A 125,828-nucleotide genomic window follows, 5' to 3' on the forward strand; every position below is an offset into this window, starting at 1 on the left:
ACTTTTAGTGTTCATATTAGTTTGGAAATTACTGAATTTTGCATGACGTGATTCTGTTTATTTCCACATGTTGGAACTTTAAAACACATAATTGCTGTTAAACAATAACTATTTACAAGTATCACAATGTAAAAAAGGCATGTTTAGATGGAGAAATTACAAACCCTCAATGAGGGTAAAATGGGAAATTAAATCAGAATATAGCACCATGACCTTGACATTGAAAGCTAAAATCAGTTTCTTCAGTCTGTGTGACTCACAGGAGATATGATCAGTGGGTCTGAGTTCCGGAAGCCTGGCCAGAAGAATGGATAGAGCTTCTCAGTGAATTTATATCCAGTGAAAGTGTAGATGTGAGACTTGTCCTTCACACTGTAAAAGGAGACCTGACCCTCCTCATAGTCCACATACACTCCTACCTTCTGGGGCTTCACACTCAGGTGGAGCAACACGGGGGAGTCAGTGAGAGCCTCGTACTTCCCACTCCCCAGTCTGAGGGCCCAGAGACCATTATTAGGATTGAGTGCAAAATATTCCTTCCTGTTGATGGACTCTCTGGCCACTCCTAAAGTCCAGTCAGTTTTGTCCCCAACCTGCACCTCCCAGTAACGTCTCCCTGAAGAAAACCCTTCTATTCCCAGGACACTTTTCCGGTTTTTAAACCTCTCTGGGTTGTCAGGAAGATCCTGCTTTGCGTCTTCATGTCTCACTTGTTTCCTGTTCTCAGACAGGACGAGTTCAGGATGTGCTGTATCAGGGTCCAGAGTCACATCAACTGTGGAGGACAGAGAGGTGGTTAATTACTATATTTCAAAATGTGATAAAAAATAACACTTTTTAAACATTATATTATATGTAAACGTTTTATTGCTTTCTTTGCTGCCACCACGACCCTGGAAGGACTGAGCAGCCTAGAAAACAGATGAAAACATTATATTATTACAGCAGCATAGCGATGTGTGTGTGTGTGTGTGTGTGTGAGAGAGAGACAGCGATCAGAACAAGCGGTTAGTAAGAATGAGTGAATTTTTAGGTATTAATTTATATTTTAGGTATTTATATAAATAGATTTTTTAGGTATTAATATTAATTCTGGTAACAGGTGTTTTGAATGTTTTGTAAGAAATTGTTGTCACGGTTGGTTCCGGAAAGAAGTGGCAGACCCAAGTGCGGAGTGGAATTCGTGCTTTATTTAGGGAAATCTAAGGGACTTTGTCACAGGACAGGCAAGAGGTCTTTGAGGAGCAAACGTCGTTACAGGGACAATCCAAAAGTCAGGGTCAGTACACAGGCCAGAGGTCGATGATCATAAGGAGGTACGAGGACTAAGGACTAGGATTGCAGGACAGGGAAAGGACTTAGGGATCAGGGAGGAGTGGCGTATCGGTAAGGTGGTCGCAAGCTACAAGGCTGAACAAGGTGAAGGTTCCACGTAAGCTCCTGCTCTGACGCTGCCTTTTATGCATCACTCTGTGCCGCGCCCCAGGTGTTCCGTGTTGGCGTGGCAATTGTAATAATGTGTTACCTTTGAGAAAATAGTATAAGAGGATTTGTTTTAAAAGTTGTTTTGACTTAATATTAATGAACACAATAATATTCATGAAATTCAGTCAAAACTAAGACAAAAATTAAGTAAAAAATGATAGCATTATATAATCTGCTCCAGTCACAACAAACTGCTCTCAACACACCTGTTTCTCCTTCACACACACACACACACACACACATTTTCAGAACCGCTCGTCCCATACGGGGTCGCGGTGAACTGGAGCCTTCCCGGCAACACAGGGCATAAGGCTGGAGGGGGAGGGGACACACCCAGGACGGGACGCCAGTCCATCGCAAGGCACCCCAAGCAGGACTCAAACCCCAGACCTACTGGAGAGCAGGACCTGGTCCAACCCACTGCGCCACTGCACCACCATGCCCCTGTCCTTAAAATATATTTTTTTCTTTTTCTCACAGTAAGAGGGGAAGATCAGTTTGTGGAAAAAACTGAAACTTTTCTGTGGAAAATGTCTTTGGTGAAGTGTGTATTGGCTAAATGAACCTTCTAGAATCCATATTTCTATATTTCAAGGCCTTGGACTCCGGACCCCTTCTCTGTTTGGGCAACAACATTACCTTGTTTATGACTGTACCTGAACACATTTACCTTGTTTTTCTCTTGTTGTTTACACCTTTGTTTCATCACTTGGGTGGTATTTGGGTTCAAACTGTACCTTATTTTACAGTTTCTCTTCATTCTCTAAGGTGTTCATGACTGAACTAAGCAACAAATAAGCCATGTTTTTCTTGCACTTAATTGGATTATTTGTTTCTGTTTTAAGCTTCGTGTGGATTGAACTGAACTCTTGTGAGAAACAGTCACTTGTTCTCATCACTGATGAGATATTTTGTGGAAAGGAAGGTCAATAAATGTGCTCATATCCTGTGTCTGTCAGTCAATCGTGTGACAAATGAGAGTCCAGATTCAATGCAGCCAATCAGTCATTATTGTGTCTCCTACAGAGAAGAGCTGCAATGGGGAGAAGAAGCAGAAGAAACTCACCTGCGTATCTTTGTGCCTTCAGAAGTTCTGTAGAGAGAGAAATAAAAATGAGACACATGGAATTAGTGGCACAGCAGATACTGCAGTCAGTCTGGACTTGTCTCAGTGTCTTTCGTGTCCATTCTTACAGGACAGAGTCTCATACAGTGTAACATACAGTATAAGAAGAACCAAACTCAGTTCTGTGGGATCAATTCAGCTCCACTCTACTTATCAGCTCTCCTGCACATGTTTTCTACAGCTGGACATGGAAAATACAGATAGAAAAACTACAAAATTCCATTGAAATTATTTAATTTAAATGACTTTCTTCATACTGAAATATTTAAACAACACTCTAAGATGAATTATGTTTTGAGAAATACCGGTATTCCCTGGCATACAGACTCCCGGTTGACTGATTTTTGGTATAACGGCCCTAGAAAAATGTTGGTCATGTTCAGTATACAGACCGACTACTTGCGCTGTTAGGTACTTATTTCTGGTGCTGAAAGAATACTTTTCCTCCATGATGCCAATCAGACACAAAGCTTTCATCAGCATATAATAAACTCTTCTTAATTTTTCATTGTTTTTCGAGTTACTTTTTTATAATTTTTGATAAATGTTTTCCTTTTAGGGGGTGCTGTGGCGCAGTGGGTTGGCCCATGATCCTGCTCTCCGGTGGGTCTGGGGTTCGAGTCCCGCTTGGGGTGCCTTGTGATGGACTGGTGCCCTGTCATGGGTGTGTCCCCTCCCCCTCCGGCCTTACGCCCTGTGTTGCCGGGTAGGCTCCGGTTCCCCCGTGACCCTGTATGGGACAAGTGGTTCTGAAAGTGTGTGTGTGTGTGTGTGTGTGTGGATTTTGTTGATTCCACCTGTTATTTACAGAGTTTTTTTTATATTTGTGCACCCTGTTGTTTTTCAGTTATTGTATTCTGAATTTATACTGTTTTTTCAATATGTGTTTGTCCTATATATTCTTTTTACTTTTGTCCTCCAACTGCAAAAATGCAGTTTACAAGGGAAATATTCATTCCTACAAAAACGGGTTAATATCAGTAAAAAAAATGAATATTTTACTAACTCTGAACTAATTTAATTTTGCTGTTTTCCTTTTTCAGTTCCAGTTTTTGTGACATTGTGCCTTTATCCTAGTAATTTCATATGAACTTATTTCAGGCACGGTTCAGTTTTACTGTTTTAATTTTACTCTTGTATAAGCAAAGAGAATCACATTCAAATACAAAATCAAACATAAAGGTAAGTGTTACACAGTTGTTTGGTGAGGAGCCCTATAAATGTAGGAACATCAGTGTTAGTGTGAATGAAATATGGATTAAAAACAGCATCACAGAGTTCTGATATTCCTCTGAATATCACCTCTTTAAAAAGAAATATGTTAAATACCTTTTTCTCTTTGCTGTTTCATATAGTGAGGAATTAAAACAGCCAATATGATGATAGCAGGAACTCCCAGAGAGAAGAACACAGCAAAGGCCACCTTCCAGGGATGAGCACGGTGGAATATCTCACCTGGAACACAAAACATTTGTCATTAATCGTATTTCTGAGGAGATTTCTGGTCCCGCTTGTGGTTGCAAGCTGTGGATCTAGTGCACTGCACTGCGGTACATTGTTACACTGTGAGTCCACCTGGAACTGTCCTTCTCACAATACACATTATTTCATTTGTCAGAGATATTTAATAAATATAGTGTTGGTAGACAAAGTGAATCAGCTGGAAGAACATACTGGAACATTGTGGAATTCAGCAGTTACTCCTGTTGGCATAAAGACACACAGTGTTACTCTGGAGTTATACACTCACACACTGTCCAAAACCACTTGTCCCAAGCAGAGTCGCGGCAAACAGGAGCCCAACCCAGCAACACAGGGCATGAGGCTGGAGGGGGAGAGGACACACCCAGGATGGGTCGCCAGTCCATCACAAGGCACCCCAAGCAGGACTGAAATCTCAGACCCACCAGAGAGCAGGACCCGGCCAAACCCGCTGCGCCACAGCATCCCCCACTGTGAGTTGTTTTAATATTTATTTATTTATTTAACTGATGATTTTCTCCAAAACAATGTACAATTTTAATCCATCTACAGTTTTTTAGCCATTATACAACGAGGTAATGTGACATCATAGCATAAAATATAATGTAGTAGTACAAGATATATTCAGTTACCAGAAAATAGCATTCTGCCTTGGTCAACCATGCATTTCTTTTGTTTCCTACACAGGTACCATGTTTCCACGGCTCAAAAGCAACGGAAGGTTCTACCTTTATCATTCCAACTGTTCAAAAAAATAGAGAGTAATTAAGGGTTTCTACCTTTCTCAGTGATACTGTACCTGTAGCCAAGATCAAAACCTAGATCCTGAGTAATGGAAGACAACGGGTATATCTAGCACAACATTGACTGCTCTTCAAGGGTTTAAGCTCAAAACAGCACCGCAGACTTTGATGTTAGAACACAATTGTAGAACTCATCTGTCATTACACACACACATTTTCTGAACCACTTGTCCCATATTGGGTCACGGTTGACGAGAGCCTAACCCAGCAACACAGGGCATGAGGGGGAGGGTACACACCCAGGACAGGACGCCAGTCCATTGCAAGGCACCCCAAGCAGGACTCGAACCCCAGACCCACTGGAGAGCAGGACCCAGTCCAACCCACTGTGCCACCGCGCCCCCCCACATCTGTCATTACACTTACACACAAACTTTCTGAAAAGCTTGTCCCATATGGGGTTGCGGGGAACCGGAGCCTACTCGGCAACACAGGGCATAAGGCCAGAGGAGGAGGGGACACACCCAAGACGGGACGCCAGTCTGCCGCAAGGCACCCCAAGCGGGACTCGAACCCCAGACCCACCAGAGAGTAGAACGAGGTCCAACCCACTGCACCACCACGCCCCCTCTCTGTCATTACAATTAAATAAAAATATTTTAACTCACCAGGGACGTCTGTGACTGTTTCTCTCACTTCACTGAACCCCTGCTGTAGAACTCGACAGGTGAACCTGTTGGTCTTTGTCTCCTGTACAATAACACGTCGTCTCACAATGAAGAGACCCATACTGTCCGTGTATGTCTCTGTGTGTCCAGCAGGGAGTTTGTGTCCTTCACTGTCCATCCAGACCACTTGAGGCTGAGGGTACCAGCCTTTAGATTCACATACCAGACTGATCCCTCCTTCTTTATATCCCTCGATGGAAATCATTGGTTGGGTTCCAATAGCTAGAAATATAGAAATAGTGTGACTAAAGCAAAAAACTTAATTAAAATGTTCTGAAAATTGACTGAAATAACATGAAATTTTGTCAAACAGCTTTTATCTTTATAAATGCATTAATGGAGAAGTCTTTATGACACCTCTAAAACGAAACAGTTTAATCAATAAATACAAAATACAAAATTCTTACCTTTAATATGAACATTAATGTAGGAATCATCATACCATTCTGCAGACTGGACCAAACATTTATACTGTCCATTGTCAGATCCTCGCACATTTTTCACTTTTAATGAAGTGTTTCCGTTCCTCAGTTCCTCAGGGAACAGTGATGTCCTTTCACTGTAAGATGGGATCTGCTTCTCATTTCTGTCCTCATGATCCCGGTAAAGATGTACAAGTGGGTCTTCGCTATGAACTCTGAACCACTCAATGCTTAGGTCCACAGCACTGATGTTGGGTTTGATGTAACAGGGCAGAACAACATCTTCACCAGCTACAGCAACTACAGGCTGAGCTGGACCAAGAACCTCAAACCTCTCTGGAAAGAACAATGGAGACATATATTTTTCATATATATTTCATTTTACATAGACACAAAGGCTTTTCTGCAGCAGACTCAATACAAAACTCAAATATTTGACTGAAGGAGAGAGAAAATGTACCCAGAGTGGAGACAGTGGTGTGGAGGATAAGCAGGACAACCCAGTACAGACACTCAGACCAATTGGTTTTCATATCTGAAAGAGGGGAAAATACAACAATACACTTATATTGAGAATACAGACCTGTTTATAAAGAAATATTAAAAAATTATTTAACAATCACTCTGGATCAGATGATGGATTAATATATAGATGATTCTGCCTTGACTGCTTGGTTGCCTGAAGGATTGAGATCTCATATCAAGTAATCTGACCTGGTCACTTTACAGCAAATACTCTTTACTGTGGTAAAGATATTTTACTCTGAACTCCACAGTGCTCTACCAGCCTGGTGCTCTGCGGTTCTCACAGGTGTTCTTACCTGATCCTGTCATTCCAGGTCACCTGCATAACTGGATGTGTCTCAGAGTGACAATGAAACACCAGGCAATGATCATTCACTGGAGATCATGAACTCACTATGAAGAGGAGGACAGGAGGACCTGCAATATGAATAAACTCATAACTCATCTTATTTCTGTTAGACAAATAGGTCTTACAGCAATTCTGAACTACATGAATCAGCTCAGGATCACAGTGACAGAAAGTGTACAAGAGTGAAAAAGCAGCAGTGTGTTACTATAAAGCACAGAACTGTATGGTATGTTTTCTTGTGCACTTTCTTATTTATGAGAAGTTTGTGAGAGAAAATAAGAAAATGGAGCAGAAATGATGGTTTGCATTTAATGTACAACTGATGTGTTCTGTAACTGCTGCAGAAATCCCCTTTTGTCAAAAGCTGGATGAACCAACACTGCACCCCCAACTGTAAGGGATAGCTGACACTGGCTGGAAATGGAAAACAAGAAAATAAACAATGTTGGCAGGTTAAGAGACAAGCTGAAGGGCTGTAGGGTGTTTGTTATATGATGTGCATAACTTACTTTAGCCTACAGGAAATGAAATAGGTAAGTTAGTAAATTCGAAGTAAACACAAGCTGAGCACATGTTGATCACACAGAAAGAATGCCAATGAGAAATGTTATGTGTGTAACATGTGCTTTAGGATCTACTGTATATAATATGTGTGTATCTGATGTTTGGAGAGACTCCCTACACTCTGACACAGGGGACAGGGGACTCTCCCTCCAGCTGGGATGAAATAAAGTAAGATATTCTGTCCTCTCTTGTGTCCTTTGTTTGAGTAATGTCCAGTTTTGACCACAAGTTACAATGTGTTCTAATGACCAGAAGGAGTTCACAACCACACACACACATTGACTGACACCGCTTGGCCCATATGGGGGTCACAGCAAGCCAGAGCCTAACCCAGCAGCACAGGGCTGGAAGGGGAAGAGACACACCCAGGACGGAACACCAGTCCACCCCAAGGCACCCCAATTGGGACTTGAACCCCAGACCTGCCAGAGAACAGGATCCAGTCAAACCCACTGCACTACCATGCACTCCAAGTTCAGAACCACACTAGGGGTTCTTCCTGGGTTTATTAAAGTTCTGAACCATAAGCCGGACTGCTGCCTTGTCTGCAACCCACGACAGCAACACTTTGAAGAACTCTCAGAGACTACGCGCTCAACTCACTCACATGCTCTCACACCTCTTATGTCACACACATTCTCTGAACCATGGCCCAGGGTAAAGCACAGAACAAAACACAATGGGAGAACAAACTACACACACTGGCAGAAACCACTTGTCCCAAGAAGGTTCAGGGCAAACCGGAGCCTAACCCAAAAATACAGGACATACGGCAGGAGAGGGAGGGGACACACCCTGGATGGGCTGCCAGTACATTGCAAGGCACTCCAAGCAGGACTTGAACCCAGACCCACTGAAGAGCAGGACCTAGCTAAACCTGCTGTGCCCCTGCACCCCCATAACAGTAAACTCTTCAGAATTAAATAAATAATAGCACAAAGTATTACAGTATTTTCCATTAAATGTTTATTTTTACATGTACTCTTGTGTTTTATGGCAGATTGTTTTCATTGAAAACTGTTCGCAAGTGACTTTTAGATTTCATGCTGTCACCTCAAATTCACACTCACTCAAATAACCATTATCATTAGTAAATAAGCATTATTTTTATATATAACTCGATGAAGTTAAATTTGATTTATACCAGTTTAACGTGGTACATAAACTGTAATTCTTACATAAGTGTTTATGTCCATTAATCACTCACTCTCACACAGACACAGACACACACACACACACACCAACCGCTTGTCCCGAGCAGGAGCGGAACCCGGCAGTGGAGGGTGCAGGAAAGCACATGCCGGACGGAGCGCTACCCTGCTGCGGGGCTCCCCAAGCGGGACTTGAGTCCACACCCACCACAGAGCAGCCCCTGTCCATGCCCACTGCACCACAGGGCCACCGCTCCTCTTGTTGCCTTATGTATTATATTATAATATATACTGTATAAAGTTTTACTAAACACTGTTTTATGGACAGGGGGGTGCGGTGGCGCAGTGGGTTGGACCACGGTCCTGCTGTCTGGTGGGTCTGGGGTTCGAGTCCCGCTTGGGGTGCCTTGCGATGGACTGGCGTCCCGTCCTGGGTGTGTCTCCTCCCCCTCCGGCCTTACGCCCTGTGTTACCGGGTAGGCTCCGGTTCCCCCGTGACCCCGTATGGGACAAGCGGTTCTGAAAATGTGTGTGTGTGTGTGTGTGTGTGTGTGTGTGTGTTTTATGGACACTATAGTTTGTCTTCACGTCCCCGATTTGCACCCACAGCTGCGCTCCTTACCGTGTTTTACTCCACCTCTCTGTGGTACATATTTCAGTTCCCAGATGAAAAAATAAATTCGAAGTATAAAATCGGTTAAGCGGTGTACAGTTATTAATGTCAATATTAAATGAATATAAACTTTATTTATGAGTGTAATTATTGAAATTAAACAGCATTTTATTTACACAGAGAAACAAACCTGTTGCTGTTCGTGTTACTTGGCGGTCCGTTATTTTGACATGTTTTACTTTCGCTTTTAAATTGTTTATGAGCAGAGACCGAGCTGTTAAGTCATATTGAAATATTGCCAAATATAAGTGAAAGTGAATTTTTTTTTACTTTTTTTTTATTAAAGTTATCAATGAAATACACAACCAAAAACAAACATCAAAAAATCCACAAACGAACCCAAAACCATTTCCTACAGTTGGTCAACGAAATTACTAAACAGCCATTACATAAAATACATTGCCAAGACAATGACAGAGCCTTTCCCATAACAATCCCCCTTCCTGGGTTCAAAAAATATAACTGACCCATGTCTTCCCCACACCAACATACCCACAAAAGGACTGTCCTCCAATAGCAGCTCAACCGAAGTCATCATGTCATATATATGTATCCTTCAAAACACATAAAATACTTCTAAATTACAGTGTAAAAGTTGATCATACCCTTAAAAACAGACAAATACAAAACAGACATACACATCATTAGTCATCAATACAAAAGGCTCAAAGTGCACAAAATCACCTGATAAAACAAGGCCATTAAAATCTGTAAATAAAACGCAATACAAATAAAACCCACACAAGTTAAAAGAATAAGTTAGTTAAAAGTGCACAAACCCAACGACACAAAACTACTAAAATCTGTGAATAAAATACTGTACAGATAAAAGGCACACAAACAAATATTAAAAAAATAAATATACAAAGGGGTAAGATACAAGAAAGTACAATATGTTTTAAAAGAATGCAGTTCCATAAAGCAGATGTCCATCCTCAGAGCTTCAGACACATTTATCCACGAGGCCTTTCCATCTCTCCTTTGCCTTGTGGTAGCCCCAGGCAATCAGATCGCGCTTTATTCTGAACTTCAATTCAGCTCGGATTTTCAAAAAGACACCCCTTTCGGACAAGGTTAATGGGTGCATTCCACAATTCTTTCTTTGTCAAACTCACAATCAACCAAATCCTACCGGAGGTTGCTTTGTTTACCCTGCGGGACAGTCCCTTCATGATATTATCAAAAGTCAATGCCATCTCGCCGTCTAACTCTCCGCACAAGGACTCAACCAATGACCAGACTGGCCCGGCATAACCATAATCCCAAAAAACGTGTTTAATCGTTTCCGCACGCAAACACTGGGGTCGCGAGCAGTCGGGACGTCCGGTCAACTCGTACCTGTAAAGTTTCTCCATTACGGGTAATCTTTCATGGAGGCACTGCCAGTTTAAATCCTGCAGCCTATTGTCAAGCCCGTTTGGCTGAATTCGGGCCCAAATGTCTTCCCCAAGGCCTAACATCACTCGCGTTCCCCTCCTCTCCAACAAAGCATTATATGACACTTTGTGCTTCAGGAGGGTATTTGCGTCAGTGTCAGTCGGAACGATCTTACTCCATTTCGCCATCTGTTTATAGTGATCTGGCAGAGACTCTGCCTTTGGTCCAGCATTGGACCACGAATTCACCAAATTTCACAATGGAAAAAACAGCCAGAGGCGAACAAAATGTTGGTGTGGATGTTCCAGGGGAGCTGCCAGACGGAAACAGTGCTGCGCGAAAAAGAGGCAATCAAATTTTTGGGGAAATCAGGGAACCCCCTTCCGCCCCTGTCCTTCCCTAGGTACATCACCTCTCTCCTCACAAACTCATACTTCCCACCCCATACCAAGCCAAACACGTCTTTCACAAACCCTTTCCTTAAATTGCGAGGCATGGGGTAGACATGAGCCAAATAAAGAAAGGTCGGGAGGACGTCAACTTTCAAGATCAGTGCTTTACCCAGGAAGGACAGGGACCTTGCCTTCCACAGCCCCATCTTCCGCCTCGCTATCGCAAGATGCTCCTCCCAGTTGACCCGGGCTGCTCCTTTTGAAAGAAAACTCACACCCAGCACTCTGAGGGGACCGCTACAAAGCGAGAGACCACCAAAGGTGTCTTTTCGCGCTCCCCAGAATTCAAAGTACTTCACCTCTGTCTTCCCGAGGTTGAGCGCCGAACCCGAGGCCCTACCGAACATCTGAGTCAGATGCAGCGCCTGGGCGAGTGAGCGATTGGAACATGCAAACAGGACTGTATCATCTGCATACTGGGCCAACTTAACAGCCCAGGAATCAGCCGGGAGGGTTGCCAGCAAATGCTGTAAAAAGGAATCCCCTGCGACAGGGTCAGTTTCCCTTACCTTAAAAAGACTTTCGTAAAATTCTGTAGCAACCTCAATCACCCGGTCCGTATCCTTAACTAGCTCTCCTTGCCTAGTTCGCAAAGAAGTAAAACCCATATCATGTTGAAAGCCCCTCGTTTTATTAAAGAAAAAGGAGGAACATTTTTCATCTTCCTCCAATTCTCTTATTCGGGCTCTTGCAAGGAGAGCACTAGCTTGTTGGTCGTATAGTCACCTTAATTCCGCCTTTAATTCCTCTTCTCTGTCACTGTTAAAATCTTTTCCATTATTATGGTGGGCATAGATCTTTCCCAACTTTTTCTCCACTTTCCACATAGCTCTGAGAGATCGAGCCCTCCTATGAACATAGTACTGCCTAGTAATGGTTTGCACCTTCGTTTTGGTGGCTTCTCACCAATCCAAGGCAGAGCTACAGAAAAATTTGAGCTCCTGCCATACCTTAAAATGCTCATAAAAAGGTCCCTGTACTCTTTCTCCTTTAAAACATCTACCTCCAGTTTCCAATACCCAGGACCGTGCAACGTGGCCTCTATGGAAACCGTAGCCTCTACCATCAAATGGTCCGTCGGCCAATGAGGAGAGAGATGAACCCGTTTGAAAACAACAGAGTCGGAAGCTAAAATATAATCCAGGCGACTTTGTGCTCCTCTACTATTAGACCAGGTAATGCCCGGATGACTGGGGTTGCATACTTTAAAACCATCAGAAAGACCAAATCTGAGCATAAAATTCTTCAAATGTTTGATGCTAACATCCTATTTACCCTCCAAATATACTGTATATTAGAATCCCCCCCAAATAGTAAGAATCTTCATTCTACACACAAAGACATTGTCCGAAACCGCTTGTCAGCACAGGAACAATGACCAGCGGGGGAGGGGACACGCCCAGGACGGGACAGGACGCCAGTCCGTCGGAGGGCACCCCAAGCAGGGCTCGAACCCCAGACCCACCAGAGAGTAAGCACAAACCAAGCCCGCTGCGCCAGAGAATGGTTATGAGCACAACCCTCTCATGAACATCATTCGTCGGCACAAAAACCGGAAAACTCCACATAACACGAAACGTGCTACAATCGAACCAGCCAGAATTGCCTACCTCCCATACATAACAGGCATGACCGACAAAAGAAGCAAACTGCTCATAAAGCACGGCATCAAAATCACTTTCACTACCAATTCCAGTACAAGAAGACTTCTCGGCACAGTTAAAGATAGCCTGCCATTGAAGACCAGCGGAGTGTACCGAATACCCTGCAGCTGTGGAAAAACATACGGGCAGACAAGTCGACTTATCTCCACACGTCTCCAAGAACACATAAGAGCAACGAAGAACAACAACATCGACTCAGCAGTGGCTGAACACTCACTGCAGACCAGTCACGAGATTCGCTTTGATGAGACCACAGTTCTCACACCTGTCCCCGTACAGGAGCCGCATAGTAAGAGAGGCGATCGACAATTTCAATCAGGAGGAGGGCTTCAATTTATCTATAACCTGGACACCTCTCATCTCGAGTCCCCGCGCCAATTCTGTAACAACCCGACTGCCTCTCATTAAAACTCAGTTCAGCGAGCCGACCTATAATATGAAAGTCACAGCGCAAGTGGAAAACACAGCAGGGGCACCACCTATCAGGACCACTCGCTATGACCTCTGACCCTCGTCAAACACTCCATTCCACATCTAACCTTCACAAGACGTCGTAGCTCCCTGATGATGCTTCCAACAGGAGAAGCGAAACGTTGGAACCAATTTCCCACATGACACGGTTTAATCCAAAAGTACAAAACTCCCAGTCAGTTGACACCAACTGCAGAAGCCTACGGGTTTTAATAAAAATGTTTGTGATGAATCCACCTTTGTGAAACAGAATGAAATTACACTCAAGTCTCTTGCTCTGTGTTAAGTCAGTTGAGAGAGTGCTGTGAAATCACACTGAATGTGACAGGAAGGTTAAAATCCCGTATGACCTTTGGAAATCTTTGTGTGAACAACTGCAGAAGGAAGAGCAGAAATGCAGGAAAGGTGTTTTGAAATGAACTGAAATGGAGAAGAAGGAAATGTCTTTACTGGCTGCTCCCCTACAGGCCCCTTCCTCACACTGCCTTTGTGTCCAGATGTGGATTTGGATGTCAACAAGAGTAGGACGTCTGATGTTTGGTTCATCGTCTGCTCGGGAGGACTGATTTCCAAGCCTGGTGTCCTCAAGACAGTTACTGTCCAAATGTGCCTAATGGTCAGTGTGAACAAGGAAATATTTTGGAACTAGAGGGCGATGGTCCTCTATATAGGGTTAGACTTGGGTGTCCAGGTTGTGTATATCAAAATCTAGTCTTGATTTGGATTTACTTAGAGTCTGAGGAGAGGTTGAAATCCTATTTTAGCTTTTGTGTGTGTGTGTGTGTGTGTGTGTGTGTGTGTGTGTGTGTGTGTGTGTGTGTGTGCCTGTGCGTATTTGTGGCTACCTTGTGCACGTAACAGTAATTTTTTAATCGGTGGTAATTTTCTGTTTCATATTTGCTTTATGTGTTTCAGCTGAAAAAGACTTTATCATGTATTGTCTTCTTAGAGATATTTATGTACAAACTGATGGCTGCAGCCAAGACTGTAACTGGGAGCCCTGTCACACCCCTACACATCCTAAAGTGGAAGATCAATCCCTCACCACCCAGACCAGATTATTCAGGTGTATTGAGCACTGATCTGTTCTGAGTGGGATCTCCTCCCTGGTTCAGTTTATGTGGACCTGTTGAAGAGTCACACCTGGGAGCTGGGAAGGAGGGAGAATTTTGATAAATTAACCAAAGTCTCTTATTAGACCACTTTAGACAAGCTATATGTGTCACTCATATATTTTTATATGTATATTGAAATACAGGTTTTTGACTGGCAGGTTCATGCTACTTCCAGTAAAAGTCTCAAGTCATCTTCTGTTTTGGGTATTTTGGATGAGTGTTTAGCCTGACGTGTTTTAAATGTGGAGAACTGGAGAGACACGTCTCAGGTACTTTAACTTTGTGGGAAACACTGATTTTACTGCCTTTTACAAGTATGTTGGCAGGTAGTTATTATGGGTCAATTTTTTTAGATGATTTATAATAGTGGAATTTTATGTGTAGTACTACTTTATATAACTGCTGGAAAGGAACTTTAGGGTTTGGTGTTTTTTGATTCAGTTACATTGGTTTTTCTTTTTAAATCAGCATAAGTATAAACTACGGAGCCACATTACACTCATACAAATATTTTAAAGATGTAAATTCTGTGCATGTCTTGTGTGGGTTTCCTTCTGGTGCTCTGGTTTCCTCCCACAGTCCAAACACATGTTGTTCAGGTGGATTGGGGACTCTAAGTCACCCATAGTGTGTGAGTGATAGAGAGAATGTGTTTCACTGGTGTATGGAGGAGTAATTCATTGTAAATACATTGTAAATCTAGCATTGTAAGTCACCTTGGTGAATAAGGTGCATGGGCTGATGACACTACAGTGTTCACTGGAAGTCGCTTTGGAGAAAAGTGTCTGATAAATGAATAAATATAAAAATAAACATATTGAAGAGCCTAATTTTCATGCTGAAACCAGTCTGAAAATTATTGAATTTTCCATGACATGATTCTGTTTGCTTCCATATTAAGTAACTTTAAAACACATAATTACTGTTCAACGATATTTATTTAAAAGTATCACAATGTAGAAAATACATGTTTAGATGGAGAAATTGCAAACCCTGAATGAGGGTGAGATGGGAAATCAAATTAGGATATGGCATCATGACCTGAACGTTAAAAGCTAAAATCAGTTTCTTCAGTCTGTGTAAATGACAGGAGATATGATCAGTGGGGCGGAGTTTGTACCGTTATTGTTCAGAAATGGACTGAAGTACGGATAGAGTTTCTCAGTGAATTTATATCCAGTGAAATTGCAGATATTAAATCTGGTCTCCACATTGTAAAAGGAGACCTGACCCTGCTCATAGTCCACATACACCCCCAACTTCTGGGGCTTCACACTCAGGGGAAGGGGCACAGGGGAGTCAGCGGGAGCCGTATACTCATTTCCATTCCTCAGACAGATAGTCCAGTAACCATTATTGGGACTCAGTTTAATATCTCCCTTCCTGTCTATAGACTCTCTGACCACTCCTAAATCCCAGTCAGTTTTGTGCCTAACCTGCACCTCCCAGTAATGTCTCCCTGAAGAAAACCCCTCTTTTCCCAGGACACAAATAGCACAGTTAAACCTCTCTTTCTTGTAAGGGAGATTCTGCCATGTGTCTCCATATCTCACTTGTTTCCTGTCCTCAGACAGGATGAGTTTAGGATGTGCTGTATCAGGGTCCAGAGTCACATCAACTGTGGAGGACAGAGAGGTAGTCAATGATACTTCAAAATATGACAAAAATGAACACCTTGAAAATGTTATATTATGATGGCAGCAGAGAGCGCGGTGTATGTGTGTGTGTGTGTGTGTGTGTGTCTTTGTGAGACAGTGATCAGAACAAGCCATTAGTGAGAATGAGTGAATTTTAGGGTATAAATATTAATTAATATTAATTCTGATAACAGGTGTTTTGGATGCTCTGTAAGAAATTGTAGTAATTAATATGTTTACCTTTGAGAAAATAGTGTGAGAGCATTTGTTTCAAAAGTTCTTTTGACAATATAATTAATATTAATCAACACATTAATTAAATCAGTCAAAAATGAAGTAAAAAATAATATTTATAATAATTATATATATAATCTGCTCTGGTCACACCAACCTGCTCTCAACACACCTGTTTCTCTTTCAAACGCTGTATAAATAAACTGGTCCAAGATGCAAAGGTTGTGGAGTCACATTTGTGTCTCTTACAGAGAACAACTGCAATGGGGAGAAGAAGCAGAAGAAACTCACCTGCGTATCTTTGTGCCTTCAGAAGTTCTGTAGAGAGAGAAATAAAAATGAGACACATGGAATTAGTGGCACAGCAGATACTGCAGTCGCTCTGGAATTGTCTGTTTCTTTCTTCAAAGACAGGAGCTCTTCTGTTATTTTTTTTAATTTAATCATTTATAGATAAATGTATAATGTCCCTGCCCATTATCTGTGGTCCACCTTCATCTAATATTTTCATATTTTAGCTGATGCCATAACTATTTATAATTTAATAAACTTATAAAGAGAGGTATTTTACTGGACTTTGTCCGATGAAACTTGTACTTTTAACCTTATGACCTTACAAGTCTGTGTTGTTGAGCGCTACACCCCCTGCTGTGTACGATTCCATCACATTACAGGTATTTGTTGAGTTACAACATAAGTGACTTATGACAACTCAGACTAAGAACAGCCATCCCTCCTTTTTTGTGTTATTCTCAAATCTCACACGCAAATAGTTATTATGGTTTGGATCTCAGTCAGTGTTCAGGTGTTTAGCTGCAATTATTGTAACATTACTATTTAACATGAAATATGTGTGAAAACATATAACATGTTGTGATTATATTATATAACATATAATATGTTTCACATATTAGTGAAAACAGATAACAAAGCCCTGTTATATAATATGGCATTTATTACAAGTATGTTTATACCTGTATATCCTTATGGTTTATACAATACAGAAGGAGATTTTCAGCTGACAACAGCGTCATCAGAGCGAAACTGTGGCACGCCCAGGATAGGAGTGAGGGTGATGGTGAAGAATGATTTTACCCCACCTGTTGGTAATAATCAGCCCTATTTTACCCCATCTTCCCAAACAGTAGAGAAGACTGACTCGGGAGTTTCAGACAGATGCCGGACCTGAGAACTTGAGGAAACGCAAGCTCAGATCCCGAAGTCTCGACACCCCGCACCAAGAGCACAAGACGGCACAAACACAAGAGAACACTCCTCCCCTGTTCACAGCTCCCTTTCACTGACATGCTGCACATCTAAGTAAAAAGCCAAATCTTCACCGACTGAACGAGTCCTGCGTGTTCCTGCTACAGAAATCTTTTCATAAGTCTAGAACCACCTGTATTTCACTGATCAAGAACTGTGTGATCATCCATCTATCTGTTCACTGACTAACTTTCATTAACTGCCTGTCTTGGTCTGGCTTGTGGCAGTAGAACTGGGTGCAAAGTTGGGGGTACACACAACATAGACCACCAGTCTACTATAGGATAGGTACACACACACACACACACACACACACACACACACACACACAAAGAACTAAGGTCTGTTTATATTGACCAGTTCACCAATTCATGCAAGAAAAAGTCTATGTTAAGATAAGATGTTCTTGAAGATGTTTTTGTCCAGTTTTGTTTTTAGACAATTTAGATAATTTAGTCATTGTTGTTATTGTTGTTCTTTCAGACCAGTAGCAGTAGTTCATGATCTAGCAGTCACAACATTACAGTTACTTGCGCAGTGATTGGACTTACCATGCTGGTCTTTAAGCTGACCTGTAGATATAAAAGTAAATATTATAATTAGCCAGTGTAAACAGAGATTAATGAAATTATATGTTGAGATCAGTCTCAGAAAAAACTACAACACACAGTTTATACAGTATATACAGGATGTGTGTGAGCTTTTACACTGTATCATAAAATCTTATTCTTACACTTTACACCATGTCTGAAATATTGGGAGGAAAAGATTTTATAGGTTTCATTTTTCAAGTGGGTTTTGTTCATGTCAACAATATAATTTCCAGTGGTATTTATGTTTATGAACCCTGCTGATCACTTGTATCATGAATACAAACCGAATGGTTTTTCTTTAATCCCAACATTTTCTGTTACTATTAAGCATATTTATATTTCTGTGTCATTCTGTACAGAGGGTTTATAGTCTGAAACACTACAGTGGTGTAAATTATTTCATATTTAGCTGATTTCTTTGTCCAAGATGAACTAGAATGTTAGACACTACATTAATCACACTTTGAGCTGATCTATAAAGAAGAGTTTGAACAGAAACACATATTGACCATAAAACAAGGTTTTGGACTGACTGTAATGCTGCAACACAGCCTGTCATTGTCAGTGTCAGAAAAAAATTCCCGTAGAAACTGTTTATACAGATTTTCTTACCATACAGATGTTAACAAAATCTTAATAAGTTAATGTCTAATTGTTGTTTTAAGAAAGACCATTTAAAATGCAAAAAAAAGTCTATGATGTTACTATATTCTTGTTCAGTTTATGCTTTTAGATAATTTAGATAATTTAGTTATTGTTATTGTTGTTCTTTCAGATGAGTAGCAATAGTTCATGATCCAGCAGTCACAACACTACAGTTACTTGCTCAGTGATTGGACTTACCATGCTGGTGTCTGAGCTGACCTGTAGATATAAAAGTAAATATTATAATTAGCCAGTGTAAACAGAGATTAATGAAATTATATGTTGAGATCAGAGGGGGCGCAGTGGTGCAGTGGGTTGGACCAGGTCCTGCTCTCCGGTGGGTCTGGGGTTCGAGTCCCGCTTGGGGTGCCTTGCGATGGACTGGCGTCCTGTCCTGGGTGTGTCCCCTCCCCCTCCGGCCTTACGCCCTGTGTTGCCGGGTAGGCTCCGGTTCCCCGCGACCCCATTTGGGACAAGCGGTTCCGAAAATGTATGTATGCTGAGATCAATCTCAGAAAAAACTACAACACACGGTGTACACAGTATATACAGGATGTGTGTGAGCTTTTACATCATATCATAAAATCTTATTCTTACACTTTACACCATGTCTGAAATATTGGGAGGAAAAGATTTTAATAGGCTCCATTTTTCAAGTGGGTTTTGTTCATGTCAACAATATAATTTCCAGTGGTATTTATGTTTATGAACCCTGCTGATCACCTGTTGTACCATGAATACAAACCGAATGGTTTTTCTCTAAGCCCAATACTTTCTATTACTTGCATAGCAAATTTATATTTCTGTGTTTTCCTATACAGTAGGTTCATATTTCGAAACACTAGAAACACTACAGTGGTGTAAATTATTTCATATTTAGCTCGTTTTTGTCCAAGATGAGTTACATTATTGGAGACACTACATTAATCATACTTTGAGCTGATCTATAAAGATGAGTTTGAACAGAAACACATATTGACCATAAAACACTGTTTTGGATTTACTGTAATGCTGTAACACAGTCTGTAATAATTGATGTCAGAAGAAAATTTCTTCTGAAACTTCATACAGATGTTTTCACCATACAGGTGTTGACTTAACAAGCAAAATTTAACTCATTATTGTTTTAAGAATGTTGTAACAAAATTTTAATAAATGAAAAGATCTAATTCAAATTAACATGTTCTTAAAGATGTTTTTGTCCAGTTTTTGTTTTTAGATGTTATTGTTGTTGTTCTTTCAGACCACTAACAACAGTTTATGATCCAGCAGTGAAAACACTAGTTACTTGCTCAGTGACTGGTTTTATCAATTTCACTGTAAAATATTTAGATTATTATGCTAGAAAATAGATTATAAATGACACATAAAATGTCATGAGAGAAAAGATGAAATCAAATGTCTTTTTTTTTTTTTTTTTTTTTTTTAAGTGAAATCCTGACAAAGAAGGAAACAGATGCTGAATTATACTGACTTCGACATGGTCATTAATACAGGTCATCTGACTCTGGTACCACATTATGCACTGCAGTTCTGTCAGTCATTAAAACCCAGACACATTTTTTCATACAAAGTAGTCATTCACACAAATTAAATGTGTTTTATCAGTTAAAAAGAGGCAAGTGAAATTGTTCTTATTTTGATATTTGTCTTAAAGAAAAGATTTTGCAACATTTTCAAACATCACTTTCATACAATTCTATTACTTACCATGCTGGAGGTCAAGAAGAGCTACCTCCCTGTGGTGACCCCCGGGCAACATCCCTGAGGGCTAAGCACTCTTCAAATTGATCAAACTGGCCTCACTACTACCATGCAAGCAACTTCACAAAAAAGAACCTTGTCGAGAAAACCCTTTCAAGACTTGACCGGCTAATGTTGAAGGACTGATACCTGCCAAACATGACATTATTAAGTATCTGTCATTTTCTCAAGCACTGGATCCTCAAATTTAGTCTTAAAAATTCTATTAAAAATAAATCAAATAAAGTCTCTGTCAGTTAAGGAAACGCTACTGCACCAACTTTTGACGTAATAGAGACCATGATTGAGCTCGGCCGTCTCTCTTAATGAAATAATACATAATATAATTATTGATTAATTATTAATGATAACAGGACATGACACGGGAAGCACTAAAATAAAACCTGACCGGACGTGAAATATTAATGGTTTTAATGTTCATTATTGCAATAAGCAGGTGTATTATAACAGCCCAGGGGGGTGTGGTGACACAGGTTGTTTAGCTGAGTCCTGTTCTGTGGTGGGTCTGGGGTTTGAGTCCTGCTTGGGGTGCCTTGCGATCGGCTGGCGTCCCATCCTGGGTGGGTCCCCTCCACCTCCAGCCTTCCGCTCTGTGTTGCTGGGTTAAGTTCTGGTTCCCCATGACCTTGCTCAGAATAAGTGGTTTCAGACTGTGTGTGTGTGTGTGCTACTGAATACAATGCAGTTGCAATCTTTCATCAAGAAAGACACACCAACTCTGATGATCAGGTGAAGATTCCTGGCTTCAACCTAGTTAAAGCTATACATGAAGAACATCATGGTATACTACCACACTAGCAAGGTCAGATGTACAAATTTCCAACATGATGACTTTGCCAAGAAACAACAATATTCAATGGATAGCTGCATATATCACACACACACACACACACACACACACACACACACACACACACACATTTTCAGAACCACTTGTCCCATACAGGGTCACAGGGAACCAGAGCCTACCCGGCAACACAGGGCGTAAGGGGAAGGGGACACACCAAGGACAGGACGCCAGTCCACTGCAAGGCACCCCAAGGGGGACTCGAACCCCAGACCCACCGGAGAGCAGGACTGTGGTCCAACCCACTGCACCATCACACACCCTCCTCTGCATATATCACACACACATTTTCAGAGCCGCTTGTCCCATATGGGGTCACGGGGAACCGGAGCCAACCCGGCAACACAGGGCGTAAGGCCGGAGGGGGAGGGGACACACCCAGGACGGGACGCCAGTCCGTCACAAGGTACCCCAAGCGGGACTCGAACCCCAGACCTACCGGACAGCAGGACTGTGGTCCAACCCACTGCGCCACCGCATCCCCACGTCTGCATATATCACACACACACACACACACATTTTCAGAACCGCTTGTCCCTTACGGGGTCACGGGGAACCGGAGCCTACCCAGCAACACAGGGCGTAAGGCCGGAGGGGGAAGGGGACACACCCAGGACGGGACGCCAGTCCGTCACAAGGCACCCCAAGCGGGACTCGAACCCCAGACCCACCGGAGAGTAGGACTGCGGTCCAACCCACTGCGCCACCGCACCCCCCTCTGCATATATCAGTGGAGTCAAATTTATGAATGTGTACAAGCCACCAAAAGTGGTTTTTACATCTATTTATGCTGGCGACTTTAATTGTCAACACATCAACTGGGGCTACCACAATAACTCAGCCAACAGAGAAGAACTAGTCAACTGGACATCAAATGCCGACCTCAAACTGCTTTATGACATTGAGCAACCAGCGAGTTTTCACCCAGGAAGATGGAACAGTGGCACAAATCCAGAGCTGGCTTTCGTTACAAAATGTGACAACCCACAAGCCACCAGTCCAACAAGAACTGTGTTGAGTATTTTCCAAGATCACAACATAGGCCATCCAAAAAACAACACCCTGCACTGATTACGCCCACACCAAGCTACCAAGTCAAACGTTGGAATCTGCAGAAAGCCGACTAAAACAACTTTGCCAAGGACACTGAAGAAATTATAAGCAGTCTTGAAGAACCAACTAAAGATAATTAAAATTAATTATGGAATAAATTCACCAAAATTATTATGGAAAAAGCCAAAAAGTTTATATTACAAGTTTATAGTAATTCTGGCAACCAACTGAAGCTTCACCATTACCGTAGGAAAGGCCAGCAGCAAGAAAAGATTCCTGAAAAACGGTGTTCCCCAAGGATCAGTTCTTGCTCCCCTCCTGTTCGACGTATGCTGTTCAATGATATACCAACACAGTGTCCAAGAAGTTCATCTACGCAGACGATATTGCTTTATTAATTGCAGCAAAAAACTTCAGAGAAATAGAAATGACATTAAGTTCTGATTTAAACAAACTGACTACTTTCAAAACTGGAGACTTAAGCTCAATGTCAGTAAGACTATAATGTAGCTGATTCCACCTCACTAATGCCTTAGCAGACTACAAGCTGAAGGTTCCATGCAAAGGGAATGCCATTCCTTCAAACAATCTTCCAAAATACCTTGGAGGAACACAAACACCATTTAGACTAAATGTCAATGGAAGTAAATGCAAGGAACAACTTATTGAGAAGACTAGCTGGCCTCTCATGGGGAGCAGACTTCAAAGTGCTACAAATAACCTCAATAGCACTCATATACTCTGCAGCAAAGTACTGTGCACCAGTATGGGCTAAAAGTGCCCACATTAACAAAGTAGACTGCGCTTTTAACACCACAATGAGAAATGTATCTGGCTGCATCCGCGCCACACCAACAAATTACTTAACTATTGTACAACGTAAGCGGTATACCTCCTCTTGACATCAGGAGAAATGCACAATGCACATCACTAGCAAGACACTCCCTAAACGATAAAAGCTCATTGCCTTACAGTCACCTAATTGCTATTATTATTATTATTATTTGTTACGCAGATTTATCCCAGTGCAATTCTCCAACCCGCCTAGAAGCCAGCTACATCGACACTGCTGGGAGCGCTTCAACCGATTACACGCTGGGCACGGCCGATTTGGGGCACACATGTACAGAATGAGACTAGCAGACAGCCCTGGATGCCCATGCGGAGAGCAGCAATAAATTGCAAACCGTTTGCTGGATCACTGCCCCACGTACATGCCCACACCAGTAGATTTGACAAACATCAACAATACAGATATTAAACTTTGTCTACATGAAGCCAGCTTTATAGCTTAGCTTGACCTATGTTGATAAAGATCTGTTTTTGATCATACGATAGATAAAATAAATAAAACTTACCATGCTGTTCTTTGAGCTGACCTGTAGATGTAACAGTAAATGCTGTAATTAGTCAGTGAGATGAGATGAATGAAATTATGTCATGAGGTCAGTGTAATGAAACACTAAGCCACACGCTGCATATAAATATGTGAGTTTTAACATTTTATCATATTATTTCATTCTTCAGTTTTGGTGGCAAGTGATAAATTATTTAAATTATAAGTGAATATTGTAAGTTCCTTAAAAACTGTGATTCAACAATCAGTTATTATGCAACGAAACTGTGAACACTTAGTATTTGTTCAGTTTGAGCTTAGAAGTCATGGGAAGAATAGTGTTTAAATATTCTTTGGATATGATCCTGAATGCCCAAAATTACAAATAATAAATGATCCTAAACAAGTGACTCTTATAAGTGGCAGAGTGAGTAGTGTCCCCCACAGTGAATGATATACATTATAATGATTGCTGTGAGCTATGACTAAAAAATTACTTTCACATACCTGTCATTCTACGGAGTTTTACAAAACAGTAAAGCAAAACTGTGCATCCAATAATACAAACAGCAGACAGACTGAAGACCACAGCTAAGGTCACCTTCCAGGGATGGGCACGATGGAACATCTCACCTGGAATACAACAAATAATTTCACTGAATTATTACGGATTTGCACCTTCTGGTAATTAAAAACTAAAACAGGCAATTTTATCAGTGCAGAACCTGCAGTCCTAATGTTTTATTTAACTTGAAGAAACAAGTAAATAAGTACCTCAGGTCTTGTCTTTAAAAAAACTAGGGGGGGACTTTCATACAAATGGATCAAGACGCAAATCAGGACGATAAAAAAATGTTTTGATACTGGAACCTGTTAATTATTCACAGTGATTTAAACATGTGTTATGATGAGTGTCTCCATTGAGCTGTTTATACTAAATATGTGTAACTCACCAGGGATGTTAGTTATTGTCTCTTTTGTTTCATTTAACTGTTGCTGTCGAACTCGACAGGTGAACCTGTTTGTCTCTGTCTTGTTAACAATAACACGTCGTCTTACAATGAAGAGGTCCATACTGTCTCTGTGTGTCTCTGTGTGTCCAGCAGGGAGACTGTGTCCTTCACTGTCCATCCAGACCACTTGAGGCTGAGGGTACCAGCCTTTAGATTCACACACCAGACTGATCCCTCCTTCTTTATATCCCTCATTGGAGATCATTGGATGGGTTCCTACAGCTACAGATACAGAAACAGTGTGGCTAAAACAAAAAAAGCTATTAAAATGAATCAAAAATTGATTGAAATTGCGTGAAATATTGTGAAACAGTTAAACAAATCAATAAATACAAAATTCTGATCTCTCACCTTTAATTTGAACATTAATGGAAGAATCATCATACAAATCCTCTGACTGGACAAAACATTTATACTCTCCATTGTCAGATCCTCGCACATTTTTCACTTTCAATGAAATGTTTCCGTTCTTCAGTTCTTCAGGGAAAAGTGATGTCCTTCCCTTGTAGGACAGAACTTGATTCTCATTTCTGTCCTCATGATCCCGGTAAAGATGTACAAGTGGGTCTTCGCTATGAACTCTGAGCCACTCGATACGCAGGTCAACAGCACTGATGTTGGGTTTGAGGTAACAGGGCAGAACTACATCTTCACCAGCTACAGCAACTACAGGATCAGCTGGACCAAGAACCTCAAAGCTCTCTGTGAAGAACAACACACACTGAGAATTTATTCAGTATGGAGCACAGTATAATTGAGATTCTTATCCCAGGAAAATATGTACCCAATGTGGAGACAGTGGTTTGCTGGAGAAGCAGGAGGATCGAACAGAGACACTCAGACCAAATGATCTTCAGCACTGGAAGAAACAGCCATATAGAAACCACCACTTATGAGAACATATACATCTCATCAATGTATTGTACATTCACATTGTGTTGGTCAGCTGATGCTTTTCTCCAATGCAACTTATAATATCACTCCACCTGCAATTATTTTGCTATTTGTGCAACTAGATAGTTTTCCTACAGTAATTTAGTCTAAACACCATACTCAAGGATATTACAAGCAGAAGCAGTGTTTGAACCTGTAACTTCACTATCCCAAAGCAACACTTGCATTTACCACTATATTACAAGCTGCCCCCACTTATTGAATGTTATACAGGGTCAAAAAATGGATCAAATGCACTAAAAACATTTATTGCAGGTAGGCGGTTATCTCAAGCACTCAGTGTGGTAATACAAACAATTACTAATATTTATGCACCTACTTGGACAATAAACCTCGGTGCAGCAAGTGGTAGGTAACAAACTAGGTTTGCATGAGTCGCATGTCTGCAGCTATGTCTCTTTCTCTTAATATAATGCATAAATTGTACTTCTGCTGAGATGTGCGTCGCTTTGGACAAAAGCGTCTGCTAAATGAATAAATGTAAATGTAATACTGAGCAGACTGATTTACTACAGTAACTGTTACACTTTGTGAAGATGCTTTACACTGAAGCTCAGTGTTCTATCAGTCTGGCCGCTAGAATGCTGCCAAGTGTTCTTACCTGATTCTTTCATTATCCTTCATATATTGTGTTTTCCAGGCCACACAGAATCTCACATGAATGTCAGAGTGACACTGAAACACAAGATACATCAGTCAGTGACACAAAGACATTTTACTTTCAGGTCTCAAAACAGAATTGGTACCATATTTTGTGTTTGTCTGGAGTTACTCTTGTTAGGGGTATTACCTCCTGACAGAAGAGCAAAACTTTACTTTATTCTCGCTGTTTCCTCCTCTTACCTATTATTATGTAAATTAAGTTCATGTTCAAGCTCAAGTAATTTTTATTGTCATTCCTCTATACAGCTTGTGTACAGTGGAACGAAATGTCATTTCTTCGGAGACCATGGTGCAACACAGAACATAGTACAATAAATAAATAAATAAATAAATACACAGAACAGGATGCGGGTATGGCTACAGGTGCTCCTCTACTTACGATGGTTGGACTTACAACTTTTCAAAGTTACGATGGTATAATAGCAATACGCATTTGGTAGAATCAATACTTCAGATTTTGAATTTCAACCTGTTCCTGCGCTTGCGGTATGTGGTGCGATGCCCTCTCCTGATGGTGGGTGATGGCAGTGAGCCGCAGCATCCACTCAACCACGCTCGCAGTCGCTGTATCGATCATGCGAACGAGCGTAAACAACCAATACTGTATTCAAACCATTTTTTATTTTGTGTTTTCGCATTCCATCACATCTACTAAACGCCCATGTGTGTCTCCTGCTTAAATTTGCCCAGCTCTATGGTAAGTGTTCTGAGCACGTTGAAGGTATGGTAGGCTAGGCTACGTTCGGGACGCCACGTGTGGCACTGTTTCTTTTCGACTTATGATTTTTCCACTTACGATGGGCTTATCAGAATATAACCCCATCGTAAGTCGAGGAGCATTTGTGTATGATATAAAGTATTAATAAACGCTGTTTTATGGAGACTTGTGTTTTCATCATGTCCGCAATCCGCACCCACAGCTGCTCTCCTTACTGTGTTTTTACTCCACCTCTGTGGTACATATTTCAGTTCCCAGAAATACCACTTACGAAGTATAAAATCTGCTAAGCGGTGTGTAGTTATTCATGGAAATATTTTAAGAGAATATAAACTTTATTTCTAAGTGTAATTAATGAAATTAAACAGTGGTTCATTTACACAGACAGAGAGAAACAAACCTGCTCGTGTCACTCGGTGGTCCGTTATTTTGGCAAGTTTTACTTTCACTTTCAAAAATACTGACGAACAGAAGAGCAAGCTTAAGTCAAATATTGAAATATTGCTAAATAGAAGTGAAATTGTGGAATATGACAGAAAACTGAAAAGTAACAAGCTCTAATCAGTGTGACTGCAGTTCCTATAATAAATATATAATGTATCGAAAGATAAAATTGCGGGACTTTGGGGGAAAAATTGTGTTACGATTGTGAGACAACAAAGAGAATTTGATCATTGACTTTATTACCGAATCCGATGAGCAGTTTATTGGAAATATGATTTATTGTAGAAAAGAGCCATTTGTCAATGATGAGGACACGGATTTACAGTGAGGAGCGGCAGCAGAACCCAGAGCTCATGTCTCCTGGAGCTGGAAGAGAAAGAACTTCAGTCTTGACCTCGTCCTGTGTCTCATTCTCTGTGTTTTCTGGCCAAGAAGGTGTCTCCATGGTACACGTCTCACATCTTTGTCTTCAGGTGGACTTACACTCTTCTTATTTGCAGTTGGGAAAGAAAGTTTACTGGTTCAGTGTTTCAAAACTCTTCACAAAGTTTAACACAAACAGCCTCTATGTGGAACAAACTATGAATGTTGTTTTCATTATTATACACAAAATAAATATGTGAAGTTTTCAAAAAATTTAGTTCTTACTGAAGCTCTGCTCCATTTAGTTATTTGGCTGGTAGCAAAGTGATTAGAGCTGTTACCTTTGGACCTGAAAGTTGCAGGTTTGACCGCTGTCTCTGGCCATAATACCTTTTAGTAAGGAACTTACCCTAAAATTGCTCTTGTAAAAATTTCCAGCTGTGTCAATGGGTAAACAACTGTAAGGTTGTACTAACTGTAACCTTAACATTGGAAGTTGCTTTAGAGAAAAGTATCAAATAAATAAAGCTCATGCTTTTTCTCTCTCACCTTTCTAAGTAACTTACAATGTTAGGCTGCTTTCAGTTACGTATTTACCTGGTTATACAGCTGGGGAATTTAAGGCATCTGCATCTGAGACCTACAGACATTACTTAAAAACTTAAAGGAATTGGTGAAGTCCATGTGCATTTAAACAAACACTCGGTTGTACTCCCTTTATATGTGTCAAATGTATTTACCTATCACTTGCTGGTAGAAAACAGTTAAGAAAAAAGTAAACCAGTGAAATTACGACACTCCACTCAGGTAGATTAGATGCTGTGTTACAGAAAGACGCTCCAGTCTTTTTGAAGGAATTAGGGGAAATGAAAAAGATGAAAGCAGTCATGTCCCTCAAGCCTGAACAGAAGCCAAAGTTTTGTACATTGACTGGCACTGCTTTTTTGAGCTCAAGGAGAGGATGGCACCTCTGTCCAGTTCCATTGCCAGTGGATTTGTCTATTATTGGCTTCATGATCATACATGACTTTCCTCCTCTTTCTCAAAGCTGGTGCTGTCTCTGCATCATTATTGAACTTTTCCTGAGTTTTTGATTTTTCTAGAACTTTCACATTCCACCAACTTTTTTTTATATTCCATTTTCTTGACCTTTTCAGTTCCTTTACACACACACATTATATGGCCTGTTTTCCTACAATAATTACAATTATCTTGGTACCAGCACTCACTGTCACTGTAGTTACTTTTACCAGAATGGCATTTCTTTAATGCCTTGTGTTGCCTCAATTCTTTGTGGCATGGATTCCACAAGATGTTGGAAACATTCGTTTGATATTCTGGTCCATGTTGCACCACGCAATTTCTGCTATACCACATCCCAAAGGTGTTCTATTTAATTCAAAGCCGGTGACTGGGAAGGCCACTGAAGAACACTGAACTCATTGTCATGTTCGTGAAACCAGTTTGAGATAATTTACTTGCTGGAAGTAGCTATTAGAAGATGGGTAAATTGTGGCCATAAAGGGATGCACATGGTCAGCAAAAGATTCATTCAGATAAGCTGTGGCATTCAAGCAATAACTTATTGGTATTAACTGGCCCAAAGCGTGCCAAGAAAACATTCCCCACACCATTACACCACCACCACTGGCCTGGATTGTTGACACAAGTGAGGTTGGGTCCATGGATTCATGTTGCTGACGCCGAATTCTGACCCTACCATCTGTGTGCCTCAGCAGAAATCGAGATCCATCAGACCAAGCTACATTTTTCCAGTCTTCAGTTTCAACTTCAGTTTCGGTGAGCCTGTGCCCACTGCAGTTCTTGGCTGACAGGAGTGGAAGCTGGATGTGGTCTTCTGCTGTTGTAGCCCATCCAACTCAAGGTTTGACATTTTGTGGATTCTGAGATGCATTTCTGCTCATCACAGTTCTAAAGAGTGGTTATCTGTGTTACCATAAGCTTTCTGTCAGTTTGAACCAGTCTGGCCATTCTTTCCTGACCTCTCTCATCAACAAGGTGTTTCTATCCATAAAACTGCTGCTTACTGGATGTTTTTTGTTTTTCACACCATTCTAAGTAAACTCTACAGACTGTTGGGCATGAAAATCCCAGGAGATCAACAGTTACAGAAATACTCCAACCAGCCCAGCTGGCATCAGCAATAACGCCATGGTCAAAACCACTGAGATCACAATTTTTCCTCTTTCTGGTGTTGGATATGAACATTAACTGAAGCTCTTGATCTGTATCCACAAGATTTTATGTATTGCGCTGCTGCCACATGACTGGCTGCATAGATAATTGCATGAATAAGCAGGTGTAATAAGGTTCCCACCTTAGTGTTTCAGTAACATTCAATGGATACACCAATAAGCAAAAGCTTGGTGCACTTAGTATCTGTGAATATTATGCTGGACACATAAAGAAGTTCATTGGCTATATCATAAATTACATTACTGTGGACCATAGCAACAAATGTGAGTACTGCACTTCTTAGCCACAGTCTAGTGGTATTGTTGAGTCTTTTACAGTAATCTTACACAGAACAATTGTACCAGTTGACCTCTAAGAGCTGGTTTGTTACTCAAATTCACACAGGAATCATATCATTCATGATTTACAGAATATTTTTGACTATCAATCCAATGAAAAATAAGAGGAAAACCAAATATATAAATAACTGAAAAAGGGAACAGAAAACCAGTGATGATCCCAAAATCCTGAGTATGTAAAACTTCGTAAACCTTCATGTAGTAAAGTACATGAATGTGTATTTTTACAAACACATGTACTATATATGTATGTTCTAAATAATGTACTCATGATCACAATCACGAAAAGTCACATTTTGCAGCACAGCTTGTTTTATTAAAAATGTATTTCTTATGTACAAAAAAAGTCATTGAACGTGACACTTTTGTGTTCCGCTCCATGCCATGAATCAGTGGATCAGTCCAACTGGTCTTTGAGCAGGTCCACACCTGGCTTGAGATAGGTTGTCTACAGATAGAGTCTACATGTTCTTGGGTTTGGAGATGACCCCATCAGGGTAGCGCTTTTTAAAACGCGCAACCACCTCCGGGTCCAATAGATGGATTCCATCAAGTTGATTTCCTAGGGTCACCCTGGGGTAAAGGAACCAAGAGTTCACAGATTAGAATGAGGCACACAGACTTCGATGAGCCAACACATGTACACATGAAAGGAAGCCGGAACACCCTGGAGGAAAACCACACGGACATGGGGAGAATATGCACACTTCACACAGAGTGAGCTGAAGTAAAATCTATAACTGAACAATCCACACACTGTGAGGCAACAGGGCTACCCACTGCACCACCATGCTGTACCACAGTGCAAAAACATGAGCTTCACTTTAGCTGGTGGCTCTAAATTGCCCATAGTGTGTGCATGAGTGGCTACTCAGCAATGGACTGGCATCCCATCCATTTCCTGGCAGCCATGATTCTGGGATAGGCACCAGACCACTGAAACCCTCTCCCTGAAAAGCAAAAGACCACCTGACTGATGTACACTAGTTCCTCACCAGTTGGGCTGCAGGTTGTGAGGGCGGCCAAACAGCTCAATCTTCCTTGTTCCCGGGGAGAGGCGCTCAATCATCCCATAAATCTCATCTGGCTTGTGGCTAGTGGAACGCACCTGGGAGGGATGGTGAGGCAACTGAAGTTATGGCTCTCCTTCTGATTACTGCTTTTTATACATCACTGCTTGCTTCTTTCTTTGTAAAAATTATATGTCAGATTGAAATGAAATCTTGGATTAGAAACTAACTTAGTGATGAAAAGTGAGTTACATATATAATTGACATTATAAATCTTACAAAAGCACAGTGTGCCTGGAACAAATTAACTACAATTCATTAGACTCCTTACAAAAGACTAATTAAATATCAAATATTCCAAGCATAAACATGACCCCTGACCTCTGCCACTATTACATCACAGTCAAGCCCTCTGTTGAAACCTTGAGGGTTCCCCTTGACTCCCACCTGGGAAGGAAAAAATAAAGCTGGTCACAGCACTCAGTGAGATACAGCCTTTATAAACAACACAGGTATGAGTACTTGTTCTATCCTGTCGCCGAACACAAACATGGAACAAAGTGCTCAATCAGAACACAAAAAAGTACAATAAAACCTGAACAACAGGTATTATGAGCAGTGCTAGCCAAGTGAGAGCTGCCCGTTCAATGAAATTCCTGGTATGGGGATGAACTTGTCCTAGTTTCTCTTTCTCTCTCTCTAACACACACAGACACACACGCACGCACCAGGCAGTGCTCCTTGCCGTGATTGAGCCAGTGCCCAGTTCTCCCAGTACGAATTATTCTTTGCAGCTGATTTGTTTTCACCCAGATTATCTCATCAACACGCTCATATCTGAAAACGAGGAGGAGCAGTAGAGACAGTATTTCATTATTTAAAATAAAAAAAAAAAAACACATGTATGCATGTGTAAAGACTACATTCAAAGTGCATATATCCAAAAAATTCTACACATTCAGGAACTCCCTGATGTGAATGTAGAAACTCTTACCCCCACAAGCTGAGGCACTCCCTTCCCAGCTCCATAGCTCTGAGACAGAAAAAATACACAATTTGCAGTCCAGGATTTAGTCACTGTTATGCCTTCAGTTGACCATGGATCTCATGCTGGACACAAATACATGACAACTACCTGAATCTGAAGTTCACAGATATTTTTATTTCATTATTGGACAGCTTTATAATATCAGTGTTACACCATTACACAACTGAATATTTATTCGAATAGCTAAAATTAAGTACATACCTGCCAGTCACCCACAGGAAAAGGAATCCATCATCTTGTAGGATTGGAATGTTGAGCTTCCTCATCTCGTCGTCAGTCAGAGTCCCGTAGGGCAGCTCCATGTGAATGTCCCACGGGGGATCAGCCATCACCACTGCAAACTTCCCTAGGATGGACACGTCCAAGTAGCGGATATCGCAGCAGATCCACTGAAAGACAAAAGTATTACAGGTCATCCATCAGTTTACAGCTGGATGCTTCACAGATCAGAGTTTTTCTGCCGATGTTACGTGGAAGTCTAATTCAGTGGCCCATGCTTTTACCATGGCTCTAAAATTTGAAATTTGCCTTTAACTTAAGAATACATGTATCTAAGAAAAATGTACTTGGGTATACAACCATTTCAATTCCTCCTTTTATTGTACAGATCAAACTTGTCACAGTATACAGGGTGAGATATGAACAGAAAACGCTGATTTTGTGGCTTTGAGATCACGCAGGTATCAGCAATCACCTTATTTATGCTGCATTGTACAGAAACTCACATTTTCGTTAAAACCTTATAAACCACTGGAAAGAATAAATTCCAAAAGAGGTATTACAAATAAATTATCAAAAATGAGAAACACAGTGGGTACACTTGTAAATTTAACTGGGAACAAGAGTTGGTTAATTACTCAAAAAGTTCACAATGCAAATGTGTCATTAAGCTCATAATCAGTTCCAAATGTAGTTACTTATGTAACGTGCACCAGCAAAAACTGTTTTTGACCTAATCGACTGATTTGGTACAGTAGCTCTAGTCACGAAAAATGTGAAAAATTTCTCAAAAAAGTTTGTTACTTCAAAGTTCGTAAGTAGAGGATCCACTATAACATTACATATTAACTATATTTATGACATTTTTAATCAACTCCCTCACCTGTGAAGGAAACAGTTTGCCCACGTTACTGTCTGCATCCCCAGAGTGCAGTCCCAGCTCAGTGGCGCCCGCCTGTGGCCCCAAGGGGCCCGTCTCCACCTCCGGTGGGCAGTCTATTTCATAGTGGACGTACTTGCAGGTATCCATGTGGAAGCAGGTGTTGAGGAAGGAACAATCACCCAGACTCTCATCGGTGTGCTTGTTGATGATGCGCCTGCAGTGAGACCACATAATGAACATCAGCACATACAGAAGTACATTATGAGCACATCAGCAACAGGAAACCCAAATTAACAGACTAATGACAGGTCACAAAGATCCCATGATATACGATTATCTAGAGAAAATGCAATACAGGTATTGCACTGAGTATTAGTTCCCTGTACCTGTTTCATCAGGAGGGACAAACAAACCAACCCAAGAGAGCCACCTATCACACAACTGAGCCATTAATGCAGTTCTAAAAACTGACCGGAAATGCAATTTTGTGCACGGCTGGGGAGTGTCTCCGGAGCGAACGCACTCCTCCTTGGTTCCATGATCACAGAACTCTTGGACCTGGGCTCGCCCACGGGAGCGGAACTTCTCAACTATGGACTGCTCCTTGGCTGAGCTCATGTTCAACAGCTCCAGGATCTCCCTGCTCACCTGTAATGTAGGAGAGAGAACAATTTCACAATCGGCGTTCCTCAATTACAGCAGCAAAACGTGCTCAGAGAGAATAAAGACTCGGGGGGGGGGAGGGGAATCAGGGAGCTTTCTCCACACATATAATGGGGACACAACACAGTGAACTGGAGGTTGTGGACAACATGCATTTTTATTTTCATTCAGTTTAAACATACCAGGGGCATCCTGTCTCATGTCTGCAGTATAAAGGAACACTGAGACAGCGCACTCTATAGGCTATTGATGAAAAGAGAATATGTCACAGAGTAATTTTTCAGTTGATTTTAGCTTTATGGGATGTTAACAGTGAATTTACTGTTAATTAACAGTAAATTGTTTTACATTTAATTTTAATTTACATTATGAGAAAATTGTTTTACATTTATTAATTTAGCTGAGGATTTTCTCCAAAGTGACTAGTTGTACCATCTGCTACTTACTCATTTATACAGCTGGGAATGTTTTACTGAAACAGTTTAGGGTAAGTACCTTACTGAAGGGTAAAACATTCCCAGCTGTAGGTGGGACTCGAACCTGTGACCTTCACCTCCAAAGGCAGCAGCACTAACACTATCAGCTACCGCCCTGTACGTAACCTGTGTGTAAGTTTAATGATTAAGGTTTATTGCCAACCTTTTGCTCACTGTGACGTACTTGGTGAACTTATGAACAATTGCCGGTTACACACAAAGAATTCCTAACTGGAAGAGATATAACTGGACAGGGAAAAGTGGTAGAGAACCTGGTTCAGCCTGCTAACAACTGAAGCTTGGGAGAAAGTTCAACTTTCCAGGCACAAGGTCAAAGCAACGCTGGAATGGCTCAAAGCCCTCATTTCAGTCCTATCAATAATCTGTGACAATATTTGAAAGCTGCCGCCGACAAGCATCATCCAACCAACCACACCTGCCTGGAACAATGGAACCAAATCACTCCAGAAGAGTGTACACAGGTGGTCCATAATTACATCAAAAGACAGAACTGCTATTGCTGGAAAAAATGACAGTGATTGTAAATATTTTTGAGTGTCAGCATTTTGAAATTTTCAGTTCATTGTACAATTTGCAATTGAGTAAAATTAGAGAACTAGTTAAGGGTCTGAATACTTTTGCAAGACACTTGTTCTACCCACTGGAACAAAAAAAAAAAATCTCCCCACTCTCTGTTTGCTTTGCTGTCCTCCTTCCCTTTCAATACCTTCTTACTCTGCTGTTCCTTAGTGGACTGCTGGTTCAGGAGAAACTCAATTTCCATGTCCAGGTGTGATGTCTGTCCTTTACTCATCCTGCCTTTTTTCTCTGTCCCACCTCCTCCACCAGCTTTCCAATCAGAAGGGCCTCCAAGCTGGGATGAGGAGGCGGCAGCCAGTGAAATGGAGGAGGGCGTAGAGGGCGAGGAAGAGGTCTGTATAGATGGGGATGAGCCCGACGCTCGTTTGTGGTGGGCCTGGTCCTCAGCTTTCCTCTTAACTCCAGTCCTCTGAGCTGGAGCTCCGCCTCCAATCATGGCCCAGATTTTGGTGTGGTCCACAGAGGTGACAAGGGTGGAGGAGGGGATGGAAGAAGAAGAGGTAGAGGGAACGAGTGACGGCTGGCGAACTTCGATCAGCTCCTGGGCGGAGAACTTGAGCAGCAGGCTATGAATGCAGCTGTGAGAAACCGGGGCATCAGACTGATGGGGAACAAGAAAGATGGATGGAAATGAAGTGGAAGAGCAACAGGAAGAGAGACAAATGTTGAATGCAAAAAGATACAAAAACTACTCTCTCTAATGTGACTGATCTCATATTGTACATCCAACCACCCCTCAATCTCTCACACACACACTCACAGTGCTGAGCTGGCTTGTGATGGTGATCGAATCAGTAGGCAGTGAAAGGCTCAGCTCAGACAAGTAGCCCAGGAGCCTCCTTTCCAGTTCGGGATCAGGGGGTCGCTCTGCCTGGGCGGGGGTTTGCAGGGCTGGCCCTGGACTGTCGCTGCGTGCCGCACCCCCCTCAGCTACCCCAACCTCTGCAGGTACACGGAAAAAGAATGGTGACTCCAGAGCAGCCCTAATGACATTTAAAGTATATTTACTCCACTGAAAAGGGTTAGTTTCTCCCACCCTACAAACACCACTTTGGTATCGAAGCACAACGGATCCAGCAGGTGGCACAGTGGTTGGATCACAGGTCCTTCGAAATTGGGTTCATGTATCACCTTCAGTTGTAGTACCCTTGATCAAGCCACTTGCAAAAATTATGCAGATGTATATGGGTACAATAATTTATAGTAGTATGCAAAAACTTTGCAGTGCGGGATCTGGTACCTGAGACCAGCTGTGTGGGGTCTTTGCGTCTCCGCTGTAGTCTTTCCCGCAGGGAGTCCAGCTGCTTCTTGTGCGCCTGTATGTTGCTCCATGTGTCCGACATGCCGGCCACACACACACACACACACACACACACACACACACACACACACACACACACACACACACACACACACACACACACAGTCTCTGTGCGACTCCCTGCTGCCTCCGCCGGTTCACTGACTCACACAGGCTGCTGCACGCGCACAGCACAACCCAACCAAGCTTCTCCTCTTGCTCCGTACTGGGAGAACACCTGAATGCATGCAGGTAAAATTTAACCAAGTTCAGTTGTATATTTTATCCTGCTTTGAACTTTGTTCTGGTCTCAACACTACCGAGGGTGCAGAAAAATGATAGAGAAGTCAGAAGTCTAGCGAGGGATGTCTCGAGCCCGGCGTTTTGTCTTGAAAAGTCTCACTTCCGGTTCCGGTTCAGCTCCGAGCAATGGCTTTTTTTTCCTTTTTATTGCTCTAAATGTTATGTGATAATTCTGACAGATTGTATCTTTATCAGAATATGTATATTGAGACTTTGGTATGATAAATACACTCAACGGATTTGTTGACATTTTTGCAATTTCGTTGAAGTTATGTTTTGTTGGCCGCATTAAAAAATCTTGATTGTTTACTTTAGTATATTGGACATATATTGAATATGTATTTCTTTCTTTGTGATTAAGACACAAATATGTGCTTTCTTTCTCTCGGAGTCAAAAGTCGAAAATGCCTTTATTGTTCCTCCACTCCTATAGATGTCTCGCTCAACTTTGGGTTGTGCAAGTTGTTCAACGTCTATGCAGGGCACGTCGAGAGACCGGAACCACAAGTTGATGTCGTGATTTTATTGGCTGAACTTTTCACGCGACGTAGCATTTGATTGGATTACCGTACGGTCGAGCCAATGAGCGGTGAGGAAATGGGAGGTTCCGGTGTACGAGCCCCGACTGGGCTGTATTTGCATTCGCCTTTTAGCTGCGACTGTCAGTGTGTCCTGTAAATATGGCAGATATCGACAGGGAAAGTGAGCCGGCTGATAAAGATGACTTACAAATCTTGAAGGTATTTAGAAATTAGGCCGGTGTAAAATTGAACGCGGGTTGCAGGCTGTGCATTTCCTTCATACAGGTGCCGGTGGCGTGGTCGTCTGCTGTTCGCCGCCTCACACACACACACACACACGTTTAGTTAGTTCTGCCTTTTCATGTTGGCTTCTGTCTGGAAAAGAAAATAAATAAAAATGTCACTCTCCGGCCGAATCCGCAGATGGTCATGTAACATGACTAAATCACATGGGACCTGAACCCATGTTGGACTGTTGAGTCTCACTACTCCAGGGCTCTTTCTTTCTGTCCTGGGTACCTGTGTCCTCCTTGTCCACAGCCCTGTCCCTACTGGGACACTGGACAGGGACACCCAGGTCCTCACGACAGGAAAAAAAAAAAAAAGCTACACTGTGACTAGTGAGACTTAGCTGCACAGCTGATCTGTGTGTTCAGGGTGAATTCTGTCCATCTCTGTACTTATTGTCTTTCTGTGCTCTGTTGCAGGTCTGCTGTGTATAACTCACCCCCCCCGCTTGAATGTATGTGAACCCCTTGTGTCCTTTAGTTTTACCATGAAACAGTTATTTAATGACAATCAGTGTTTCTCATGTGACATAATAGGTGTGTCATGACCAATTCCGTATGTTGCTTTACAGGAAATCGGTATGTAGTAGAATCACACAAGTAGTGCAGGTGTAATAATAAGTGAAGCCCAAGTTGAACTAGTTAAACTAAGTGGGTAAGTAGAGTCAGGGGTGTGAATCATAATCATGTATTCAATCCATGAGTTTATTTCCAAGATGTTATACAATAATGACCATCCATATAGGGTTCACATACTTTCAAGTGGTACTGTGTGTTCTGTTCTAGACCAGCTTTTTCTGTGTATTAATGATCAGTGTTGCATATTATTATTTTCTGTCTACTCAGTGTTGGATTCATGGTCTGTAACATTAAATTATTTTTTGTTTTTAGCTGAAACCTTATCCCAAGGTGACTCGCATTGTTAGATTTGAATACTAAGCTACTTGCAAAATGTGGCCATTTAAACAGCTGGTTGTTCGTGGTGTATCTGCTCACGGTCAGTGCCGTTATCGAGAGTAATGCAGCAGGAGGTAGAATTTGAATTTTAACCCTTTTCTGTTTTCCAGGAGCTCGTAGACAAACTGTACTGGTTCCGGGACCACTATTTCGAAACGCACGGTGTGGAAGAGGCTGGGAAGAAGCACAGTGATGTGACCACTGAAATGGAAAAGACACTAAAACAGCTAGAGGAGAAAGAAGGTGAGACAGCGAGAAGGTTTTATTCTCTAATACTTTTTCTGAAATTCGCTGCTCTTATTATAACGTTCAGTTTGAAGTTTGAGATGGAGTATTACCTGGTCCCTGTCTTTCATCCTGGAGTATTGCACAATGACGTGTTCTTTTTACCCCAGAGCAGTACCGGCACAGTGCCCAGTTCCTGCTCCTGCGAGGCCGCTGCCTAACAGCAGCTTCTGGATTTAGTGCAGCCGCCGAGGAGAGCCTCTCTCGGGCTGTGAAGCTGGAACCAGGTCTGGTGGAAGCCTGGAATTGTCTGGGGGAACAATACTGGAGGAAGGGGGACTTGGCAGCTGCAAAGACCTGCTTCACTGGGGCCTTGCAGCAGGTCAGTGTGGGAAAAGGGGAGGGAGAGAGAGGCAGCAGGAGGAAACAAAACTGAGGCTGATTGAAAGTAAAAAATGAGGTCATAATTCTCAAGTATGGACATTTTGCATCCTTTGTTATATGCGAGAGTGAGACTTGAGTTGTCAAGTGGGATATAAAATTAAATGTGAATGTAAATGAGTTAAATGTACTCTCTACTCCCCTTTTTCTTGTCGCTGCAGTGTAAGAACAAGGTGTCACTCCGCAGCCTGTCCATGGTACTGAGGCAACTGCCAGCAGGGGATGCACAGGAGCAGGTTCAACGGGTGCTGGAGAGTGTGGATATGGCACGGCAGGCAGTGCAGATGGATGTCACTGATGGAACATCTTGGTGTGAGTTGGGCTGCAGTGGGGCTAGTTAGCGGGAGGCTGATTGAACATCTATTTATCAAAAAAGGTTGACTTGGGAGGGAGTGATTCAAGTACTTAATGAATTCTGTTAATAATCCATTTGTGATTTTAAGATCTGGTTTGTTTCCCTGGTTGATTGTGTGACCTGTAATGCAGGCCAGGATTAAAGAGATGCAGGATATATGATGTGAGAGGAAAAATGAGTGTGGAACAGCTATTCTGGTGAGGAATACCTTGTCTCATGCGAGAGTTTTGTGTTTGCAGATATTCTGGGCAACGCCTACATCTCCCTGTTTTTCACCAGTGGCCAGAACCCCCAAATGTCGCAGCAGGCCCTCAGTGCTTATGCACAGGCTGTGAGTTACCGATTACACACGCACACACACTCGGGTTCACTACTAATAATATCAACCCACGTGTATCGGACAAATGTATGAACGCATTCACACTGTTACCCTTGGTTTTTTGGTTTCAGTTCAAGTATTTTCTGACACCGTATATTAAACTCGAGAGTACAACGATAAAGTGAAATGAGTGCAGAGAGTAGAGACTGCTTCTGTCTTGCTGTAGGAGAAGGTGGACAGCACGGCCTCATGTAACCCTGATCTGCACTTCAACAGAGCCACGGTAAAACTTTTGGTTTCTCTCATCAGTTAAGAGTGAGCAGCCCTCATTTTTCCCCACATGTGCTTATGAAGTTATTGCAGTGAACGCAACCAGGTTATGGTTGATATTTGTCTTGACCCTTTTATGTTCATCAGTCATGATGTCTTTATTGCAATGAGCAGTAAATTTACATAGTCCTTCCGTCAGTAATGATCATCTTTCTTTGTTTACCTTTTAGCTCTTCCAGTATGAGGAGATGTTTGGGTCGGCATTAGCTGGTTTCAGTCGAGCGGCAGTTCTGGACCCTGCCTGGGAGGAACCTCCTGAAAGAGAAAGGCAGCTTTTGGACTACTTGGAGCGAGTCACTGCCCTCATTGAGAACAAGGCAAGCTGGGAGAAAGGGGGTATCTCTGACATTAACATACTGTACTGTGATAGGCAAATATTTTGATGTGTTAGAATGACTGTTGTCTGCTGTCATGTCAGTCTCATTACCTCTGGGATTTTCAGTCTTTTTGGACTGTTCAATTAGCGTACAGTAACTGTTCTAGTCTTTGAGGGTGAATTTACATCTGGCTTTCAGAATAAGAATGAGTTTTATTGGCCAAGTGTGCTGACGGACACAAGGAATTTGCTGTGGTTCTAGGTGCCTCCAGTATTTACAGACAAACAGTAGCTGACACAGAATTACAGAATAAGTAAATAACATATTTACAGAGTGTACAAACATGAGAGTATAAAAAGTATAAATACAAAAAGTAAATAAGACTTAAATTACTGTAATAATAAATAAATGTATTACAGTACATTACTATAATAAATTCGCTGTAAAACGTACATTAGAATTCCTTATGTGCAGAAATGTAGAATCATCGGTTGTGTGGTAGTAAAGACATTTAATTTGAGAGTGAGGCAGTGACTTTCTTTAGGTAGACCTTGAACACAGTGTCAAAGGCTTCAGAACTGAATTATATATGAAGAATTCAGTTTGAGTTTTTTTTTGTTTTGTTTTGTTCCTGTCTTCCTTAGGGTAAGGTGAAGGCACGCAGACTGAGGACCATGCTAGCGTCACTCAACATGTCAGCGCTAGGGCCCTGCTCCTCTCCGCAGTACCGCTCCCCAACAGGCCGTATCGGCAGCCTGGAGCCCAGGAGTCTGTCAGCCCTCTCTCATGGCCACAATGCTGGGGTGGCTGCGCTGGGAAAGGTGGTCTTCAGCCTGGCCTCTGAGGGCCGCATGGCCTTGTGAGTCCTTTGTCTATTTTTTTTGACCGAGTGCACAGAAGATTGGAGTCTCTACATTCTGCATACCTTTGATACTTGATATGTAGTTCAGAGCAAAGTAAATTAATCTGTGTGGAAAAATTCCTTACAGTACAGGTGTGAACACAGGTCAGTTTAGGGTGACTAAGGGTGTGGCCCCTCCCTCTCTCCCCCAGTACGTTCGGGATGGTGGACAGCGAAGAGACTTGCTGTGTTGTCATGGTCTACAACACTGCAGACAGCTGGGGGACACTGATTGGTGATTCAGTGGTCGTCCCTGAGCCCCAGGTCAAACGGCACAGTGTCAGCCACAAAGACCAGGTCAGTGGCTGCTGTCTTACTATAAACCAGTGCAGATGGAAAATTGTATATATCTGTGCGTTTGGTTGGACACATCAGTCTTGGATCAGTTCAAATGAAGGTACACTAGGTTACTGGGTGCCTAGTATTTACCGTAAAACATTTATTCTTGGACTTGATTCTATATCCAGCCTGGATGCTTTTGAGAAACTCCGATGTTCTGATGTAACACCTCGCTTTTCCTCTTCAGTCTTTTGATTTTCGCAGTATACGTGTGGATTCACCACTGCTGCTCATCGTCAATGGCAAGGTACAGGCAGCAAAGAGCCAAACGGCTGCCTCTGTCAGCTACCGGCCGCAGAGCGAGTAAGGACTGGGGAGGAGTGAAAGACACACTTCGGCGAGCAGCTGCCTGGTATGAGAGATACAGAGACCACGCTAGACTGGGGCAGAGTGGGGGGAGAATTTGGTGTAAATATTATTATGAGTTACCTCTGTTTCTGTATTCGTTATAAAATGTCATTTTGTAAATACACATTTTTTTTTATTTTGTTGAAATGTGTGTTAAAATGTTGTTTTTGTAAAAATAAATACATAAAAAAATAAATTAGTTTTGAGTTTATACAGAAGAAAATTGTGTTTCCCTTTTTCAGAATTTTAAGTGAGAAATGTGATATTTGGTTAACATCAAAAACAGACCACATACTGGTCAACTGTTTACTCTTGAGGTATGAATTTTGAATTATTGTGCAGAAAAGTGTGCATTTTTTTGTAGTAATTCTACACAAGATAAAACATTTAAGCAGCAAAGTCAAAAGCAACTTTAAACACTATTTCCTCAAAATGTAAAGTCTCCATTACATACAAACCACAAGGTGCACGCATCCCATTTCAGTGGGTTTCATTAACACTACAAGTGCGATGAACCTCAAATTATCGTTCAGCATTTGTAATTACTGCAATCATTTTGACCATATTTTTACACCACATATTTTAACTTTCACTGTTTTCATCTTACTAGTACACTACACCAAATAGAGTAAAGAGAACATGCCACAAAATCAGAAGACTAATGTGAACAGTACAGGTATGTCTTACTCCTAACAGCATTCAACCTCTTAAAACTGGATAGGATGTGGAAACTAAGTAACACTCAGTCACTGACTCAGGAATACATAATGGTTATTCAACAATCCTATGTAAATGTTGATCTTGGCTGTACCATTCATATGTGCGCTCTCCTTGTTAATCTGTCTGTCTGCTGTCTAAAGTGTGTTGTTGTGACCTCACTGTGCTACAAGCAGGCAACTCGTTCAGTGCTTCCTCACAAAAGTACGGCTGCGATCTCTACATGGGGAGCCAAACTGGAAGAAGTTCTTGGATAAGTCGGGGTCCAGCGCAGAGAAAATCCTCTCCCCTTCAGTTCCTACACCCAGGAACTGTGGACTGTTCCAGGGTGAATGCTGTGCCCCCAGACCTGTGGGACAATAAACAGAATTGCGTTATGGATATTGTAATCTAAGTACTATTTTGCAGAGACTCGGTTCTTTCATTCTGAAAATGACATGCTAGGGTTGGGCTCCTTTATACTTTCATGAGGAGCACTGTGTTTAAGGCTCTTAAAGTGGAGATACACAAATTGTGGACAAAAAACTATAATGGTCACCTCATGTAACACAATTTCTTCATTGCCTGTTAGTAAAAGTGAAAATCAACCCTTTAATCCTGTCATTTAATTAGACTGTGCAAGCAATTACTTTTTTAAAGGTTAATCTCCCTTAATTCCTGTAATATCTCTTCTTGCTGACCTGTGCCAAATTCAAGAGGCCCCTGTCTGCTTCCCTCTCTCTCCCCCAGCATATTTCTCAGTCGAAGAGAGTCATAGAGGCCCTGCAGTTTCTGGTACTGTCTGTTCCTCTCCATCAGCCTCTCTGACACCTCACTGTACTTCCTCTTGTATTCTTCCATCACCTGGAAGATGTGATAGCTGAAATGGCCTGATTTATATTGGAAGAGAGCAATAAAAACAGTTCAGGAGATAGCACATTGGTGCAGAGATGCAGAGCACCTTCTTCAGTGAGGAGATCTCTTCCCTCATGGCACTTAGCTCCAGCTCCCTGCTCTGGTTCTGCTGAGTCAGCAACTTCTCAGCCTGCTTCAGCTGACCCTCTGCTCGGGACAAGCTGTACTCCTGGAACAGCCGCTCCTGGTGCACCTGGGAGATAGGGCAGACATGGCCACCATGTTTCTCCAACATACAAAGTCTTTGTCTGACCACATGTATGCACCTTGAGTGTGAAAAAAACAAACAATGAAACACACACAGGCAACTGTTAAATCCAGAATGCCACACCTGGTATGTCCAGAATGCAAGGGCACGAGCACTAATGTCCAGCACGGTCTCGGGCCGCAGGCCAGCCAGGACCATAGCTTTGTACTCCTCAGAGGGCGACAACTCAGTGCGTACAATATCCAGTTTCCCAGAGAGTGCAGACGAACAGGCAGGACAGATGGCGGGTGAGCGACTGAACTCCGCTGATCCATGCTGGTCGCAGAATGCGTGCGAACATGCAGTCACCCATGCGAAGCCACTCAGCTTTGTCCGACATTTCGGAAAGTTGCACAGGAGGAAGTCCTCATAGAGAGACATGGCTGGCAGCAAGAAAATAGTAAACATACAAAAACGTTTGTCTTTTCATATCTAAAAGCGGAAAAGATGCCATTTACAACTTGTTTTTCATTTTCTGAAAAATCTAAATTTTATTATAAAGTTGGTGATTGAGACTTTTGATTATTTGTATTTCAGTTGGAATTCTACTAAACTTGTCTATTTTGCCATATTGCATAACATTTGATTGTGCTGGAAACAATCTACTTAGTTGTAACACTAAAACACGAAAACAGGCATGATGGACTTCCACCTGTAGAGTGTAAATTTTCTTAGTCACTTTCATATCATTATCTAGCAAGAAGTAGTATTTATAAAGCACGGCTTTCTTGATAAGGGTTTTGATAGATAGCCAGGGAGGAAAATATCAACAGTCCTTAATATGTGGTTTAAAGGGATGTTAAATAACTAGTTTTATATTATTCTATGTAGGATATTAGTGGTGATAGTTTGTTTTTTTTTTTTTCTTCTTCTTCTTCACACTCGTCTTATGGTCACCTTTGATCTTTTGTTATCGCAAGTTTCCCAAACTGCAAAGTCCCATGTCTCAAAACGTTTTCTTCCTTTATCATTTTATATTCAATGTAGCAAATTATTACTAAACCCGAACTAATTGTTGAATATTTTACCTGTTTTATATCAAATTAATCTTTGATATTACAAACACTTTCGCTGACGACTTTTAGACTTCCAACGTTTTTCAGACCGGAAGTAGAGGAGGATCTGTAATCTGATTGGTAGGTATGGCTCGTTAACAGGACAAACTTCCGGCATCGATGGTGCGGTGTTCCGCCATAATAGGAGTTCGATTCTCAGTTTAACATCGGCAGTGGTGCGACTGTCTGTCACGCGCATATTCTGATTTTAGTGCAAAAGATTTAAGTTTTGATCACCAAAAACTCCCTTTTACCTGCACCAAATACTTATATCTGCCACTAAAAGTCACGTAACAAGGCATTCATTTCAGCCGTGTTGATGAAGTCGATGTGTACAATCTCAGAATCTGAAGTTTTCAACTCTGTTCTATAAACATCCTTCCTGCTTGAACGATCATTCACCGAATAATTCATTTTTTTCTCGTCAATGATTGGCGCCGTAGTCTAAAATGTTCTCTCCAGAACTGGACAGGAAAATAATGCAATGAATAAATATCCAAATCAGCCATATTTGTGCTTGGCTGAATAGCTACCTTGTTTTGTTTAACTTTGAAATAAGTTTCTGTAGGCAGAGACGACATGTTTTAATAGTCTTTACACTTTTTATGCTTTTATTCCTTTAAACTTAATAATTATGAATATGAAAAGATGCATATTTTATTTAAACTTCCTGGAATGGTTAGTTCTTGGCTATAATAAAGTGTATATATAATAATGTTTAATTATATATATTAATTATATAATAATGTTTAATTATAAGAAACAGACGTTAAAAGGAGATCCAAAAAAGGTCAGGCGATGCAACACAAACGATTTTTGCCAGGTCGTAATTATTTTCACTGTGGATTTAAGAACTCTATGGTTGTGGGATCGAATCCACTCCTTGCTGTTGTTGTTACTCTTTATACAGCTTATCTGCTCAAGGTAACTGACAATGATTAAATAAAACAGTGTACAATAAGACACCCATTTATTCCCACTGTATCAATCATCAACATGTTACATGGTAAGTACTACCTGAGCACGCGCAACACCGCGGTGTGGGACTGGACCCGAAACCGTTCACACTGCAGGGCTGTAGCCCCAGCCAGGACATGATTCACATTGCTGCCCAACACCACTGAACCGGACAATAAGTCCGTTTCTCGCACACTTTTGGGATCAAAATCCCCGATGTTTATACACACAGGCGCCCAGCGCGGGATTGGAACCTGTAACACACACACACACACATTTTCAGAACCGCTTGTCCCATACGGGGTCACGGGGAACCGGAGCCTACCCGGCAACACAGGGCGTAAGGCCAGAGGGGGAAGGGGACACACCCAGGACGGGACGCCAGTCCGCCACAAGGCACCCCAAGCAGGACTCGAACCCCAGACCCACCAGAGAGCAGGACTGCAGCCCAACCCACTGCGCCACCGCGCCCCCGGAACCTGTAACTACAGGAATTATTGTTAAATACACTGTTGCAGCAGGTATTGGAGTCTTTTAATACCATGTCCGAGATGATTTCCGACTGCTCTTTCCGCTCAATAGTTCAAAGAGCTGCGGTTCGGCTGAAACGGTGCTCACAGCTCTCCTTCGTGGCTCTGTGGGGGGTATGGTAGGAGGAGGCACGTGTGGAAATTAGTACTAAATTCATCATGTAAAATTAAAAATTGTGTTAATCGTAGTGATAATAGACCAGCCGAATACCCCTACAGAATCATGTGCTGGGCAGTTATACACACACTGTCTGAAGCTGGCTGTGTGTCCCCCTCCAACCTTGTACCCTGTATTGCCGGGTTGGGCTCGGGAGGGGACACACCCAGGACGGGACGCCAGTCTATCGCAAGGCACCCCAAGCGGGACTCGAACCCCAGACTCAGGAAAGAGCAGGACCCAGTCCAACCCACTACACCACCGCACCCCCCTGGGCTGTTATAATACACCTACTTATTGCAATAATGACAATTGAAACCATTAATATTTCGCGCCTGGTCAGATTTTATTTTATAGCTTCCCATGTTATGTCCTGTTATCATTAATAATTAATCAATAATTATATTATGTATTATTTCATTAAGAAAGATGGCCGAGCTCGATCATGGTCTGTATTATGTCAAAAGTTGGCGCAGTAGCGTTTCCTTAATTGACAGAGACTTTATTTTATTTATTTTTAATAGAATTTTCAAGACTAAATTTGACGATACAGGTTCCAATCCCGCGCTGGGCGCCTGTGTGTATAAACGTCGGGGGATCGTCAAACGACAGATACTTCAGGATAGGCCCCTGGCCACCACAACCCTATAATCACCAACAGTTATTGATAACAGATGGACAATACACTTAAAGTAACATACTGCACAAAACTGTTATTAAGTTTCTTTAGTCTAATTAATGAAATACATTTACTCATTCAGCTCAAGCCTTTGTTCAAGGCAACTTACAAAGCAATACCCGTGTATCTGTACCATACTACTTACACTTAAATATATTTACCTGTTTATAGAACTAGGTGCTTTTTTTCTGCATCAATTTAAGTTATGAAGCCGGGTTGAAAATTTGACTACTACCGCCTGCTGCCCGATGCACACGTTACCTACAGACATCTTTGTTATATTACAGTCATATAGAGACTGAAGAACATAAAAGTTACATTTCTATCGTTGTCAAAAAATATACACACAATTCATGTTAAGTAACATTTATATTTTGTATAAAATTAATCATGTCAGTCTCTTCTGCATGAACAGTTGTTGTGTTAAGTGCCACTGAGTGGAAGTCAACCACATAAAAGTGTCTCCAGAAAGTCTCTCCTCCACTTGTGTCCTTAGTGTTGAAAGGGGTGTGTCCATTGTCTCCATGACTGAGTCCATCCATCTGGTTGCTGATTTTCCTCTTTCTCCTTTCCTTCAACTTTCTCAAGCATTAGTCTTTCCAGAAAGTCTGATCTTCACATGACAAGTACAATACCGCAGTCTTATCGTTTGTACTTGTAGTGAGAGTTCTGAGTTCATTTGATCAAGTTGATGTGCTTATTTTCCAGGGTGTCCACGGTATCCTTAAAAGTCCCCTCCACTCCAGCACCACAGTTTGAAGGAGTCTCTGCTTTGTGAAGTCTAACTTCAAAATTGCACAAGACCACCAGACTTGAATGTTAACATATCATCATGCAGACCCTTGAAAGGCTGTGTACATTCCAGTACGTTCTGGGTCAAGGGATCCTCTCTGTGCAGTGGTACACTTGGCTCACCAGAGACCACCATGCATGGAGTTCTTTGTTTGTCACCATTGTGTCAACCGTTGTTATCGTATCATAATGTAAGGTTAAGGTTTGACATTAACGGTGTAATATAAAAATAAGGATAGAAACTTGCAGCAGAGAGCGGGACAAAGTGAGACACTCGTGGCCGCCGTGAATGTCGAAGTCTGCGCTCCGATGACTCATGGAGACACGAGAGGAGAATGAAAGGATGACCGCAGTGTCTCGTGCGACCTGTTCATCGCACCCTGGAGAAAAACACCAGTTTGATCAGCTGATCCGAGCGCACTTAAGGCAAAGGGAGCGCGAGGGAGGCAGAGGGAAAAAAAAGAGGCAGATGGGCGGAACCGGAGCGCATTGCAGCGCAGCGCAGCGCCTCGAGCGCGGAAACACGAGCCTTGCCCCGAGACACACACTACTTCACGGCACACACACACACACACACAGCGATGAAACGGTGAGGGATCAATAAGAACACCTATAAGAAGTCAGTCCTGTGGAACTTCTCAAAGGTAACTCGTCCTTCCTTTATTTAAGTAAATACTACAGGAGCGGAGTATTAAGCAAAAACCATGATGAGTTTGTGTTATTATTAGTCATTTTGTCGGGTGTTCAGTGAAGGTAACATTTTTGGGAGTGCATGTAAGTTATGTAAATTTAAATACTGTGTGTAAAACTAGGAGCATTTTATATTCAATTGTCACCGTTTATTCGAACGTATTCACAGGCAGGGCTTTACACTGTTTTACCGCGGCGTAATACCGCATTTCGTCAAGTCAAGATCAGCTCAATCACAATGTTTTCTTCCTTATTGTGTGTGTTAGTCACACTTCCTTTCAGCGAAAAGGAAACCCAGTGCCATCTTTTCTTTTTGAAAATTAAATGAAATTGAGGTGGGGGGGTAGCTGGGGGTGTAAACGTGGGTTCGAATCCCACCTGCTGCTGTAGTGCCCTTCATTAAGGTACTAACCCTTAGCTGCTTTTTTAGAAACAGCAAGGAGTTTGGTAAACAAGGCTGAGACTGTAAGTCACTTTGGAGAAGTAGTCAGTGAATACAGTGTCATGAATAACAGCAAGATACATCAATGGCTTTATGCATTTTTTTAATTCAAAATAAAAATAAGAACTTTTTCTGTTATTTGGTCTTTTAGAAAGTAGAACAGGTTCAATGGCTCGAACTGGTCCCATCAGCTTTCCATGGTATCATCTAGAGAACTTATCTTTTTTCTTTGAACCTTGGATCCCAAGAGCCTCCCAAGTGCCCTTTTTCAACCTCATATGGTTTTGTGTGTGTGTGTGTGTGTGTGTGTGTGTGTGTCTGCTGTTTTTTTTCTCATTGTGTGTCTTCACATGTTCAATTGTGTATTCTTCCAGCATTCTCTTGCTTCCTGCATCTTCACACGCCTGTCTGTTTGAGTTCTACTTCTGCTTTTCCCCTCCCTGTCTTCCCTAAATTTGAGGAAAGGCAGCAGAAGGTCTCTCTGTATGTGCTGTTTATTTTCTGGTTTCTGATCAGTCATCTTAGTTGGTGGGGTGTCAGTTTTCACTTGCTGTCAGTCGGCATTGATCATTTCAGCCGCTGTTAAAATAGACCCACACACATCTATAGAGCCACAAGTGTCACTGGATGACAGAGTAGCTCCTTTCAGCACTGGATCCCTTATGAGCATTTTCTGAAAACTCTGCTCTCTGTGATGTTCTCATGGTCATTTGGCAGCACAGCCAGGAGGTACAGTGAGTCCATCTGATGCCTCGCAGTTCTCAGGCCATCAGGTCAAATGTGGGTTGAGGACAAGCTCAGTTCCTGCACAATTTGCATCTTCTCCTTGTAATTGTGCGGTTCCCTCCCACAGTCCAAAGACATGTGCTTCAGGTGAATTGGGCAATTTAAATTGTCTTTAGAGCCTGTGGGTGTTTGTGTGTGTGTGTGTGTGTGTGTGTGTGTGCGCATTACACTGCTCTGCTCTATAAATGGGTGAATGATTATAGGAAGTTTTTATATATGCCTAGTGTAGTATATTGCCTTGGACAAAGGTGACAGCTAAATAGTTATGTTGAATAATAACTACATTGCTTCTTCAGAAAAGTATCTGCTTTTCCCACATCAGAAATTTGATGCCATTCTGTTTCAGTGGCTTTACTGTGTTTTACTCAAGTACTTCTACTCATTCTCACAGTATTCCTGTCTTAGTGCTTTATGCTGCGCTGTGTTAACGGAGACCACCTCCTGTGGAGATAACTTGTTTCTAGAACTATCCCTTTCAGTCAGGCACAGACAGGTGTTTTTCATCGTTCCTGATCCAGAGGAAGGTTATTAAAAATTCAGAATCGCTAAACTCATATGGAAGTGGCATAGAAGGCACAAGCATGTGACCACATTAAGCAATTTTGTGACACGTGGGTCACCCACTCTAGTGTCAGCAGAATAAATGACCACTTCACATGCAACAGTGTAGTGCTAAGCATTCTTACTGTGTGTGTGACAAATAGAGGAAAACGTGTGTCTGCATCATCACACTTAGGCTGAAGAATAAACCGGGAATAGACTAAATGACCAAATTTATGCATCCACTGGCATTGAGCAACCAGGTGAATATGACTTGAGTCATCATCCTCATCAAATCTGAAGCCTTTATTCTAAGCATGTTATGGGATAGTTCTTGTAAAAATTCTTTACTCTGTAGGGCACTAGAGCGGGATGCCCTCAGAACTGGATCACTAACTCTGTGACACTTAGAGTTAGTGTCTATAACCATTTTGTCCCCTATTTGTCTCGTAACAGGTTTTCTGAATGTGCCCCAGCGTTACACACTACAAATCTGAAAAGTGACACTTTAAGAAATTTGCCCCAGTTTGCCTAATTTGCCCCTTCCTCACCTTTCCGTTCTTATTCCATCTCTCTGCATACTGTATGTACACTGTCTGTTTACTCATTTAATGGGCTCTTTGCTAATGGACCTTAAACAGCCATTAATAAAAAGTGAGGACAAATCATTCATTTGTGTGTGCACTATGTGCCAGTGAAAGAGTTTAATTCATAGCTCACCTGTGCCTCACGCAAACCGAGCAGGGCAGATAAAATGTGTTTGTGTGTGAGAGAGCTGTTCTGTGAGCGTTACACGAGCAACATTATACCTCATTGTACATACACGCATAGACTCAAAGCTATTATTGTGCATCTTTTTACTAAATTCAAATTATTTTTTCACATATTGTACTCTTGGAAGGATGGGTGATACATTTGCCCACACAGTGGCACAGAGATAATTTCTTGTTGTAAATTTCTTCATTTATTCACCTTTTTCTTCAAAGTGACTTACAGCATTAAGCTGCTTGTTGTTTTTTTACCCCATTTATACAGCTGGGCAATTTTACTGGAGCTATTTGGGTACTTTGCTCAAGGATGCTACAGCACTAGGTGGGATGTGAAGCTGAAACGTTTGGATTTAAAGGCATTAGCGCTAACAACTATGCTACCTGATATCCCTTTGAAAGGACAAAATGTAAATATGAATATTTGACCAGTGAAATGCAGAATTTCTCATAACCTGTAAAAATGCACTCGGAAATGTTCAGTGAATTCTGTCAATCATCTCACTAATGAGAAGTGTCTTTCTTTCTCACAAGATGTCGCCATGACCCCTGGACTGTAGAACCGTGGAGATTAGTTTGCGTGAAACACATCTTTCTAAACTCACAGACGCATCGTCAGATTACACTGAAACATACACAGAGACACAGAAGCAGGCCCAATGGCATCCTACACCTCCACTCCTAGCCAAGATCCTGCTTCGCAGGGAACTAATGGTGCAGTGGCACTGAAGGCTGGTGGCTCCGAGGAATCCATGAAGCTGAAGAAGGAGATCTCCCTCCTCAATGGAGTGTGCCTAATCGTGGGCAACATGATCGGCTCCGGCATATTTGTGTCCCCGAAGGGTGTCCTCATGTACAGTGCATCCTACGGACTGTCGCTGGTGGTGTGGGCCATTGGGGGCGTGTTCTCCGTGTTCGGGGCTCTCTGCTACGCCGAGCTCGGCACCACAATCACCAAGTCGGGCGCCAGCTACGCCTACATCCTGGAGGCATTCGGCGGCTTCCTGGCCTTCATCCGGCTGTGGACTTCTCTACTGATAATTGAGCCCACCAGTCAGGCCGTCATCGCCATCACCTTCTCCAACTACATGGTGCAGCCCATCTTCCCCACCTGCATTGCACCCTACATTGCCAACCGTCTGCTGGCTGCCGCATGCATCTGTGAGTAAGGGGTGCAGATAAGAGTAACGACGGGACTCTTGCACTTTAAGTAGACTGACTGATACTGTACACTTATTCACCATAATCTGGTCCTAATTTGACCTGAAAACAGAGAAAAAAAGACAATGATATTGAAATAATGAAATTACTTATTGCTTTATTTCTAATGTTTGTTCCAAGTACATCCCAAATTCACCCAAAAATCACTCTAAATGATGTCTAATATTGTAAGCAGTAGAACAAATTAAAATAGATCAAATAACATTTTAAAACAACAGTATATGTAAAATAAATAAATAATAGCATAAATTAATAAGGTAAACTTACCATGATAGTGCGTGTCAACTGGTGTAACGAAGACAAAGGCTCTAAGTCACATTTAAATTGAATAAGCAGAAAATTAAAGCATAATGGTGCAAAACAGAGAATGCAAACATAAACAGGTGAGTTTGCAAGGTAGACTGTAGAGTGCTAGACCTGAACTGAGAGAGTGGGTACACAGTTCCCACAATGCAGTGCGTCTCAGTCTTTCTCACACCGCCACTTGGTGTAGTTTTCAAATGCTGTCTCAGCTGTGCTTTACCATATGCTGTAGGTCTGGACCCGACGTCACAAATACATAAACATCCAGACTGACTGAGTGGTATTAATCACAGACCGGACCAGTAAAATACCACATTTCGGGAAACGAAATAACGACGGATGAGTGCACTGTTATTACTTACTAAATTATATTTTTTCTTTGATGAGTTTCTCACCTGGTTGGGTTTGTTGGTCAAAAAACAAGAAAACTGTCATACTTGATTTTCCCACTGTAGAATAAGCAGTTAACTGAGGTGGAGAACAGTGTGAAAGGGCGAAGGCAAAGAATAAGGAGGGCAGAGATATCGCGTCCAGATTCTAGACCCTGGGGCACGTGCTCGTCCTGTGGCAGAGAGAGAGAGGGAAAAAGAGAACTTGCAGACGTCATCAGAGTGCCGGGGATGCAGAACGAAGAATATGGACTTCTCAGCAAGATTTCTCGCGTGCACTGATTAACTGCGCACTGAGGAACATGGAGTGCTGATAGCAGTGAGATAAAGTCCACTGTGGAATTAAAACTTCGACCTTTGCATTTATCATTAATGAAAGCCCTGAATGGGATTTTTAGCAGGAAACAACACAAACAGTAGGACGAACAGAAAAGGTTCCCAGTACTGTACTTTTAAACCCTCTGTCAGTTTTTATAGTGCCCCCTGTAGGCGAGGTGTGGAACTCGACTCACCGTCCAAACCAGAATTTCACGGTGTTTTATACAGATTTTCGCTTGATTGCTTTCCAGGAGTCACAGTTAATGTACTTCTCTATGTGTGTGAACAAATACTGGTAAAAGCAGCAAGGAGATAAGGTTAGGTGTACGGCTTGTAAATGGGTGTGTGGGCCTTAGTGACGCCAGATGTCTTCAAGGGTAAAGATTGCTTCCTTAGTGTTATTTGGACATCAAATATCCAGCGAATCAATAACACAGAGAATATTGTGTCATTGCAGAATCACTCAGAATGGCATATTGTTCCATACACTTTAATCATAGTACGTACAACGTCACGTTGTATTGCACATCATTTACTAAGCCACATATTTAAGATAGTTTGGGTGGCATGATGGCACAGTGAGCAGTGCTGCTGTTTCACAGTGCCTGGGTGGTGTGAGAGGATGTGGGTTCAATCCCTACTCAGTCTGTCTGGCACTTGTATGTTCTGCTAATGCCTGTGTGGATTTTCTGCAAGTGCTCTGGTTTCCTCCCCCAGACTAAAGACATGCTGTTCAGGTTTCCCTATGGTATATGAGTGACAGAGAGGGTGTGTTCCCCAGTGTAAGTAGTGTATCTAGCTGTGTAAGTGACCTTGGTGAATAAGGTGTGTGGGTGGATAACACCACATAGTATCCATTGGAAGACCCTTTCGAGAAAAGTGTCTGCTAAATAAATAAATTTATTATAGCGTTCTTTCCAGCAGTTTGACTAAGAGAGTGTAACAAAGGCTTAGGGAAAGCCAGAGAGAAACATGGAGCAGGTTGTGGAGGAGGGGTAACTGCTAATCCTGTTGAAAAGGGAAAAAGTGAAGGCAACCCACAGCCCACCCTCCTGCGGACGCGAACACTACGCATTTAGGGAACAATGTCAGTGTTTTGTAAGCACTTTCTGGTGCAGTCAGGTGGTTCTTCATAAACCCACTGTCTGGTCAGCAGTTCAGTGGATCTGGCAGTACGGAAAATGAGGGCAAATGTGTCATCCTGGGGAAGATCAATTTATCCATATACATATAATGTCTATATTACATATCTATTACATACATATATATGTGTACTATTTCACAGATTAACAGATTAATGTACTAATTAATGTACTGTTAATAGGTATAATTTGAATACCCTCAAGGGAATCCCTAATACTGTTTTATGGATTATTCTACAGATTAAGGACATTATTTATACTAAGAATTACAGAAAAGCCTACATTTTATGATCGAAGGCATCATTCTGCGTCTGTAATTATGCCATGAACCCTTTAGATCCCGGAGAGTGAGCAATATCATTTTAATGTCTCTTCCAAATCATACCGGGAGTCATTGCTGGAATTTAACAGCTTGGGAAATATGATTATATTTTATGATTCCTGTAATAACTTGTATTGGAGCGTTCTGAATTTGAAGCGTTGTTTAGATTCCCCGAGCATAAAATGGCGAAACAGTTCTGCGGAAAACGCATTTATGTTAAGGAGATAGAGGATCTCCTTAATTTTACAATATTATTCAGCATATCATAATATACACACATATGTACTGCGTTGTACTGTAACGCTCATAAAGCACAAGTAGATCATACCATACAGCATGGTGTACGGTACATAATACCACACATCACTTGACTGCACATCATCCCATCTTTGTTCCACACGGTTGTCAGGAGAGCAGGTGTGTGTTTTCCTGGTCAAATCGAGGAGTTACACTAAACTCATCTCCTTCATACCTTTTTCCCTCCAGTATTTATTGCCTGTGCTGAACCCCGGCGTCTGTAAAACCTTTTTTGTAATGCATGAAGTTGCCATGTCAATGAGCTTTAGGAAGAGCCTCTGATCACCTTGCGATTACTGCCTGCATGGTTTGAAAGGGCAGCGGTGCAATTACCGCGGTAAGGCTCAGTGGAACAGTGACAGCTGGTATTAATGGCTCCTGACATCAGCGGAAGTGTTCTTGAGGACACGGTCTTTGCAATTGTGCCTTTCCCAGTTAGTGTGCAGTAAATACCGTACCCACTTTGTAGGGTACCGGCCAGAACTGAGTAAACTTTCTCCCTTTACTCCACTCACTCGCTCTGTTTCTGCTCCTCTCGGCTCTGTCCGTCTCACAAAAACAGCAGGCAGAAATGCTGCCGTCAGCAGACCTACTTCCTCAAGATTCCCACAGTCCACTGTACTTTACTCCACACAACACTGTGAACCACATGCAGGATAATAATGTATGTGACACACGGTAACTGCTCTCAGTCGTACAGTGCAGTGCACAGAGTTATACAGTAAGTGCTAGATGACACTTTATAACTTACCGTACGTACTGCTGTATGTGCTGTCTGCGCTCTACACTAACACACTTCAGTGCTCAGACAAACACCCACACACACACACACACACAAACGGCGCCGATCCCCACCATGTGAGTGGGATCCAGGGGTGTCTGGATTATTTACCCTTCCGAGGACTGCAGGGGGGGTTTGACCACAGTGGCCTCTTCACTGAACAGGGGGTCATAATAAGGCAAGGAGGTAGTGCTGTGCTATTTTGTGTAGGAGACCTGATTTAAACTGAGAAACTGTGATGGACGTTGGGTGTGAAACCTAGAAGAAGGAGTAGAAGACATGATAATGTACCTCTGTTTCGCTATAAAACTGGGAAAAGGTGCAGAAAGGAAAACAACTGGATAATATTCAGTGGTACGATTACTTGTTTAGTAAAACTGTTGGAAAATTATCCACCTATAAAAAGGGTCTGCAACTTTAATAAACAGCGGTGCGCCTTTTAACTTTTTAGGGTTTTTTTACTCATAAAATATCTAGCTATACAACTCAGAAAATGTGTAAAGCTAAAAAAACCTGAACAATAAACAGCAGTAGTACTAATTTAGTTTTTTTAGTAAATTATCTAGTTATAAAACTGAGAAAAAGTGCACAGCTAAAAAACTGAGTGATATGTATTTTACTAAAAATACGGGTTAAATACCCACCCAAAGGTATAATACCAGGAGCTGTGTTCTATGTACCTGAAACTTTTTTGTCTGAAGTCTAACTCTTTAACTGCAAGGTCTTACTGTTTGAGAAAATTGAGTGAGTGAGTGAGTGAGTGTGTGTGTGTGTGTGTGTGTGGTAGGGAAAGTCACTGGAATGTGCTGCCAGGAGAAGGCAGTCCCACACGTGTCAGTGCCATGCATGACACAGTTTGTACACATGTACACCTCCCTGTACACTGACGCGGCACCATGTCCACTGCAGGCCTGCTGACCTTTGTGAACTGCGCCTATGTGAAGTGGGGGACACGCGTCCAGGACTTCTTCACCTACGCGAAGGTCATTGCCCTCATTGCAGTCATCATTGCTGGGCTCGTCAGGATCTTCCAAGGTACGGTCCGGTCGCCACGGTCAGACGGTCACGGTCAGATCCACGGAGCTGCTTACTGCCACACACACACACACCCTAAGTGGCAGAGACACTGTGGAAATAAGTCTTACAGGTCTTCTTATGACAATCACCCACCCACCTGGGACAAAACAGAAAATGATAAAAGGAAAAACTAATTGTGCTTTATGATAGGTAATAAATATATTTTTCTTTTTTATTATTGGAATGAAAACAGTTCATGTGAATAATACAGTGCTTCTTGAAAGTATGTGAAGCCCATAGGAATGGTCATTATTCTTGAATAAAATATTAAACTTATAAAATCTAAATCTTAAAGGTATAAAATGAATAAATGACTATTATTCACACCCCTGATTCTTGGTTTAACCTGTTCAACTTGGGCTTCACTTATTTTTACACCTGCACTGCTTTTGTGTTACTACTACACACTCGATTTCCTCTAAAGAAACACATAGAATTGATCATTGCACAACTATTACGTCACACATGAGAAAGACTGTATCCCATTAAATACTCATTTCGTGGTAAAACTAAGGTACACAAAGGGTTCACATACTCTCGGTCAACACTGTGTCTTAATGTTTCTAAAAGTCACTTATTTTCTCGGCGTCTCCCCTGTGCCTCATGTTTCAGGTCAGACGCAGAATTTCGAGGGCATGTTTGAGGGCTCGTCGCGGGACCCCGGCGATGTGGCTCTGGCCCTCTACTCTGCTCTCTTCTCCTACTCAGGCTGGGACACCTTGAATTTTGTCACAGAAGAGATCAAGAACCCCGAGAGGTGTGTGATGACACTGTGCTCTGAGCATTGGGGGAACTGGGGATCAATGGAAGGAGGTCAAGGGTTCGAGGAGGAGCCAAGGGGACTGTGTCCCTGTGTCCAAGTGGAATTAAATGAACAGATCCAAGTAGAGGGTGTGACAGCGGGTGGAGCAAAAAGAGCTGAGAGCTTTGGCAGTTTACATTCAGACGCAAGTGACGTGCGCATCTCTTTTCTTGGGAAATCTTCTATTGTTTGCAAGCATCATATTATGCTCACACTCAGATATTTTTTATATCTCATTTTATACATATTATAAATAACGTTATATACTATAACATTATTACTCACAGCGCCAGGGTGTTGTAAGAGAGCGGGGTTCGATCCCCTCTCAGTTCGTGGGGTGTTTGCGGATTTGCCCCTTGTCCATGTTGGTTTCCTCCAGGTGCTCTGGTTTCCTCCCACAGTCCAAAGACATGCAGTTCAGGTTGATTGGTGAATCTAAACTGCCCTTAATGAGTGACTGTGCAATGGACTGGTGTCCAATCCAAGGTGCTCCCACACTCAGCCTTACACCCAATGCTTCCAAGATAGGCTCCGGTTCGCTGTGACCCCAATCAGGTCAAAGTAGTTATTGAAACTGGATGGAGAAATATTAGATATTATTTTATAAAATTTATGTAAGGGGTATTTGGGGTGCGGTGGCGCAGTGGGTTGGACCACAGTCCTGCTCTCCAGTGGGTCTGGGGTTCGAGTCCTGCTTGGGGTGCCTTGCGATGGACTGGCGTCCTGTCCTGGGTGTGTCCCCTCCCCCTCCGGCCTTACACCCTGTGTTACCAGGTAGGCTCCGGTTCCCTGCAACCCCGTATGGGACAAGCGGTTCTGAAAATGTGTATGTGTGTGTGTGTGTAAGGGGTACCCTGTAATATGCCGCCAAGTCATGCCCAATGATTCTGGGATAGGTGCTGCAACCCTGATGGATAAGTGGTTAACAAAAGTTTATTTTACAACGGAGAAATGTGCAACTATAAATGAGTGATTAAACACTCATTCCTCAACTTAGGAGCACAGCTGGACATTAATTTTGTTCATAGCTCATTTTGTTTGTAACACTGGTGTCAGTTTTACATGTCACAATCTGCAAAATTTTAATAATCCAGATGTACCTTGATTTATTTACAGATCATGTTCTGTAAAAATCTTGGAAACAGCTGAAATAAGTAAAAAACTAAAATAAGTATTCATTGTCAGCAACATTAACATTAAAACTAATTCGGAAGGACTGAAAATAAAAAAAAATGTAATTTAGGTTATAAATCAATTTGGAAATCAAAACTGAAAATACAGAAACTGGTTACATTTGTGTATCTCAAAAAATTGAAACACCGCTGACTTTGGCTGTGGGTCATGTGATCAAAAGCATTTTGGGTTCCGGCATGTTCCACATGAACTTCTTTTTCAAGATGAACTCGACCCTCTAGCAGCTTCTGGGTCAGGACTCACAGCAGGTCCTCATGGCTGCTGGAGCTCTGTATGGTTCACAGAATAACTTCCATTAATTGGAGGCCTCCTTGCCCTTCAAGTTCTGGGTGTTGTTACTGTAAAATTAATTAAATAAAGCCGTGAAGCACGGATGTTGAACATGAGCCAACACACCCCGTGGCTCTCAAGGACTGGTACTGCTCAACCCTGCTCTAAGTGCTGACATACGGTGTATCCATTACCCTCTGGTGTGTGTGCTGTGTGCTGTGTGTTGTGTGTGTGATCTGCAGGAACCTGCCCCTGGCCATTGCCATTTCCATGCCAATAGTGACCGTGATCTACATCCTGACCAACGTGGCTTATTACACAGTTCTCGACATCCCTGCCATTCTGGACAGCGACGCTGTGGCCGTGGTAAGATGAATATCCTCATTACTCTCCATTCTTACAGATACATGTTTTAGGTACTTGTCTTTTGTGGAATGCGCTTTTGATCTCAGCGCTTGAATGCTCACATGGTGTCCGTGCCGTGTGTGGCAGACTTTTGCAGATCAGGTGTTTGGGGTATTGAACTGGACCATCCCGCTCGCTGTCGCCCTCTCCTGCTTTGGAGGACTCAATGCGTCCATCCTGGCTGCCTCACGGTGGGAATCTAGATACACCCAAATTTTCTTTGCTCTTCCTCTTCATCATCATCTTCATAATAATGTCATCAAGAGCATGGTGGACAGTCGGAGGGTCACTGAAATCATGAGCTTAGGAAGAAGGGATTGGTTGCCCCCAGTATTGAAGCAAGCCTCTGTAGATCTCCATTATAGACCCTCTGTTCCCTTAATTCGTATCAAACAGTTGCACCATTGACTGGACTGGTCCACAGACTGCACCTCCACTAATTGCATGTCTGGTGGTCACGATGTTGTTGCTCCAACCCCAACAGGTTGTTCTTCGTGGGCTCCAGGGAGGGCCATCTCCCCGACTCTCTGTGCATGATCCACGTCCACCGCTTCACCCCCATTCCCGCCTTGCTCTTCAACGTTAGTCCTCACCTCAGTCTACCTCATGCATTGCCATTATGTGTGTGCGTGTTTGTGTGCGTGCCTGGGAAAGTGAACCTGTATACTGACAGAACCGCTCTACTGTAAAGGCGGTGGTATAACCATGTTTTTGGTGAAGGCTCTGCTAGCCAGATGTGTGTCATTGTTCATGCATGTAGTGTGTTCCTGAGTGAACGAATCACGTAATGTGGTGTTATTAAGCCATATGGCTCTAATGTGGACATTATTAATATTAATAAATAATATTATTAATCCTACATTGTTTTTGGCTAGGGGGCCATGGCTTTGATTTACCTGTGTGTGGAGGACATCTTCAAACTCATTAATTACTACAGCTTCAGCTACTGGTTCTTCGTGGGGTTGTCCATCCTGGGTCAACTTTACTTGCGCTGGAAAGAGCCTGATCGAACCCGCCCGCTGAAGGTAGAACACTGTGGATTTAAATTTACTCTTTGCAAGCATTTCAGCTTCAGTAGCAGGCAACTGAATGATCTCCAACAGCACTGTGGAATTTCAGCCAAGGTTTCTCTCTCGGAACACTAACGCGTCTCAATCTTTTCCAGCTTAGCATCTTCTTCCCAGTGGTCTTCTGTCTCTTAACCGTGTTCCTGGTGGTGGTGCCACTCTACAGTGACACCATTAACTCCCTGATTGGCATCGCCATTGCCCTTTCGGGAGTGCCCGTTTACTTTTTGTGCTGCAATACACCTGCCCAGCGGAGGCCCCTGTGGCTTCGCAAAGCCATCGGTGAGATTTTTACCGCACCCAAACAATAATGTTACCAATATTGAACACAGCAACCTGCTTTACAACGTAACTGCATCATGCTGTTCAACTTATATAATTTTTTTTTTTTTTTTTTTTATAAATGATTAACATAATTTATCCTTTTTTCCCCTCCCACATTTCACATTGGCATGTTCAGCCTCTTCAGCTCTGCTTGTTCAGAAGGTCTGCTATTCCGTATTGACGGAGATGGACGTTGACGACAAACACCAATAACGCTGTGAAACAGAGACCTTTGATCGACATTAACCAGATGCTGACAGGAGGAACAATCCCACTCATCTGCAGAAAGACAGACTTAAGCGTAATGCAGCATCAAGACTGACACTGGAGCCAATCTGATCATCACATGACCATAAAGACAGGATGACTCCTGAGCGCAGCAATGGGGGATGTCCTTTCAGAGAAGCATCGCCACATTGACAATCCGCTAGTGATGAAAATAAGTTGGTTATTTATATATAAAGTCAAAAACATACATCTAGGTCTAATCTGTCAAGTAGCAGTGGAGAGAATGTTAATTCCGTATGGGTAAAAATATGTCTTCTTTGTATACATAGTTATTAAAACACACTGCTCTCGCACAACTCAACCCCGGCTAAGCCGTGATTGGCTGAAGAGTTCCGGATCTGAGGAGTATAACAGTTCGAATGGCACAGAAGGATGTTGTCAAAGGAAATTAAAGGTTTGGGGATGTGGGGAATAAAATTCAAACACGGAAAGGGAGACAAAAATTCCAAACAGGATGTTGTTTAATAGAGATTACATTAATCATACATCTGCACCCCAACCCAAACAGGAGGTCACACATAAACTCCCTCCATCGGGAGTGAAACATCCAGAGAAGCAGCACAGATCAGGTTACTCCTGATCCCTTCATCTAAAACTATATATACAGCTTGATCACCCAGATTCTCACTCCTTTCCGTTTATCCAATCGTTTCCTCCCATGGCTTCTTCTTGCTGCCTGTGGTCTCTAACCGTGACTTGGGACTGGCTGCTTTTACTGTTGTGCTGGATGCTGCCATCTGCTGCAAGGGATTGTGGGTGAAGGTCTGTCTCAAGGGACCTAGGAAAGAGCAGTGAAATCAAATGGAATTAAAGTACTTAGACATACAACCACCTAAACATACACCATGACAACAGGAAGACAGGTATGGAATAGAAAGAGTCACATGTGCACCAACGCAACCAAATGGAGTTTTTAAAAAAAAAAAAAAAAAAAAACCTCAAGTGGCTCTCTCGTACCTTTGGCTGCAAGGTCCAGATGGTTCTTTATTCGATTTTCTCTCTCCTCGAGCTGCTGGGCCAGCTGAGCATTTTTCCAGCCTAATATTAACATGGAGGGGCACAGAGAGGAAGGACAGAGACCATTAGCATGTGAAGGAAGTGATGACCAGTGTGACAGTGTGAGGTCACCTCATGCTTACTTTATCTATCGGACTCTTTTCTCCAAAACGACTAAAAATATTAAGCTACTTACAGCTACTGACCCATTCATATAGCTAGAGCTTTAGGGTAAGTACCTTGATCTAGGGTACTACAGTTGAAGGTGGGATTCGAACTTGCAACCTTTGGGTCCACATGCAGTAGCACTACTACACTACCAACTGTTTCTGCACTGAAGAGTTAACAGCTACACAGAAACAACAGTTCCTTCAATTCTGCCCACCCCACTTTGAAACCTGCTCCCCCCCCCCCCCCCCCCCCCATTTCCTTCATCGGCCCCTGTGAACCCATCTTCAGATCTCCACTGGTCACCAAGGGGAACGTACCAGTCTTAATGCTCTTGATGAAGCCTTCGTTCTTTGGCAGGGCAGAAGAGGGGTGCTTAATGCGCTCAGGGATATTCAGCTTCCTACGGACTGCAGGGTGCCTTAGCAAGGCCACCTGGCCCAGCGAGAAGAGGTTAGAGGTCAACCAATAGGTAAACACTGCCTGCAGGGAGAGAGACAGGACTTGAGGTCAGCAATGAATCGTACACAACCAACAAAGAACCAACGTTCAAAACAGACCAGGAACTCCAAATCGCTTTCTGACCGTAGGGAAGTTAATGGTGAGGGGCAGGATGATGAAGGGCATGATCCTGAACACTGTCTTCATTGCCCGCAGGTTGGGGTTGTCCACTCCTGACTCGGCCCCAAGCTAAAAGACAGGAAGAGAGGATATGTTAATACCTCGAAACACGGGTAGCCTCTACTATATGTAATTATACTTATTGTCCTTTATTTGCTCAGCAAAATATGAGGGGTAAAATAATCCTAGTTTCTGCTGTGATTAATTATCATTCACAAGGAACTTTGTTATTTTCACTGTGTTCTCTTTGCATTAAAACTGATCAAATTTACAGCCACAAACCAATAGAGATATGTTCACGCGTTAAAGAGCTAGTGGAAAACAACGCCAACTCAGACAAGCACCAAGAAGTGGAGCAGAAAGAAGGGAATGAAACGGGACAGTTCTGAGAGGATAGAGGAAAACACTGCAGTGGTGTGTAGGGGAGGCTGCACCTCGAGAATGGCGAACATGGTCCCTGTCACAGCCAGCGGCAGGATATAAAAAGGATCAGCTGCAGTGAGGTCCGGAAACCACCATATCCCGCCGCTTTGCATGCTGGGAACTGGGAGGTAAGCCATCTTCCTGAGGGCGATGAAGAAGGAGATGAAGACAGGGGCCTGGAAGACAGAAGCAGTGAAAGTTACAGCTGTGCATTCCATACAGAAACAGCAAGAGTGCTAATATTTCATAATATTTCTGTTTTATATTACATTTGCACATGTTTATCAATCATATAGCAGTACATGGTAAGTGATGGGCACAGAAACAGGAGGAGCAGATGTGACTCTGGGTAAAGAAAAATTTAATGGAGAAGAAGCAGACCTGCACCAAGGGGACGAGAAACCCGCGGAGAGGATTCACATCGTGCTTCTTCTGGAAGAGCATCATTTCTGAGTAGGACTTGGAGACTGAGGGGGACAGCAATAAAACCACCACATGACAAAAGGTTCACGAGAGGGAATACAGGTGAGAAGTTTAAACAAGCAAAGGATTTAAGATTCTTTTAAAATCAAACTATGAGTAATAAATATACTAATATATAGGCCAGATCAAAACACTGGTATGATCATAGCGATCAGTGCTATTCAATTTCAAAGAGAGCGAGTCAAATATTGCTCAGAGGAAAAACTGACAGAAAGTGTGGTTATTTTTACATTTTCTAAAAAATAAAAAAAATTCCAGCAGTAAATAGGCCGGAGGTTGCACTTGGAGGCCCCAAAAAATATGAAGGCAGGGGACTAACACTCAAATTTGTTCCCGCTCATCTTGGCCTCGTTCATGCGGTTGCTCAGCTTGGTCATCTCAGGAAGGACATTGTTGAGCTTCGCCGCCTCTCTCTGGCCCTTCACGATCACCGGGAACACGGCACACCTGGCCAGAATCGTACCTGTGGACGGGAGCAGGGAGACCACGAGGGTGTAAAGTGGGTTTTCTGCTGCTATTACATACACTGCGATAAGTAGCACAGCATTTCCTGTATGAACTCTGGGGCCAGTAAAGCAGCAGAACCCATTTTATCCACATTCCAATGAGCCCTAACAGCGGATCTACAACAGGTGTCCTGAGAGCAGCTGTGGAACTGAAATCGCCAAAGCATTAAAGATGGAAAAATCCATAATGTATTTTATGCTAATATTGTGCGCTCTTCTCCACACACACACACACACACACACACACACACACACACAGAATGCCTGAACTGCTTGTCCCACACAGGGTCGCGGGGAGGCGTAAGGCTGGAGGGGGAGGGGACACACCCAGGACGGGATGCCAGTCCGTCGCAAGGCACCCCAAGCGGGACTCAAACCCCAGACCCACCAGAGAGCAGGACCTGGTCCAACCCACTGCACCACCACGCCCCCCATTGCTCTTCTCCACCATTATACAAACACTAAGGACTAACATACTGTAAAAGAAGAATAAATTTAATCCCACTGTGATATGTAGCTTCATTCTACACAACTCTTAAATGGCTACTGGTTTCAATGCACTTTACCTCACTTTTTACTGGGCCATGGAGAAATGCAATTTCTTTTTTTTTGCAGGCCAGAAATGCAGAGAATTCAATATTTCACCACCAGTGACCCCTTAGGATACCCACAGGGGTCTTTTTTGACCGTTAATGGTCATTTCTCTCTGCAAGACCTTGGGTCATCCTGAACTGAGTCACTTTGGAGAAGACACACACTGTCTGAACCGCTTGTCCCATACGGGGTCGCGGGGAGCTGGAGCCTACCCGGCAACACAGGGCATAAGGCTGGAGGGGGAGGGGACACACCCAGGACGAGATGCCAGTCCATCGCAAGGCACCCCAAGCGGGACTTGAACCCCAGACCCCCCAGAGAGCAGGACCCAGTCCAACCCACTGCGCCACCGCACCCCCCTCATTGGAGAAGAGCGTTTGCTAAATGATGGTACATGTATTTAGGTCTTCGATCACAAACACGTTTGGGTACCTTCTCCAGTGAGACACACATAATACAACGCTGTCAAAACTGTGAGCTGTGTGTGCATTCCCCCAAGAGCTCAACCCCAACATGACTCCACCAAGAATAAAGAACCTTGAAGACTCTCTCGATGCTGCTATCTTTACTCAACTTCAGACCTTCTTCCAGGACTCAGCTAAGACTCAGGCATCTCCAGCACTGCAAGGGCCCAGTTTACACTGTTGGTAACCATGATTTAAAATGTTAGTGAGACAAAGTGCTCCTTTTGCAATTCCTGCTCTCAGCCTTGTTGACATCTCTTCTAGAACTGTTCATTAACATAGACAGCCTAGAAGGACCCGTGCAGATTTTTCAACGAGCACCTGTGTAATCAGTTTTCGTATTATTATTTACAGATGTGTCACTTTGTTGCCATGACAACGACAGGATGAGAGATGAAGAATACTGATTGACTGATTTTTTTTTTTTTTTTACTTGGAGAATTTCACTTTCAGAAAGGTAAATTAAGTAAATTCCAGTCCAGTATGTACCCAAACTGGCCTTGCGCCCTGTGCCTCCAGAATGGGCTCCACACCACCACGAACCCAGACCTGGACAAGCACTTACTGAAGTATCAGAAAGGACAAGTAAAATCAGTGTGATCGCAGTGATGTCAAATGTTATATCGATATTATGTTGACCTCCAGTAACTCAGCTGGGTTCTTCTTTCCAAGTTTTAGTGTAATCTCTGTTTCTTTTCCCTTGTAAGAAATTTGTTCCAGTTTTATCTGTCTCTTCTGTTTCTCTGGCATTTCCTTCTTTCTTACAGTTTATGTGGGAAACTGATAACAGTTAGAGCTGCTACCATCTGATGTGAAGGTCACTGGTTCAAATCTCACCAACTGCTGTTGTACCCTAGATCAAGGTGCACACACACTGACTGAAACTGCTTTCCCCAAGCGGGGTCACAGCAAGCTGGAGCCTAACCCGGCAGCAGAGGGCGTAAGGCTGGAGGGAGAGGGGACGGCAATCTGTCGCAAGGCACCCCAAGCGGGACTTGAATCCCAGACCCACCAGAGAACAGGGACAGGCCAAACCCGCTGCACCACCATACCCCCCCCAGATCAAGGTACCCTAAATTGGTACAGTAAAATTACCCCGCTGTATAAATGGGGAAGTAAACTGCAGGTTACTCAATACTTTCACTGCTTTAAGTAAGTGTGGGCAAAATGAATAAATGTACATGTTTGTATTGCTGGGAATTAATGGAAAAGTAAACAATGCCAGTCAGAGCTAAGAGTTCATATAGTACTTCTCTGAGGGCGAGAGGCACTCAGTGTCAGTGTGCATTACCTGACACACACACACACGCACGCACGCATGCACTTCTGCCATGGCCCTCCTCCACCACATCTCACCAGCCACGATAGCCCCCCACCAGGGCAAACCGATGTCCACGTGCAGGAACTCGAGGATGTTCTGAATTAGCCCCACGGGAGTGTAGCTCCCCAAGCCCAGCTCTGCGAGGCTCAGCTCCGGACCCCCTCCCTGCAGCACGTCCAGGGCCGTGGGCGCTGTGTCCGCCGCCTGCTCTAGAACCGGCTGCGTGATGATGGGGGCTGTGTCAGGCAGCAGGTTCGGAGAGGCGCTGGAGTCAGCTATGGGGGAGGGTGTGTCCAGCGTTGTGGCTGCTGTGGGTACAGGTTCAACTGTGACCTGAAGTACAAAAAAAAAAAAAAAAAAAACTATTGTGCAGTTTTACAGTTATTAAATCTCCGCTGTGCTACAGGTACAATTAGAAACAATCCCTAAACAAATTAACGATCCAGTCACACTTTTCCCAGGATGTCTACAGGGTGGCGCAGCAGTGAGAGACACAACCCTGCAAAGTCCCCAGTCCTGCTGCGGTACCCATAATTTGTTCACTTACCCAGAACTGATGCAGTAAAAATTACCCAGTTGTATAAACAGGTAAATAACTAACTACTTAGTGTACAAATCGAAAGTTGAAACTCATTCTGGAGGGGAAGTATCAGTTAAACACTTGAATAAAAATAATAATACATGAATAGGACACATGACACTCAGGCAATAGTCACTGTGGACAATGGTGTCAAATAAAAATACTAATTTAAATAATAATTTAACTTCCAAAATTAACCAAAAATTACTTGGGAGAACTTTTGTTTTGGCTGAATATTTATTATAGCTGGATATTAACTCTGAAGCACGGTTTACAATTCACAGCTGTTATGAGGGAAGTTTCAGTGAGCAGATTTGAACCTATGACTTTTTCTGGTCCATAGCAGACTGATGATAATAATAATAATAATAATAATAATAATCAATAGTTAGTTAATACTAAGAATCTGCTGATGTATTGGACTATGATGACAACAATTATTTCCCTCCTTCCCCAACACACCTGCGAGCTGCTGTGTCTCACTGACACGACACTGACCACCCACAGCTGCCCGTGGGGGTGTCGTCCAGGCGACGGACATGTGACGAAACCCCGATTTACTCCGGCAGGACACAGCAGCCACCTCTGAAACAAAAGCACATGACTCAAGGTAACAAAGAGAGATCATTTTAAACAAGATTATATGTTAGAATACAACCATACTGTTCCACTGAAACTAGGGTGCAAAATAAACATGAATCCTGCCGTGCGCACAATGGCCAGTAGATGGCGCAGTAGTTAGAGCTGTTGTTGTCCGGTACCGTAATCTGACTGTTTCTTACTACTCTGTGGTCGTACAACTGACCAGGGCACTAAGCCTCGACTACTGCGGTAAAGCAGACCGTACCGTACAACGGTAAATGACGTGTGAAAAGGAGCAACTGACGCGAACACAACCACCGGCGGACAAACCAGCCAATCAATGTTGAATGTCACGACACACAAGACTCACGCGGAAAGTTGCCTGTGGAAAGGAGAACAAAGAACTATCCTCGTTCCCGAAATCGAGACACAGCAAGTAACACGCACCAGTCTGCGGGTGTCCGAAAGTCGCTGCGCACTAGAGACGCTTCTCTCCGCCTTTCTCAGCAGACATTTGGCCAGCGAGCCCGCAGAGCACCAGCCTCTCAGCGCCGCCATCTTGGGTCGAAGGAGGGCGGAGCTGTGAAAGACCGTAGGGTACGGATCGGGTGGAGAGTCAAACTTCGCCGCGCTCTCGTTTCGTAATTCATTTAATTTTGTGTCATTTGTACTACAGTTCGTCTGTGTTTATCTCACGCCTTCGTCCAAGGCGATTTACAGCAGTGGGACTTTTAAAGTCACTTTTTACGTACAAACTTAGGATAATTTACCCGTTTATTCAGGACGGTATTCTTACTATATCAATTTAGGGTCAGTGAATGTGTTCATTACATTATCAGGAAGAAACACTTAGTTCCAGACGCATAATTCTAAGTACAGTTAGTTATTTTCCACCACGAAAAAAATGTTTATCACACAAGTAAAGTTGCGTTTGGTCTTTTGCACCAAGAGCAAATCATTGAGGGCTTTGTAAAAGAAAGGTTCCTGCCAGCCTATAGGGTGTAAGTTGACAAAGGTTGCTTAATTGTCATTGGTTAATTCTTAATTGAAGCTGGAATTGTTATAAGCTGCAGTTAGTGTAAGTGTAGGTTTTTGCGCGCGGGAGCAGAAAAGGTTTTGCAGCAAGAAGTGAGATTGTGACATAAGCTGTTGCTCTTAAACTTTTTTTGTGTGCTCAAAGTGTTCTAGTGCTGTGTTTCCGTAAAACCTCCAAAGAACAGTCTACCTTTCTTTTGAACACCACTGTATAAAACTTTCTCCAAATGTTGACAATTCCTAATCACCTTCCTAGTAATACTATATATATATTTAAATATACTGTATAGACATTTGCGTTACATAGTAGCTGTGTGAAGATGTATCTGTTGTGTAATAGATGTGATCTCAATGCTATAGAGCATAGACATTTCCACATTACGTGAACTTAAAAGATCATGGGTGAAGTGAGTCCAGAAGGAGTGAGTTTTAAGATGCTTTTTAACTGTGGACAGCGATTCAACAGTTTTTAATGAGGGGGGTCATTCCATCACATCGGAGCCAGAACCGAGAACCTTTGTGTGTTTGTTTTTGGACCTTTTGTACTTGGCACCACCAAGTGAACATATGCGGAAGAGAGCGTAGCAGTCTGGTTGGGGTGTAGCAATTGATCAAGTCTTGTAGATATCTGGGAGCAGTTCTATTGATGCATTTGTTAACAATAACCAGGGTCTTAAATTTGATCCGGACAGCTGTAGGAAACCAGTGCAGAGATCAGAGATACAAGTAGAGGAGATACATGGGAACGCTTCGGCAAGTCAAACTCATCTCGTGCAGCAGCAGCAGCAGCAGCAGCAGCAGCGTTCTATATCGGCTGTAGAGGTTTGATGGCAGTAGCTGGGAGGCCAACCAGGAGAGAGTTGCAGTATCCAGATGGGATGTCACCATGGCTTGGTCAAGTACTTGGGCAGACTCTGCTGTGAGAAAAGGGCAGATCCTGTGGATGTTATGCTCAGGGAGCATGTCTCCTGTCCATAAGGTCTGTGGTTCAATCCTGGGAAAGTTAAATATAGAGCACATGCTTCCCTCACTGCCCGTGGCTCCAGCACTGAGGTGTGTGTGTGTGTGTGTGTGTGTGTGTGTGTGTAAAAACAAGTGTTTTGCTGGACTTCTGTTATTTATTTATTTTATCACATTTAGTGTAGATTAGTTTGTTGTGTGGGTGCATGTTGTTTTTTAATTCTGCATATGTACTTTATCATTCACCTACTCCACTAAAACAACAATAGGGGAGACGTATTGCGAAAAGGGAATCACCCAAGAACAGTAGGTAAGGTGTATGGTAACACCCTTGGAACAGGCTAGGGGCCACCTCTCTTAAGCAGTGAATGTTACCAGGTAAGTTCCTTTTAATTATTTCTTATGTATGGTTTTAAGCCTTGGGGTATGTTTTTAGTGTTTTAAAGTTCTGTCATGTGGTTTTTATGTTAGCTGGTCTTATTGATTTTTGTTTTATTATTGGCATGGCAGTTTTCAGGATTAATTTATTTATTGAATAAAGATCGGAAATGATGAATGGAGAAATGTATTCCTGTTGAGTTGGACAGTGTGTGGAGCCAGACACCTTTGATGGGCTGGTGATCCATTGTGCTCTGAAAAAAAAAAAAAAAAAAATTTTGCTGGACTTCTGAATTACCAGGAGTCCAGCAAAACGCTTTACTCAGTCAACACACTCACACATCCCAGAGTGACATAAACACAGTTTATTAACACAATAAGACATTAAAGAAAAGTCCTCATTCTGGCAAAAGTACAAACAGTGACAATGACTGCTGGAAAATGGAACTCAATAAACTTTCTTTCCCAGTTGTAAATAAAAAGAGTGCAAGTCCATGTGAAGACAAAGAGGTGAGATGTGGACCCCCTGGAGACACCTTCTTGGACAGGAAACACAGGAGGAGGTCAAGACTTAAGTTCTTTCTCTTCCAGCTCCAGGAGGAGACATGAGCTCTGGGTTCTGCTGCCGCTCCTCACTGTAGATCCGTGTCCTCATCATTGACAAATGGTCTTTTCTACAATGAATAAATCATAATCCCAACTAACTGCTCATCGGATTCAGCAATAAAGTCAATGATCAACTTTCCTTTGTTGTCTCTTTGTCTCACAGTCGTAACTGTCCCGTCCACGCCCACAACTCAACCGACAGCACCTGACTCCGGTCCAGCACCTGACTAACTCCCTACTCCTACCCTTTAAAAGACGCTCCGCAGCTCCCAGACCCTTGCGGAATCTCGTCAGGGAGGGACAACTGTCCTTCCTCGTGACTCTTCATTCACAAGCGCTCAGTTCACGTCCTCCGGTTTTTGACTCTTCGCTTCGTTTCCCGACCACGTCCACGGATCCCCGTTCCTGTCCTGTTCGCCGCTCGACCGACCCTTCGTCTGTCCCCGACACCGAGAACTTGGCCCTCGTCTCCGGACGAACGACGCTGCACTTGAGTCCAGCCGTCCCGGCTCCCCATGTTTCGCGTAACACAGTTTTTCCCCCAAAGTCCCGCAGAATTATCTTTCAATACATCAATATTTATTATAGGAATTGCAGAGTCACACTCAAAGTCAAAGCTCGTTACTTTTCAGCCTTCTGTCATATTTCACTTATATTTGGCAATATTTCAAGTTATGATTTCACAGCTGCTCGCTTTTCTGCTTATCAGTATTTTAAACTGGTTTGCTCATGAACAATTTAAAAGAGAAAGTAAAACTTATGGAAACGCGGAACACCGAGTGACATGAAGAGGTATGTTTCTCTGTGTAAATAATGCACACCTGTGTAGGCTGTATAACTTCAATAATTACACTCATATATATTGATATTCGCTTAATATTGTCATCAATAACTGTATACCGCTTAACAGATTTTTTACTTCGAAACACACACACACACAGTTCTGAACCGCTTGTCCCATACGGGGTCGCGGGGAACCGGAGCCTACCCGGCCACCCAGGGCGTGAGGGGGAAGGGGACACAACCAGGACGGGACGCCAGTCCGTTTCAAGGCACCCCAAGCGGGACTCGAACCCCAGACCCACCGGAGAGCAGGACTGCGGTCCAACCCACCGCGCCCCCTTACTTTGAAACAGTTTGTGTTTTTTTTTTTTTTTTCTTTCTGAGAACTGAAACATGTATGACAGCCTGTTGGAGTAATACACGGTAAGGAGCGCAGCTGTGGATGCGGATCGCGGACATGAAGACGGAACTGTGGTGTCCAGTGTTTATTAACACTTCATATAATATATTATCATACATAAGGCGACGAGAGGAAACACACACACATTTCCAGAACCGCTTGTCCCATACGGGGTCGCGGGGAACCGGAGCCTAACCCGGCAGCTCAGGGCGTAGGGCCAGAGGGGGAGGGGACACACCCAGGAGAGGACGCCAGTCTGTCGCAAGGCACCCCAAGCGGGACCCGAACCCCAGACCCACCGGAGAGCAGGACTGCGGCCCAACCCACTGCACCACCGCGCCCCCCCCCTGAGAGGAAACAACAATGAGACTAAATTTAAGTTTTGCTCTTCTGTCAGGAGATAATACCCCTAATAAGAGTAACTCAAGACAGACACGAACCATGGTACCAAACACACATGTTGTGTCCACAACCTGCTAAATGGAAATTAACAACTATTTACAGTGTAGTTCAGCTCTCACTGGGGGCGCCACTGAGTAACGTCAGTTTCTTCAGTACAGGCACTTAAAATCTTGTTCAGTTTTCAGCCCCACTGTCATTTATATAATTATATGTATGTTGTTCCTGAACTCTGCTAACTAGTACTATACTGTATGTGTCAACATTATCATTATTATCCCAATAAATGACAAGACATTTAACACGTAACAGTTTTATGCAAGGGGGCATGGTGGTGCAGCAGGTTGGCCTGAGTCCTGCTCTCCAGTGGGTCTGGGGTTTGAGTCCTGCGTGGGGTGCCTTGCGACGGGCTGGTGTCCCGTCTTGGGTGTGTCCCCTCCCCCTCCAGCCCTATTCCCTGTGTTGCTGGGTTAGGCTCTGGCTCCCCATGACTCTGTAGGGCACAAACAGTTCAGATGGTGTGTGTGTGTGTGTGTGTGTGTGTGTGTGTGTGTGTGTGTTTTACACAATACTGATGACATCCACTGCTTTTTTTTGTAAAACACATATACACTATGAGAGGGGGTGTGGCGGTGCAGTGGGTTGGGCCCGGTCCTGCTCCCCAGTGGGTCTGGGGTTTGAGTCCCGCTTGGGGTGCCGTGCAACAGACTGGCATCCTGTCCTGGCTGTGTCCCGTCCCCCTCCAGCCTTGTACCTTGTGTTGCCGGGTCAGGTTCCGGCTCCCCACGACCCCATATGGGACAAGTGGTTTCAGACTCTGTGTGTATGTGTGATATACACTAAGGGGTCTCTTGAGTCTTTTTCGTCTTTTCTGATCTCCAGCTTCATGTAGATTTAATTCAAATGTTTACCTTGATAGACTTGAATTCTGCTTTGACACCTAAAAATAAAATCTCTTTGTGTCACTGACTTGTATCTGGTGTTTCAGTGTCACTCTGATATATATGTGAGATACTGTGTGGCCTGGAAAACACAATATATAAAGGATAATGAATGAATCGGGTAAGAACATCTGGCGACATTCTAGAAACTAGACTGGTATAACACTGAGCTTCAGTATAAAGCACCTTCACAAAGTACAATAGTTACTACAGTAAATCAGTCATGTTAATATTAGTTATTATTTTTGTTCTCACACTGATGTCTTCAGACACCCAACCAGCTATGACAAATATTTCTTTATTAATGCACTTGTTCCATATTTCAAATCTGTATGACAATTAATTTTACATTGATGACCTGTGAAAATTCTCATAACTGGTGGTTTCTATATACCTGTTTCTTCCAGTGATGAACATGAGTTGGTCTGAGTGTCTCTGTTTGATCCTCCTGCTTCTCCAACAGACCACTGTCTCCACGTTGGGTACATATTTCCCTGAGATAAGAATTTCAATCATACTGTGTGTCAACTGAATCAATTCTCAGTATGTGCTGTTCTTTACAGAGAGCTTTGAGGTTCTTGGTCCAGCTGATCCTGTAGTTGCTGTAGCTGGTGAAGATGTTGTTCTGCCCTGTTACCTCAAACCCAACATCAGTGCTGTGGACCTGAGTATCGAATGGCTCAGAGTTTATACCGAAGACCCACTTGTACATCTTTACCGGGATCATGAGGACAGAAATGAGAAGCAGATCCCATCTTACAGGGGAAGGACATCACTGTTCCCTGAGGAACTGAGGAAAGGAAATACTTCACTGAAAGTGAAAAATGTGCAAGGATCTGACAATGGAGAGTATAAATGTTTTATTCAGGCTGGGGACTGGTATGATGATTCTTCCATTAATGTTCATATTAAAGGTGAGAAATTAAAGTTTTGTATTTATTGATTTATTTAACTCTTTTACAGTATTTCAAGCAATTTCAATCAATTTTTTCTTCATTTTAATTGAATTTTTGTTTTTGCCACACTGTATCTGTAGCTGTAGGAACCCATCCAGTGATCTCAATTGAGGGATATGAAGAAGGAGGGATCAGTCTGGTGTGTGAATCTAAAGGCTGGTTCCCTCAGCCTGAAGTGCTCTGGATGGACAGTGAAGGACACAGTCTCCCTGCTGGACACACAGAGACACACACAGACAGTATGGGTCTCTTCACCGTGAGACAACGTGTTATTGTGCAGGAGAGAGAGACCAACAGGTTCACCTGTCGAATTCTACAGCAGCAGATAAATGAAATGAAAGAGACAATAACTAACATCCCTGGTGAGTTACAATATTTTTATTTACTTGTAATGACAGATGAATTCTACTTTCAAGATATAACAACATCAAAGTCTGTTACAATTAATGACAAATGTTTTGTGTTCCAGGTGAGATGTTCCACCGTGCTCATCCCTGGAAGGTGGCCTTTGCTGTGTTCTTCTCCCTGGGAGTTCCTGCTATCATCATATTGGCTGTTTTAATTCCTCGCTATATGAAACAGCAAAGAGAAAAAGGTATTTAACATATTTCTTTTGAAAGAGGTGATATTTAGAGAAATAACAGAACTCTCTGATGGTGTTTTTTAATCCATCTTTCATTCACACTAACACTGATGTTCCTACATTTATAGGGCTCCTCACCAAACGACTGTGTAAGTAACACTTACCTGTATGTTTGTGTTTGTATTTGAATGTGTTTCTTTTTGTTATACAAGTGTAAAACCAAAATCATAAGACAGAACTGCACCTGAAATAAGTTAATATGAAATTATTAGGATAAAGGCCCAATGTCACAAAAAGTGGATTTGAAAAAGTAAAATAGCAAAATTAAAACAGTTCAGAGTTGGTAAAATATTAATTTTTTTTTTGACTGATATTAACCCTGTTTTTTGTAGGAATGAAATATTTCCCTTTGAACTGAATTTTTTGCAGTTGGAGGACAAAAGTAAAAAGAAACTATAGGACAAACACATACAGCGAGAAAACTGTGAATTCAGAATACAACAACTGAAAAACAACAGGGTGCACAAATATAAACAACTCTGTAAATAACAGGTGGAATCAACAGAATCCAGTTAGAAACAATTTTTATACAATGAAAAGCCGCTTACCTTCAGTGAGCCCCTCTCCTGGGCAGGGTCATGGTGGTCCAGAGCTTATCCTTTGGACAGAAGTACACCCTTGACAGGGCACTACTCCACTGCAGGGTAGCCACACACACTCACAGGAAGGATAATTCAGTGTCACCAGTTCACCTGAGCTGCATGTGTTTGGACTGTGTGAGGAAACCAGAGCACCTGGAGGAAACCCACAGAAACATAGAGAGAACATAAATGGGGGAAAAATTATGTGTTCCTGGAATTTCTGGAAATGCACAAATATTTTTACAACTCCCCTCCAAGCACTTAGAGACTGTCTCAAGAAAGATTAATCAAAACATTAGGCTGGTCAGATATTAAACATGGTCAAGAAGGAAATTAAGAAAGACTAAAATAGGGCAGGAATTCTTTCCTACTAAACTACTTTACAGTAAGTAAATTGTTATTCAGAACAATAAAACAAACAAATACATGTTTATAGAGCCCTTAAGAGATCAGGGGAGAAATGAGTCCAAAAGAGAGTCCAAAAGTGGTCCATGTTGAGAGCACTCTTAAATGTGGAGAAACGTGAACAAGCAAACATTAAAAAAGGAAAACATTTATCAAATTTGTAATAAAATGATTTGAAAAACAATAAAAAATTAAGAAGAGTTTATCATACTGTATGTTGTTAAAAAGTCTATTTTATTGGCTCATGTCTTCTACATCATGGGGGAAAAAGTTTTCTTCCAGCACCAGAAAAAAGTACAGCACAAGTAGTCAGTCTGTACAGTAAACATGTGCAACACTTTTCTAAATCCGCCATATCAAAAATCTATGAACCGGGAGTCTGTATATCTGTATTTCTCATAACATAATTTATCTTACAGTGTTGTTTAAATATTTCAATATGAAGAAAGTCATATAAACTTAATAATTTCAATGGATTTCTTTGGTTTTTTTTTTTTTTAATCTGTTTTTTTTCCCCCATGTCCAGCTGTAGAAAACATGTTCGTGAGAGCTGGTAAGTAGAGTGGAGCTGAATTCATCCCACAGAAGTGAGTTTGGTTCTTCTTGTATGAGACTCTGTCCTGTAAGAATGGACACGAAAGACACTGAGACAAGTCCAGACTGACTGCAGTATCTGCTGTGCCACTAATTCCATGTGTCTCATTTTTATTTCTCTCTCTACAGAACTTCTGAAGGCACAAAGATACGCAGGTGAGTTTCTTCTGCTTCTTCTCCCCATTGCAGCTCTTCTCTTATTTTAAGGACACAAAGCCATAAATGTGACTCCACAACCTTTGCGTCTTGGACCAATTTATTTATACAGCATTTGAAGGAGAAACAGGTGTGTTGAGAGCAGTTCGGTGTGACCAGAGCAGATTATATAATTATCATAATAATCATTTTTTACTTCATTTTTGACATAATTTAACTCATTTTATTGTGTTCAGTAATATTAATTCAAAACAACTTTTGAAACATAAATGCTCTAACACTTTTCTCAAAGGTATACATATTAATTGTTACAATTTCTTACAAAACATCTGTTATCAAAAATAATATTAATTAATTCACTCATTCTTGCTAATGGCTTGTTCCGATCGCCGACACACACACACACACAGCGCCCTCTGTTGCCCTTGTTTTGTAATATATAATAACGTTTAAAAAGTGTTATTTTTTAATCACATTGTTAAATGTAATAATGGTCCACCTCTCTGTCCCCCACAGTTGATGTGACTCTGGACCCTGATACAGCAAACCCCTGGCTCATCTTGTCTGAGGACAGGAAACAAGTGAGATGTGGAGTCATACAGCAGCGTCTCCCTGACAAACCAGAGAGGTTTACATACCGGAAAAGTGTCCTGGGAAAAGAGGGGTTTTCTTCAGAGAGACATTACTGGGAGGTGCAGGTTGGGGACAAGACTGAGTGGGATTTAGGAGTGGTCAGAGAGTCCATCAACAGGAAGGGGTATTTTGCACTGAATCCTAGTGGTGGTCTCTGGGCTATCAGTCTGTCCAGTGGGAATGAATACGAGGCTCTCACTGACCCCCCTATGTCCCTCCCACTGAGTGTGAAGCCCCAGAAGGTGGGGGTGTTTGTGGACTATGAAGAGGGTCAGGTGTCCTTTTACAGAATGGAGGACAAGTCTCTTATCTACACTTTTACTGGATATAAATTCACTGAGAAACTCTATCCGTACTTCTGGCTAGGCTTCCAGAACTCAGCCCCACTGATCATATCTCCTGTCAGTGACACAGACTGAAGAAACAGATTTTAGCTGTTAATGTTCAGGTCATTGTGCTATATTCTGATTTAATTTCCCATCTCACCCTCATTCAGGGTTTGTAATTAATCCATCTAAACACATCTGTTGTACATTGTGATGCTTTTAAATAAATATTGTTTAACAGCAATTCTGCGTTTTAAAATTCCAACATTCTATATATGCTGAGTAAAACTAATGGAAATTACCATAATTCAAAGAAAAATGTTCCATTTACTTTTATTATGTTTGCTGTGGGAGACAGTAAAAAGGGCAACAAAATGCAGTCGCTTGCCGGGAGACAGTTCCACTCCAGGCCACATGGTGGCGCCAAACAGCACAGACTGTTAGTGGAACTGAGGTCTTGTGGTTTCCTGTAAAATCCGCCGAGGAAGAAACAGGAAGCTGAGACCGCGCTCGCGCAGAGAAAGTGTGTTTCATAATATTATAAAACCCTTTTTGCACCATTTCCCACTTCGTGTGTAGCCTTCTGGTAACATTTAGTTAGTTGGAGACCCGAAGAGCATCATTTCTGTGTCCTGTAACAGGAGTGGGCGTGACTCCGTTTAGTCGCGTCTGGTTGGTTGTTTGTTTTGGTCGCCATTGGTGTAGTTTCGATTAGGAATCTCCGCCCCGATTTCTTAAATTGTGTTGAAGCCGGCGACCCTGGTCATTCATTGTGCATTATTTTGTGTTAGAGGCGCGTCGTTGCTGTTCGTGGTGTTTCTGGTAATTGTAGTTTGCTACCGCTTTTCCCGTCGCGCATTCGTGTCGTGTAGCTGTGCAAGTTGATAGGTATCATAATCGGTTGTGTGTTTGTGTAGCGTTGCGTGGCATTGTAATTTTGTTTAAGTAGTATTTAGTGGTTTGTTAAGACGACTATTGTCCGGATCATTTCTGTGTCCCGTAGCGGGACTGGGCGTGACTCCGTGAGTTCGATTAATCGTGTCTGGTTGGTTGTTCGTTTTGGTCGCCATTGTTGGTGTAGTTTCGGTTTTGATTAGGAACTTAGCTGATAGGCAGTCTTGACTGTCTTGACCGACCAGACTATCGGGCGTTGAATCGACTCCGCTGGTCACAGCACGCTTCCCATTCCTCTCTGGATCGCGCCTTCCTCATCCACGTAGCTCCAAACGTTTTTCTTATGTCGTCAATCCACCGTTTTGGAGGCCTTCCGAGTGGCCTTTTCCGCTCACGCGGATACCACTCGACAATTGCGCGAGTCCACCGATTGTCGGTGAACCGAGCAACGTGTCCGGCCCATCTCAACTTTTGCTTCTCGTACTCGTTGATGACGTCCCTCACGCCGGATTTCTCTCTGATCGTCTCACTCCGGATATGTTCTCTTAGTGATATTCCCAGCATATATCTCTCCATCGCCCTTTGAGCAGTTACCAACCTTTGCTCTTCTCTCTTCGTGGTGGCCCAAGTTTCACTGCCGTATAACATTGCAGGTAAAACTGTGCCATTGAAGAGGTTCGCGCGGGTGGTCTTATCCAACTTTCCTTTGAGCACATCCTTGATGGAGTTAAACGCTTTCCATCCGGCCCTTATTCTCCGCGAGATTTCCTTCTCCATGTCTCGACGCATATTTACTTCTTGTCCAAGGTAGACGTATTCCTCCACCTCCTCTATTTCATCGCCTTGAACCACTATTCGGCCCCTTGTTGCGTAATCTGACCGCATGAACTTGGTCTTCATGCGGTTCATTTTGAGGCCTACTCTCGAGCTTCTGATGTCTAGCTCGGTTAGCATGGTCTGAAGTAGATCTGTGGTTTCGGCGACGAGGACGATATCGTCAGCGAAACGGAGGTGGGTCAGTAGCTCGCCGTTGATGTTTACGCCGCCCTTCCAGTCGATGTCTCTGAAGATCTGCTTGAGACATGTGGTGAAGAGCTTCGGAGAGATGGTGTCTCCTTGTTTGACACCCTTCTCGACTGGTATTCTAATCGGCGACGACAGCAGAGCGATGTCGGTGGTACATCCGGAATTCGCCTCCCGTAGGAGTTCGATGTATTGCGCCTCGACTCCTTGCATCTCCAACGACTTTAGCACTGCGTTGATCTCGACGCTGTCGAAGGCCTTCTCGTAGTCCACGAACGCGGCGCATAGTGGCAGCCTGTACTCTTTCGCTCGCTCCAGCAATTGGGTCAGAGTGAAGATGTGATCCATCGTGCTGTAGGTTCTTCGGAAGCCTGCTTGTTCCCTTGGTTGTTGTCCATCCAAGTGTTCTGATAATCGTGTTAGGATTATCTTCGTGAACAGCTTGTAGATGTGGGACAAGAGGCATATGGGACGATAGTTCTTCAGGTCTTCTCTATCTCCCTTCTTATACAGCAGGATGGTTCTCGACTCTTTCCACTGCGATGGTATCTTGCACGTGTTCAGACAGTGACTGAACCGTTCGGCGAGGATTTTCCAGAGCTGTTCTCCGCCCAACTTCAACATTTCAGATGTTATGCCATCTTTCCCCGGTGCTTTTTCCCTCTTCATCAAATTGACGGCCCTTTCAACCTCACTTACGAGAATGGGGGGCACATTCTCCTTCCTTTGAAGTGACGGTGGTGGTTCAATCTTCACAGCAGATTTGAAAAGCTTAGTGTAAAAGTCTTTACAGATCTTTACCACCTCGCCTCTTTCATCGGCTGTAGCACCATCCGAGTTCTTCAGCTTCGTCACTTCCGATTTATAGAGTGCCATCCCCCTTTCACATTTCTTGAGGCTCTTCCTTTCCTCGGCGGCCTTCAGGAGCTTTTCCATCTGGTATTTTTCGAAGTCTCTCTTCAGCTGCAGTCGTATCACCCTGCTGAGAATGGAATATTCAAGGTGATCTTCCGCAGTCCTCTTCATGTTCTTTCTCTTCTCGAGAAGTTTTTTGGTTTCTTCCGAGATTCTTCCCTTCTGCTCCCTTGGGCCCGCCTCCTTTGCCTCCCTCAAGCATTCCTTCAGTTTCTCGATCAGTGAGTCATAATCATCATCAATTCCGTCCATTCGGCACCAGGATTTCCTCTCCATCGCTTCCTGCAGTCGCTTTCCATCGTAGACCTTCACACGTTCTTCCCTCGACGTCAGATGCAGTGTCTTCTTCTCCTTTGTCCTGTCGATGACGATCTTGGCCCTGAGCAGGCGGTGATCGCTGCCGGTGTTGAATGGCGTTACGACAGAGACGTCTTGCAGAATGCGCCGCTTGTCGACCAGGATGTAGTCGATCTCATTGCGATGTGCAGCGTTAGGGGCTATCCAGGTCCATCTTTTCTCGCTGTTCTTCTTGAACAGGCTGTTCCCGATGTAGATTTTTCTCGCCTCTGCCATAGTGACCAAACGTTCCCCTCTTTCATTTCTTTCTCCAATTCCAAACTTTCCAACATACCTTTCACCTTGCCTCCCTTTTCCGACCTTTGCATTGAAGTCTCCCATCACGACGGTGTAAGTGGATTTCCGAGCTAGCATCATGTCTAGCTGGCGATAGAACTCTTCCACTTCATCGTCGTCGCTGGCACTGGTGGGAGCGTAGGTCTGGATGATCTTAAGGGTGGCCTTTCCGGAGAGGTTCACGTTGAGCACTCCGATACGCGATGACACAAAATGGCATGAGGCGATCTTCGTAGTCCATTCTTTGCTTATGATGAACCCGACACCCCCAACTGATCTGCTACCATCCGCTTTTCCTAGTCTTACAGCGCATCCATCTTCCCACCTCGCACTCATCTCCTTCTTCTGCCGAGTCTCGCACAGACCCAACACGTCGCATCTGATCTTCATCTTCTCCTCCATCAGGTGGTTTAATCCGTTCCCCCTTGCCAAAGACCTGCAGTTGTAGGTGCAAATGGCAAGGTTAGTCCTGTTCCGCGGCGGCTTCTTGGAACCTGAGATTCTTAGCGGCCTCTCGTCGCTCGGATGGCGTACCGCCGCCGTGGCACGGTCCGATTGACGTGCAGGGTACTGAGGCCCATTTCTTCGTGCTGTTTTAGCCAGAAAGATGGCGCCACCCCGCTGGCTAGGCGGGCAGGCCATTGCACCTCTTCAGTTTAGCTAGCTTCCAGCCTCTACAGGATGGACCATACGCCCGCTTCTGCTAAGGCGATCCACCTGCATGACCGATAGTCCGGTACCAATGCGGCATGGTTGAACCTGCCAGGATATACAGAGTATATCCAACCGCCATAGCTACCAGACAGCCATTGCCACTGTTGCGCCACTTTGAGGCACTGAAGCCGGGTTTGCAACAGCTGATAGGCAGTAGCGCAGTTTAAATAGCAGCTGGTGACACGTAGCAGCAGTGGTTGTGGTAGCCTCTTGGTGTGAAGACTTGGGGTGCAAAGACAAGGGAGTCTACCAAGGAAGGCCACCGTTACCGTTGTTCTCAAAGGGGGAACATGCGTCCAACATGTCGTCTATCAAAGTCTTCTATGCTAAGCGAGCTATGTGATTTTGCCGTTGCTGGAGACTGGGTGCTCTCGCTGCTGCACTCTGGTTTATCCTCACCTGTCAAACCTTCCATCTTGCTTCACTTTCTCTATGGCACTCTGGAACTGCCAGTCTGCTGTGAGAAAAGCTGACTTCATACCAGCCTGTGCCTCCCATCTCTCACCTCTAACTGGAACCTGTGTCATCCCAGACAACTCAGCCACACCTGCAGCACTTGCCATTAACTACTCCTTCTCTCATGCCTCTCATTCCTCTGGCAGAGGTGGAGGCATAGGCCTGCTCATCTCTCTCTGGTAGGAATACTCTATTCTTCCTCTTCACTTGCATGATCTGTTCTCCTTTGAATGGCATGCTGTCTCTATCACTGCTCCAATCACTCTTGTTGTGGTTGTCCTTTATTGCTCTCCTGGCCCTCTTGGCTGCTTCTTGGATGACCTTGACATCTTGTTGAGCCCTCTGCCAGGGGACAACTCTCTGCTGATTCTACTGGGTGACTTCAACCTGCATGTCAATGACATTCATGCAAGCGGCCTTCTGCTGCTCCTGTAGTCCTTTGATCTTTCCCTGTTTCAATCCCCTGCTACTCACAAAGCGGGCAACTGTCTTGACTTTGTATTTTCCTGCAGCTGTGGCTGTCCTGCCCTCTCTGTCACTCCGCTGCATGTTTCTGACCACTTCTTCATTTTCTTTCAACCCTCCCTCACCACTAACTCTTCGTCTCTTCCTGCATCCGTTGTCACCTTTCGCCGCAACTTAGTCTCTCACCTTCTTGCTTTGCCTCTGCCACTCTGGCCACTCTCCCTTCTGCTCCACAATTCTCAGGTCTATCTACAGATGATGCCACTAACACTATCCTCTCTGCTCTGTCTTCCACCCTTGACTCTCTGTCCTCTGCCTTCTAGACCGGCATGCCCCATTGCTACCCCATGGCTGTCTGATACGTTACGTGCTAACAGGACCAAACTGTGGTCTGCAGAGCGAAGATGGCGTAAATCCAAAACTCCATGGGACCTGGATGCTTACCAGTCACTCTGAGCTGCTTTTCAGTCTGCTGTCTCTTCAACTGAAACCTCCTCCTTCCACAACAAAATACAGCCTGCATCCAAAAACCACACAGACTTTTTGCCACCTTCTCATCCCTTCTGTGTCTCCCGCCACCTCCTCCTCCTCTTTCTCTCACTGCTGAAGACTTTGCTTTGTTTTTCAGAGACAAAGTCAAAGCGATCACTGATAAATTCTCCCCATTAACCTGCCCGGGACTGAAAGAGTCTGAAAACCCACCTTTTCCAGATCCACTTCGCCCAAGATCTCTCCAGCTCATCTATGGCGTAACTGTCCTCGCATCATAACTCCAGAAGCATCCCCAGATACAACCTTTATTCAGCCATTATTCTGGTGTTGTACTGCTCATTTGTGTATCTTATGATATTTATTAAAAAAAAAAACAATATTAGTGGGAGGGTATCGGGATTTGTCTATCCTGTGTCGTATGCACCTACTCGAACGATGAACCTCGGTGCAGCAAGTGGTAGGGAACAAATTAGGTTTGCTTGAGACTTTCATGTCTGCAGCTATGTCTCCTTCTCTTAATGTAATGCATAAATTGTACTTTTGCTGAGATGTACATTGCTTTGGATAAAATTGTCTGCTAAATGAATAAATGTAAGTCATTGGAAAATCAATTGTTTCCTGGTGAACACGATAGGAAGTTGGAACAAAGTGAAGATATACTTTCTGTATATAATAATATATTATAATATTTGGGTGTTTTTGTTCGGTTTTAATTCTCATCTGGTGATAAACACACACCTAGCCGATTCCAATTTATCAGCCATGCGGTTTCCTGTACTGTAGTATCTCTGACTTATGGGTTTGTGATTGTGGTGAAATAAATACACATTTTCCTACTGGTCTCAGTGCAGTAACACATTTTTTAAAACAGTAACTTTGAATATTTGCTAATTTTTAGGCTTTAACGACACTTTGAGTAACTTAATGTGGTTCCCTTACATGCGATGGCAACAAGTAAAATAAACATGGGGAATTCCACAGTGAACTTCACCTTATAGTGCTGTAAAATTCCTGTGATTCTTACACTAGTGACGGTACCTGTTGCAGGTGGTGAATATAGCAGCTCTGTGGGATCTGATTTCTATAGGACTTTTGAAAGATTTTTTTTTAATTATTCAGGGCTATAAATTCTACTCTTTTTATATCACTTACTGTATCAAAGCATGTTCTTAAATACTCTTTGTCACTAGTCGGCTCACTTGTTTGCTTCCTTGGTCATCAAAAACTTGTGAATTACAGTCACGTGTTAAGGAAGGAACTGAACATTTAGTGTAATAAAGATGCCCGAATGTGGTCCTTTACTCAGTGTCATTTTGACACAGAAATGTATGATTGTATGTTCTTGTACGCCTCATTGTGTGTTTAATTTTCCACGTGCAGGTAATTGAAGACACAGGGTATTTCTACTAAATGTGTTGCTGATGATAACTAGATGCAAAGAAGTTGTAGTCTAGTTGATATGGAAATGCTTGTTGTTTAGTTGGTGAGGAACATTCTGTTTTGAAAAGTTTTGTAGCAGTGAGCAAAGAACCTGTAGAAAGCAAGTAAACAACCTAGTAGCCGATGAAATGTATACCATGAACAAGTGACACATTGAACATGCATGAAGTTTGTTAGTTTTTCTAGATGAGCTCACAGACTCTGTAACATCATATGTCAGTTTCTGCGAGGATATGTGCATCCTTACCAGGACTCGTTTAACATTCAACAGTGACAAACCGTGGTTCACTGCAAAACTCAGACAGCTTTGTCAGGCCAAAGAAGACGCCTACAAGAACGGGGACAGAGTCTTGTATAAACAGGCCAAAAACACACTAGCAAAGGAGATCAGAGTGGCTAAGAGAAACTACTCTGAAAAGCTGAAGAAACAGTTTTCAGCCAACGATCCTGCATCAGTGTGGAAAGGCCTGAACGAGATCACAAATTACAAGACACCACCCCCAGCTCCGTGTCAACTCAACAACTAGCCGACGATTTGAATGAGTTTTATTGCAGGTTTGATAAACCCTGTCTCACACCTATTCAGACCCTCTCTCCGCGAATCAATTAACACCTCCAGTAACCCCCACCTTCCTCTCTCCTGCACCTTTGATCTGTGAAGAGGAGGTGCGTCGGGTCTTCGTCAAACAGAAGATAAGGAAAGCACCAGGTCCAGATGGTGTCTCACCGGCTTGCCTAAAAACCTGTGCTGACCAGCTGGCCCCTATCTTCACAAAGATCTTCAACAGATCACTGGAGATGTGCGAAGTTCCTTCTTGCTTCTAATGCTCCACCATCATCCCCATCCCAAAGAAACCCTAAATCACAGGACTTAATGACTACAGACCTGTCGCCTTAACGACTGTGGTCATGAAGTCACTTGAAAAACAGGTGTTGGCCTCCCTGAAAGACATCACTGGACCCTTGCTGGACCCCCTGCAGTTTGCTTACCGAGCAAACAGGTCTGTGGATGATGCAGTCAACATGGGACTGCACTACATCCTGCAACATCTGGACAAACCAGGGACTTATGCGAAAATCCTGTTCGTGGACTTCAGCTCAGCCTTCAACACCATCATCCCACACCTCCTCCTGTCCAAATTAACCCAGCTCTCTGTGCCCACCCCCATCTGTCGGTGGATCACCAACTTTCTGACAGACAGGCAGCAGATAGTGAGGCTGGGAAAATGTTCATCCAATACTCGCATGATCAGTACTGGCGCACCCCAGGGATGTTTGCTCTCCCCACTGCTCTTCTCCCTGTACACCAACGACTGCACCGCAAAAGACCCCTCTGTCAAACTCCTGAAGTTTGCAGATGACGCCACACTCATTGGCCTCATCCGGGATGGTGACGAGTCTGCTTACAGATAGGAGGTCGAAGAGCTGGCTGTCTGGTGCAGTCATAACAACCTGGAGCTGAACACGCTCAAAACAGTGGAGATGATCGTAGACTTCAGGAAAAACACCTCAGCATTATCCCCACTCACCATCATGAACAGCACCGTGGCAACAGTGGAGTCATTCAGGTTCCTGGGCACCACCATCTCACAGGACCTGAAGTGGGAGTTCCACATAGACTCCATTGTGAAGAAGGCCCAGCAGAGGTTGTACTTCCTTTGCCAGTTGAGGAAGTTCAACCTGCCACAGGAGCTACTGATGCAATTCTACTCCGCAGTCATCGAGTCTGTCCTCTGCACCTCTGTAACTGTCTGGTTCGGCTCAGCTACGAAGTCAGACATCAGAAGACTACAGCGGATAGTTTGGACTGCTGGAACAATCATCGGCACATCCTCCTCAGCTCTCCAAGAACTGCACTCGTCCAGAGTCAGTAAAAGGGCTAGAAAAATCATTCTACACCCCTCACATCCAGGCCCCTTCCTATTCGAACCCTTGCCATCTGGCTGGCGCTACAGAGCACTGAGCACCAGGACAGCCCGGCATAAGAAAAGTTTCTTTCCTCAGGCCATCTACCTCATGAACACCTAAATCTCTCCCCTAGAGAGTAAACCAGTGCAATACATAATGCTATTTATTTATATTTATAACTTTTTATCACATTATATCTCTTCTCACACTCCCTTGCATTTGTAGCTAGTGACTATTTTTGTATATAATTGGGTACTGTATATTTTTATATATTTTTCATCCCCTATTCACATACTCTATCTTCTCATCTGTCTTGTCACTGTCATTCTGTCTGTGCTGTGGAAGTTCCTGACACCAAGACAAATTCCTTGTATGTGCGAACATACTTGGCAATAAAGCTCGTTCTGATTCTGATTCTGTTGTCGGATGTGGCTCCGAACCGCTTTATTCTCTCCAGTGCCAGTAAAAGATCCGCACTGTCTGCTTCTCCTCCTTCTCCGCCACTCAGTAAGTCCCTTCAAAGTGCCCCATTAAAGTGCAGCCCATTTTGATCAGAGAGGAAACTCAACTGGTCACGCAGCTCCACAAGGTCTTGCTTCAGAACATCCGTGTTCCTGTTGCTGAGGACCAAACCGATACGTCAGCGCTACGCTCGAACCCCATCGATCCCAATCACACAGCCAACAGAATGGGGGGGGGGGGAGGTGTGATCCTTCCCTTTACCAGAGGTGTGTTGGGGACTCATCCTCACGTACCACACTGTACTCAACTCGTACCTGTACTTGTACTTGTACCGGTACCCCACTCACAGCCGCCATCCACGAAAGTGCTGCAGTTCTACATCTCTCCTGCCCCACCCATTCCATGTCCTTAAATAGCAGTTAACATGTCCTCTCCACCTGCACACCTTTATTATTCATAGAGTCACCAGGGGTCCAGGAAACACACTTTGAGTTTCTTAACACAATAAGACATTAAAGCGAAGTCCGCTTTCTGGCAAAAGTACAGTGACAATGACAGCTGGAAAAGGTGGGGGGGGGGGGACAAAATTTTTTAAATTGTAAATAAAAAGAGTGTGGGGAGCATGGTGGCACAGTGGATTGGAGCGGGTCCTGCTCTCTGGTGGGTCTGGGGTTTGAGTCCTGCTTGGGGTGCCTTGCGACAGACTGGTATCCCGTCCTGGGTGTGTCCCCTCACCCCCCAGCTCTTCACCCTGTGTTGCTGGGTTAGGCTCGGGCTCCCTGTGACCCCGTATGGGACCAGCGGTTCAGACAATGTCTGTAAAAAGAGTGTAAGTCCATGTGAAGACAAAGAGGTGAGATGTGAACCCTGGAGACACCTTCTTGGACAGAAAACAGAGAATGAGACAGAGGAGGAGGTCAAGACTGAAGTTCTTTCTCTTCCAGCTCCAGGAGACATGAGCTCTGGGTTCTGTTGCCACTCCTCACTGCAAATCCGTGTCCTCATCATTGACAAATGGCTCTTTTCTACAATAAATCATAATTCCAACAAACTGCTCATTGGATTCAGTAATAAAGTCAATGATTAACTTCCCTTTGTTTGGTGTCTCTTTGTCTCACAATTGTAACACAGTTTTCCCCCCAAAGTCCTGCAATATTATCTTTTAATACATTAATATTTATTATAGGAACTACAATCACACTGATCAAATCTCATTACTTTTCAGCCTTCTGTCATATTTCACTATTTCACTTATATTTGGCAATATTTCAATATATGACTTAACAGCTCCCTCTTCTGCTCATAAACATTTTAAAAATGAAAGTAAAACCTGTGGAAACGTGGAACACCGAGTGACACGAACAGGTATGTTTCTCTGTGTAAAATGAACCGCTGTTTAATTTTATGAATTCCATAATAAATACTATTTATATTCGCTTAATATTACCATTAATAACTGTACACCGTATAAGAGATTTTATACTTTGAATCTTTTTTTATTTCTGGGAAGTGAATATGTACCAGGTGGAGTAAAACATGGTAAGGAGCGCAGCTGTGAGTGTGGATCGCGGACCTGAAACAATGTTTATTAACACTTTATATAATATATATGATAATTGTACACACACACACATTTTCAGAACCGCTTGTCCCATATGGGGTCACGGAGCCTAACCTGGCAACGGAGGGCATAAGGCTGGAGGGGGAGGGGAGACACCCAGGACGGGACGCCAGTCCGTCGCAGGGCACCCCAAGCGGGACTCGAACCCCAGACCCACTGGAGAGCAGGACCCAGTCCAACCCACTGCACCACCGCACCCCCATGATAATTATAATTAATTTTTATTATATTATAACACATTAGGCGACGAGAGAAAATAGTGAGAATAAATTGAAGTTTTGCTCTTCTGCCAGAAGATAATACCCCTAATAAGAATAACTCCAGACAGACGTGAACCATGGTACCAGACACACAACGTTCTGTCCACAACCTAAATGGAAATTGACAACTATTTACGGTGTAGTTCCCCACAGCTCTCACTGGGGGCGCCACTGAGTAACATGAGCTTCTTCAGTACACAGGAACTTAAAATTGTGTTCAGTTTTCAGCCCCATAGTCATTTATATAACTGTATTTATGTTTTTCCTGAACTGAAGTCTTACTTTCTCATTTCAACAATCAAAAACTTTAAAACTGTAGTCCTCTGGTTTGATTTTAGCAGACCATCTCCTATCCTCCAACTAACTCAACTTTAACTTTTTTTTTTAACATTTGATAGGTTAGGGTGATATTAAATGATTAGCACAGCAACAACCAGTATCAATAACTTTAAAAGCCTTTTTTATTTTAAATTTTGAAATGCTCAACTTTTCAAGTTTAAAAAAAAAGTTTTAAAATACAAAAGTTTTTCCTTGAAAAATAAGTTTTAACTTTTAAACTTTTCAAGGTTAAAAAGTTTTCAGTTTTTAGTTCCTCCTCAAAACTTTACATTTAAACTGGTCACATCTGAAAAAAAGTTGAATGCGTTTTGTGGTAAAAAAAAAAAGAGGCTGTTAAACATTGTTACCCCATTATATCCAAGTTTTAGTGACCTTTTTCTTCTCCCTTTTCTGCTTTTCCAACTTTTGGATTTCAGAGCAGCAGCAGAGCAGCAGCAGAGCAGCAGCAGAGCAGGTTTGGCTTGCATCTACTCTCCAGTGGGTCTGGGTTTCAAGTCCTGCTTGGGGTGCCTTGCAACAGAATGGCATCCTGTCCTGGTTGCATCCCCTCTGGGTTAGGCTCCAGCCTGGTGCCACCCTGCTTGGGACAAGCAATTTCAGATTGTGTGTTTTTCACCTCTGTGTTAAACTCATTTACTTTATTAGTCCATCGTTCACACTGAACATGAATCACACACACTGGGTCAGATTTAGCTGCAGATGTTTTTTTTTTTTCATTTAATTTGCTGTCCAAGCCCGACAAACAAACAAGCAAAAAACACTAAAACAAAATATGCACTGTAAATTAAAAGTTAATGAAAGTACAACACACATAAATATACATATAAAGGGTAGCATCTGTTGTAATTTGGGCATCTATCTGCAAGCACTATAATAATGTAGAGAAAAGGAAAAAAGACAGTTACCATATCAGTGTAGGGGGGCACAGTGGTACAGTGGGTTGGCCCAGGTCCTGCTCTCTGGTGGGTCTGGGCTTCGAGTCCCACTAGGGGTGCCTTGCGATGGAGTGGCGTCCCGTCCTGGGTGTGTCTCCTCCCCCTCTAGCCTCACCGCTTTGAGTTGCTGGGTTAGGGTCCAGCTCTCCGCGATCCCGTATGGGATAAGCGGCTCAGAAAATGTGTGTGTGTGTGTGTGTGTGTGTGTGTGTGTGTGTGTGTGTGTGTGTGTGTGTGTGTGTGTATCACTGTGTTAATGTCTTCAAAAACATTAAAATGAGGAAGAAATGGTTTATAGAAGAAAACACAGAACCTGTTACACCCTAGTGATTGTGTTTTGTGGAATCTTATTAAGTATATTTAATTGACAATTTTATCTAAATAGCTTATTTCTGTTTATTGATTTGTTCAGCAGAGGAGGGGTGCAGTGACACAGTGGTTTCAGCCAATGTGTGTGTGTGTGTGTGTGTGTGTGTGTGATTTGTATAGCAGGTTACTGTTACCGGAGTAATTCAGGGTCATTACCTTCATCTAGATTAATATAAGCAGGAATGCCACTCAAAATAAGGAACTTTAGATTAGAAGCCTCAGTGCCCCATAATATTGCTGTGAAAGATAATTAACTGCAATGTCCCCCCCCCCCCCCCCGTCCTGGGTGTGTCCCCTCCCCCTCCAGCCTTACGCCCCGTGTTGCCGGGTAGGCTCCGGTTCCCCGTGACCCCGTATGGGAGAAGCGGTTCCGAAAATGTGTGTGTGTGTGTGTGTGTGTGTGTGTGTGTGTCCCCTTTTGTCTCATACTGTAGTGGGGACAGGTGGTAGTGTAGTGATTAGAGGTGTTTCTTTCAGCCCCAGTGACCACAGGTTCAAGTCTCATCTCCAGCTATTGTGCCTTTGAGTAACCTTCTTACCCTGGTTTGCTTCAGTAAAGCCACGCAGCTGTATAAATAGGTAAATAATTGTAAGTCATTGTGCAGAAAAACATCAGATAAATGTAAAGAAACAGCAGAACGGAACAGTAATCTTCACTCAAAGAGTTTTGTTTTATTCTTAAATGAATCAAGATTAATCTTTATCAGTCCTTCCCCTGCGTTTGCTGGAATGTAGTTTAACCAGTAATTCTCTCATTTGGAAATGAAAGTAAAAACAGTGAACAGTTGTCCATATTGTAAAGAGCAGAAAAGGTCTCTGGAACACAACAGAACTTTGGTAAGAAGAGAAGATCAAACATGCAGGACTGTGGACTTCAGTGGTAAAAGAGGTTAAAAATAAAATATTCACGTAATTTTCTCACTCTACAAAGGTAGTCCCTGTTTATATTTTTCTTTGAATTTTTTCATTCTGGTACCATGTGTTTGTTGTACCATTTATTGTATTTTAAAATGTTTATCTTGTGATTTAACTCTTAATGTAAATTCACTCTTTCTTGCCGATATAATTATTTCTTGCATTGATGAAGTTGGATGAGTAAAAACAAACAGAACAGAGTGTCCTTGTGTCCTCAGCCTCATCATGCTGTCCACCCTGTGCAAGGTCTCCAAGTGACTCACTAACAGACATCCAGCTCTGCAAGGTGTGACTGAGTAAGAAACAGTGGAACAACAGACAGGAACCATTTAAGACCATCTGGCAGCATTCAGCACTATCACACAGGTAAAACACTGTGGGTCTCAGGGCTGAAAGTGTCTCATCCACTGTGATCTTGTCAGTAAATTGTAGTTCTTCGGTCCATTTAGGAAAATAAATACATGTGTAATGAAATTTGTAAGAATAAAGAAATTAATCTGCATTTGTGCACAAGCAGAATCTATTCTTTTTTCTTGAAGAACTACATCCTTTGAATACACTCAGATCAGGCTTTACAACATTTACAGTTTACCTCGTGTTATGGCATGGCCATACTATTTTATAGCATTTTGAAAGAGAAAGCAAACTTCTCAAAGTTGAAGTCAACTGACATGAAAGGCTATGCATGATTTACATAGATTTTATGCTTATAAATTAAATTTATGAAAAATAAATTAATGTAGAATATGTGGTTTCACAAGGCATCCCATAATTTATAAATTACCTGCACAAAAATGCATAGTATACAGATGTGTGATTTATAGTAAAACATTTCTGCTTCTTTACTTTGGTTGACTTTTTGTCACTGTGATCCTGAGCTCATATTGTGAATTTTCTGGAACGGGGTTCATGTAGTTAATTCACTGTCTCTGTGTGATCAGAAGTGCTATCAGATCAGAAAGTTTTGTCTGATTAATTTGTCTGAGGGGGCCGTGGTGGTGTGGTGGTGCAATGGGTTGAACTGGGTCTTGCTCTCTAGTGGGTCTGGGGTTTGTCTCCCACTTGGGGTGCCTTGCAATGGAGTGGTGTCCTGTCCTGGGTGTGTCCCCTCCACCTCCAGCCTTATGCCTTGAGATGCTGGGTTAGGCTCCAGTTCCCTGCAATCCTGCATGGGACAAGTGGTTCAGACAATGTGTGTGTGTGTGTGTGTGTGTATATATAATTTGTCTGACTTAAATAACACATTTGAGTTTGATCATATTGTAGACTCTCCTGTCCTCCTCTTCATAGAGAATTCATGATCTCCAGTGAATTATCATTGCCTTATGTTTCACTGTCACTTTGAGACACATCCAGTTCTGCAGGTCACCTGGAATGACTGGACCAGGTAAGAACACCTGTGAGAACCGCAGAGCACCAGGCTGGTAAAGCACTGTGGAGTTCAGAGTAAAACATCTTTACCACAGTAAAGAGTATTTGCTGTAAAGTGACCGTGTCAGATTACTTGATATGAGACCTCAGTCCCTCAGACAACCAAGCAGTCAAGGCCATATCTTCTGTTTGTACAGTGGGTGCCTGACTTACAAACTTTTGAGTTACAAACTTTAACCCATGCAGTTTTGTTGGAAGTATTTATTTTTTCATGACGAGAGCATGATTACCAGTTTGAACTGCATGCCAAAGCTTCACGCAACACGATCACAGACAGCCATTGAGAGCAGTAACCGTAAGAATCTTATGTTGATGAGTCTTATGAGAGCAAGGGTCAAAGAAAAGGAGAACCCTAACACTAACCACAAGGAAAGACAAGGTGTCTCCATGAGATTTCATGACCACTGTTGGTGGACCTCCTTCTTTCAATGTTTTCATGAGGTGCAGGTGTGTGGCTTATACTTGCAATTGACAAAAATAACCCCCACCCCCGTCGTCATCTGGGGTACTGTCCCCAGAGGTTGTGACAGCTGCAGAGTACCTGGTATGTCATGAAGCAGCAGTAAAGGTGCTGATACCTTTCAGCAATACCGACCCGTGTGAAGCTGGGTTTTCAGCCGTGACAGCGCTCAGAACTAAAGACAGAACCACACCGACTCTTGAGGATGACTGACGTGTTGCCTTGTCTAAAATTTCTCCATGCATTGAGCACATTATTCACAAGCAACAGCAACAATCCTCACACTGACTGAGTGGCTTCTCTAAGTTATGAAAAATCTCTGCAGTCCCTTATTCTGTTGTTTACTTTTTTGTTATTTTGCCAGAAATAACATTTCTTTTTATGTCTCTTTTAAAAGTAATGGTTAAGTGGAGTGAGTAGCTTTTGTTATCATGAATAATGTTTTCATTGACAATTTCTATATTTTGGAAATTACTAGTTATTATTATTTATCACTAAAAAATTCCTACCCCTATTATTATTGAGCAACTTAGGGACTAGTAGAAATAACTTTTAAAAATAAACATACAGGCTGTTTTTGAAACACATGTTAGTTTTGTTTTATGCTGAGAAAAAATTCAGGCAATGTGACAACAGTACCAACTAATACACACACACATTTTCAGAACCGCTTGTCCCATATGGGGTCGTGGGGAACCAGAGCCAACCCGGTAACTCAGGGGGTAAGGCTAGAGGGGGAGGGGACACACCCAGGACAGGACACCAGTCCATCACAAGGCACCCCAAGCGGGACTTGAACCCCAGACCCCCTGGAGACAAGGACTGTGGCCCAACCCACTGTTCCACCGCACCCCCGCAATGTGACAACAGTACCAGCTAATATGTTTTTGTTAATAAAACTAAGTTTAACAACAAGAACCTTTGTTAAGATTGAGGCAAAAGCTCAAGAGAGTAAATATCATGACCTGTGTAGGAAGACCCTCAGATGTTCTTGTCAGCACTGAGGTCCTTGGAGGAATAAAGCTTGAGAACAACTGCTGTACTTTAAGTGACACTTTTTTTGTAAAGCAGCTTATGTTTATTTACTGATCTCTACAGAAGGGTTTCTTTCTGCACTCATTCAGAATGCAACTCAAAACTCAACGATTTTCAGATCAGAGTTCCTAACCCTGATTGTACACTGTGCAGTACTATGTGTACCATGGTACAGTGTACCAGTTATGAAGGTAGTGCTGACAGTCCGGTCCTCCTCTTCCTAAAGATTTTTCAGACTTCAAATAAAAGTCATTTAGTTCGAACTCACTGAGTCAGAAACGCCACTATGTATAATCGTACATTCTTTGTGGAAATGACACTGATCATTTTCAGCAGGGTTCTTAAATGACCAGTTCCTTGTTAATATAGTGGTAAGTGTCCCTTCTTGTCATGCGGAAAACTGGGGTTCGATTCCCTGATGGGAAGATGATTCATTTATGGGGGGGTGCAGTGGGTTGGACCACAGTCCTGTTCTCTAGTGGGTCTGGGGTTCAAATCCTGCTTGGGGTGCCTGGTGATGAACTGGTGTCCTGTCCTGGGTGTGTCCCCTCCCCCTCCGGCCTTATGCCCTCTGTTACCGGGTAGGCTCCGGTTCCTTGCTACCCCGTATGGGACAAGCGGTTCCAAAAACGTGTGTGTGTTTCAAAATGAACGGATGTAATGGTTTGTTTACTATAATTTTTTTGTTCCATTCAGACATCAGTGATGTGAACAGGATCCTGCTCAACCTGTATTAAATTATGATCTGAGTGAGAAAATAGCAGCAATTTGGTTCTTTTATTCAGTAGTTCATTAGGCTGATCATATTTCAATACCTGAAAAAGTTTTATTTTCCCAAAATTAACCAGCAAAAGTGTTCTATTACTGTAGTTTTTTTTCCATTTGAATTTTTACATTTGTCTTGACAGACTTGAATTGTGCTTTGACTCCTGAAAGTAAAATCTCTTTGTGTCACTGATTCATGTGTCTGGTGTTTCAGTGTCACTCTGACATACATGTCAGATGCTGTGTGGCCTGGAAAACTAAATATCTGAAGAATAATGAAAGAAATAGACTAGAAGACCTGGGACTATTATATGAACAGACTGGTATAACACTGATCCTCACTGTAAAACAGCTTCACAAAGTATAACAGTTACTATAGTAAATCAGTCTGGTCATTACTGGTAATTTTTGTACTAGTACATTGAGTCCTTCAGTTAATCAAATGATTTCTTAAATTGATATACTTAATCCATAGTCAGATTCTCTATGTAAAGTCATTTTACATTGATGGTGTGCATATACTCTCCTAACTGGCGGTTTCTATATACCTGTTTCTTCCAGGGATGAACATCAGTTGGTCTGAGTGTCTCCGTTTCATCCCCCTTCTTCTCCAACTCACCACTGTCTCCACACTGGGTACATATTCTCCCGAAAAAGAGTTTCAATCATACTGTGTGTCAACTGAATAAATTCTTAGTGTGTGTTTTTCTTCACAGAGAGGTTTGAGGTTCTTGGTCCAGCTCAGCCTGTAGTTGCTGTAGCTGGTGAAGATGTTATTCTGCCCTGTTACCTCAAACCCAACATCAGTGCTGTTGACCTGCGTATCGAGTGGCTAAGAGTTCATACCGAAGACCCACTTGTACATCTTTACCGGGATCATAAGGACAGAAATGAGAATCAACTTCCATCCTACACGGGAAGGACATCACTGTTCCCTGAGGAATTGAAGAAGGGAAACACTTCATTAAAACTCTTTGAAATCAAAGGCTCTGACAATGGGCAATATAAATGTTTTGTTCAGTCTGATGAGTGGTTTGAAGAGTCTTCCATTTATCTGAATATTCAAGGTAAGAATTTTGACACTTACTATATTCAGATTATTATTTTTTGCAGGGGTTAAATTTATCCATTCATGTATTTCTAAGGAATGAATATTGTTTTCCTTCATGAAGTTTCATGAATCTATAAAAGTTATTTTTAAAGCTCTCTTTAAAGCGGTTTTTACTTAGTGTTTCACAAGACAAGTCCTGTAGCTGTAGGAACCCAACCAGTGATCTCCAATGAGGGATATGAAGAAGGAGGGATCAGTCTGGTGTGTGAATCTAAAGGCTGGTACCCTCAGCCTGAAGTGGTCTGGATGGACAGTGAAGGACACAGTCTCCCTGCTGGACACACAGAGACACACACAGACAGTATGGACCTCTTCATCGTGAGACGACATGTTATTGTACAGGAGACAGAGACCAACAGGTTCACCTGTAGAGTTCAACAGCAGCAGATAAATGAAATAAAAGAGACAATAACCAACATCCCTGGTGAGTCACAGATATTCAGTATAAACAAAGAGGGGCATGGTGGGTTCAGTCGGTGCCCGCTGTGTAGAGGGTCTGGGGTTGAAGTTCCGCTTGTGGCAAACTGGTATCCCGCCTGGGGTGTGTCCCCCTTGGCCATCGCGGTCCTGCTCGGCACCAGCTCGATGGAGGCACAGCATAACACGTTTAAATCACTGTGAATAATGAACAGGTTCCAGTCTCACTGATTTTTTTGTATCGTCCTGATCTGTGCCTTGATCCATCTGTATGAAAGTTTTCCGACACTGATGATAGTTTCCTCAAGACCAGATTTGGCGTACTTATTTACTAGTTTCTTCTGGTTAAATAAAAATTAAGTCTGCAGGTTCTGCAGTGATGAAATTGCTTGTTTTAATCTTTAATTACTGGAAGGTGCAAATCTGTTATCATTATATAAAATGAATTATTTGTTGTTTTCCAGGTGAGATGTTCCATCGTGCCCATCCCTGGAAAGTGACCTTTGCTGTCATCTTCAGTCTGTCTGCTGTTGGTATTATTGGATGCACAATTTTGATTCACCGTTTTGTAAAACTGCAGAAAAAGAGAGGTATTTTAACAAGTTACTGTTCACATTTATGGTTTTATTCATGTTAAAAAAAAGTTAAAAAACATAGTTGAAAAGCAGTATTATGTGAAAGTGATTTTATATCATAGCCCATAGCAGTAATTATATGGTATGAGTTTTATTCACTCGTTAGAGTCACTTGTTTTGGGTTATTTATTATTAGCAACTATAACATTCAATATCATGTCCAAAGAATACACACACACACACACATTTTCAGAACCGCTTGTCCCATACGGGGTCACGGGGAACCGGAGCCTACCCGGCAACACAGGGCGTAAGGCCGGAGGGGGAGGGGACATACCCAGGACGGGACGCCAGTCCGTCACAAGGCACCCCAAGCGGGACTCAAACCCCAGACCCACCGGAGAGCAGGACTGCGGTCCAACCCACTGCGCCACCGCACCCCCTTGTCCAAAGAATATTTAAACATTTTTCCAACCATGAGTTTTAAGATCAATCTGAATAAAAAATTCAGTGTTTAAAATACAGTTGCACAGTAACTGGTTGCTGAATTGCACTTTTCAAGGTATTTACAATATTCACTTGTAGTTTAAATAACTGATCACTTGCCACCACAACTGAAGGATGAGATAATATGATAAAATCTTAAAAGTCACATGCAAATACTTATATGCAGTGTGTGACTGTAATGTTTCATGAGACTGATCTTATGACATAATTTCATTTATTTCTCTTCACACTGACTAATTACAATATTTACTCTTTTATCCACAGCTCAGCTCAAAGACCAGTATGGTAAGTAACACAGTTGTATGAAAGTGATGTATGAAAATGTTGCAATATCACTTCTTTGAGATATATGACTGGCAGAATTACAGTGTATAACGTGGTACCACAGTCAGATGACCAGTAGAAATAACCATGTTGAAGTCAGTGTTGGACACAGGTTAATTCAGCAAGTTTCCTTCTTTGTCAGGATTTTCACATTTGCAAAAAAAACGAATGTATCCAATGGGAATTTCCTTCTGACATCAAGTATTACAGACTGTGTTACAGAAAATATTTACTTCTGTAGTTCTGTTCTATTACTGTTTCAGATTCCTTCCAGTAAAGGAATCAAACTACAGAATTGTTGTTTAGTTAAATTCAGCAGAATTTTGTCACCATAGCAAGAGCTTGAAGTTTTTAACTGCGGCTTATTATCAGGTTTAAGTTGAGGGTTATTGTTTTGGGGCTGTGGTGGCACAGTGGGTTGGAGCAGATTCTGCTCTCCAGTGGGTCTGGGGTTTGAGTCCTGCTTGGGGTGCCTTGTGATGGAGTGGTGTCCTGTCCTGGGTGTGTTCCCTCTCCCTCCCTCCGTGCGCCCTGTGTTAGGCTCCGGCTCACCGTGACCACCGGTGGAACAAGCGGTTGTGCACTTTGTGTGTGTGTGTGTGTGTGTGTGTGTGTGTAGTAAAGACTTTAGACATTTAACATTCTCTATAACACTGTGATTTTTACATCTGTGTCTGTAGAACCAGTTCACACTAATTATTGTGGCCCTTTGCCAAAAAAGATTGGACACCCCTGGTTTATGTGTGGTATTTTAGATTATCTCATCACATCATTTAATTAATCTCTGTTTTCACTGAATAATTACAATTTTTACTCTTTTATCCACAGGTGAGCTCCAAGAACAACATGGTAAGTAATAGATTTGTATGAAAGTGATGCATGAAATTGTTGTAATATCACTTCTTTAACATACAGTATATGACTGACAGACTTACAGTGTATAACGTGGTACCACAGTCAGATGACCTGTAGAAATGATCACGTCAAAGTCAGTGTTAGACGCAGGTTAATTCAGCAACAATTTCCTTCTTTATCAGGATTTTCACATTTGCAAAAAAACACTAATTTATCGATTTTCTCTCAAGATCGTTTTATATTCTGCACGATATTTTCTGCGTCACTGATTATCCCTTTTCCATAGTGAGAATCTAAAGATTTTACAGCTTGTAAAGTGATTTTGATAATTAAATCCAGTTGCTGAGCAAGTAACTGTAGCGTTTTCATTGCTAGATCATAAACTGTTTGTTCTTACTGGTCTGAAAGATCAACTACAAAAACATCTTAAAACAAAAACTGCACATAAAATACTCAATAACAACTTTGATTGAATGACATTTTCTTGCAACAATATTTTGCTGTAAGTATCAGAAAACAATAGTGAGTTGGATATATGCTTAAGTCAACATCTGGAAAGGAATCAAGCTACAGAATTGCTGTTTAGTAAAATTCAGCAGAATTTTGTCACCATAGCAAGAGCTTGAAATTTTAACTGCAGGTTATTATTAAGTTTCAGTTTAGGGTTATTGTCATTATACACAGAGGCACATCACACACAATGTTTTACTTGCACAGTTTCAGATGTAAAATATGTAGAAAAACACTTTAGACATTTAACATTCACTGTGTCCCTTACAGAGGGGCACGATGGCGCAGCGGGTGTGGCTGGGTCCTGCCCTCTGGCGGGTCTGGGGTTTCAGTCCTGCTTGGGGTGCCTTGCGGTGGACTGGTGTCCTGTCCTGGGTGTGTCCCCTCCAACCCTGTGCCCTGTGTTGCTGAGTTAGGCTCTGGCTTGCTGTGACCCTGCTTGGGGCAAGCAGCCTTAGCAACTGTGTGTGTGTGTGTGTGTGTGTGTGTGTGTGTGTGTGTGTGTGTGTGTGTGTGTGTCACTTGTTATGATTTTTACACCTGTGTCTCACAGACCAGTTCACAGTAATGGTTGTGGCCTTTGGTCCCAAATAGGTTGGACATCCCTGGTTTATGTATTTTTGATGCTTCCACATTCCAGAGATGTATGTTTTAGGTGAACTGCTGACTATAAACTGACCCTAGTTTTTACTGTACTTTTTGTGCTCATCAGATGCAGGTTGTAAAAACATGATTTTTTTTATCAGAGGCTAATGAACACCTGCAAAAATTTATATTTGTTCATTTTTATCCCCTCCTGGGGTCTTGCAAAGCAGCACGGCTTCATGGGACCACAGGGAAGATTCCTGGCAAGAACAGGAGCTGCGTTCTATTCAGTATTTGAGCACAAAGTACAGCAGTCAGTAGTTCTATGTGGGAGTGAACGAGTGCGGACCTGGTCCTGAACAACAGTCTTGGTCTTATTACGAGGTTTCTTTCTCATGATCCTGTTTGCCAGAGTTCCCCTTCTACTCACACACACTCACTCACACACACACACACACTGTCTGAAACTGCTTGTCTCGAGGGGGGTCGCGGTGAGCCAGAGCCTAACCCAGCAAAGCAGTGTGTGAGGCTGGAGGGGGAGGGGACACACACAGGATGGGACGCCAGTCCATCATAAGGCACCCCAAGCAGGACTCAAACCTCAGACCCACCAGAGAGAAGGACCCGGCCAAACCTACTGCGCCACCACGCCCCCCTCCCATTGTGCAGTGTTATATAAATCATAATGATATATAAAAAGTTAACATGCATTAATGCTATGGTTCTATGTTGTGCTTTTACTTTTTTTTTCCTCTAATATCACACAGTTTTCAAGTGATGCTTTATAGATCAGCTAATGATCCTGTTTGCTGAAATTTCCCTTGTACTGTATTATATATGATGAATGAAATGTTGGAAAATTGCATATTTAAGACTTATATCAAAAAAAGAAAATTAAGAACAATTAATAAACAAACACTTTGCACATTTAACATTCCCTATAACAATTACTATGATTTTTTTACACCTGTGTCTGTTGAACCAGTTCACAGATTTCACAGTTGTGGCCCTTTGCCTGGTTCATGCATAGCATTTCAGAGGACCTCATTGCATAATTTACTTCTGTTTTGACTGTCTGATTACAATATTTACTCTTACATGCACAGGTCATCTGAAAGAAGAGCATGGTAAGTAATACAGTTGTTTGGAAATGATTAATGAAAATGTTTCAATTTCACTTCTTTAAGATATATATCAAAAGGGGAACACTTTCACTTACCTCTTATAGAAATCATTTTATCAGTGAAATAATTCCTGTGAATGAGTAGAATGTATGAAAAAAATGTTAATGACTGACAGAATTACAGTGTATAATATGGTACCACAGTCAGATAACCTGTAAAAATTACCATGTTGAAGTCAGTGTTGGACGCAGGTTAATTCAGCAGCAGTTTCCTACTTTGTGAGAATATGTCTGTGAAGATTCTCAATCACCCAGGTCATGGTATATCTATTAATAAAATAAAAACAAAGCTAAAACAAAGGACAAGGGACATTCTTTTGAGGATAACAACGTACACATTTTAGCCAGAGAAGACAGATGGTTTGAAAGAGGAGTGAAGGAAGCCATCTATGTAAAATTGGAAAACCGCTCTCTGAACAGGGAAGGTGGACTGAGACACAATTTATCAACCATAAATAATACAGTCTTAGCATCTGTCACCAAAAAGTTTCACACCCATTTACACCTTGGGTCTGGTGGTTCTGGCCATTAATGGGTCGTTAAGTACTGCTAATTGTAGAAAAACAGGACACCACCACCCAGGTTAATTTCAATAACATCCTCTGATTGGCAGGTGATTATTGGGTCGTTAACAGACCCCAGTCATGTGAGTCTCAAATGGGCTCCACCCATAGATGTTCCAAGTTTAAAACCAAAACTCCCCACCAGTCTTTTAGAAGTGAAGAAGCCACTTGGATGAGTGGTGAAATGGTTTCAAGAAAACTCATGTTACTCCAGTTGCCTTTGTTTTTAGCGTTGTTTTTTTTTTTGGATACTTTGTGAGAATTTCATTTTTTAAAAGAAAAAATTTGTTGATTTCATCTTTTTTTTCTCTTATTTTGTGTGTCATTCATAATCCTTTTTCCAGCATAAGAATCCAAAGATTTTTCAGTATATAAAGTGATTTTGACCATTAAAGTAACAGAATCATTTCATAAAATATATCAGAATTTTGTCACCCATCAATGGGATGAAATGTATAACTGCAGAAGTGTGACATCAAGCCAGTGGTTTGTTATTTCATTGTATTTCCCTATACATCAGACACAGTATTTTCTTTTCACAGTTTCAAGTGCAATATAAAATCATAGTCATTTACTATGATTTTTACACCTGTGTTTCTCAAAGCGCTTCACAGTAATGATTGTTTCCCCTGGCCCCAAAAAGATAGACATCCCTGGTTTATGTATCTAGATGATTCCAGAAATGTGTTTTAGGTGAACTGCTGACTGTAAACTGACCTTAGTTCTTAGTGTACTTTGTGTGCTCATCACATGCAATTTGTAGAAATCTGATTTTTATCAGAGGCCAATGAACATCTGCTATAGTTCAGATTCATTCATTTTTATCTCCTCTTGAAATGATGGGTCTTGCAAAACAGCACGGGTTCATGACCTCATTACATTATTTAATTAATCTCTGTTTTCATTGACAAATTACAATATTTACTCTTTTTTTCTTCCGCAGGTGAGCTCCAAGAACGGCATGGTAAGTAACACAATTGTATGAAAGCGATGTATGAAAATGTTGCAATATCGCTTCTTCTGTGTGGGAGTGGACAAGTGTGGTCCTGGAGAACGGTCCTGCTCTTATGACGAGGTTTCTTTCTCATGATCCTTATTTGATGAAATTCCTCTTTTACTGTATTATATAAACCATAATGATATAACAGTTAACATGCATTAATGCTACGTTTCTATGTTGTGTGATAAGATTTGTTTTTTTTTCGTAATATCACGCAGTTTTTATGTGTACAAGTGTTTCTGTTGAAACTCTTTATAGATCAGCTCAAAGTGATTTGATGTTAGAGACACTACATTAGAGTGATCTTCGATAGACATCAGCTAAATATGAAATAATTCACACCATTGTAGAGTTTCAAAATATATAATTACTGTATAGAATGGCAGAGAAATATAAATATACTGAGACAGTAATAGAAAATATTTGGTGTTCAGTTTATATTTATGATGCAACAGGTGATCAACAGGGTTCATGAACATAAATACTACAATAAATTATATTGCTGGCATGAGCAAAAGACACTTAGAAGCAAGTTTTGTACAATGAAAAATCTGATATATTAAAATCTTTTGCTCCCAGTGTTTCAGACATAGTTAAAGTGTAAGAAGATATTATGGTAAAATGTAAATGTATGTGCAGTGTGTGACTGTACTGTTTCGTGACACTAACTTCATTGCATAATTTCATTAATCTTACAAACCCCATTTCCAGAAAGGCTGGGACACTGTCTAAAATGCAACAAAAACTAAAAATTGTAATTTGTTCAATCACTTAAACTTTTATTTAACTGATAAAAGTACAAAGAATAGATTTTCAGTGTTTTCACTGATGAACTTAATTCTGTTTGTTAAATATAAACAAATTTAGAAACTGATGCCTGCAACACACTCAAAAAAAGTTGGGCTGCTTGGGTGTCGGTTTGAATCCAGTTCAGTCTGTGTGGAGTGTTTATGTTTTCCCATTTCTGTGTTGGATTCTTCCCTCAGTCTGATAATGTGCATTTCAATTGAATTGATGAGTCTATAATTGTGTGTGAGTGTGAGTGAGTGAGTGAGTGAGTGAGTGTTTGTAGTTCCAGGACAGGCGCTTAATGAAAGTTAGTGAGTGAACAGATAGATGGATGATCACACAGTTCTTGTTCAGTGAAATACAGGTGGTTCTGGACTTATGAAAAGGTTTTGTTCTGATGATCCTGTTGTTACCTGAAAATCCTCTTGTTCTATATTGTATAAACCATAAGGATATGTGAGCAGTTAATATATAAATGTTACATTGTGCAACAGGGCTTTGTTGTTTTTTTACTAATATCACACATTTGTCATGTTATAATAACAGTAATATTACAATAATAATAATTGCTGCTAAAAATGAACACTGACTGAGCCCCAAACAATAACAACTATTGGTGTTTGGGATTTGAAAATAATATAATAAGGAGGGATGACTGTTGTAAGTCACATGTGTTGTAACTCAAGAATTACCTGTAAGGTGATGGAATCGTACACAGTAGGGGGTGTACTGATCAACAACACAGACCTGTAAGTTCATGAAGTTAAGAGTTCAAGTGTCAGAAAGGTCTTTTACTGCAGTAACTGTAAGAAAGTTACTTCACCTGACAAAGTCCAGTAAAATACCCCAATGTATACATGCCTGAAAATAGAGTCTTAACATCAGGTGAGATAAAACCATTTTAATGAAGATGGGAGGCAGATAATAGTTTTTTAGGTTATATACTTTATTATATCTATAAATGAATTTATACAAAAAATGAGATGAGCTCCTGTACAACATCTTGGTGATTGTTTCCTCTGTCTCTGTTTAAACTGACACATCTGTTCTCTACAGATCAGCTTGAAGTGCGATTAATGTAGTGTCTCTAACACTGTAGGTCATCTTGGACAAAGACATCAGCTAAATGTAAAAAAATACACCATTATATTATATCAAAACAGGGAGGTGTGGTGGTGCAGTGGGTTTGGCTTGTGCCTGTTCTCTGGTGGGTCTGGAGTTCGAGTCCCGCTTGGGGTGCCTTGCATCCCATCCTGGGTGTGTCCTCTCCCCCTCCAGTCTTATGCCTTATGTTGCTGGGTTAGGCTCCGGTTCGCTGTGACCCCGTATGGGACAAGCGGTTTCAGACAGTGTGTGTGTGTGTATTTTCCGCTAACTGATCTGCTTGACTGTGAGAAAATATTCCACATTGTGCCATATCTAACCTATCTGGTTTCCCATATCAAGAGCTTCCTGTGCATAATTAACAGATTACCCTCATCATCCCACATTCAGAACGTCTGTTAACATACAACATAGATTTTCCTAGGATTTGGACTTGTATAATTTTCACAAAATACTCCCAAGAAGGTGAAGTCATTGGAGAAATAAATGTAAACATAAATGTAATGTCACAATTAATAATGGAAAAGTAAAAATACCACTACAATAGGACTTTTGAGTTTATGAGTAAAACAAGGTAACAGTACATGTAGTGAGAAAGAAATGTATCATCACCTCCTGTACAGCTGTAGTTACTGTTAGTAGAAGTAGAACAGAGATGGTACTACTGTACCTGCAGAAACTGAAGAGCATCACATACTGTTCATACTGTATTTTACTGTGTTTGTACTTTAACAAAAGGAGTCACAAAAAGTCCGTAATATGGATGTTTCTGGAGTCCATCCTGATTAAAGTGACTGAAAGGTTTGTTTCTGTCAGAATCAGAGCCCAAGAACTATAAAATGTACCTGTAAATTAAACTGATTTTTGTATTTTTCTATATTTCATTTTAGTATCTGTTAAAAAAAAAAACCATTTTTTAAAAGTTATATAAAATGAATGATTTCAATGGACTCATGTACTTTTTCTATCTGTATTTTCCATGTCCAGCTGTAGTAAACATGTTTGTGAGAGCTGGTAAGTAGAGTGGAGCTGAATTGATCCCACAGAAGTGAGTTTGGTTCTTCTTATACTGTATGTGACTCTGTCCTGTAAGAATGGACACGAAAGACACTGAGACAAGTCCAGTCTGACTGCAGTATCTGATTTCATGTGTCTCATTTTTATTTCTCTCTCTACAGAACTTGTAAAGGCACAAAGATACGCAGGTGAGTTTCTTCTGCTTCTTCTCCCCATTGCAGCTCTTCTCTTATTTTAAGGACACAAAGCCGTAAATGTGACTCCACAACCTTTGCATCTTGGACCAATTTATTTATACAGCATTTGAAGGAGAAACAGGTGTGTTGAGAGCAGTTGTGTGAGCAGAGCAGATTATATAATTATCATAATAATCATTTTTTACTTCATTTTTGACTTAATTTAACTCATTTTATTGTGTTCATTAATATTAAGTCAAAACAACTTTTGAAACATAAATGCTCCAACACTCTTTTCTCAAAGGTATACATATTAATTGTTACAATTTCTTACAAAACATCTGTTATCAGAAATAATATTAATTAATTCACTCATTCTCGCTAACGGCTTGTTCTGATCGCCAGTGCACGCGCGCGCACACACACACACACACCCACACACACAGAGCACCCTTTGTTGCCCGTAATAATATATAATAACATTTAAAAAGTTTTTTTAATCACATTGTGAAATATAATAATTGACCACGTCTCTGTCCTCCACAGTTGATGTGACTCTGGACCCTGATACAGCACATCCTGAACTCGTCCTGTCTGAGGACAGGAAACAAGTGAGACGTGGAGTCATATGGCAGGATCTCCCTGACAACCCAGAGAGGTTTACATACTGGGAATGTGTCCTGGGAAAAGAGGGGTTTTCTTCAGGGAGACGTTACTGGGAGGTACAGGTTGGGGACAAGACTGACTGGGTTTTAGGAGTGGCCAGAGAGTCCGTACACAGGAAAGGAGATTTTGAACTAAATCCTAGTGGTGGTCTCTGGGCTCTCAGACTGGGGAGTGGGAAGTACTACTGGGCTCTCGCTGACCCCCCTGTGTCCCTCCACCTGAGCATGAAGCCCCAGAAGGTGGGGGTGTATGTGGACTATGAGGAGGGTCAGGTCTCCTTTTACAATGTGGAGGACAAGTCTCATCTCTACACTTTCACTGGATATAAATTCACTGAGAAACTCTATCCGTTCTTCAGCCCAGGATTCTGGTACCGCAGTAAGAATTCAGCCCCACTGATTATATCTCCTGTCGGTGACACAGACTGAAGAAACTCATTTTAGCTTTAATCATGTTCAGGTCATGGTGTTATATTCTGATTTAATTCCCATTCGGGGTTTGGAATATCTCCATCGAAACATGCCTTTTGTTTTGTACATTGCGTTGCTTTTAAATAAATATTGTTTAACAGCAGCTATGTTTTAAAGTTCCAACATGTGGAAATAAAAGAGAATCACGTCATGCAAAATTCAGTAATTTCCAATATGAACATTAACAAGCCTGTTCAATATATTTGCATGTTGTATCCGAATCGACGATTCCTGATCACCTTACTATTGTATTATCTTCCTTGATCCTCATGAAAGTAGTCTTTTTTGTAAAACTAGAATACAAAAGTAATACTAAACGTTAATTACATATCTTTAAATACAAATATCCATAAATACACCTAAATAATGTCTACACTATTAACATAACATAAATATTACATTCAGGCTACTATAATTTACTAAAACGTAAGCGGTTCTGAAAATGTGTGTGTGTGTGTAAAGGCAACTTACAAGCGATGCTTTCCAAGGCACAAACAAGGAGGGAAGGCACTGGAATCGCAAACCGACCGCATGGCACAAATCGACTGAAGACACTTCCTGCTCCTTAAACTATAGCTATGCTTGTGTCACGTGGCCCATCCATCCAATGACGTAACAGTAAGAAAAAAACGTGAAGAATAACGTTATTCTCCAAAATGACCACTAGGTGACAGAAACCCAAAACAAATCTAGAAATATCTCACAGAACAGTACAATATATATATATGTATACCTCGAATGGGACAAGCGGTTCAGAAAAAAAAAAAAAAAAATATATATATATATATATATATATACAGTATATTCGATTGGATGTATACTGAGTAAAACTAATGGAAAATACCATCATTCAAAGAAAAATGTTCCACTTTTATTATGCTTGCTATGGGAGACTAAAAAGGGCAACAAAATGCAGTCGCTTGCCGGGAGACAGTTCTACTCCAGGCCACACGGTGGCGCCAAACAGCACAGACTGTTATTGGAACTATGTTTTTGTGGTTTCCTGTAAAATCCGCCGAGGAAGAAACAGGAAGTTGAGACCGCGCTCGCGCACAGAGGGTGTGTTTCATAATATTGTAAAACCCTTTTTGTACCATTTCCCACTTCGTGTGCAGCCTCCTGGTAACATTTAGTTAGTTGGAGACCCGAGGAGGATCATTTCTGTGTCCTGTAACAGGAGTGGGCGTGACTCCGTGAGTTCGTTAATCGCGTCTGGTTGGTTGTTTGTTTTGTCGCCATTCATTGTAATCATTGTTGGTGTAGTTTCGATTAGGAATCTCCGGCCCGATTTCTTAAATTGCGTTGAAGCCGTCGACCCTGTTCATTGTACATTGTTTTGCGTTAGAGGCGCGTCGTTGCTGTTCGTGGTGTTTCTGGTAATTGTAGTTGTTTGCGACCTCTTTTCCCGTCGCGCATTCGTGTCGTGTAGCTGTGCAGGTTGATAGATATCATAATCGGTTGTGTGTTTGTGTAGCGTTGCGTGACACTGTAATTTTGTTTGTTAAGTAGTATTTAGTGGTTTGTTAAGACGACTTTCTCAGGATCATTTCTGTCCCATATGATAGCGGGACTCTGGGCGTGACTCCGTCCGTGAGTTCGATTAATCGCGTCTGGTTGGTTGTTCGTTTTGGTCGCCATTGTTGGTGTAGTTTCGGTTTCGATTAGGAAGTCAGCTGATAGGCAGTAGCCCAGTGTAAATAGCAGCTGGTGACATGTAGCGGCAATGGTTATGGCAGCCTCTTGGTGTGAAGACTTGGGGTGCAAAGACAAGGGAGTCTACCAAGGCAAGGAAGGCTACCGTTACAGTTGTTCTCAAGGGGGGAACATGCGTCCAACATCATGTCGTCCATAAAGTCTTCTACGCTAAGCAAACCATGCAATTTCACCACTGCCGGAGACTGGGTGCTCTCGCTGCTGCAGTCTGGTTTATCCTCCCCTGTCAAACCTTCTGTCTTGCTTCACTTTCTCTATGGGACTCTGGAACTGCCAGTCTGCTATGAGAAAAGCTGACTTCATACCAGCCTGTGCCTCCCATCTCTCACCTCTAACTGAAACCTGGTCACCCCAGACAACTCAGCCCCACCTGCAGCACTTGCCATTAACTACTCCTTCTCTCACGCCTCTCATTCCTCTGGCAGAGGTGGACGCACAGGCCTGCTCATCTCTCCCCGGTGGGAATATTCTGTTCTCTCTCTTCACCTGCATGATCTGTCTTCCTTTGAATGGCATGCTGTCTCTATCACTGCCCCTATCACTCTTGTTGTGGTTGTCCTTTGTTGCTCTTTTGGCCACTTCCTGGATGACCTTGACATTTTGTTGAGCCCTCTGCCAGGGGACAACTCTCCACTGATTCTCCTGGGTGACTTCAACCTGCATGTCGATGACATTCATGCAAGCGGCCTTCTGCTGCTCCTACAGTCCTTTGATTGCTCCCTGTTTCAATCCCCTGCTACTCACAAAGCGGGCAACTGTCTTGACTTTCTATTTTCCTGCAACTGTGGCTGTCCTGCCCTCTCTGTCACTCCGCTGCATGTTTCTGACCACTTCTTCATTTTCTTTCAACCCTCCCTCACCACTAACTCTTCATCTCTTCCTGCACCCGTTGTCACCTTTCGCCGCAACTTAAAATCTCTCAACTTCTTGCTTTGCCTCTGCTACTCTGGCCGCTCTCCTTTCTGCTCCACAATTCTCAGATCTATCTACAGATGATGCCACTAACACTTTCCTCTCTGCTCTGTCTTCCACCCTTGACTCTCTGTCCTCTGCCTTCTAGACCAGCATGCCCCATTGCTACCCCATGGCTGTCTGATACGTTACGTGCTAACAGGACCAAACTGCAGGCTGCAGAGCGAAGATGGTGTAAATCCAAAACTCCATGGGACCTGGATGCTTACCAGTCACTCTGAGCTGCTTTTCAGTCTGCTGTCTCTTCAACTGAAACCTCCTCCTTCCACAACAAAATACAGCCTGCATTCAAAAACCACACAGACTCTCATCCCTTCTGTGTCTCCCGCCACCTCCTCCTCCTTCTTCTCTCACTGCTGAAGACTTGTCTTTGTTTTTCAGAGACAAAGTCAAAGCGATCACTGATAAATTCTCACCATCAACCTGCCCGAGTCTGAAAACCCACCTTTTCCAGATCCACTTCACCCAAGATCTCTCCAGCTCATCTATAGCGTAACTGTCCTCGCATCATAACTCCAGAAGCATCCCCAGATACAACTTTTATTTAGCCATTATTCTGGTGTTGTACTGCTCATTTGTGTATCTTATGATATTTATTAAAAAAAAAAAAATATTAGTGGGAGGGTATCGGGATTTGTCTATCCTGTGTCGTATGCACCTACTCGAACGATGAACCTCGGTGCAGCAAGTGGTAGGGAACAAACTAGGTTTGCTTGAGACTTTGATGTCTGCAGCTATGTCTCCTTCTCTTAATGTAATGCATAAATTGTACTTTTGCTGAGATGTACATTGCTTTGGACAAAAGCGTCTGCTAAATGAATAAATGTAAGTCATTGGAAAATCAATTGTTTCCTGGTGAACACGATAGGAAGTTGGAACAAAGTGAAGATATACTTTCTGTATATAATAATATATTATAATATTCGGGTGTTTTTGTTCGGTTTTAATTCTCATCTGGTGATAAACACACACCTAGCCTATTCCAATTTATCTGCCACGAGGTTTCCTGTGCTGTAGTAGCTCTGACTTACGGGTTTGTGATTGTGGTGAAACACACATTTTCCTACTGGTCTCAGTGCAATAACAACACATTTTTTAAAACAGTAACTTTAAATATTTGCTCCTTTTTAGGCCTTAGTGACACTTTTTTTTAATTTTTTTTTTTAAAGTAACAATGTGGCTCCCTTACATGCGATGGCAACAAGTAAAGTAAACATAAGGGGAATTTCACAGTGAACTTCACCTTATAGTGCTGTAAAATTCCTGTGACTCTTACACTAGTGACGGTACCTGTTGCAGGTGGTGAATATAGCAGCTCTGTGGGATCTGATTTCTACAGGACTTCTGAAAGATTTTTTTGTAATTATTCAGGGCTATAAATTCTACTCTTTTTATATCACTTACTGTATCAAAGCATGTTCCTAAATACTCTTTGTCACTAGTTGGCTCATTTGTTTGCTTCGTTGGTCATCAAAAACTCGAGCATTACAGTCACGTGTTAATGAAGGAACTGAACATTTAGTGTAATAAAGATGCCCGAATGTGGTCATTTACTCACAGTGTCGTTTTGACACAGAAATGTATGATTGTATGTTCTTGTACGCCTCATTGTGTTTAATTTTCCACGTGCAGGTAATTGAAAACACGGTGTTTCTACTAAATATGTTGCTGATGGTAACTAGATGCAAAGAAGTTGTAGTCTAGTTGATATGGAAACGCTTGCTATTTAGTGGGTGAGGAACATTCTGTTTTGAAAAGTTTTGTAGCAGTGAGCAAAGAACCTGTAGAAACCAAGTAAACAACCTAGTAGCCGATGAAATGTATACCATGAACAAGTGACACGTTGAACATGCATGAAGTTTGTTATAAATTATGAGTGTTTGTTTTTCGGCAAGACTCCCTGATCTCTGTTGCGAGTGTGGGACTCTCCCTTCAACCCAAGTAAAGGACACCACGAGTGAACCTTACTCCTGTCTTTTTTATTATGTTGGATGATGCAAATTTCTTACACACCTCATACCAACCACTGTTTGAATTTCTCAGATGGCATCTCTCCACTCAGCAGCAGAGGATTCTTTGCTTACCCTGAAGTTGGACGAAATGAAATCGGAGAGCGAAGAGCAGGACTGCGTTGCAATGGAAGGCGTTTCTGGTCTAGAACTGAACAAAGTCACTTGTCAGCAGCTGTGCGGGGGACACAGTGCACTCGATGCACATCTAAACCCAAAGTTAGAGGTGAATAGACTCTGCAGTATTAAAGGCAACTCATCCGCTGAGGCTGCAGTCAGTACGGGATTGGTTGATTAAGCTCAACATGTTGTTCAAGTGTCTGAACACGTTGCCTGTTTAACAAAGTATATCATGGAGAAAGAGTCCAACACAGGAGTTGTTCAGACTGAAGCGAAGATTAAGGAGCTTGGTAGACACTGTGGTGGTTTGAGTAGTATTTCATATGTGCTAGGCAACCATCTGGAGCATCCAAAGCTTGACAGGGAGGGTACCATCGTGGAGATCATCAAGAACAATAAAGGAGGCCCTGAATTGTGTACAGAAGGTTTCTTATACATTAAGAAGAGTTCAAAAAATAGACATATACATTGGGAATGTTCACAAAGGAATGGATTTTCTTGCGAAGGTTACGCCATTACAGATTTGGAGGTAAAGCAACTACTTTCTGGGAAATGCCATTTGTCAGCAGCAACTCGAAGTTCGTTGTGGCAGCAGTAGACTTGACTCCTCACAGTACTACATGGTTTATGGATAGGACTTCTGCAACAGCTCCAAGACTGTTCCAGCAATTACACATCATCCAAGCTCCCCTTGGACTGTCTGCTGCAACAAGTGTGTGCACTTTTCTGGCTATGGGGTTACAGTCAGTCTATGAAGAACTACTCAGGGCAATCTTGGATAAATGTGATCATCTGGGATCCACTGCAGATTCCACCAATGTGATGAGCAATTTAGAACTTGCAGTGATCAATGCTGTTTCTACAGTTCTGGGAGCGCACGTTTCATCTCGGGCTGTACATGGAGAAAGGTGCAAAGTTTAGGACTGACTATTGCATTCAGCAGTGATGATCGAGTGAAATGCTTTTGTAGAATGTTAGATGTCTGTCTGCCTTTTCTACCTATAGACGATGTGGCCGAAGGGATGGACTGTCTGATGAAGAATACACCTGATGTTGAAGGACTGCAAGGCTTGCTGAAGTATTTCAGTAGCACCTCTGTGTTTGGCACTTGCTGTCGCATCCAGCCTCCATCTCCTCCTGATGGAATACCACCAGACAGTGCAGTAATACTCTCAAACACCAGGAAACAACTGGGAATTAATCATCTAACATTTTAAATAGACTGAGAAACCAAAGAAAATGCATTAATTTTGTTTAAAACCAGAGATACCTGACACAAGGCATTGTGGGTAGAACCACTGTACACCTTTCAGTGCCCCATAATATTGTTGTGAAAGATAATTAACTGCACTGATTCTGTCTGAAAGAATCCTCCCCAGCAAATGATTCTGTAACACAACAGGTTTGTGGTAAGAAGAGAAGAGACTTACCAACATTATTTTGTTGTTTTCCAGTACCAGCCAGTGTCAGTTACCCCTTACAGAGTCCACATGAATTTCAAGTGAGACCACAGTCAAACTGTCCTTCACGTTGTTCCTCACCATCCATCCATCTATTCAGTATATTAGTGATGCCTGATGATGTTGAGGTCCTCTACCCCCCCCCCCCCCACGTCAGTGTAGGACTGCTAACACAGATGTAGATGTAGGAGATGTGAACCCCCTCCGGCACTCAGTTCAATGATGAGGACCAACACAGTGCCCAGTCAGGTGGACAGTCTCCCAGTGGCTTTTCTGTCCACAAACAGGGTAACAATTTTCTTACTACTCAACTTCAAGTTTAGTGCAATTACTATGAAATCATAATTGCAACCTTTTAAAAACCTTTATAATGCAAGTTACATGTCCCTTTACATAACAAAATGGGCAGTGCAGTTTCTGGACAGTTTGTCCTGCACAGAATGTCTCTCGCAGTCAGAATGTTTTGAAGGCACTTGAAACCTTAAACATGAGGTTTCTGGCCTCTTGGCTGAAAGCTCATTCTCATCAATGGGTTTTTTTTTCCTCAAACTCTAAAATTGTTTTGTAAAACTTAGTAAAGCCAGTGCTCCCTGAATAGAGAGCTTAAAGTCCACAAGTTTCTTTGATATCGGGGGGAGAGAAACACAATAGAGATGACAGGGTCCTAATGGCATTATGAAAAGAACCAGATTGTTTATACTATTTCGAAGTCCGAAAGGAACAGAACACAATATAAGACATAACTGCATATTAAAATTAGGATGAGGACTACATTTTTTTGTCTCCAGGTTCAAAGTTTTTGCCACACCCCAGTCGATCAGACAAGCATAGCTGCAACAAATCAAGGGGAGGCATAAGAGAAGCTCCACCATCCACACCACTCACAGAATCCTGTATAGACAATTGTGTAACCTGTGTTTGCTCCTGCTCCACCGGTCCTGGCCTACGCTGGATTTCACCTGGATTTCGGATTCACTTCACGGAACCAGAACTCGGCTTCGGCCCGAACCGAGACCTCAACTACGGCTCTTCTTCACCACCTTCCCCAAACAGCCACCTCCCCAATTCTCTTCAATAAATCCTGCACTTGGTTCCAACCTCTTGTCTCCGCTCATCCTTTGTGTGTGACAGAACATTCTGCCATACAGAACCCTTTTCCTTTGATTTAATGAAATCCCCAGATTTTGCTATCAATTCCTTTTAATCTTTCCTTGTAAATTCAAATACACCCATTTTTAACTGAGAACTTTAGAATTTAAAGATAGTTAAGAATCTTATTAGCTTGATTATTTTTTTTACTCCAACCGTTTGGAGTAAGTGTTCAGAGTAAGTGCACTTCCCAGATCACTGTGTTTTGGTCAAGAGTACACCACAGTAATGGGACCAAACCAAGGACCTTCAGAGTTATTGGGTTTGATGATTTAATATTTCAATTCTGCTTCTCTGGAGACACAGTGGTAACATGTGGAGACTTTGTTTTACAGTGTTGACAGTTTTTATTCATAAGTCTGGAGCCACCAAAAAACAACTTTCTGTCCTTAAAGATTTAGTTCATTCTCACAGAGGTCTTCAGTCAGCGCTGTCACTAGGTGGTGTTTTACACTGTTTGGGGTAGTAAATGTATTTGCATTCTGTCCAGGGAATGGAGCCCATTCACTCCTTGGAGCTCAAAGGACTAAGTCAGTGTCGTCTTTCTTCTTCTGGGAGTTTCTTGTGGTGCTCTGCACCATTTATAGATCTTCTCAGGGTCTGCTGTTGGTGGTATGCATGTGTCACATCAGTGTATAGACTCATAAGCAGCACAACTATCTGCACCAGTCTGTCTCTTGGACTTGGTTTCCTTAATTTTAACTGATACCAATAATGTTCCAGGAGTGAAAAACCTGTCTTGGTCATCATAAGAACTTTGAGAGCTTAACCCCTCACCCCCTGCAGCTTCACACATCTGAGTTTTCCACTGAGATCTTCCATGTCTGGACACAATTGCAGTGTGAGAGAGAGGTCTGTAAGGGAGTGGTTGGTGCCGATGTTTCCTGCCTCTCAGTGTTAGTACTGTAATTCTGGCACACAGTGTGTATGTTGGTGTTTGCAACACTGTCATTTCATTCTCTTTCTCTCAAACCCACATGGGGGACGTAGAAAAACTCCACACAAACTTAAGCTACATCTGAACCCACATGTCAGATGCTGTGAGGCACCAGCAACACCCGTAATCATAAGTTCAACATTTGAAAAGAACTATGAACAAAGTCACACTTGCCCAATGCGTAATTTACAGGTAAATTGTCATGTTGCTGGACGGGAAAGAGCAAGGGACTCAAGTGCAGTGCTCAAAGGGGTTAGGCAAAAGAGTAGTCAAAGGACAGACAAGGGCCATGTGAGGAGCAAATGTCATCAGAAAGGAGTATGCAGAATTATAGTCTAAAGCCCGGAGAGCTACCGTTTCTCTGGGAAAAGGTTCCACATGGAAGAGCTTCCGGGACGTCCTTGTTTTTCTGTGTTTCCCTGATGATCTGCAGGTGACGCTGATGAAGCGGCGGGCGTGACAACATGGTACTGGTAAAATAGTAAAAATATGTCAGTTTACGAGTGAACCTGTGGTAAACGCAACTTAATCTGTAATTGTAAAGCTAAATTTCAGAAGGATGAGGAATATCTGTTAATCAGTGTAAATTGTTATGTTGATCAGTATTTTACTTGTTTGTGCCTCCTAAATTGCTGAGCGTGAAGGTCAGTAATTGCAGCAAATATTTTTGGAGGTTAATGATTTCATTACGGTGATTTATCTATTATATTTACTATAAAGGCTGTACCTCGGTGTACCCAGGATAGTGTTATGACAAATGTTCACCTATGATAATGTTAAAATAAGTGCTTTACTATTAATTCTGTGAGTTTCTTGCCTCTTACTGTAATTTACTACTGAATGTAACTTTTGAGCAGTTTGCACATTTTCCTAGGTTCTATATTAAAGCTGAATAGTATAACCTAAAATTGAATATAATGTAAAAGTTATATCAACAACATGTTAATCTACACTTTGCACGTGTTGTTATCTTAGTCTACCAACGTGTGTCGCTGTGGGTGTGAATGAACTCCACACACACGCCAAAAAAAACTAGTAACTGTGTATTTTGCTCTTATGTATCTAATTTTCGAACTATTCACAAATTAGGAAACGAGTTCTGTGTTCTTTCTAACCAGAATATCAATGTCAGCTTTAGCAATGGAATATCATTTAGATTTCTAAGTTATACAACATTCAGTGAGGTTCACTAGTTACAGACCTCATATTTAATCCAATGTTAATGTCTAATGTTGGTGTCGTAGGTGAACCACTGTCCACCTGCTCGTGATTCATAACATTAAAAAGTTTAATTTGAATCAAATTTAGTACTTAAGCACTTCAATTTTTTGTTATAATGCTTCAGTTGAACTGTACATTAATTTATTCAGTTGAAGCTTTTTCGAAAGAGACAATTATTTAGTCATCAGCTGACATACTGTTAAATACACTACACTGAATGTAAATCAACACAACACACACTATGGGTCATTTACAGTCACCAGTTGACCTGAAACACACTCCTTTGGACCTGGAGGAAACCCTCATGAACAAAGGGAGAAGATACACACTCCACACAGATGGAGCTGTGATAAAACCCGTATTAAATAGCACAGCCCAGCAACACCAGTGCTCCCCACTATGCCACCCAGACCAGAGACCTGCAGCAACACACACACACACACACACACACACACACACACACACACACACACACACACACACACACACTTTCAGAACCACTTGTCCCATACAGGGTCACAGGGAACCAGAGCCTACCCAGCAACACAGGGCATAAGGCCAGAGGGGGAAGGGGACACACCCAGGACAGGACACCAGTCCATCACAAGGCACCCCAAGCAGGACTCAAACCCCAGACCCACTGGAGAGGAGGACTGTGGTCCAACCCACTGCACCACCGCACCCCTGCAGCAAAACAAAATATAGAAAATGTTGAGTCAACAAATTGACAATGAGCAAACTATAGTAGAAAACAAAACTTGAATAGAAACCTATCAAATTAAAAATAAGGCACAAGGCAAATTACCTTCGTGACTGATCTCAGTCTCCTGCCTGATCTCTTCTAAACCCTCCGATAGCTCAAGGAAATAAGAGATAGCAGCACGACCACGCCGCCAGAGGATCAACTCAAGGATGATTTATTATCTGCACCGAGTCCAGGTGACCCACAGTATATTGGTATTGTCAAATGTGATGTTTACTCCCTGTGAAATGGGTGCATTGTGTGTTTTTGATATTAGAAGGAAGACATTAACATACATGGTGTGTGTCCCTGCTAGCATCCCCAGACTGTGTGTGTTACTGGATCACATTAGTAATAGATATGTGTTGTGCACGGAAACTCAATATAAGTCAATGATGAGGTATGTGTAGTTGTGTTGGACCTGCTGCTGTGAGTAAAGGGCTCTGTAATTTTTTCTTGCTTTTGATGCCAGTTTTCCATCACACTGTCCAAAAATGACCACCTTCAGGGATATTGATGAAGCAAGAGAACGGATGACATATTGAACAATTTGAGCATTTTGATGCTACAATCAGCGTAAGTGACATGAAAGTGTCCATCTTTACGAAGTGTCATGGGAAATAAGACATCAGCTTCAGATTCTTGTGTGCCTGAAGGAGTGAAGCTGCACAGAAAAGGCTGTCAACAGAGGACACACTGATGCTTAGGGAAGCTATGAAAATATAGCTGTTCCAATGAAGACAGAAACTGAATGGCTCTTTAAAAGTAAATGTCACGCCACCGGGGGTGCGGTGGCGCAGTGGGTTGGACCGCAGTCCTGCTCTCCGGTGGGTTTGGGGTTCAAGTCCCGCTTGGGGTGCCTTGCGGCGGACTGGCGTCCTGTCCTGGGTGTGTCCCCTTCCTCCTCCGGCCTTACGCCCTGTGTTGCCAGGGTAGGCTCCGGTTCCCCGTGACCCCGTAAGGGACAAGCGGCTCTGAAAATGTGTGTGTGTGTGTATAAAATTCTACTTTTGACCTATAAGGCAGTACATGGCATTGCTCCTGCTTACCTTTGTGAGATTATTGATTCTTATATCCTAGGACGAAATCTTCATTCATTCATTGCATACAGGTTACCTTAAAGTTACCTCAAAGTACCTGTGATCAATAAGACCTCAGTAGGAGGTTGTGCCTTTAGTTATAGAGCACCTAAACTGTGGAATAGTCTATCAGTTTCTCTCAGAAATGGTCTGTCTGTTTCTGTTTTCAAATCCCGACTAAAGACTTACATGTTCACTCAGGCATTCCACCTCAAAATGTAATTCCACTTGCCTTGGTTGTTTTTATTGCCTTTATAGATACACATATTAAATTGACTTAAGTTACAGATTACTAACCCTGTTCTTTCTTCTTGTTGAGCACTGCCTCACTACATAAGGTTCGAGGAGGCCGTCCAGTGGTGACAGACGAATCCCATGCTAACTGAATATGATGACCAACTACCATGATGAACAAGACATTCCATGCTGAGCTGGGGATTCAAGATACCACACACACACACACACACACACACACACACACACACACACATTTTCAGAACTGCTTGTCCCATACGGGGTCACAGGGAACCGGAGCCTACCCGGTAACACAGGGCATAAGGCCAGAGAGGGAGGGGACACACCCAGGACAGGACGCCAGTCCGCCACAAGGCACCCCAAGCAGGACTCGAACCCCAGACCCACTGAAGAGCAGGACCTGGTCCAACCCACTGCACCACCGCGTATCCCTGTTCAAGATACCACTTAGCAACAATATCGTAATTACTTGTTAACTGGCTTAGAATTGCTATTTAATCTAGAATACCCAGGAGGGATGGGCAACCACTGGCCCTTGGACCCCCAGAGGTTTTTTTCTACCTCAGCTTTCAACTGGTAGTTTTTTCCCCTTTCCTGCAGGGGGTGTGGTGGTGCGATGGTGCAGCGGGTTTGCTCTGTGTCTGCTCTCTAGTGGGTCTGGGGTTCAAATCCCACTTGGGGTGCCTTGCGATGGACTGGTGTCCCATTGTGGCTGTGTCTCCTCCCTCTCCAGCCTCATACCCTGTGTTGCCAGGTTAGGCTCCAGTTCGCCATGCCCTTGCTTGGGACAAGTAGTTTCAGATGCTGTGTGTTCCTTTCCTCCGTGGGCAGCAGGAAAAGTCTAGCTTGGTAAAAGTACTATATTATGGTAGTAATTAGTCAACCGTCTTCTTTGTTTCTTACCTGATGTATTTGTTTTTATTGCCTTATGCCTGTGTTAAAGCGCTCTGTGTCACTGCGTGAGAAGAGCGCTCCATCAAAATAAATTGAATTGAATTGAATTTATTTACAACTATTGGACATACACACACAGAAAACACGGGAAACTGCATCACACACCTCCTACCGCAAATGTCATACACAGTAACCCCAACAAGAATGCTAGAAGAAGTGGAGAACTTGGCAGTATTGCAGATATGAAAGGTGGAACGGACACTGACACTAGAGTACGGATCGGCAAGGCGAGGGTAGCTTTCCTTCAGCTGAAGAACATCTGGAGATCAACTGACCTGAAAATCAACACTAACCTACTTTCAGCATCACACATCAAGCCCTCACCTGGAACCCACAAGGAAAGAGAAATTGAGGCCGACCAGAAAACAGCTTGCACTGTGACACAGAGGCAAACATGAAGGAGATGGGATACACCTGGAGACAAATTGAGAGACTGGCTCAGGACCGGGATGCCTGAAAAGCTCTTGTCGGCGGCCTATGCCCCAGTTGGGGCCAAAGAAGAAGATTATGACGATGAACCCAAACCAGTGACAGAGCCCCACAGAGTAACTGTAAGTAGTCCAACAATCCTCTCCAATACACACAGTTCTTCTGTTGTCGGATGTGGTGCCAAACCGCTTCATTCTCTCCAGTGCCAGTAAAAGATCCGCACTGTCTGCTTCTCCTCCTTCTCCGCCACTCAGTAATCCCTTCAAAGTGCCCCATTAAAGTGCAGCCCATTTTGATCAGAGAGGAAACTCAACTGGTCACGCAGCTCCACACGGTCTTTCTCCAAAACAATCCGTGTTCCTGTTGCTGAGGACCAAACCGATACATCAGCGCTACGCTCGAACCCCATCGATCCCAATCACACAGCCAACAGAAATGGGGGGGGGGTGGGAGGTGTGATCCTTCCCTTTACCAGAGGTGTGTTGGGGGCTCATCCTCACCTACCACACTGTACTCAACTCGTACCTGTACTGGTACTTGTACCTGTACTGGTACTTGTACCGGTACCCCACTCACAGCCGCCATCCACGAAAGTGCTTCAGTTCTACATCTCTCCTGCCCCACCCATTCCATGTCCTTAAATAGCAGTTAACATGTCCTCTCCACCTGCACACCTTTATTATTCATACAGTCACCAGGGGTCCAGGAAACACACTTTGACTTTCTTAACACAATGAGACATTAAAGCGAAGTCCGCTTTCTGGCAAAAGTACAGTGACAATGACAGCTGGAAAAGGGGAGGGGGACAAAAATTTTTAAATTGTAAATAAAAAGAGTGTGGGGAGCATGGTGGCACAGTGGGTTGGACCGGGTCCTGCTCTCTGGTGGGTCTGAGGTTTGAGTCCTGCTTGGGGTGCCTTGCGACGGACTGGTATCCCGTCCTGGGTGTGTCCCCTCACCCCCCAGCCCTTCACCCTGTGTTGCTGGGTTAGGCTCGGGCTCCCCGTGACCCTGTATGGGACCAGCGTTTCAGACAATGTGTGTAAAAAGAGTGTAAGTCCATGTGAAGACAAAGAGGTGAGATGTGAACCCTGGAGACACCTTCTTGGACAGAAAACAGAGAATGAGACAGAGGAGGAGGTCAAGACTGAAGTTCTTTCTCTTCCAGCTCCAGGAGATATGAGCTCTGGGTTCTGCTGCTGCTCCTTACTGTAGATCCGTGTCCTCATCATTGACAAATAGCTCTTTTCTACAAAAAATCATAATTCCAACAAACTGCTCATCAGATTCAGTAATAAAGTCAATGATTAACTTCCCTTTGTTTGGTGTCTCTTTGTCTCACAGTCGTAACACAGTTTTCCCCCCAAAGTCCTGCAATATTATCTTTTAATACATTAATATTTATTATAGGAACTACAATCACACTGATCAAAGCTCGTTACTTTTCAACCTTCTGTCATATTTCACTTATATTTGGCAATATTTCAATTTATGACTTAACAGCTCCCTCTTCTGCTCAAAAACATCTTAAAAATGAAAGTAAAACCTGTGGAAACGCGGAACACCGAGTGACAGGAACAGGTATGTTTCTCTCTGTAAAATGAACCGCTGTTTAATTTTATTAATTCCATAATAAATAGTATTTATATTTGCTTAATATTACCATTAATAACTGTACACCGCTTAACAGATTTTATACTTTGAATCTTTTTTTATTTCTGGGAAATAAGTCAGGTGGAGTAAAACATGGTAAGGACCGCAGCTGTGAGTGTGGATCACGGACCTGAAACAATGTTTATTAACACTTTATATAATATATATGATAATTATACACACACTTTCAGAACCGCTTGTCCCATACGGGGTCACAGGGAACCGGAGCCTACCCGGTAACACGGGGCGTAAGGTCAGAGGGGACACACCCGGGACAGGACGCCAGTCCACCGCAAAGCACCCCAAGCGGGACTCGAACCCCAGACCCACTGGAGAGCAGGACTGTGGTCCAACCCACTGCACCACCATGCCCTCCATGATAATTATAATTAATTTTTCTTATATTATAACACATAAGGCAACGAGAGGAAACAGTGAGAATAAATTGAAGTTTTGCTCTTCTGCCAGGAGATAATACCCTAATAAGAATAACTCCAGACAGACATGAACCATGGTACCAGACACACAACGTTCTGTCCACAACCTAAATGGAAATTGACAACTATTTACGGTGTAGTTCCCCACAGCTCTCACTGGGGGCGCCACTGAGTAACGTGAGTTTCTTCAGTACAGGCACTTAAAATCATGTTCAGTTTTCAGCCCCACAGTCATTTATATAACTGTATTTATGTTTTTCCTGAACTGAAGTCTTACTTCCTCATTTCAACAAACAAAAACTTTAAAACTGTAGTCCTCTGGTTTGATTTTAGCAGACCATCTCCTATCCTCCAACTAACTCAACTTTAACTTTTTTTTTTACATCTGGTAGGTTAGGGTGATATTAAATGATTAGCACAGCAACAAGCAGTATCAATAACTTTAAAAGCCTTTTTTATTTTAAATTTTGAAATGTTCAGCTTTTCAAGTTTAAAAAAAAAGTTTTAAAATACAAAAGTCCTTGAAAAATAAGTTTTAACTTTTAAACTTTTCAAGGTTAAAAAGTTTTCAGTTTTTAGTTCGTCCTCAAAACTTTACATTTAAACTGGTCATATCTGCAAAAATGTTGAATGCATTCTGTGGTAAAAAAAAATAGCCTGTTAAACATTGTTACCCCATTATACCCAAGTTTTAGTGACCTTTTTCTTCTCCCTTTTCTGCTTTTCCAGCTTTTGGATTTCACATCTGAGAGCAGCAGCAGAGCAGCAGCAGAGCAGGTTTGGCCTGCGTTTGCTCTCCAGTGGGTCTGGGCTTCGAGTCCCACTAGGGGTGCCTTGCGATGGAGTGGCGTCCCGTCCTGGGTGTGTCTCCTCCCCCTCTAGCCTTACGCCTTGAGTTGCTGGGTTAGGCTCCAGCTCTCCGCGATCCCGTATGGGATAAGCGGCTCAGAAAATGTGTGTATGTGTGTGTGTGTGTGTGTGTGTGTGTGTGTGTGTGTGTGTGTGTGTGTGTGTGTGTGTGTGTGTGTGTGTGTGTGTATGTATCACTGTGTTAATGTCTTCAAAAACATTAAAATGAGGAAGAAATGGTTTATAGAAGAAAACACAGAACCTGTTACACCCTAGTGATTGCGTTTTGTGGAATCTTATTAAGTATATTTAATTGACAATTTTATCTAAATAGCTTATTTCTATTTATTGATTGTTCAGCAGAGGAGGGGTGCAGTGACACAGTGGGTTTGGCCTGTGTCTGCTCTCTCGGGTGGGTCTGGGGTTTGAGTCCCGCTTGGGGTGCATTGTGATGGACTGGCGTCCCGTTCTGGTGGGTCCCGTGGGTCCCCTCCCCCTCAAGCCTTGCACCGTGTGGTGCCAGGTTAGGCTGTGGCTCACCGCAACCCTCCTTGGGATAAGTGGTTTCAGCCAATGTGTGTGTGTGTGTGTGTGTGTGTGTGTGTCTGTGTGTGATTTGTATAACAGGTTACTGTTACCGGGGTAATTCAGGGTCATTACCTTCATCTAGATTAATATAAGCAGGAATGCCACTTAAAATAAGGAACTTTAGATTAGAAGCCTCAGTGCCCCATAATATTGCTGTGAAAGATAATTAGCTGCAATGTACCCCCCCCCCGCTCTCTGGTGGGTCTGGGGTTTGAATCCTGCTTGGGGTGCCTCCGGCCTTGCGCCCTATGTTGCCGGGTAGGCTCCGGTTCCCCGCGACCCCGTATGGGACAAGCAGTTCTGAAAATGGGGACAGGTGGTAGTGCAGTGGTTAGAAGTGTTTCCTTCAGCCCCAATGACCACAAGTTCAAGTCTTATCTCCAGCTGTAGTACCTTTGAGTGACCTTCTTACCCTGGTTTGCTTCAGTAAAGCCACGCAGCTGTATAAATAGGTAAATAATTGTAAGTCATTGTGCAGAAAAACATCAGATAAATGTAAAGAAACAGCAGAACGGAACAGTAATCTTCACTCAAAGAGTTTTGTTTTATTCTTAAATGAATCAAGATTAATCTTTATCAGTCCTTCCCCTGCGTTTGCTGGAATGTAGTTTAACCAGTAATTCTCTCATTTGGAAATGAAAGTAAAAACAGTGAACAGTTGTCCATATTGTAAAGAGCAGAAAAGGTCTCTGGAACACAACAGAACTTTGGTAAGAAGAGAAGATCAAACATGCAGGACTGTGGACTTCAGTGGTAAAAGAGGTTAAAAATAAAATATTCACGTAATTTTCTCACTCTACAAAGGTAGTCCCTGTTTATATTTTTCTTTGAATTTTTTCATTCTGGTACCATGTGTTTGTTGTACCATTTATTGTATTTTAAAATGTTTATCTTGTGATTTAACTCTTAATGTAAATTCACTCTTTCTTGCCGATATAATTATTTCTTGCATTGATGAAGTTGGATGAGTAAAAACAAACAGAACAGAGTGTCCTTGTGTCCTCAGCCTCATCATGCTGTCCACCCTGTGCAAGGTCTCCAAGTGACTCACTAACAGACATCCAGCTCTGCAAGGTGTGACTGAGTAAGAAACAGTGGAACAACAGACAGGAACCATTTAAGACCATCTGGCAGCATTCAGCACTATCACACAGGTAAAACACTGTGGGTCTCAGGGCTGAAAGTGTCTCATCCACTGTGATCTTGTCAGTAAATTGTGGTTCTTCTGTCCATTTAGGAAAATAAATACACATGTAATGAAATTTGTAAGAACGCAGAAATTAATCTGTATTTGTGCACAAGCAGAATCTATTTTTTTTTCTTTGAGAACTACATCCTTTGAATACACTCAGATCAGGCTTTACAACATTTACAGTTTACCTCGTGTTATGGCATGGCCGTACTATTTTATAGCATTTTGAAAAAGAAAGCAAACTTCTCAAAGTTGAGATCAACTGACATGAAAGGCTATGCATGATCTACATAGATTTGATGCTTATAAATGAAATTCATGAAAAATAAATTAATGTAGAATATGTGGTTTCACAGGGCATCCCATAATTTATAAATTACCTGCACAAAAATGCATAGTATACAGATGTGTGATTTATAGTAAAACATTTCTGCATCTTTACTC

The 125,828-nt window shown here is 42.4% G+C and overlaps 9 protein-coding genes across 9 annotated transcripts; 4 read left to right on the top strand and 5 right to left on the bottom strand.

Moving 5' to 3' along the window:
* Window positions 1-242: 242 nt before the first annotated feature.
* On the bottom strand, window positions 243-6,820 carry LOC108930611 (butyrophilin subfamily 1 member A1-like). The gene is made up of 7 exons (XM_029256411.1): window positions 6,808-6,820; window positions 6,447-6,521; window positions 5,972-6,322; window positions 5,505-5,786; window positions 3,941-4,066; window positions 2,489-2,578; window positions 243-775 (listed from the first exon to the last, which is right to left on the bottom strand). Exons 1-7 carry the CDS (start codon window positions 6,818-6,820, stop codon window positions 243-245), a joined length of 1,470 nt encoding a protein of 489 aa, XP_029112244.1.
* An 8,577-nt stretch (window positions 6,821-15,397) lies between these two features.
* Window positions 15,398-25,409, bottom strand: LOC114911915 (erythroid membrane-associated protein-like; the record flags this gene model as incomplete). Its single annotated transcript, XM_029256412.1, has 4 exons — window positions 15,398-15,945; window positions 16,490-16,511; window positions 24,762-24,937; window positions 25,067-25,409. Coding segments are annotated over 4 exons (1,089 nt in total), but the record flags the coding sequence as incomplete, so codon positions are not given.
* A 5,307-nt stretch (window positions 25,410-30,716) lies between these two features.
* On the bottom strand, window positions 30,717-37,004 carry LOC114911834 (N6-adenosine-methyltransferase subunit METTL3). The gene is made up of 11 exons (XM_029255972.1): window positions 36,552-37,004; window positions 36,072-36,253; window positions 35,439-35,912; window positions 34,045-34,220; window positions 33,573-33,786; window positions 32,672-32,859; window positions 32,417-32,455; window positions 32,151-32,259; window positions 31,804-31,869; window positions 31,408-31,520; window positions 30,717-30,985 (listed from the first exon to the last, which is right to left on the bottom strand). Exons 1-11 carry the CDS (start codon window positions 36,652-36,654, stop codon window positions 30,874-30,876), a joined length of 1,776 nt encoding a protein of 591 aa, XP_029111805.1. The 5' UTR covers window positions 36,655-37,004; the 3' UTR covers window positions 30,717-30,873.
* Window positions 37,005-37,594: 590 nt separating this feature from the next.
* On the top strand, window positions 37,595-42,300 carry LOC114911845 (tetratricopeptide repeat protein 5-like). Its single transcript, XM_029255998.1, has 10 exons — window positions 37,595-37,654; window positions 38,790-38,922; window positions 39,075-39,286; window positions 39,507-39,657; window positions 39,940-40,031; window positions 40,246-40,302; window positions 40,520-40,666; window positions 41,311-41,525; window positions 41,720-41,864; window positions 42,094-42,300. Exons 1-10 carry the CDS (start codon window positions 37,595-37,597, stop codon window positions 42,211-42,213), a joined length of 1,332 nt encoding a protein of 443 aa, XP_029111831.1. The 3' UTR covers window positions 42,214-42,300.
* Window positions 42,301-42,892: 592 nt separating this feature from the next.
* Window positions 42,893-45,215, bottom strand: LOC108930619 (E3 ubiquitin-protein ligase CCNB1IP1). The gene is made up of 5 exons (XM_018745972.2): window positions 45,141-45,215; window positions 44,197-44,495; window positions 43,912-44,058; window positions 43,652-43,814; window positions 42,893-43,320 (listed from the first exon to the last, which is right to left on the bottom strand). Exons 2-5 carry the CDS (start codon window positions 44,491-44,493, stop codon window positions 43,157-43,159), a joined length of 771 nt encoding a protein of 256 aa, XP_018601488.1. The 5' UTR covers window positions 44,494-44,495; window positions 45,141-45,215; the 3' UTR covers window positions 42,893-43,156.
* A 3,572-nt stretch (window positions 45,216-48,787) lies between these two features.
* On the top strand, window positions 48,788-62,145 carry LOC108930623 (Y+L amino acid transporter 2-like). The gene is made up of 10 exons (XM_018745974.2): window positions 48,788-48,926; window positions 52,042-52,668; window positions 57,190-57,315; window positions 57,970-58,114; window positions 59,866-59,989; window positions 60,116-60,219; window positions 60,513-60,609; window positions 60,904-61,053; window positions 61,194-61,377; window positions 61,556-62,145. Exons 2-10 carry the CDS (start codon window positions 52,167-52,169, stop codon window positions 61,630-61,632), a joined length of 1,509 nt encoding a protein of 502 aa, XP_018601490.1. The 5' UTR covers window positions 48,788-48,926; window positions 52,042-52,166; the 3' UTR covers window positions 61,633-62,145.
* An 18-nt stretch (window positions 62,146-62,163) lies between these two features.
* Window positions 62,164-69,015, bottom strand: LOC114911842 (mitochondrial inner membrane protein OXA1L-like). Its single transcript, XM_029255995.1, has 10 exons — window positions 68,893-69,015; window positions 68,326-68,448; window positions 67,319-67,616; window positions 64,718-64,861; window positions 64,297-64,382; window positions 63,927-64,091; window positions 63,457-63,561; window positions 63,192-63,354; window positions 62,665-62,745; window positions 62,164-62,485 (listed from the first exon to the last, which is right to left on the bottom strand). Exons 1-10 carry the CDS (start codon window positions 69,001-69,003, stop codon window positions 62,346-62,348), a joined length of 1,416 nt encoding a protein of 471 aa, XP_029111828.1. The 5' UTR covers window positions 69,004-69,015; the 3' UTR covers window positions 62,164-62,345.
* A 5,020-nt stretch (window positions 69,016-74,035) lies between these two features.
* On the top strand, window positions 74,036-78,334 carry LOC108930617 (butyrophilin subfamily 1 member A1-like). The gene is made up of 7 exons (XM_029256413.1): window positions 74,036-74,068; window positions 74,355-74,429; window positions 74,511-74,861; window positions 74,984-75,265; window positions 75,373-75,498; window positions 77,160-77,282; window positions 77,799-78,334. The coding sequence occupies exons 1-7, from the start codon at window positions 74,056-74,058 to the stop codon at window positions 78,332-78,334; spliced, it is 1,506 nt and encodes a 501-aa protein (XP_029112246.1). The 5' UTR covers window positions 74,036-74,055.
* Window positions 78,335-94,824: 16,490 nt separating this feature from the next.
* Window positions 94,825-107,583, top strand: LOC114911916 (butyrophilin subfamily 1 member A1-like; the record flags this gene model as incomplete). Its single annotated transcript, XM_029256414.1, has 6 exons — window positions 94,825-94,896; window positions 96,492-96,840; window positions 97,027-97,308; window positions 97,766-97,891; window positions 98,648-98,668; window positions 107,036-107,583. Coding segments are annotated over 6 exons (1,398 nt in total), but the record flags the coding sequence as incomplete, so codon positions are not given.
* Window positions 107,584-125,828: the final 18,245 nt, after the last annotated feature.

Source organism: Scleropages formosus, chromosome 11 (assembly GCF_900964775.1).
Source record: "Scleropages formosus chromosome 11, fSclFor1.1, whole genome shotgun sequence".
Taxonomy (NCBI): domain Eukaryota; kingdom Metazoa; phylum Chordata; class Actinopteri; order Osteoglossiformes; family Osteoglossidae; genus Scleropages; species Scleropages formosus.

Bases quoted from the DNA above. Each gene is read 5' to 3' on its own strand.
- LOC114911834 (XM_029255972.1), bottom strand. From the start codon at position 36,654: ATGTCGGACACATGGAGCAACATACAGGCGCACAAGAAGCAGCTGGAC. The intron at 32,260-32,416 runs GTAAGAGTTTCT...CCTCGTTTTCAG, and splicing joins GAGTGCCTCAGCTTGTGGGG to ATATGAGCGTGTTGATGAGA. The intron at 30,986-31,407 runs GTGAGGAACTAG...CCTTTACCCCAG, and splicing joins CACAACCTGCAGCCCAACTG to GGTGACCCTAGGAAATCAAC.
- LOC114911845 (XM_029255998.1), top strand. From the start codon at position 37,595: ATGGCAGATATCGACAGGGAAAGTGAGCCGGCTGATAAAGATGACTTA. The intron at 39,658-39,939 runs GTGAGTTGGGCT...TTGTGTTTGCAG, and splicing joins CACTGATGGAACATCTTGGT to ATATTCTGGGCAACGCCTAC. The intron at 41,526-41,719 runs GTGAGTCCTTTG...TCTCTCCCCCAG, and splicing joins TCTGAGGGCCGCATGGCCTT to TACGTTCGGGATGGTGGACA.
- LOC108930623 (XM_018745974.2), top strand. From the start codon at position 52,167: ATGGCATCCTACACCTCCACTCCTAGCCAAGATCCTGCTTCGCAGGGA. The intron at 52,669-57,189 runs GTGAGTAAGGGG...TGTCCACTGCAG, and splicing joins GCTGGCTGCCGCATGCATCT to GCCTGCTGACCTTTGTGAAC. The intron at 60,220-60,512 runs GTGGGAATCTAG...CAACCCCAACAG, and splicing joins TCCATCCTGGCTGCCTCACG to GTTGTTCTTCGTGGGCTCCA.
- LOC108930617 (XM_029256413.1), top strand. The intron at 74,430-74,510 runs GTACATATTTCC...TGTTCTTTACAG, and splicing joins GACCACTGTCTCCACGTTGG to AGAGCTTTGAGGTTCTTGGT. The intron at 75,266-75,372 runs GTGAGTTACAAT...TTTGTGTTCCAG, and splicing joins GACAATAACTAACATCCCTG to GTGAGATGTTCCACCGTGCT.
- LOC108930611 (XM_029256411.1), bottom strand. The intron at 4,067-5,504 runs GTGAGTTAAAAT...TTTGTGTTCCAG, and splicing joins AACAGTCACAGACGTCCCTG to GTGAGATATTCCACCGTGCT. The intron at 2,579-3,940 runs GTATTTAACATA...CTCTCTCTACAG, and splicing joins GAAACAGCAAAGAGAAAAAG to AACTTCTGAAGGCACAAAGA.
- LOC108930619 (XM_018745972.2), bottom strand. From the start codon at position 44,493: ATGTCTCTCTATGAGGACTTCCTCCTGTGCAACTTTCCGAAATGTCGG. The intron at 44,059-44,196 runs GTGTGGCATTCT...CCTATCTCCCAG, and splicing joins TTGCATTCTGGACATACCAG to GTGCACCAGGAGCGGCTGTT. The intron at 43,815-43,911 runs GTGCTCTGCATC...CACATCTTCCAG, and splicing joins AGATCTCCTCACTGAAGAAG to GTGATGGAAGAATACAAGAG.
- LOC114911842 (XM_029255995.1), bottom strand. From the start codon at position 69,003: ATGGCGGCGCTGAGAGGCTGGTGCTCTGCGGGCTCGCTGGCCAAATGT. The intron at 63,355-63,456 runs GTCAGAAAGCGA...CTCTCCCTGCAG, and splicing joins TCACCATTAACTTCCCTACG to GCAGTGTTTACCTATTGGTT. The intron at 62,746-63,191 runs GTACGTTCCCCT...TGTTAATATTAG, and splicing joins CATCAAGAGCATTAAGACTG to GCTGGAAAAATGCTCAGCTG.